Source organism: Gopherus evgoodei, chromosome 8 (assembly GCF_007399415.2).
Source record: "Gopherus evgoodei ecotype Sinaloan lineage chromosome 8, rGopEvg1_v1.p, whole genome shotgun sequence".
NCBI classification, from domain to species: Eukaryota; Metazoa; Chordata; order Testudines; family Testudinidae; genus Gopherus; species Gopherus evgoodei.
The window spans coordinates 50,488,843-50,619,006 of NC_044329.1; the positions used below are offsets into that span (position 1 = coordinate 50,488,843).

The 130,164-nt window shown below is 46.3% G+C and overlaps 2 protein-coding genes across 2 annotated transcripts; both read right to left on the bottom strand.

Moving 5' to 3' along the window:
* Nucleotides 1-206: 206 nt before the first annotated feature.
* NUF2 (NUF2 component of NDC80 kinetochore complex) lies at nucleotides 207-30,787 on the bottom strand. Its single transcript, XM_030572431.1, has 14 exons — nucleotides 30,699-30,787; nucleotides 26,735-26,866; nucleotides 25,375-25,449; nucleotides 23,236-23,312; nucleotides 22,298-22,359; nucleotides 20,836-20,933; nucleotides 18,790-18,863; nucleotides 14,692-14,788; nucleotides 13,262-13,324; nucleotides 10,044-10,181; nucleotides 7,410-7,550; nucleotides 6,164-6,339; nucleotides 3,048-3,183; nucleotides 207-1,687 (listed from the first exon to the last, which is right to left on the bottom strand). The coding sequence occupies exons 2-14, from the start codon at nucleotides 26,855-26,857 to the stop codon at nucleotides 1,565-1,567; spliced, it is 1,383 nt and encodes a 460-aa protein (XP_030428291.1). The 5' UTR covers nucleotides 26,858-26,866; nucleotides 30,699-30,787; the 3' UTR covers nucleotides 207-1,564.
* Nucleotides 30,788-38,052: 7,265 nt separating this feature from the next.
* ADCY10 (adenylate cyclase 10) lies at nucleotides 38,053-117,449 on the bottom strand. Its single transcript, XM_030573906.1, has 34 exons — nucleotides 117,110-117,449; nucleotides 113,004-113,108; nucleotides 111,289-111,327; nucleotides 109,932-110,075; nucleotides 106,020-106,225; nucleotides 104,272-104,362; nucleotides 103,173-103,261; nucleotides 102,283-102,474; nucleotides 101,803-101,924; nucleotides 99,742-99,818; nucleotides 99,368-99,557; nucleotides 96,827-96,882; nucleotides 95,128-95,281; nucleotides 92,163-92,355; nucleotides 86,566-86,652; nucleotides 80,968-81,251; nucleotides 77,227-77,363; nucleotides 74,580-74,705; nucleotides 69,084-69,365; nucleotides 67,461-67,985; nucleotides 65,518-65,598; nucleotides 63,184-63,246; nucleotides 60,947-60,998; nucleotides 58,774-59,005; nucleotides 56,852-56,959; nucleotides 56,291-56,469; nucleotides 53,621-53,777; nucleotides 52,617-52,821; nucleotides 52,437-52,533; nucleotides 49,515-49,630; nucleotides 46,180-46,297; nucleotides 45,313-45,508; nucleotides 43,301-43,489; nucleotides 38,053-38,664 (listed from the first exon to the last, which is right to left on the bottom strand). Exons 1-34 carry the CDS (start codon nucleotides 117,447-117,449, stop codon nucleotides 38,476-38,478), a joined length of 5,421 nt encoding a protein of 1,806 aa, XP_030429766.1. The 3' UTR covers nucleotides 38,053-38,475.
* Between the last annotated feature and the right edge of the window lie 12,715 nt (nucleotides 117,450-130,164).

Here is a 130,164-nt window from a genome sequence, read left to right on the forward strand (position 1 = left end):
CATTGTCAGCACCTCTGGAAGTCACTTTAAAAACATAAGTGAAAGATTTTTTTGGCCAGAGTTTGAAAGGATATTGCATATACAGGTCTAAAACTACTATAAAATTACTGACATTTCTCCTGTACCTTTTTAGTTATATCCATTCTTATGAATATACTGAAACCAATGAGTAAATCAAAATTAATTTTATTTATATGGTACACAGACAGGCTAAAATAATCTAAATCAGAAATTGTATCAACAAAAAATGTTCCAACTGTTCAACTAATGGAAGATTTGAGATTAAGGGTAACGTTTTCAAAAATTATCAAATCCTCTTTTCAAGAGCATCCAAGGTATTTTAAGTGCTTTTGAAAATTTTACCCATGGTGACTTTAGAAAGTCTCAGCGATCAAGAAAAAGACATTGGGTGAAAAAAGCAGATCCAAATGCAGAAAAGAGGCAACAAATAGACAAAATAATATTTAAAGTTTCAGTCCTGAAGAATTACAAGAACAGAGCCCAGGAGAAATAGAAAATCTAACCGAAGAAACAGGATAAACAAAATGAGATCTGAAAAGAAGCTGTGAGTAACTCTAAAGCTTGTCTTTTAACAACAGAAGTTAGTCAAATAAAAAAGGATTACCTCACATACCTTGTCTCAGGATAAACATAGGTCAGATATAAAACTCAAAAACTAAAAGACTTACACCAAGAAGAGAATGAACAAACAAGTAGGCTGAAAGAATCCAGAGAAATTAGGCTATTCAAATCTTTACAGCAGCTACTTAAAAGTTGATTTTTATGTTCCCAAGGCAGTCTGGCCAAACATTTTAGAAGAGCAGTTTCAATAGAAATGTACAATGAAGATCCATGCCATTTTATTTTTAATTCAGTTATCTGCCCAAACATGGACTTATCCTGTATAAACACAAATGGGTGTTCAATACACACCAAGCAGAAACCATGGATTCAAGCTTCCAGAAAGTGATAGCAACACCAACTGAATTTATGTAGTTCCCCAAACAGGACTCTTTCCTCTGAGGGCTTCTTTATCGCTGGATATCACAGGTAGAGCAAGCCAGGGTTTATATAAGATCCACTCTCCCATCATGATGATCTCAGTAAGACTTGTCTCAAAATCAGATGGAACTTAAGATCATTCAGACTGTGTTCGATATACCTGGAAAATACTACAACCAAGATCTAAGAAGTTACCTCCATTCAAACCAAAGCTACCCCAGTCCAACATCCTCAGTGTAGTTTCTGCTAAAACTGTACTTACACTAAAAGCCGAAATTAACCCTCAAACTATTTTATATAAACAAGATAAATTGGTAAACTTACCACTAGAAGAATCAGAACTGAGAAAGATAATGCAGACAGGATGTTGAAGTCCATTTTTACCAAGGCTAATCAGTTGACAGCACCAGGGCCTGTCTACAATACTAAATGTGTTCTGAGGTCGTATTTAGAAGAAGCTTCCCCCATAAAATGCAATATTTTAAACCCACACATGAGGACAAATACAATAAGCAGAGTCCAAGTGAAAGCCAGTATAACAGCTAGTTCAGGAAGTCTGAACTCAAAGCATTCTCCTCTTTAGTTCAGCAGTTTTTTCATCTCGTGAGGCTGCATAGTTCTCTGCTATCTTTGCCAGAGCTTCATGGTATTTCTCCAAGCCAGCCCTCAGGTTAAGATAGATCTCCTAGGGTGAGAAAGTTAGTCAGTCAGTGAGGTTCTCCCATCAGCAGTGTTAATGCTGACGCCTTACAGAGGATTTAAAAAGACAGCAGGGCAGATTTTGGGTGAATCAGAGCTGCACTCAGTGCTGCTCAGGAGTATCCATGGAACAGGAGGGGAAAGGTAGAGCAATGAGCACAGGGATGGGAGAGTGATGGGAACTGCCATCTCCTAAAATTCAGAGGAATCAGGCTATCCTACACTCGCCTTTCAGCTTTGTCTGGCTCCCCTGACCACAAGCCCTGCACACCACAGAAGGGCCACAGGAGGGGAATTCCCCTCTGCAACAATGCAGTTCTCTCCCCTTCCCAAGTCCACTGATCCTTGTAAGGTTCAGAGGAGAGCACTGATTCAGCAGACCGCCTATTATCCACACAATAAGGGCTCTCATGCAGTATTATGAAGTCCAAATGTCTTGCTTCATAGCCCCAAAGCGTTCCCTTCTCCTCCATCCCACAGACTAAGGGTCATCTGAGAAGAGCCTAGCTCATACGGACTTTAGCTGGCATACAGCAGGACATCAAGTCTGCTGCGGGAAGAGTGCATGTATTGGGAGGAGGGCATAGGCACAAGAGCTGGCTAGTTATATCAGAGCTACTTAAATTAGTTCAGGTTGAACCAAATCCAAAACTGAAAATATTTAAACGAATCAAAAAAATCCATTTTAGGTTGAACAAAAAAAGTCATTCAACCCAAAACATTTGATTACAGGCATTTTTAAAGGGCTGGAGGAAGAGGTGGTCAGGCCCGCCTTAAAACTTTTGTCGTCACTATGAATTGCCACTATGCATGTCCATTTATAGTCATTGGGCCAAGGAAAGAGTAAGAATGACTTTGGCCTGGTGGTTAAAGGTACTTCCCAAGGATTTGGTATAACCACGTTCAAGTTCTTGCTCCTATGGACTATTTATAACAAGTGGAACAGATTCAACAGGAGACACAGACGGACGTTCACACCAGAATATTCCATAGCCTAATGGCGAGGGTGCACTCCTACAATGTGGGTGACCCAAATACAAATCCCTTTTCCACATCAGGCAGCAAAGGGAATTCAGCCTAGGTCTTCCACAGCTCAGGTGAGTGCCCTAAGTACTGAGCTGAAGTTCTGAAAGAACCATCACCTCCCCACCCCGGTTTGTGAATAGTGCCTAAGTGCCAAAGGGGTTTTGGAGGGGGAAGAGGAGGTTGGGGGGAGGGGGTGAAACTATTTGGCAAATTTATGTCAAATTCACAAAGTTTCTGGTCAGCTGAAACTGCATTTTTTGGCAAATAAAGGGTTTTGCTCAGCTCTCCTCCCCAGTACTTAGAGGAGAATTCCTGCTTACCTGTGCTTTCATTTTTTCCTTTTCAGTGTTCTCGTTCAACTGCTGGACTTTTAATCTGACTTGCTGGATTTCCTTGTGAATAGCCGTCACCTTCTCATAGACAGCCCCTCTCTTCTCCTGAACTCTGTTACAATACCTAAAGCAAGAAGGTATGAAATAGTTTGTGCTGAACCAATCACCTCACCCCAAATTAAATATAAACACCAAGATGGATTTCACACTGGATATGAGTGTCAAGGAAAGTGATTTTCTAAGTTACAATTAGAACAGTTATTTGCAAGAGTGAAGGAAAAGTTGCATTTGTGGAATAAGTAACATTTATCCATCTAGGTGTACAATTTATCTCCATCACACTGACATCAGAAAAGTTGACTCATTCTTAAATCCTAGAGTTATATAGCATCAACAAAAAAACAAAAAACTCAGAGTTAACATAACTTGTCAAACAGAAATTGTCCAATTGACTTCAATGGAGCTACACTAATTTAAACCGGCTGAGGATCTGGCCTTAAGTGTTTTTCTACTGTTAAGTAATGCATTCATCATACTCTAGAGCAATGGTTCTCAAACCTATTTGATCCTGCCCCCATTCTTTGTGCCTGTAGTCATTTGCAAACACACATACCACCCTACTCATGCCACCAAAGTACATATACTTGTGCCCAGCTCTGAAGGCAGAGTGGAAAGCAGTGGCTGCTGGCCAGATGCCCAGCTCTGAAGGCTGCCCCATGGCGAGCAGCAGTGCAGAAGTAAAGGTGGCATGGGATGGCATTGCCACTGTTACTTCTCCACTGCTACTGGCAGCATCGCTGCCTTCAGAGCTGAGCACCCAGACAGCAGCCACCATTCTCCCAAAGCTTCTCATGACCCTGCAGAATACATTTTGTGCCCCCCGGTTTGAGAACCTCTGCTCTAGAGGCAGCATGGTTAGTGGGACTGGAATCTTGAGTTCAAAGGCCAGCTCAGCCACAGAATTCCTACATGATCTCAACTTTTACTGTGTCTCAGTCTCTCCATCTTTAAAATGGGATTAATACTGATCCATATCATAAAGATGTGAGAATTAGCTAGTATTATACTTTAAACTGTTCCTGAAGATTAGCTGTGACAATGCAGGGTCTGAAAAAGGATTTGGATAGTTTATGTTTCCATAAAATACTTCAGGACAGAATGTAGCTCAGTTTTGCACCAAAGTTGCATCATCACTAATTGAAAGTGTTATTATGTCTAGACCTGTGTATTTTGTACCATTCTCTACCTGTGGACCTGGCCACAGAATTCAACAAACCACAAAGCTGTGCTGCACAAAATAAGTTTTAAAGTATTAAGTCTCTAGCTCTTGGAGATGCACTGGGGGGAGTAGGAGGGGAAGTAAAATGGGCCCAGCCAGTGCCACCCCTCCCCAGCATCCCCCAGGACCCAGAACTGTGCATGGAAGACCAACCCCACTGTGGGGGCAGTGGGCAGCTGCCTGCTGTCAGATGGGACAAGGCATTCAAGCTTAATAGTTTTGTCATTTCTGCTCCTACCTACAAGGAAAAGAAAAGATGCATTTTCCTGCTCACCACCAAAAATCCTTCCACCCTCCTGGGTTGCCAAAACCCAAAGCCACCTCCCTTCCCCCCTTCTTCACTGCTAAAGCCCATAATGGTCAAAACACAGGAAACATCTACAAGGCAATTGTGTTAATGCAAAAATCTACAGCTACACTAAAAATTTAGAAGAGCATTTAATATCATAGACTTTAAGGTCAGAAAGGACCATTATGATCATCTGGTCTGATCTCCTGCACAATGCAGGCCACAGAATCTCACCCACCCACTCCTGTATCAAACCTGTGTCTGAGCCATCGAAGTCCTCAAATCATGGTTTAAAGACTTCAAGATGCACAAAATCTTCAGGCAAATGACCTGTGCTCCACACTACAGAGGAAGGCAAAAAAACCCAGGGCTTCTGCCAATCTGCCCTGGAGGAAAATTCCTTCCCAACCCAAATATGGCGATCAGCTAAACCCTGAGCAGGTGGGCAAGAGTCACCAGCCAGAAACCCAGGAAAGAAGTCTCTGTAGTAACTCAGATCCCACCCCATCTAACATCCCATCACAAGCCATTGGGCATATTTACCGCTAGTAGTCAAAGACGAATTAATTGCCAAAATTAGGCTATCCCATTATACCATCCCATCCATAAACTTATCAAGCTTTGTCTTATCAAAAGCAAACAATTCTGTATTGTGCTGCCTTCATTTTTGATTTAATTAAAACTTCCATTTACTTTAAGTTACTTCAAAATTTAATAGAGGAGTAATAGAAATCACAGGGATCTGCCATAAATTCTAGGCCCAGCTTTCTGCAGAGAGCAGAAGCCCTTAAGTAGGACCAGAGCACTCAGTTAACTTTCCCCATCTAAATGAAAATGCTTCCTAAACAACACTCCATTCACTTGGCCAGTAATGTTCTGTATCCCCTTTGACACTATTGAAGACTGGTGTTTAAAATACTATCATTGGCCAGCTCCTCCTAGGTCTTACAGTAGAATCATAGCCCTGTGTTTACAATATTACAGTCTGCCATTCTGAAAAGGATTGTGATGTTCCAAGCCCAGCCTTACAACGCACCTGCAGCATCACGTAGGAAGGAAGATGAGCTGGGAAGCTTTGATCAAATGACACTTTTTCCTTTTGTTTTAGACGTGTCACATCAGGATAATACCCCCCTGAGATACAACACCCCATTTCCCTGTGGGTCTTGAATGGCTTTGATAATGAGCAAAAGTGGTAAGGGAAATTATGAAAAATTCATGAAAGGCAAATGGGGCTTTGCTGAAGTCTGATGAGTTGGAAAACTATCCCAGTGTGACATTTTCTTTAAAAAAATCAAAGCTAAGCATTATAAATTGAATTAGTAATCCACTGAAAGAGTTGCTGTCAACTCACATTGCAATTATTGATCCGAGTCCCCAAGTGCTTGCCTACAGCATTACTGGTCTTCACAGAACTATTCCCCATCACTACCATTTTCATCTATACTACTTGTTACGTTTGTATCAGGGATGTGAATTTTTGGAAGTGTGTATCACATAAAGTAGCGCCAGGCACAAATGCCAGCTCATCCGTACTCAAATACTGTGCGCTTGTACTGCTCAACGTCTTCATGTTTCTTTTTTATCCTTATTTCAGCCGTAGACAGCTTCTCGCGCTTAGCGTTGACCAGTCTCTTTAAGGACATTTCATCTGTCGCAGCATTCTTCAACTCTAACTGGCCATTCTCAATCTGGTCCTCGAGATTTCTGACCTACAGTATTTTGAATGAAAGATTGAAAAGCAATTCTATAAAAATCAAAGAAATGCAATGTCCCTCTATTGGATATTTGCCAAAATAGAACTTTGCTCTCTCTCATTTTGATAGTCTGAAAACCCAGTTAATTCTTCCTAGAAATTCAACAGCTAAACATACTTTGTAAATATTTAACAGGTCAGGCTTGGTGGATCACATCACGTAGACTGCCAGTAATTACTGCAATATACTACAGTAAGTTACATAGGACAAATATTTAAAACTTTACTATGTTTTGCCAAAAGTGAACAGTAAGGTAGCTATTTTTATTTTTACTTACTAAAATACTCTGTCATCTCCAGAACTGTTAGCCCTAATTAGGAAGGTACCATATATTATGACAAAAAAATGTGTCCAATAAAAAATTGGTTTGTAATAGTAATAAAATTAAGGTGCTTGTTAAAATGATCATTGTGGGTACAATGATATTTCCTCCTTTTGGCTTCCACTCTTCCCATACGAAGAACAGTTTAAAATTCAAACTTCCCTCCTCCAAATAAATCACCCTCTAGAAAAAGGAAGACGATACATGCTATTTTGGCTTATGTTTCTACAGTAATACATTCTTCCACTATTAAAGATGGCAACAAATTTAAAGGAGTTTGTCCTTGTGAGCTTAAAATCAAAATTTTCCCTCCTACCTACAGATGTGCTATGGGAAGTTACTGTACTGAACCCCAACAGTAGCTGCATTTTGATAGTGCTGCTTATAAATAGTTTTGAAGCAGCTTCGGGTCCTTTGAGATAACAGGAACTATGGAAATCGAAGATGATTAAGAAAATAGATACAGTACTGGCTGTTATGTCTAGGTGCTGGAAGGCAGCATGCTTTGCTTTGAAATAGATTCAATTTTAGCAAATATTACTTGTACTGTTGCATAGTGGTTTGTTTTTTCAGATTCATATCCTAAGCAAAAAATAGAGCAACAGGCAGCAGCACTTGCATGATATTAAAACCCAGTACTTAACTGAGAGCAATTTATTTGTTACATGCAGTTAGAGGGGGCACACAAATACATAATACAAACCTCTGATGAGATATTGGCCATTCTCTCCACATTTGCTCCTTGGCTTTGCATTTTCTTTTGGTATAACTGCACCTCCAATTGACATGATGGCAGAATCTCAACTAGGTCTCGATAACCTTCATACTTCTCAATAACCTCTTGCTTTACAAAAGAAACAAGAAAACGCTATTTACTTAAAGAAATCATAAGAGACATCACATTTCAATCATGTTCTGCAGTAATGCATATTTGCTCTTGTACCTAATCCTTCAATGTCTGGTGGTAAACTGGAATTAAAGAAATCAAGTAACTTCAAAATTGTTGCTGAAAGGAAATAAATTTTGAGTTTGCCAACAAGATTATGCATCGGAGGAAAAAGCCATTGGCTTGGAAAGGCAGGTATGACACCCAGGTGCTGTACTCAACCAAACCTTCAGATACAAGGAAGTAAATTTATCTATTCAATGTGCTACAAGGCCTGTTGGGGAAGAGAATGCAAGTTACACAATGGAAAATTCTATGTAAGTAGAAGTGCAATTATGTTCACAGTCTGAATTAACATTACACAGGGATGTTTGATTCATCTATGCTTCAGTGAAGCTCACAACTTTCTCTTCAGATTTCTCTCCCTGTTTATATGGTTTGTTTTTGAGGTGTGAAGTTATTACCATCTGACTCTAATCAGTCTGCTCACGAGACATAGAAACTAACAAACTTCGTGGCTGTAAGATTTGTACTTAAATATACATTAACGCCTCACTTAAAGTTGTCCCACTTAACATTGTTTCGTTGTTATGTTGCTGATCAATTAGGGAGCACACTCATTTAAAAAGTTGTGCAATGCTCCACTCTTACGTTGTTTGGCTGCCTGCTTTCTCCACAGCTGGCAGCCTCCCTAGGGCCCCCTCCCCCCAGCGCCTCTCGGCCGCCAGAAGACTCTGCGTATCAGCGCTTTCCCCCTCTTCCCCATGGCAATGAGCTGGCTTGCAGAGTTTTTTAGGCGGAGGGAGGGGGAACCTGCGCACCGAGTCCTCGCTCCTTCCCCCCCCTCCAAAATGCCACAAGCCAGCTGATTGCCGCCAGCAGGAGGCAGGGAAAGTGTGCTGAGTCCTCGCTCCTCCTGCCTCTCTCCTGTCTGGAGCAATCAGCTAGCTTGCAGCGTTCGGGAGGCAGGGGGAGCCTGCACACCAAGCCTTGCTCCTTCCCCCTCCCGCCTGCTTCCAAAATGCCACAAGTCAGCTGATTGCCCTTGGCAGGAGGGAGGCAGGAGGAGCAGCAATGACTCAGCGCACCTCCACTCCCTTCCCTGCCTCCTGCCTGCGGCAATCAGCTGGCTTGCGGTGTTTTGGAGGCGGGAGGGAGGAGCGAGAACTTGAACGCAACAAGCCAGCTGACTGCCCCAGGCAGAAGCGGGGGGAGGAGCGAGGACTCTGTGCACCTCCCCCCTCCTTCCCCTACACAGCAATCAGCTGGTTTGGCATTTAGAAGGGAGGGGACAGAGAGGGGAGGAACCAGGATGCAGCAAGCAAAGTAAAGGGGGAGAAGAGACAGGTCAAGGGTGGGGGCTTGGGGGAAGAAGTGGAGTGGGCAGGCTGAAGGTTGAACCTCCCGCCTCTGGTGCTTGCAGAATATGGGAAGCTGCCCTGGAACCTAAACACACCCCCCCCCCCCATTACCATTAATTCTTATGGGGAAATTAGATTCGCTTAACATCGTTTCACTTAAAGTCGCATTTTTCAGGAACATAACTGTTACTGTATACAGTCTAAAACTTCTCTGCCTACTATTTTTACAGGTAACTGAAAAGATAGGTATATAATTGAAGTTAAAGGAACATTTTCCTGTATTTTTCTCCTATTTAGTTTGTGCATTTCACAGATTATATATGAGGGAGGAGGGGCAGGTTCCAATGTTGCCCCTGAATTGCCATTTAGTTTCCTCTTGTTTGTCATGAGTCTTCACACATCAGGAGTGGAACATTAAGAATACAAAGAAACAATAGAAAACCAAAAATTGGAAAGGGGACTCAGAGATGCTTAGTTCCTGAAGCTACTATTGCTTTTTTTGCAGCTTACTAAGATTTCAAGTTGATTGTGTACTTAAATTATCTGCTTCCTTTTGATTAACTTCCTCTACTTTAACTAGAGTGAACCTATGTCAGACAATTTTGGAATTAGATTGTTATTTAGGGATAAAGTGTTCCCATAGAGAGGAAAGCAACCCTCCAGATTCAAAACTACTGAGTGAGAACAGAGGTAACCCTGGAGCACCTGGTCAAGAGGCCAGGGCCTGGGAAGAGGTGTTAAAACAGAGTCAGGATGATGGATGCAGTCAGCTGGACAGGTTCAAGGGACCCAACATTTCAAAGTTTAGTATTACAGATGGAATAATCATCAATAGCACTACTTGTGATCCCATGCTTAAAGGAGGTGTTCTCCAAATATCAGATGTCTGTTTTCTTTCATCTGAAACTAAATTCTTAAACTCCCTGCTAGTCACCTATCGCTGATCTTTTTTAAAAATGATGCACAAGCAGCTCTCGATATTATGCCAGAAGACAGACTCATATCATTACTCATGTCTTGCCTATCACAGCGGGAATTTAATAGATTGAAATAAGTACAAAGCAGCCATAATACAGTGACCAAGACTTACCTTGGTTTTCTTGAGTTTCTGGACAGTCTCTTTCATATGTTCTTTGTAATTCTTCAGTTCCTCTGGAGACTCCACAATTTTTGATTTCAATTGCTCTTGTTCTTCTTTCAAAGTAGCCATTGTCACTTTTAGCTGATTCTAATTAGCAAGACAATTAAAATGTATGGTTGGTCTCAATTTTACTCAGTTTTAATAATGCTGAAAGTGATTACTTGTCTTCTGATGCTTTAAGTAGAAGAGAGAAGAGCCATTCAGTGAGGCAGGGTTCTGCATTGACCATCTTGTGCAGAACAGCATTTTACTGCTATCTAGCAAGTTGTTCTACATCAGAACATTTTTGTTGTAGTATTTTTCTTTTAAAAACCAAAATTCTATTCAATTATCTTAAGAATGTTACAGTTGCCAAGCAAAGCACTCAGGTCAGCCAATGCCAAAGTTAAGGCTGCCTTAATTCTGCTTCTTTTTGTACGCGCATTGTGGTACAATTTTGAGTTACATGACTGCATGTTATTTTTGCTGCGCTCATGCTTGCTGCAAACATTCTTGCCAATGAAATTCACTACCCAAATATTAATGAATAAGAGGTCACAAATACCAGTAGTGCTAAACAGCCAGCTGTATTCACAAGAATATTCATAATTTTTTTCCTCCATTTGCCCAGTTCCAGTCCTGGCCAATATTCTCCCTCTCTGTAAAATAGGAAATATCTAAGGAAGGGCTACTGCCAAGAATTATGGGGATGCCCCGTTTCCCCCACTCATTCTAGAGTGTTTTCACATTCTTTGAAGACTTAAAGGTGATATAGCTATTCCATCAAGAATTAACTAGGATGTCATAAATGAATTAAAAGGATGTCATATTTCTACAGTTAAGCATTCAAATCAGGAATTTCCAAAGGTAGCATATTCAGCCTTAACTCTATGCTTTTATTTGCATGAAACAATAGTCTTTAGTTATGGGATCATTTATTTCTTTAATACAGTGCAATATAAAGCTGTTCTACAACTTTAGATACTAGCAATATTTCCACCTTGCATACTTACATAACTTTAAGTGTTATAACGGTCCATTATCTTTTCTGATTTAGGACCAGATGTACTTAACACCTACATATTTTTCTTTTCAAAGAAGAAAGATAGAGGCAAGGCACAACAGGAATAATATATCCCAAGCACCTTACAGGATCGGTAAGAAGGAGCTCAGCTTCATTTGATGTGCATCATACAAAATGGGCACCATACCAACTGCACTATGCATACACAAAGTGAAATTTTCAAAGGCTCATAATTTGATCAAGTTAAAACCCAATTTTCAAATGTTTAAAGGGACTTTTCCATGAGGGCTTCTTCTGTGCCAAATTTCAACTTTAAATCTCCAGCTCTGTCAGCATTATTACAGCAGTTCACAAAGTTGTAAGATTTTTTTTTATAGCCTCCTCCCCTGCTCTGCACTCTTCACACTCAAACGGCTGAAATCTTTCAACTTAGCTTGCCCAAAGTATCACTTATGGGCAGAGACCAAGTCTGGAAAATTTTAGCCTGAAAGGTGAAAATAGAGGTTTGGAACAGAAGTGTTTAGGCCTTGGCTACAAACAAAAGTTGTACAGCTTTTACTATACTAGTACAGTTGAAATGTTACAAAAGCTCTTGTGAGAGCAAGTATCAGAGGGGTAGCCGTGTTAGGGCTTGGATACACTGGAGAGTTACAGCGCTGGTGGTGGCTTTACAGCGCTGTAACTTACTCCCCATCCACAATGGCAAAGCACATACAGCGCTGTATCTCCCTGGCTACGGTGCTGGCTGTACTCCAGCTTGGCCTGGGGAATAACGACTATAGCGCTGCTCTTGCACCACTGGGGTGCCAGTGTAAACAGTGATTAATCTTATTACGCTGTAACTGACCTCCGGAACATTCCCACAATGCTTTTTAAGTAAAGATAACATTTCCTTTTGTTGTGATGCCTCTCTTTGTTGTGAACTCGGGGCTCCCGGAGCTGCTTATCTAAAAACCAAACACAGCTACTGTTTGCTCAAGCAGAGGCAGGCAGGGGGATTCCTTTGGAATGTCCACAGCTACTGTTTGCTTGAGGAGAGAAGCAGCCCAGATGGGGGGAGGGGTGAGTCCGTTTTGGAGCAGCTGCTTATCTGGTCTGAAGGCTATTTGCATTTAGTGAATGAGAAAGGGGTGGGAGAAGGGGTCGAAACTTTTAAAATGGTTGAAGGTTGGTGCTGTGTATCTTCAAGTCCTTAGAACTTGCAAGACAGGGTGCTGACAGTGTCAGCTCCAAAAATCCACTCTCTCTGTCTCCCCCACACTCCCTGTCACACTTCACCCCACCCCCCTCTTCTGAAAAGCATGTTGCAGCCACTTGAATGCTGGGATAGCTGCCAATAATGCACCACTCCCAACACCGCTGCAAATGCTGCAAATGTGGCCACACTGCAGCGCTGGTAGCTGTCAGTGTGGCCACACTGCAGCTCTTTCTCTACACAGCTGTACGAAGACAGCTTTAAACTCCCAGCACTGTACAGCTGCAAGTGTAGCCAAACCCTTAGTTTGGATTTGTAAAAAGCAACAAAAAGAGTCCTGTAGCACCTTATAGACTAACAGATGTATTGGAGCATAAGCTTTCGTGGGTGAATACCACTTCGCCAGACGCATGGGGGGGGGGGCAAACTTATACCAGTATAAAAATATTTATACCAATATAGCTATTGCTGTAAAAGAAAGGGAATAAGCTATATTGATATTAGCACCATTATTCCAATATGACTGCATCCACATTAGGGTCTGTACTGGGATTTTTATATATCAAAATAATTATAGACTCATAGACTCTAGGACTGGAAGGGACCTCGAGAGGTCATCGAGTCCAGTCCCCTGCCCTCATGGCAGGACAAATTGTCTCATCCTTAACTGAAATAGCTATACTAATGCAAAAATTGTGTTTCACCTGGAGTTAGAAACCTTAGTTACGAGAGCTGGAGTCCCAGATATATCAAAACCAGATTCTATTCTTATCATGCAAGTTTCCATGAAATACAAATATAGAAGTGGTTTTTAAAATGCAATCAAGTTTCGTTATCTGAACCATTCACATTGCACATAGCTAGCAGAAGTCAGGCAGAAAAATCTGATGCTATATTAAAAAGAAGCTCCATCACTTATTGAAGGCTACTGTTCAAATCCCATTTAAATTGAATTGAAGTTATACTTACCAGACTTCGGGTTCTCTCTGCAACTTCTGCTTTCTTTTGGGAAGTCACTTCTTGCAAGGCTGTCTAATGAAGAGAATAATTGTTTGGCAGTTAAAAGAGGAGAATTATTAGTATGGCTTCTGGTTTTATGTTTGAACTTCTACTACAGAGAAAAGAGACTACTGAAAAAAGCAGTTAGCAGCTACCTGCACAGCTATTCCTTCTCGGGTCTCAGCACATGCGCCCCACAGATGTCAGGCTTTGGGTGCAATTCCACAATTCACCTCTCTTAGACGAGGACCTGTGTTACAGCCCTCTAGGTACCATCCATGACTACTTCAGCAAGTCCAGCTGGGGTTTAGACCTTGCCATTGAGGCATCTGGGAGTGGTTACCATTGATTTATGCACAGAGGCCACACAGCCTTCTCAAACAGTATTGCTGAATATTAACAAAACAGCTTTCAGAAACATGATGGGTTACAAACAACAAAAAGGAAGACCTAACTACATGGATCTTACCTTTTAACTATTCCTGGCCTAGATGCTTAGAGAGAACATGCCTGCCTGCAGTTCCTACTTCTTCCCCCCCCACCACCCTTGTGGGCATGCTGACCACTTTCCCCCTCCCTTTCTATTAGGGGCATCTTTTAACCAGTCAGGGTCTTTTGATCTTTAGCATGTTCCAGTGATAGCCCCAAGGTACTCTTAGCTGATTTGAAGGTGTGTACCTGCTGCTGTCTCATCTCTTAGGGTGTCTACACTGCAATTGAATGAGTAATTGCAGCTTGGGTAAAAACACACCTGTGCTAGCATTGCTAAAAAAGCAGTGCAGATGTGGAAGCACAGGTCTGAACAGGTAACATAGGCCCTTGGTGTGCTTGTACAGCCCTTGCCGCCATAGCTACGCTGCTATTTTTAGCCACGCTAACACAGGTAAAACTAGTATGGGTATATCTACCTGAGCTGCCATCACACCTCAGACTCCATTGCAGACATACTCTTGAGTCCCTATTTCCTGCCCAGGCCAATCCCCAGCTCTGGTTTGACTTAACCCTTTCAGTTCAAGTAGGCAGCAACACAAAATTAAATGAGGAAACAGTCTTACAATATTCATTATAATGCAGTAGATCTCAGTTCCTCACACAAGCAATTTGTTTCTGTAATGAAAAAACAGACTACTTCACACACTGCTTCTGATCCCTATGGACCCAGCTGTTAGCTTCATTCCCTCATAGGTACCAGCACAAGTTAATGCTAGAGAGTACCATAGGACTCAGACCAGGATAGACGTAAATGCCTTAAATATTTTGACTTTGCTTTTAGTTTTAATCAAATCTCCCCTCAAGTTTTCATAGGATAAATCCAAAGAAATAATAAATGCCCACAATCAGAAGTCATAGTAGCTGTACTTTGTGACAAAACTTCAGAGATGCATATAAGTAAGACATACCGTTTTTTGACGATAGTCCTGGTTTAGTAGTTGCTGCAGTTCTTGAATATCATCAGACAGCTGCTTGAACTCTGCTTTCTGCTCTACTGGAATCGTGCTAAACACAAAGATATGATGTTTGATCTTTTAGTGCACGCCAAGTGTCAGCGAGCTCAGGGCTGTGTAGTACAAACAGAAAGACACTTTTCCTGCCTCAAAGGGTCTTAGGATCAGCTACAGACAGTGACCTGGGTGACCAGTTGAAGACCTAATCTCACATAATTTTCTTTTTAATCTTGCTTTAGTGGGTTATTGTTGAAAGATTTCATAGCTACAGTATGATTTAAGGAGTGGATTTAAATAAAGAGGGAGCACAAGGAGTGAGAGCTGTAAGTGTAAGAGGAAACACGGAAGAAAGTGCAAAAACAAGAGTAAGAGAATGATATTGATTTATCTAGATATTTGAATTATAAAAAAAAGTAATATTTTTGCAGCAATATAGCTTAAAGTTGTGGACTTAAAGCACAGGACTAACATCAGACAGGAGACTCTCCTAGTGCGTACTGACAGCAATTCTTGGGTATTGGAAAACTCCTTAGTTTTCAAATTGGTCTTGGAAATTTGAAAAGAACAAGAAGTGGCTATGGATAAGGGAGAAAAAAAAAGCCAGCGGCACACAGAGGTGGGGAGCTGGACTGATGAGAATGGGTCAGAAAACATGAGTAAAGGAGGCAGCTAACCCCATGCAGGGAGTCAGAAGTAGTCATGTAATTGTAACTAAGACTTTAGAAATATTAGTCTGAAGCATATTTAAAATAGGATCTTCCATCTTTAAGTTACTTTTAGTTAGAACAGCGTGAATTTGGAACTGGTGACTGGTAATAGAGCAAGTCACTGGTGGGACATCCCACCCACAGAGAGAAAAAACTGACCTACAGTCCCTAATGGTGACAACCGACAGTGATGATAAACTTCAGTACTCTGCCAAAGGAATGGACATGAGGGAGCCCCATCTGATAGGGTGAAAGCTAACGGAAGGCTGAAGGAGAGAGAAAGTCCATGGAATAGAAGTGCAGACTCGCTTAAATATGCAAATGAAGACAGACAAGGGAGCAAAAAGAATGAGAAATCAAAAGCAGAGAAGTAACACTAGATAAAGAAGTAAAGCTTGACAAAGTCTTAAAGATACAGAACAGAACACTGAAAACTTGATGCAGGACAACTGTTCAGCTTTTCTATAATGCTTTGCAAATACTAGTCTAATTAACCCTCAACATCTCCTGTGATGTAGGTAGTAGTATAGTTCCCTTCAAGGTGAGCAGCTGCATATACTGCTAGCTGGTCCCACTGTGCCTGCTCCTCCAGTAGTGTTCACCAAGAGCTACCAGACAGTGCAGCTGCACAGCAGGCGCTTTGCTGGGGCTCCCCTTCCTCTGAATGCTGCAGTTTGAGAGAAAAGCTGACCCTGGTTCAGATAATACAAGCAGCACATACTAATGTATACAATAAACAGAACTATTAGTACAGAAGGTAAATGGAGGCAGGACTGGCAACTTTGCACACTGCTATAAAAGCTGCCATACTGGGTCAGACCATGGTCCATCTTGCCCAGTATCCTGTCTCCAACAGTGACAGAGCTTCCGGGCAATTGTGGAGGCATCCACCCATCTTCCTCTGTTGGCTTCTGGTAGTCAAAGGGTTAGGGTGACCCCGAGCATGGGACTGCATCCCTGACCATCTTGTCTAATAGCCATTAATGGAACTATACTCCAAGAACTTATCCAGTTCTTTTTTGAACCCAGTTATACTTTTGGTAATCAGAAGATCGCATGGCAATGAGTTCCACAGCTTAGCTGTGCACTGTGTGAAAAAGTACTTCCTCTTGCTGTGTTAAGCCTGCTGCCTATTACTTTCATCAGATGACTCTTGGTTTGTGTGTCGTATGAAAGGGTAAACACTTCTTACTCACTTTTTCCTCACCATTCAAGATTTTATAGACCTCTATTATAATTCCATTAGCTATTTCGTTTCTAAGATGAGAGACTAAAAATATTGGGTCTGATCATCATATGGAAGCTGTTCCATACCTGTGACAATCTTTGTTGCCATTCTCTGAATCTTTTCCAGTTCCACTATATCCTTTTTCAGATGGGGCAACCAGAACTGGACACAATATTCAAGGTGTGGGCACACCAGGAATTATATAGTGGCATTATGCTACTTGTCTTATTTTTTATCCATTTTCTAACACAGTCTGCCTTTTTGGCCACTGGTGTGCATGTAGCAGTCATTTTCACTGTGACTAAGATCTTTCTTATGTGGTAACAGCTAATTTAGAACCCATCACTGTAGATATATAGTTAGGATTATTTTTTCCAGTATACATTACTTTGCATTTAATGTTGCATTTCATCTGCCTTACTGTTTCCCCAGTCACCAGTTTTATGAGATCCCTCTAACTCCCCGCAGTCTGCTTTGAACTTAAACTCTTGAATAGTTTTGAGCCATCTGCAAACTTTGCCACTTCAACGCATTTATTAATCATCTGGAAAAGGGGGTGAACAGCGAACAGGTTGGAGTGCAGATCCCTGGGGGGACTCCACTGGCCACCTCTCTACATTGTAAAAAATGGACCATTTATTCCTATCCTTTGTCTCCTATCTTTCAAATAGCTACTTGTTATAGCTACATTTTGTTTTTCATTTTTATTAATAGATTCACAGATTTAACACCAGAAAGGACCACTGTGATCACCTAATCTGGCCTTCTGAAAACACATGGGCCACAGAATTACACCCTGTAATTCCTGTAGCAAGTCTGTAGCTTCTGGTTGAGCTAGAGCATCTGTATATATTTTAAAACTTCAAGTGATTTAGAATCCACCATGCATCCAACTTAGTTACTTGGCCCAATGGTTAATTGCCCTCACTACTAGAAATGTGCACCTTATTTCTAGTATAAATTTGTCTGGTTTTAGGTTCCAACTATTGATCTTGTCAAGCAGGCAAAGACATAATTAAAGAGCCCGCTATTAGCCATCTTCTCCCCATTCAGATACCTTTAGACCATGATGGAATCACCTCTTTACCTTCTCTTAATTAAGCTAAATACAGTGACAGACATAAGCTCAGTCTAAGGCATATTTTCTAGACCTCGAATCATTCTTATAGCTCTTTTCTGAATCTTTTCCACATCCCATTTTGAAGTGGAGACATGAGAAATGGACACTGGTGTAGTAATAATCTCATTAAAGCAAAGGTTATACATGGAGTGCCACTTCCTATTCAATATTCCTCTGCTTATATATCCAACAGTCACACTGGCCATAAGCCAATAGAAGGTCACATTTAGTTGGTTATTCACCATGAACCCTAAGTTCTGAAAAGGACTTTAAAGTACTTTAAACTATATCCACTGTATATATGCTCTTGAATACAGCATTCTTTCATTCTAATAAAATGGTACTATGTTTCTAAAGTCTGAATATGACCTACAAAGGTATTGAAAGTAACCCCCACAACCTCTTAGGAAAACCACTCAAAGAAACTACTCAAACACCATCAAACAGAGAAAGATGCCATGGGAAAAGTTTTATGTTTGCCTGAATTATAGTTATGGGCTAACTAATCAAACGCCCATAGGATTGGCAATAGGTACAAGAGAGTCCCACCATCTATCCACAGCTTTGAAACATTTGACCAACAAGAGAAGGTTGATCAGCTCAGGAGACAGAACTGTCACAGGAGCTGGACTAACTACGGAAAGAAGAAAAACTGATCACCTGCCTCATCAATTTCAGAATTAAATGCAAACTCATCTTTTAAACTTTCCCCTCAATTGCTTTACACAGAAAAATAAGTCCATTTAAAAAAACTTAACCAAGCTATTTCGCCTACAGCCTGGAAGGAAGAAAGATGGTTACTTCTATCTTTAAAGTAGATGGCAGATTCTCAGACACTGATGAGGCCATATAATGCCTCGGTTGATTTAGAAAAGTCAGTCAACAGCAACATTGCTTCTGTTCTAAGACAACAGCTTAATATTCCCAGTTAGATGTCATGTGCATGTGTGTTATAACTGCAAAATGCACAGAGGTCAATTACTAGATCCCGTACTCACTCAAGTTTCTCTAGCTTCACAGCTGCCTCCTGATTTGCTGTCTGCAGCTGCTGTATTTTTTCCAGAGCCGATTTCTGAAAATTAAGTTTAAGGTATTTTAAGTGATTAGTTTACATTATATGAGAGAACAAGCAGATTTATAATCAACCTACAACATGTTCCTCACGCAGCCAGGTTGGTCCTACAATCCATGTGCATAATTTGTTTGTACTGCTAACCTGCCCAGCTGAGATAATTAGTGGTAGTTCTTGGTCTGTACTTGGTAGTTACTGGCCTGTAGTTCTAGCTTCATAGTTTTCTGCTTAGTGACTGTTACCTCTCACACTCTCCTCAAAGTGAAAGTTTTCCAAGTGTTCAAGTACAGGGAGCAAAGACTTGGACATTTCACAAGATACTAGAGGGGGGCCCCAGTTGGTAGGCCTAAAAACTGACTTGACAATTATCCTGTACTGAAGCCCATATTTTAAAGATTCCAGTATGCATGTTTCTTTCCAGAAATACCCAGATACTAAATTTAATGTGCAACAGGAAAGACAACGAGCACGTTGATAGACAAGTGGTCTAGTTCATACCAAGTTACAAAGATGGATATATCCAAATATTGATTATAGCAAACTGCAGTTATGTGGCAACTGGTGTTCTGTAAGATACTGTAACAGAATGGGCTCCTATGCCTACAGAAACCCCCATTCTGTAAGAAATGTGACTTTTAAAGTTACTGTTCCACATATTTAGCAAGGGTCCATCACCAATGTTTGTTCCTTCTATCCTGTGCCTTTCAAGAGCCAAAGACCCTGTAGGTAAGTGATGAAATCCTGGATTTACATCAGAATCAGTAGAAAAGCTATACACAGTTCATGTACTTTATCTTAGCTCCCAAGGCAGCAAGCATATTAGAAATAACCAAGTCTTGAGCAGAAATTTGCTCCCCTTTCATTTCTACACCATGGTTTTCTAGAAGCCATTATTAGGCAAAGGCTTTATTGAAAAGATGGGTCTTAGGTTTGGGCTCAATCTGATCTTCTCTGGCATTAAGTTACATACCCAAGTTCCATCAGCTGAAAGCATCATGCCTTAACTGCCCAAGTCTTTTATCCTGGGTATCACCAGCTGTTTCATCCCTGTAGAGTGCAACTGTCAAAGTACTGATGCCAAGGCAGTCTCTATAACAGATAGGCTCTAACCACTTGTGGCTTCATAGGTTAGCACTCCCACTTCCAGTTCAAATTGGAAATGAAAGAGAAACCAGACGAGTTCATGGAGCACTAGTCAGGTTTTTTGTTGACTAGGATGCAGAGAACTGTGTGCTTTACCACCTGAATTTTCCATGTACTGGTCAGATTCAACGCCAGGTATAGCAGGTAGAGTACTCTACCTGGAGGTGATCAAAGTGTACATCATCCAAACCAGATCATCCAACAGGAAACAGTGTAATAGCCTTCCAGCACAATATGTGGTCTAAAACGTTGATTCAGTGGTGAGGTAAGAGAATAGGCAAATTCCTGACTTCCCCTTTCTCCCATCACCACTACTGTCTTTCCTAGACTGACCGACCCAGCTTGTCCTTTATACAGCTGTTTATTTCTTCCAGACACTGAGGCATGCTTAAATGGGCTGAAGTTAGATGAAAATAAGAATTGACGTTTCCTCAGAGTACCACACCAAAGTGTTTCTGAAACTATTTACCAGTGTCTCATGTTTGATCAGAGCCTATAGCTCAATGGCACAATAAGACTTGCCTGTATTCAGCTGGTATGTGTAGGTGCTGCCTTTCCAACAGCTGGAAAAAATTAAGATTCCTTCCTACCCCATAAACACTTAAATGTTTTCCCTAATGCATAGGCAGGAGTTTTCCTCTCTTCAAGATCTGTCTTACAGAAAGACAAAGTTGTTACAGCCCCTTTGAAAAAAGTTGTAACTCATGGCAGGCGAGTGTAATTTCCCAAATAGTACTTAAGCTTCTAAACTTCCAGATATAAATAAATATTAATTATATTTTTGATGGCCTTATTTGAGCTGTTTCTTACAAACTATACATAGTCTTACGTATGCCCACTGGAATTCCATGTAGATCTCACGACGTGATTCTTGGAAGTGAATAAAGTTAAGAATGCCACTCAAGAAACGAGCTGTCCGCTTTGCTTCTAAAAGAGAGGAATAGCAAAGAATGGGTGTTTTGGTCTCTATATGTCCCATAATTGGAAAACTTGAGCACAGCAAAACTCAAACAGCTAAACAGAGACAAAGGCTGAATGAAGAAAAGTACCATGTTAAAGATAGCTCTGGATATTTTAGTATTACAAATGTACTATATTCCAAGGAAAGTTAGGAGGTCAATTTACCCATATTGGCTTAGAAGAGAATTTCTTACAGAACTTCAGTGCCAGTTTCGGGGTTGGGGGCGGGTATTTTGAGAGATATCAAGTATGTTTTAGAAAGAAAAATCTTCCTCAGTCATGAAATGTACTTAAATTAATATGATTAAGTTATGTCAATCTCTGAAAAAATTAAGCAAACCCAAGTCTTATAGCTATTACCTTGCCAGTATTTGGAAAAAAGATTTAATTTGTACAATCAACTGCACCAAGCCATGAATTTATGATGCACCCAGATGCATTGTCAAAGACTTTATACAATCTAAAAAATAAATTACAAACTGGGCATAATGTCTCAGAAAAACAGCCATTCCCCTGAAAACACTGAGCACTGGCTAATGTCAACATACACAAAAAAAAGTCAACAAGCCAAACAGAAAAACCTTGTACTAAATCCTGAAGACAGCTACACAGGGACTCCAGCAGACATATTCAAAGAGAAGCCACAGCTAGGTCCCTGAACTGAGAAGGCCTTTCTTGTCCCAGCTCAATTCAAATTGAATTTTGGAATAGAGAACAAGGACACTCCTGGCCAACCTCAAATGCTTTGGCATGAAAACAGGAAGATGCAGAAATCAACTTAAAGAAATTTCTTTAGCAAATTTAACAAAGTCTTTCCTGAATGGCCTGTGCCACACCAGAATTGCAACAGTGTGTTGGCAAGAGAGTGGAAGAAAGGAAGAAATACAAGTGTTTTCTATAGAAATATTCCCCCCCAGGAAATCCACATTATCGAGTTCCAGTCCTGTCACCTACTCATAACCATTTCTACTTTTTAAGAGTAATTATAAACCACCATATATTGCAAAACTACTGAAAAACCATAAGATTACTATCTAACCTAGTAGCAAGACAGAATTGTAATGTTTTGTAATAGAGCTGAGATTTATTAGCTAATTAGTATTAGCTGGATTGGCTAAAGCATTGCAAGAACTATTTAACAAACTGGCCTTCTCTGAAGGCCATACCACGAGGTTCAAAAGTAGCCAGCTGCTGGCTCCACTACACCACAATTGTCTACCACCGCAGTGTAGAAAGTAAAACCCAAGAGTCTTCAAAGATATTTCATAGAAATGGCCCAGGCATCACATGAGCATGTGGAAACATGGATGGTTTAATAAAAGCTTGCTTACTTGGGTTTATGACATCAGCAATCTGAAAGTCATTAATACGGCAGACTGGAAGAAAACGCTCCCTGTGAGAAGAAAAAAAACATACTGAATATTAGTTCTGTGAATAAGCCTACTTCAAATGGCCACTACATTACTTTTGCCCTATATAAATCTAGAGTACATGGGTGTATTCCCACAACAGTAGAGTCTGAATGTATCCTGGTACTGTACACAATGGTGATCAGACATGGCAGAATAAACCCACAAACAGCATTTTAACAGAATTGCATTCACAAACTAGTATTATAAGTTGTTACAGTGCCTTGCATTGGATTTGTTTTAAGTTACTTTTCACAGGACACTAGAGCATTTTAGTGGACACAGAACATTTAGAGCATTTTAGTGGACACTAAACAGAAACAGAAAAAGAAATAGAAGTGGTCTAATATGAAAATTATAAGTCAATCTGCCCAATGTCAATTATTCCACCACACATTGAATAGAGCAGTGTCTGTCAGAGCAGTGCCTCTAACAACGGTAAACATAACTGGGGTGATATTTCAGGCTTATGTAACAGCTACTCGAAGATCCTCCTCCATATCTAATGATTAGCCTCTGCCATGGGCCTCGGTGAACTGCTTCAAGCTATTCCCCATTCAACTGCATGCTCACAAACTTGCCATCATTTATTGTTGATCTAAACCTCAATCTCACAATCCTAAAGCATTAAATCTATCTCACACATTTGGATAAAAAGCGGCGGGCAGCAGAGATTCTTAGTCTACTAAATTGTTAGCTGCTTTAAGATGTCTCTTGTTAGTCTGCTAAATTTTATTTCACACAAGCTCAACAAGTTGAAGGGCCACTACAATTGCACAGAGCCCAATCACATAAAATGAATTAAACTACAATCAAATAATGAATGAACTGTATGAAAAAAATCCGATTGTTGTACTCACATATTAATATACAAGTTACAAATAGGTAGGAAGCCTTCAACAATTTGTGGATACATTATGTCAGCATTGACCGGCATCTAAACACAAGAGTCAATAAATAAGATAATTACAAGGAATATTCATATGGGGCAAATACTAGTTTTGTTTATTTTGAAATGGGAAAGCCACTCAGAGGTGATAAACATGGGTGGGAAACTATCACTAAACTTCAAGGCAAAGGCAAGTTAGTGGTTCCCAAACTGAAGCCTGTGAATCCCTGTCCTGGTGGCTCACAGAATAATGTTTTGAGAACCAAATAGTTAAAGACTGGGCAGAGTGGGAAGGTTGGTGTTTCCGGGAGAGGGTTTCTCAAACAGCTGCTAAGTGAAAACATTGAAAGAGAAACATTGCCTAGTCAATACCACCTGGAAACAAGAATGGTTTGCTCACACAATATAAAAATACAGCATCCTAACTAAAAAAATAATTGCCTGGCCCACTGAATCCTTTAGATGGAATCAAAGAAATACAGTTAACTAAGGCTATGGTGAAGTAATATTACAGGCATGAATGTTCAAGTGCAAGCATAGAATCTCAGGGATGGAAGGGACCTCAGGAGGTCATCTAGTCCAACCCCCTGCTCAAAGCACGGACCAATCCCCAAATCCCTAAATGGCCCCCTCAAAGACTGAACTCAATGCTGGGTTTAACAGGCCAATGCTCAAACCACTGAGCTATCCCTCCCCCCAGTAATGAATTTACGATGCACTACCATATTTCAGACTAGAATTGAGCCTTAGATATTAGCATAAGCTGATAATTAGAAAGGAAATTGTTGGTTTACCCCCTCAAAACAATGTGGGTCTGGATTCCTGTGCTGCCATGTAATGTTATAAGTATTCTTTTACACATCCGCATTACATTTTAATGCACTCATTCAAGTACATTATAGCATAGCACCAACTCCACTATAATTAAAGGCTGAGTGTTGTTTTCTGTTTGAAGGTAGACTATTCTAAGTGCTCTAAAATCCACATGCTGACTCGGATTGTTTTGAAATTTGCTATGCCTCATGGGCGTACTGAGTAAAATCCATGAGTCAAGTTGGTATCATTTGAGCAAGTGGCTCCCAAGAAACAGCCCTACCCCCAAAAAACACAACAACATTTCACAAAATCATTTTGTTCCTCTTACTTTTTTTGCACATATCTGGGGCTCGGACTACAGCTCTGATCCTCCCCAAACTGATCTCAGCTAAAGTATGGCACCCACTGCCCTGGTGGGAAGGGAGGACATTATACTGAAGAAGGTATTCGGTGTTAAGAACTCCAAATCAGCACATGCCAAACTAACGTGCCTAAAAGAGTAGACAGCAAGTCTAGGGCTCTGCTGAAGCAAGGTTTCCAGGCAATCTTGTCACAGTACCTGGGTGACTCAAGGTGACGTTCTGTGGTCACTGAAACATACGTTGTGCACATTCTGCAGAGACTTGTTTTTGGAGTTTTGCCCTGAAACCAGTTTCTGGAATCTAGGAATCCTTACATTATTCACGGCTCTGACAGACTTCCCTTGACCTTGGCAAGTTACAACTTTTGTATCTCAGTTTGCCCATGCGAAAGATATGGCTAGTACTTATTTATCCACAGGGCTGTTAGGCATTAGTTATTACTATAACACTTTGAAGATAGAAATCAATACACATTGTTAAATTAATGAGGAATCAGTTTTTAGTTTGTCGCAGCTGTCCGTTTCATTGACTGGTTTGTCCTCAATTCTATTTTCAGTGGTATTTTTAAAGTACTTTTTATATTTACTTTGTTTTGTGAAAGAAAGGAAGGAAGGAAGGAAGGAAGGAAGGAAGGAAGGAAGGAAGATTGGTTGGTTGGTTAACTCCAAAATACAGCAGACTGGGGAAATAATAGTATCCAGTATTGCTAACTGCATTATACCTGAAGTTATCCGTTAACTAAATGCTGTGGATTAAATGAATAATACTACAGGACTTTCAAAATCACATTCTGCTACATATAGTGCTAAAGGGATCAGCTAATTTAAAAATTCAAAAACTCAGTGCTTTAATAATTGTTAATTTTCATAATTCTGGAAATTGAGTTTCACTCCCCGCCACCCCCCCTTAATTGTGCACCACTGTATACACACCATGTAGAAGTGCTCCAGACGGATTCCATACACATTCTGCAACGTTCTCATGAAGATCATGTGCAATACCTCAGGCTACAAGAGGGAGAGAAAACATTTCATTGCAGTAATTACAAGTCACTTGGTATTAGTGTACTCTTATTGATGAGCTTCCTCTCTGTAAATTACTATTTAGTCTTCCTTGTTATTTATACCACACAGAATATATCACAAACAAGTAGTACTCTGCCTTTAACAAATGAAGAGCCATTTCATTTTTTCACAAAGATGACGACAAATCACATTGCAATACTCTCATGTTGCATTGTGGAGATGTTGTGATGCAACATCTCGTGATGCAACTTTAACAGGCAATAACCAGACTGGCCAATTGTAACTTTAATCAGTGTATCTACACTGATAGTTTTTAATTACCTATTTGGTAATCAACAATCATGATTATATCAGCTTCACTTGGAGAATTTTCAAACTTGAGTGACACCAAAAATCTTGAAAAGTCTGTCATACGAAGGCAGTGATTTTAAATAAAAATGTAACAGCAAACTCCTATAGTGAATGAGGGAATAATTAAGAAAGCATAAAATATTGAGTTTTTCATTTAGACTGGAAATTAAGACTTAATCTCATGCCATTAATAAACTCCCAAACAATTGCAGGGGAGAAGGATCTGTATAAATTAAGTACATTTAGAACAAAAGATCTGGCTACAGATTAAACAGGAAGACCATTCAGGTCTTCTAGTAATCACTTAAGACATCAACTCATGTGCAGCAGAATTCCCTGAGATATCCCAATGGATGGTCTATTGTCCCCAGTTAAGAAGAGTTAAAGTCTAAGCCTTAATGAATTAAACTACAATGTGTAAACATACAGAAATTCAGATATTCAGTGCATTCCATTATTTGAATTCTGCAACTTCTGTACTGTAATACCAGAGCTTCAAATTTCACATCTACTGAATATTTGGCTAAGCACCTTCAACCCTGGCTGAATGCATGGTCTTTAAGGCAGAACTGTTGCTAACAGCAATTAAACTAACAGACAATGGCATTCACTATCATTAGGCTAAGTCTGTTATCCAGAGGATGGCCTAGTAAAGCAGATTTCCCAATTTCGTAAAACCAAATTATGGGTTCCAGTATCCTAATCATGAAATTGCTTGCAGATGCAGGGGGCTGTCTGCTCACGTGCACCTGTAAGATGGCAGAGCACATCTGTAATATTTTCTCATGTGAATATTTTTACCGCAGCCAGTGGGATTACTTTTGCAAACAAGTGTTATGGGGTCAAATCTTGAATACACTAGTATATCTACATTGCCCTCCAGCAGCAAGCTACTCTGTTTCCAGAGCATTCTTACCTTGGGATTTGGAAACAAGTCATTTTTGGAGAGATTTTTAGCTTCAGAACCTGTTAGGATCTGATTGCGGATGTGAGTTATGATGTCATTGGGATTATATCTGGGAAACGTTAAGAGATCCATTTTGCAGGCCTGCAAAGAAAAATAGCAGCACAAAGAATGCACCTTTAGAGCCTCACAACTGTCACAGCATAGGCTGAGGAGACTATGCAGAGCACAGGTCACTGGCTGACTCCCCTCCGCCCAAGAGCCTCTGCACGACATCAAGCAGCCTCCCAGCAGAGACCCCCTATGGAACTAGAATAGACCTATGGGCTCCAGCTCTGTCCCCATACAGACCCAGCACCACCACAGAAAAATCCCTTCTCCCTGCGTGGAACTGTCACCCACTCCCAGTGCCCTGTGACTGTTCCCAATATAGCCCAATACCCCTCTCCCAGGCATTGACAGCCCACTGCCCCACTCCAGGGCCCTCCACAGACCTGCCACAGCCACCAGGAGCCCTGGACCATCTAATGCCCCCACCAAGCACTGACAGTCCCCCACTGCATCAGGTCCTCCCATGGACCCATCCTACCTTAACCCCAGTCACTGGGACCCCAGGTGCATGCCGCCACCACCACCCCCTCCATCACCAGGCACTCACACACACACACACGGGACACATCATCTCTCTGCCCAAGGCACAGGGACCTCAGATGCCCCAAAGGGCCCCTTCACCCCTCCCGCAGGCACTGACAGCCCATCCTGCTCCAGGGTGACTGAATTTCATCTACTGTTTTGTTGTCCAATGTTGATAAATGCAAACTAATGCACATTGAAAAAACAATCCCAACTATACATACAAAATGATGGGGCCTAAATTAGCTGTTATTACTCAAGAAACATCTTGGAGTCATTGCTCTCTGAAAACACTTATTCAATGTGCAGCAGCAGTCAAAAAAAAAAAAGCTAACAATGTTAGGAATCATTAGGAAAGGGATAGATAATACAAAAAATATAATATATAAATCCATGGTAACGCCCACATCTTGAATACTGTGTGCAGTTCTGGTCAGCCTGTCTCAAAAAAATATATATTAGAATTGGAGAATATAAAGAAAAGAACAAAAATGATAAGACAAAGGAAATGCAGTAGATCTAATCTACCTAGATTTCACTAAGGCATGTGATACAGTTTCATATGGGAAATTATTAGTTAAATTGGAGAAGATGGGGATTAATACAAGAATTGAAAGGCAGGTAAGGAACTAGTTAAAAGTGAGACTACAATGTGTCATACTGAAAGGTGAACTGTCATGCCAGAGAGGGGTTTCGTTAATGACCTTGGCACAAAAAGTGGGAGTGTGCTAATAAAATTTGCAGGTGACACAAAATTGGAAGGTGTTCCCAATACGGAGGAGGACCGGAATATCATAGATGAAGATCTAGATGACCTTGAAAACTGGAGAAATAGAAATGGGAAGAAATGGAATAGTGCAAACTGCAAGGTCATGCACATAACAAGATTTTTTGCTATAAGTTGGGGACGTATCAGTTGGAAGTGACAAACGAGGAGAATGACCTGGATGTATTGATCAATCATAGGATAACTATGAGCCGCCAATGTGATGCAGCCACGAAAAAGCCTAATGCAATACTAGAATGCATCGGTAGAGCCCGGAAAATCCACGGATATCCACTTAATATCTGCGGACCATTTCTGCAGATAGTGGATTGGATGCAGATGCAACTGTGCAGGGCTCTACTCACCGGCGGCGCCTGGACCTGGGGGACGCAGCATGCTCGGGGCCAGCAGTCAGCAGCTGGGAGGCAAGACAGAGTCACGGATATCAAGCACTCGCTCACCGTACCATTTCCTGTCCAGCAGCTCAGGCCCCTCAGATGGGCAGCTCTGGCCACGCTCCCACCCCGCTGGTTCCTGGGCAGCAGGGCCCGCCTGCAGCCACAGGGATTGGAGCAGGCAGGGCCCTGGCACACCACTCCACTTCCCTGCTCTGATGCAACACACCCTGCTTCTGCCATTGCTCGAAAGCCCCTGGGGGGGGGACATGTGATGCCCCTTCCCCCAAATCCCTGTGCCACCCCTTCTCCTCAAGGCCCTGCCACTGTGCCGTCCCTTACCCCCAGTCCCTGCCCACATACCACCACTTCGCTGCAAGACCCTGCCCCTGCTTGCTCATCTCCACTCCCGCTCCATCGCTAGCCCTAGCTCTCGAGAGACAGCTTGGTGCTGCAGGTGCAGATACACATAAAAGACGGCCAGCGGATGGCAAGGTCGGATGCACATTGATTCTGGCGGATGCGGATCCACATTTTTGTATCCTCACTGGGCTCTATGCATCAGACAAGGTATTTCCATGAGAGATAAGCAAATGTTATTACCATTATACAAGGCACTAGTGTGACCTCATCTGGAATACTGTGTGCAGTTCTGGTCTCCCATACTTAAGATGAAATAAAACTGGAACAAGTGCAGAGAAGGGCTAGTAGGATGGTCAAAAGAATAGAAAACCTACTTAAGCCAAGCTCTTTGAGTCTCCTCTCAGGTTTAGCTTAGCCAAATGAAGGGTCAGGGGAATATGATTGCTCTCTATAAAAATAGATGGTTAGAGGGATAAATGCCAAGAAGGGAGGGGAATTATTTAAGCTAAAGGCCAGTGCTGACACAAGAACAAAAGCATATAAACTGGTCATCAACAAGTTTAGCCTTGAAATTAGATGAAGGTTTCTAACCATCAGAGAAGTGAAGTTCTGGAAGAGCTTTCCAAGGAGAGCAGTGGGGGCAAAAAACCTACCTGGCTTCAAACTCAGCTTGATAAATTGATGAAGGAGGTGGTATGCAAGATTGCTTCCAACGGATGTGGCCATCTGCAATTCGTAGTAGCAAATATCTCCAATAGCCAGAGATGGAACAGGCTCTGAGTTACTACAGTGAATTCTTTCCCAGCTGTCTGGTTGGTAGATCTCAGACATGGTGAGGGTCTAACTAATCATCAAATTTGGGGTCATGAAGCTTTCCCCCAGGTCACATTGGCAGAGACTCGGGGGGGGGGGGGTTTACAGGATAGGGTGCAGGTCACTTGCTGGTTTGAACTAGAGTAAATGGTGAATATGCTGTAACTTGAAAACTTTCAATCATGATATGAGAACTTCTGTAACTCAGATAGAAGTTGGGAGTCTATTACAGGAATGGGTGGGCATGGTTCTGTGGCCTGCAATGATGGTCCCTTCTGGCCTTAAGGTCAATGAATCAGGGTATGGAACAACTTGCATATGAGGAAAAATTAAAAAGACTGGGACTGTTCAGCTTAGAAAACAGACTCTGGGGGATATGATAGAGCGCTATAAAGTCAACAGTGTGGAGAAAGTAAATAAAGCAGTGTTATTTACTCCTTCTCATAACACAAGAACAAGAGCTCACCCAGTGAAATTAATAGGCAGCAGGTTTAAAACAAATAAAAGGAAGTATTTCTTCCTACAACAGACAGTCAATCTGCAGAATGCTTTGCCAGAGGATGTCGTGAAGGCCACGACTATAACAGGGTTCAAAACAGAACCAGATAAGTTCACGGAGAATTGGTCCATCAACAGCTGTTAGCCAAGATGGTCAGGGATGCAACCTGATGCTCTGGTTGTCCCAAAACCTCCAACTGCCAGAAGCTGGGAGTGGGCAACAGGGGCTGGCTCACTGGATAATCGCCCTGCTCTGTTCATTCCCTGTGAAGCACCTGGCGTTGGCTGCTGTCAGCAGACAGGCTATTGGTCTGACTCAGTCTGGCCCCATGCACTGGCACTGGCACTGACACCCCCTCCCACTCCAGGGCCCGGCACTGACACTCCAGTGCTCAGCACTGGCAACCCCCCGTGCGCGCTTTGCCCGGGCCGGGCAGCCGGGGGCTCGCAGCGGCGGGTGCCGCCGCAGGGCGTGGGGGAGGGGTGAATGCCGGCGCGCGCGGCTCACCTGACCCCAGGGAAGCGGGGTTCACACAGCAGAGCCCACACACCTGACCGCTGCGCCACTCGTCACGTCACTTTTTCAAATCTGGCGGGCGCTCCGCCCTCTAAAACGTCACTTCCGGTGCGACTATGTCCCCGCCCGCAAGCCAGGGCAGCACTAGCTAGAGGCGGGGTTAAGGGCGGTGCCGAAACGCTCCGGGCCCGCCCCCAGCGAGGGAGCTGCCCGGGGGCTGGCGCCTCTCGAGCACACGCCGCCCGGCGCATGCCTGGTGCGCCGCGAAGCTTGCCGAGTCTTTTGGTGGGAGTCACGTGACCCCTACTGCAGGCTGCTCTGCAGGCTGGCCCCGTGCGCACGTGTGGGTCGGTGTTGTCTGGTTAATAGCGCGTGGCGCACTGCAGAGTGAGCCCAGGACAGGGAGGTTCTGGGTGTGTGCGGTTGTGACAGGGAGCTCACAGGACTGTGCCCCTCCAGCGATTATTTCTAAAGAGCTTTGAGTGTAGGTGGAGAAAATGCTGGTAGAAAAGTGTGGCTGGCACGTGTGAAACATAAGGAACCTGACCTGAGGGAACTGCTTCCATTGACCTCGATGGGCTTTGGTCAGACGCACGAGCGAACTCCAGATGGTCAGATTCCATTGTTAATTTACATTCATGCAGACAGGCCATTGACAACAATGGGTTTGCCAGGCAAACATTACCCTTCTCCAGCACTGGGTTTACCATGGGGCGGGCCCAGAGTCAGAAGGGGCCCCGGCCAGCCCGATCCCCCAGCCGGCTGAGCTGGCCATGAAAGCTGCCCCCGTTCCTGCCCTGCCTCTTCCCCAAAACCCGCACCCCTGTTCTGCGTCTGCCTCACCTCTTTCCACCCTTGCTCTACCCCAGCCCTGCCCCCATTCCACCCCTTCCCTTCAGCAATATCCTTGGGTACTGCAGCAGAGGTCCGGCATGCCCTGAACTCACGGGGTGGCGGGAAGTGGAGCAATCTGGCCCCAGCCCGCCTCCTGTGACTGCTGTGTGGTGGTTCCTCCCTGCTCCCCAGTCCCAAGGCTAGGAGCCAGGGAAGCAAAGCAGAGCGGGCTGGGGCCAGGTCACTCCACTTCCCACCGCCCTGTGAGTGCGGGGTCAGGCCCGCCCTGCAATCACTGGGCGGCAGGAAGTGGAGAGACCCCGCCCCAACCCGCTCTGTCCCCGAAGCCTGGGGAGGAGATGGAGCAGTGGGGAAGGGGCACAGGATGGGGAAGCGGGGGCCCAGCATGCGGATCCCCTTGGCAGCAGCTGGGGCTCCACCGTTAAGCAGGCCCATTAAACCCTCACCCTGAGAAGCCCCACCTCCCCTGCATCTGTACCACCCGGATGAGCCCCCCCGACACCCTCCCCACTGAGCCCCAACCACCTACACCTGGACCCCCAGCCACCTCCCCTGCACCCAGACACCTGCCCTCCCCTGCTGAACTCCAACCACTTTCACTTGGTCCTCCCTGCACGTGGAATCTCCCTGTGCATCCAGATCCCACACTGAGCTGCCTGCACCAGGGCCGGCTCCAGGCACCTGTCATAAACAGATAGCTAAGGGTTAACATCTCTTTCACCTGGAAAGAAGTATCTGAAGCACCTGACCAGAGGACCAATCAGGAAACAGGATTTTTTTCAGCTCTGGGTGGAGGGAAGTTTGTGTGTGAGTCCTTTGTTCATGGGTCTTCTGTCTGCCTGTATGCTCTCTCAGCTATGAGGAGTGATTTCTATTTCCTGCTTTATAATCTTCTGTTTCCAAGTTGTGAGTACAAAGATCAGATAGTGATTTCTATATTTTCTTTTGCATTTACATAGGTATAGTTGCTGGAGTGCTTTGAATTGTATTCTTTTTGAATAAGGCTGTTTATTCAATATTCTTTTAAGCAAATGACCTTGTATGTGTCACCTTAATACAGAGAGACCATTTTAATGTATTTTTCTTTCTTTTTATATAAAGCTTTCTTTTAAGACCTGTTGGAGTTTTTCTTTAGTGGAGAATTCCAGGGAATTGAGTCTGTACTCACCAGGGAATTAGTGGGAGGAAGAAGTCAGGGGGAAATCTGTGTGTGTTAGATTTACTAGCCTGACTTTGCATTCCCTCTGGGTGAAGAGGGAAGTAATTCTGTTTTCCAGGACTGGGAACGGGGAGGGTGAAGTCCCTCTGTTTAGACTCACGGAGTTTGCTTCTGTGCATCTCTCCAGGAACACCTGGAGGGGGGGAGGGGAAAAGGTTTATTTCCCTTTGTTGTGAGACTCAAGGGATTTGGGTCTTGGGGTCTCCAGGGAAGGTTTTTGTGGGGACCAGAGTGCCCCAAAACACTCTAATTTTTTGGGTGGTGGCAGCTTTACCAGGTCCAAGCTGGTAACTACGCTTGGAGGTTTTCATGTTAACCCCCATATTTTGGACGCTAAGGTCCAAATCTGGGACTAGGTTATTGACAGCACCAGTGAAGAAAGCCAGTGCTTGGGGCCACCAATGTAAAGGGGCAGCATGTCCAGGTCTTCGGCAGCAGGACCTCAATCCCTCTCAGAGCGAAGGACCTGCCGCCAAATTGCCACCAAAGCATGAAGCGGCACAGTAGAGCTGCCACCAAAGTGCCGCCAATCACGGCTTTTTTATTTATTTTCTTTCCGCTTCGCCGCTTGGGGCAGCAAAAGACCTGGAGCCGGCCCTGGCCTGCACCCAGACTGCCCCACACAGATCCCTCTTACCACTATCTGGACCCCCCTCCACTGAGTCCTCTGCGCTTGGATTTGCTGCCAGGGTGAGCCTCCCTGCCCACATCTGGTGTGCCTGGTGTAAAAGAAGCAGAGCCCCAGGGTCTTTCTGTGCCAGGCATGGCCCTTGTGCTGTGTCAGGGTCGAATTCAGCCTCACTGCCAAGTCCCTGTCCCAGGGGACTGGGAAGGCTGCAGGGTATTCTCCCACCTCCATGCAGCCAGTGGCCTGTACTCCCCACTGCCATGGTGGAGCTTCCACATTTATTTATTGTAAAAAAAAATATTGTAGAATTTAAAATATTATGCACAGAATTTGATGCAGGATTCCCTCAGGAATATGGGGTGCTGTACAGCTGTGATGGTGGGACTGTGAAGAGGGTGCTGGACAGTAGTGGTGTGCAGGGTGTTGTGCAGTTGTGGTGGGAGGTCAGCGGGAAGGGTCTCTGGGCAGGGGGTGCTGGGCACAGAGTGACCAGAGGAGAGGGAGAAAATATCGGGACACGGGGGCGGGGAGGTCCGCCAGCAGAGCAATACCAAAGCCAAGTGCTGCTGGCAGAGCAGCGAGAGAGAAGGGAATAAAAAAAACCCGAGTGCTGCCAGTGGAGCAGTGAGAGAAAGAAAAAAAAGCCGAGTGCTACCCGCGGAGCAGAAAATAAATAAATAAATAAATAAATAAGGCAAATGCTGCTGGTGGAACGAAATATCAGGACAAATTGCGTCCCGACCAAAGATCAGTTAGGACGCGGGACAAACACTTCAGTATCAGGACAGTCCCAGTTTTATCGGGACATCTGGTCACCCTAGCAGGGCATAGCAGGTCTGGGGGCATAGGGCATATGGATCTGAGGAAGAGATCTCTGGGCAAGGGGGCGCTGGGCATAGGAATCTGTGGGGGAAGTCTCTGAGTGAGGGGGTGCTGGGTATAAGAGCAGGGCACTGGGCAGGGGGGCAGTGTGGAAGGGGTACACTGGCAGTGCAGGGCTGGGCAGGCCAGTGTGCGTCTAGCAGTTGTGGGTTTGTAAACAGTGCCCTTGTGCTGCACTGAGTGGGGCTACTCCTGCTGCGCTGCACCTCATTGCCTCCAACCAGCCCCTCGCTCTGCCCACAAAAAGTTAATCTGACCCTGCCCTCTTCTGTAAGGTGGAGATCCTAAAGCCATATTTAGGCTGACATTCCCAAATGTGTAACCACTTACTCTACTTCCAGAATGTGCATATTCTGGTGTAGTCCCATAGCACATGTATAAACAGGGTGGCCTCTACAAACATTACCTTGGGGCTGGCATTTTCCAGACATTGTTAAATAAACATGTAGAAGATCAAAGATATATATAGATCAGTGGTTTTCACCTTTTCCATACAGGACCTGCTCATTTAGCAATATGCGAAGGGCAAGATGGTCCCTGATATCTGGTCACATGCCCCAGGCTGAGAACCCCGATATAGATAATATGTAGTCTCTGAAAGTTAATTCAAGAGAGTATCAAAAGGACTCCATAGTTTTCTCAAACTTCTATGGTATTCTCATCAGTAAATACTGAAATGGGTTTTGACCCCAGTACTATGTATATTGCCACTGTTCCCCCTCCCCCGCAAGAGAAATTGGCTCCCACTGGAATTCTCAGCTCAGAGGGGATGGAAAGTGGCCTCTTGGGTGTTATTTCAAGGGCATTTTTTGTTTGCTGAATATCAGAGTAATACTAATCCTGCACAGAGGGAATAAGGCAGAAACCATAATGGCAGAATTAGCTACTAAAGTGAGTAACTACTGGGTATTTCTCAGTATGAAATATATTTATATTCCATACATAGGATAACCAGAGGATGGCACTGCTGTCCTACCAAAATCCCTGTGTCAGTTCAGCATACAATAACACAGTGGTTCTCAAACAGGGGTATGGGGCCGTTGGCAGGTTTCAGGGGGTCCACTAAGCATGACCAGTGTCAGACTTGCTAGGGTGCAGGACAGAAAGCTAAAGCTTCACTGCACAGGACTGCAGCATGGGGCCCTGAGCTCCACCACCTGGGGCTGAAGGCAAAGCCTGAGCAACTTAGCTTCACGGTGCCCCCTATGGCATGGGGCCCTGGGTGATTGCCCTGCTTGTTACCCCTTAATGCCAGACCTGGCTTTTATATGCAGTTTTGTTGGACAAATGGGCTGTGGAGTTTTTATAGCATTTTGTGGGGGCTCAGAGAAAGGTTAAGAACCTCTGCACTAATATATTGACTCATGGGCAGAAACCCCTGCCCATGCACATTTCTTTGACCACCTTTGGTTGGAACATTTTTGACCATTTTGTAGCTAGTTTGGGACACTTTTTAAGAATACATTTTAAACCATTTTGAAGCTTTTTAAAAAAAAACAGCTAGTTTGTATCACTTTGGGCATTTGGGGGGCAGTTTTGATCATTTCTATGCATTTTTTGTCCTCTTTTGGGGAATTTGGAAGCATTTTTAAACATTTTTGAGGGGAAGTTGTTTTCACAGCTTTTTGGCAGTTTGGAGGAAAGTTTTATTTTTCTTACCAGTTTTTTGGTACATTTAGCATCTAAAACTTGTGCAACTCTGGCACCACAAATGCTCAATTGAAATCAAGGGGCTCCTTCAGGTGCATGAAGTTAAGCACATCCTTAAATGTTTTCAGGGTGAGGGCCAAAGAGAGGAGGGAGAGAGAGTGGAATTTTTTGCAGTTGTGGTGACTGACGTGCAGGGTTATTATTACTCTTTGAGTGTCATTGCTTGATAATGTCTGCACTTAAACTCCTCAGGAGTTAGAGGATGCAGTGTTGGAGAGTTTGTATATCACCTGTGTCAGAACAGAGTTGAATGCACATTGTCCAGTAACCATTCCTCACTTTAAAATGTTTTCTCCCTCCTAGTGTGCAGACACAGATTTCTATGAGACTCCAAATTTTCAGAACTGATAAACTTTTTTTTTTTTTTTTTTTTTTTGCTGTTTTTCAATACTTTCATAGGGCTTTGGAACTTCAAATTTCAAGGACAATTTTTCCACCAACTCTATTTCTCAGTACACCACAAACAAGAAATTTTGAATGCATGCCTTCGGCTTCTTATCTCCCATGTCTGTTTCCTTTCAAAAGTTAAGATGGAGGCAGCAGCCTCGCTGAAGCAAAGTTGAAGGCCACGCGGATTAGCACCCTCATACACAGGATCTCTCTTACTGAAAGGAATCACACAACAGACTTCATGCCTTTTAATAAAATACAGAAACTAGTCATGAACAGCACCAGCTGGGGATGCCTAAAATATCTGTGTTGGATATGACGTTATTGACATAAACTGTGACAGTACAGATCATTGTTGCAACCAAGGTCCTATAGATTACACCAAATCTTGTACAAAGGAGGTCAAGTAAGGAGTCTATGAAAAGGTTAGGATTTGCTGGTTGTGATTATGCTATCTGGATGCATGTGTCATTTTTGTATTTAAAGTTATAAGTATTGGCTCTATACTGCCTGTATTTCAAACTTGTGCTATGCTTCTGGGTGACACCCCAGACAATTTGGCATCAGCACTGCCTAGGCTGCTTGATGGCCCATTAAAGACCATCAGCTATATAACTGACCCACTGAGAGAAGGCAGATACACCTTATGACTCAGCAAGGCATGCAGGGACATGTCTATGGAGGGAACTCTAAGGCTTCCAAGCCATGTGCTGGGCAGCTTGTGTTTGAAACAAAGGAAGCACAGGTCACATGGGAAGAGACTATAAAAGGCAGCTGCATCTTCTCCATTTTGTCTTCAATCCTGCTTCCTACCTCCGGAGGAACTTTGCTACAAACTGAAGCTCTGCACAATAGACCGAATGAGACATCCAAGCTGTGGATGTACTCCAGAGACTTAACTTAAGCCAGCAGTTTATTCCATCATGCTACAAGCCTGAACCAAGAACTTTGCCATTGCTGTATGTAATTGATTCCTTTAACCAATTTTAGCTCTCATCTATATTTCTTTCTTTTTATGAATAAACCTTTAGATCGGGATAGGCAACCTATGGCATGCGTGCCAAAGGCGGCACACGAGCTGATTTTCTGTGGCACTCACACTGCCTGGGTCCTGGCCACCGGTCTGGGAGGCTCTGCATTTTATTTAATTTTAAATGAAGCTTCTTAAACATTTTAAAAGCCTTATTTTCTTTACATACAACACTAGTTTAGTTATACATTATAGACTTATAGAAAGAGACCTTCTAAAAATGTTAAAACGTATTACTGGCACGCAAAACCTTAAATTAGAGTGAATAAATGAAGACTCGGCACAGCACTTATGAAAGGTTGCCGACCCCTGCTTTAGATTTTAGATTCTAAAGGATTGGCAACAGTTTGATTTATGGGTAAGATCTAATTGGTATATTGACCTGGGCCTGGGGCTTGGTCCTTGGGATTAGGAGAACCTTTTTTCTTTTACTGAGGTATTGGTTTTCATAACCATTTGTCCCCATAAGGAGTGGTGCTTGTGGTGATACTGGGAAACTGGAGTGTCTGAGGGAATTGCTTAATGACTTCTGGTTAGCCAGTGGACTGAAGCCAAAGTCCTCTCTGTTTGGCTGGTTTGGTGTGCCTTAATAGTGAAGGAACCCCAGCCTGGGGCTGTGACTGCCCCATTCTAAGCAATTTGTCCTGAATTGATACTCTCAGTAGTGTCACATAGGTCACATCGTTACAGTGGGTGGAGAGTTGTAGTGACTTTGTTGAAGAAAGTGCATTTTAGTTATGAATGTTTAAAAAAAAATTAAATTAGACTTTCCTTTTTGGGAATAGCACTAGACTCTGTTCCAGATTATAAAGGAATACATTACTATAGTGAAGAGCTACTGCAGAGTTTAATTAACAGTAAGGAAAAAATGGTCTAAGCAAGCCACAGTGAGACATTAGAACCCACATTTACCAAAGGAAGAGATGAGCAAATTTAGAGGACTTTGCAGAGAGCAGGTGTTGTACCGTAGGAATATCATAAATGCTCACAAATTTGGGCAGTGATGGTTACAAAAGCTTACAAAGTGCTCCAGTTGGGCAGAACTACATGCAGCTCAGACATGGGGGATCTCAGGTTCTGGGAAAGGATTGTTAATATCCAATGCTGGCACCCGCAGCAAGTACTTGGTTTTATGAAGCTCTGGAAAGTCTTTCTCTGTCATTCCTATTTTCCACTTGGGAAAGTCTGGTGCAGCCTTCAGCCATAAGTCTTCCATGGGGCCTTTTGCAGTGAACCACCATTCCTAAGGAAAACAAAAGGGAAATGAGAGGCCAGAATGAGACTAGATCTTCAGAGACAGCATTTCCAAGATGGTCAGGAAGGGGAGAAATCTGACAAGAGCCCCCTATTCTTGCTATCGATTGCTATCTATCCCACACTGCCCCACCAGCAAACCAGGGAACAAACTGATTACGAAAGTTGCAATTTGACCTTTGGTTCCCAGCTGGCTTTGGGGAAGGAGGTAATCTGCATCATTCATGCCTAAACCTGGCACGGATCTCTTCCCCTTCCATGCTGGCTCAGCACTGCTGCTCCCCATGCTGTGACCCACGATACAAATAGCCCATACAGGGATGTTGAAGCCCCTTTACTTACGCCCTTTTAGGGCGTAAGTGAATGGTTTTCATTTGATGATTTACTCATGCTTCACGCTACAGAGATGCTATACTGGAAGTATAAATATTGTAGTTACTTATCTTTCTACAAAATACTTTATTGCAATAAAGCAGGCCAGCTGCCTTTACAATGATGACACCAGAACAGAACCATCAAACCACAGAACTGTCCTCCAAGGTGATAAAAATGCATCTTGCAAGGGGACCTGTTCTCTCAGTTTGCCACCAGGGTGGAATTTCTCAGGCTAGGCTGGCAGAGCCTGTGGTTGGAAAGGCCAATTCCAAACTCAAGTCTTCCACATTGTGTATGGCAGAGTACTGTAAACAAGGAGCCAGAGGAGGATCTTACTCAAGTGGTTAGAACTCTACCTGTGTCCATCTGGGTCTGGAAAAAGTTCTCAGACATCCATATTTCAAATCCCCTCTCTTCCTGGGGCATGTCCTTCTGATGAAGGTGGTTGGCCATGGTTTGTATGTCATCCTAGCTGTAGATTTCCCATACTTTTTTTTCCCCTTCTCCTCCAACTGTGATTGGACCAAGCATATTTCTGGCCAATGTCTTTCTAAAAGGCCAATTGCAGGTGCTTCCTGGACCCAAAGCTGTCAGCCTATTAGTATTATTATTTTTATTTGTATTGCCTCATTGTGCTAGGTGCTGGACAAACAGAACAAAAAACCATCCCTGCCCCAAGGAGCTAACAATCTAAGACAAGAGTCAACAGGTGGATACAGACAGACAGGGGAGCACAAGGAAACAGTGAGACAATATTGGTCAACATGGTAGACTATGGTCTCAAAGCACTTGGCATCATGGCAAAGGAGAGTTTTAACTTCAGTGCCCACACTGGCCTTTGTTATCTTGGTCCAAAACAGAACTGTGCAGTTGGGGCCATGGTAGAAGGTCCTGTTAAGACAAACCAACTAGTTTTGAGTTTGTGTCCATAGTAAGCCATCATACCTTTCTTAACCTAATTCTTTCAAGGGATGAGACAAATGTATCCATTTTGCTTCACTTCTAAATTCCAAACTATACACCCCAGCCATTTGCTCCAGTCAGCTCCTGGGCAGGAGAAGAAAATAGGCTCTGTCAAGAAACGCAAGAGCTACATTAGAGCACTGGCTTTGAGATATTTTCTGACATTACCTCACAAGAGTGTGTTAAAATTAGGTCAGGAACTAACACTGCCAATGGAGGGGAGGTATAGCTCAGTGGTTTGAGCATTAGCCTGCTAAACCCAGGGATATGAGCTCAATCCTTGAGGGGGCCACTTAGGGATTTGGGGCAAAAATTGGTCCTACTCATGAAGGCAGGGGGCTGGACTCAATGACCTTTCAAAGTCCCTTCCAGTTCTAGGAGACTGGTATAGCTCCTATTCTTATTAAAACTCTTCCAGTAAGAATGCTTGTTGCTGTTATACGTCCATTGCTCCTGTGGTTACCTTCACTTGTTCCATGTCCTGTCTATATGTGGAGTGTACCATGAAAGCGCATATTTTCATGCATCGCAGGCATGCTACCATCTGGCAGTGTCTTCCAATTATACCAGCTTCTTTGCAGGTGCTTCAGGGCACATGGCCCAGCAGATACGTTGTCATGTAGGTGTCTTGGCTAGACTGCACTAGATCTTTAGTAATGCTCCTGTTTTTAAGTCTTTCTGCATTGCTGCTTGTGAGCCTTTTACATTTTTCTCTGCTTGTCTGACATCTGACAACAGCCAGCTGCTGTTCATCAGAGACTGGGCGTTTCTGTCCCTATTGGGAATAGTAGGCCAGGCAACCAGAAGGTGTGGGGTCAAGAAAAGGAAATTGGGGTGAGGACTGGGTGTGCTGGGACCTACTGACCATGCAATGGAGGTGTAGGAAGGAAGGAGGGGAAGGGTGGCTTGTGCAGGGCTCTTACAAACACACACTCAGGAGAATCTGGGAATGCATTCCCTTCCCAACCCAAATCAGACCTCATCGGTACATTTTCACAACTATAAAGTAGCTTACCAGATCTGAATGGCATTTCTCCTGCTCTCCAGGGTTGAACCTGTAGCTGTCTCAGGAAGCACTGCATCAGATTCCTCTTACTCCTGGCACTCAGAGGCCTTCTCCTCTATGGCTCTCATAATGCAGTCTCCAGTACAGGGAATGTCCATCTCTGCCAGATGCTGGGAAATGCCATCATACATACACCTTCCCTAATTGCTGTGATCATGTGGTACCACAGGCTCTGGCCCTGTCCATAAGGCAGTGAGTATCCTGATGTCGGTGCTGGCCAGCTGGCAGCCTGGTCGGATGATCCAATGAGGCATTGAAGAGATCAGATTGCAAATCAATCACCAGAAGAAGCCTGCCACTGTGGAAGCACTGTGCAGCTAGGGGCCACTCATATGTGCTGCACTGTTTGTACAAGTAGGTGGGTCCTGGCCAGGCTGACTCCTGGTCAATGGAATGCAGACAAGTGACCAGTCAGGCCACCTCTGCAGAATGGGATTGCACTGGGAGGTCCATTTGCACTCTTTGGGCTAACACAACATTGCCCTCTGCTCACCATGACACTGAAAATGACTGAGGCTTGATCAAGGTGGACCTCAAAAAACACAGGTGGCTCAGCACAGTCTATAGCATAATAGAAACCCAAGTGTGTGTGTAGATGTGGAGCATGTTACAGCCATTCTAGGGAGAACATGCTATGTTAACCACGACAAGTTTGACCAAGCCACGATGGGCAGGCAGGTGTAGACAGACGCATGGACAACATGAAAAGGAGATTTAATTTTGCAAATATAAAGTTTGCACTAGAGAGAAAACCACTAGACCCCTAAAAATGATGCTTCTGTAGATCTTCCATCAAAATTTACTCCAAAGCACAAGTTCCAGGAGGCACAGAGCAGGAAGCAATGTTATTTTGGAATGGTTGGACGTGTACTAGAAATGGTCCTAAACCTGTTAAATGTTTTGAATGGGATTATATGCTTCTTAAACCATAGCCCTGAGGATCAGTCCAGTGACGTCAAGGTAAGTACTGTGCACACAATACTGCATAAGACACTTGGGTTGAAATCTCAGGCTTCATCTCACTCCACAGCTTGGCAGATGTGGGCTTGTCTACACTTACCGGGGGATCGACACACGGTGATCAATGCATCAGCGGTCAATTTTGCAGGTCAAGACCCACTAAGTCGACCACAGATCGCTCTCCCGTTGATTCCTATACGCCACCAGATCAAGTAAGGGGAGTCAATGGGAGAGCATCTCCTGTTGACATTGCGTAGCGTGGACTTCGTGGTAAATAGATCTAAGCTACATCAACTTGAGTTATGCAATTCATGTAACTTAAACTACGTATCTTAGATCGACTTTTCCCTGTAGCATAGACAAGGAGTACTGCAGAGTAACCCTGGCAAGAGCTGGAAGCCTATTTGCTGGATTTTGTAAATAGTCACCACTGCAGGGTAAGTAGTAGCACAGTTAATAATTGAGTCCTTGAGAGATTCTGTTCCATTCTGTTGGAGGAGAGTCCTGATGATGTGGGTGGGTGTGGACATACACAACAGGGTGAAGGACCAGGTGCTGTGCATGCTCCTCCCCAAGCCTGGTCCCCAAATGTCATGCCAACCCAGGCTACCTGAGAATATACCACAAATGTTAGTGGAAGTTAGCAGTTAGGTGGGCTTCGGGTGTATGTCACAGTGGTGGGACAGTTCCCTGCCCTTGTCAGGAGTTAAAGAGCTCCTCTGGCACAACCAGCCTCAAGCCAGTGCAGCTGTAAGGCTTGTCCAGCCTAGGTATGAAGGAGCAGGACTGCAGTGCAGCAGTCCCTGATGCCCAGAAGCAGGGGTTGCTGACTGGGGAAACAGCTAGAGAGCCTTGCCCACCCAGGCCCTTGCAGAAAGGAGAAGGGCTGATACTTTTGCCCTTTTCTTGTTCTCTTTTGCTTTGGCTTCCCAAACTGTTTGTTTCGGCTACTTTAATTCCCCCTACCCCTGGGCAAGGGGGCAGAGGCTTTAAACAGCTCTGGACTTTGCGACAGGAACAGTGCCCACCCTCTCCCCCAAGGGGTGCTAGGGAGGTATAGCCTACTGCAGGCACCCAACAGCTCCATCCAGGATTTCAATCATTTGCTTTCACAACCCCTCCCTTGACTTTATCTATATTGCAGCCATTAACCTGTAGCCAGCTCCACTTTCTTCTAGGGAATCCTAAATCCCTTCCCAGAGACCAGCTCATCTGGTGCTCAAAGGAAAGAGCTTTCAGATTACCAGCTCTCAGGACTTACATTGCTGATCTCCAGCCAGGATTTCTCCAGGAGGTTTCCATATATGTCACAGAGTTGGAATGCTTGGGATAGGTAGATTTGGCTCTGTTCTTCATTGCCCAACACCAGGAGGATATAGGCTTTCAGGTGGTAAACCCTAGGGTAATAGATAGGGCTTGTGGAGCATCGAGAGAGAACCTGGTCCAAGTCCTAACAAGAGAACAATTGAGATTCATGTCAGGATGACATCCCAGAGCTTTGAGATCCCTTTGCAGGAATACAGTATGCCTGAGCCAGCTAGGAAGAAACAGGAAACCTGCAGAGAGATAGAAAGTAGCAGGGGTGAGATAAAAACCAGGAAGATTCAGACTGTATGAACTTGTCTTGATCATGCGCTTAGGCTGCACTCACTAAACTGGGCTTTGCAATAGTCTCTTATCTGACCTACAGGACAATTCCTCTTTGGGAATTGTGCACTCTGTGTGGCTGATTTCTCTTCTACCTCCTGTCCAGAGGCCTAAAGATATGTTTCTTGCAAAGTGAGTGGGATGGGGACGAGGGAACATCTGGCACAGCCTTAATAGCATCTTTTTCCACATCTCACAATGTCCGAATAATCTGTCATGGCCCTTTCACCCCACAAATGTACATCAATTACTGGCCCTGAAAACATATAGTTGAAGGGCTGTGATGATGAAATACTGCTTTTTGATCAAGGGTTTCCCCCACTTTCTGAGTTCTCCTACTGGCTTCCTGCCTCTTATTGCATCAACTTCAAGTTTCTCTGTCTCCCCTACAAACTCTACAATGTAGACATAAACCTAGCTGCACGGTGCAAAAATGTTAATGCTTTCTTCCCTCCTCCCTTGCATAGCTGGACACATACAAATATAGAACATCACTTTTGACCAGTTTCCACATTCCACACCAAAAATAGAAGAGTGTATGTGTGCTTTGAGGGCACTTCATTTTGTCTGGGGATTTCCCCTCCTCTCCATTGTAGTGTATTATGGGGGGAGAAGAGTTTTTGCAATTCTTGCCATCAATTTTTGGATGAATCAACTGGAAAGAAGCAAAATTATGATCAACTTCTCCCTCCACTTGGAATAGGTTTTGCATTGGTTATTGCTCATGCTGAGCTGTAGTGCAACACTGAAGGGATTTCAAAACCAAACCATCACCTGAACAGCCATTAAAACCATTACAGGGGCCCAAACAGGCAACTCGGTAATTCAAGGGAGGAGACTAAGGCTAGTAGAGCTGAGTAGATACACAGAGCTGGAGTGCTGCAGGTGTCAGGACCCTGGTATTGAATCCAAGTCCATTAGGTCCCTAAACGATATCCCGAGTGTCCACGCCATGGCTGCACGCTGAACCACTACCCCTGACTGACAGCCTTGGTGCTAAAGGCCTACAGCCCCACAGCAGCTAGGCCCCTGATTGGCTGGACTGACAGCTTTCTCATTGGGCACCTGGACTATATAAAGACCCCAACAGGAAGAGGAAGCTGTCTGAGCAGCAGGCCGTTGCTGCCTGGACCACCTTGCTGCCCTGCTGTTTTGCCTGACCTTGTCTTGCTGCTGTACTGTCTCACCTGACTCTGCCTTGCCTGACTGCACCTACCTATCTTGCTAACCCAAACCCTTGGATTGGATCTCCTGGCTACAGAACCCCTGCAAGAACTCTGACCATTGCCCCGGACTGCCTGTAATATCAGTTGTCCTCCCAGTTACCAGACCTCCCACACACCACTAGACCATGACTTTGGACTTCCCTAGTCTGTTTCCCATCCTGACCTATCATAATGCCCAGTGTCTGAAAGAGAAGTGTGTAGGGAAACTTGACAGCTGGTTGCTCCCAATGGGCCTGATTCAAAGCCCGTTGAAACCCGTAGAAAGACTCCCACAGACATCACAGGCTTTGGATCAGGTCCTCCATGTCTAACAGCCACCAGGAGATATCCAGCCTCCATTTCCAGATATTGCATTTTACAGTCTTTCCACATAATGTGGACTTCTCCTTCTCCCTCTCACCTTTAGCGTCTTAGTACGAGTCTCCCGGACCAATTCAGGCTTTTCCTCAATGTGTTTCCGTAGCACAAGGACCTCACACTCCAAGAATCTACAGAATCCACTGGTAGCAAAGAATGAGGCATTAGTTCTCCTCAGCAACCTTCTGGCCTTTTCAAACGGCTCCTTGAAGTTTCCCCACTGCTGAAGTCTGGCAAACCTAGATCACCGAGAGAGAGAGAGATCCACATAAGATTTGCTGTAGGGGACTGGACTATTGGACCAGCCAGCGGCACCGATCTATAGATGGAACACTCACACTGCATCTAGCTACCTGCACAGTGCTATACAATGGGGAGAGGAATTCTTCCTAATGCATGCAGCAAAGCATGAGATATGATTACCACCCACTTAGATTGTACTTTGGGGGCAGTGACTGTCTCATTGTTCTGTGTTTGTACAGCACCGAGCACAGCAGGGTACTGGTTCATGACTAGGACTCCTAGGTACAATGATGTTGATTATAATAATTTAATGTAAAATAAAGTTGTTTTTACTGGACCTAAAATTATCCATCTGAGGCATGTGCCATCATGACAAAAACTTTTCAGCCACCCCGCCAGCTAAGGTGGCCTTAAGGCTCATCAACACCCCATTCAGTCCTCTAGTAGAACTGGCCCAGTTCTGCCACCCTTACTCACGTTGAGAAGTACCTGATCAGCCAAGTAGTCACACTGATTTCAACAGGACTCATGGACTAAATTGTTATTCAACATGAGTACAGATGGCAGAATCCGGCCCAAAGTTTCTGAGTTCCAACCCACCATATGGCAAAATAAAGATTAAACCAGTAACACAGCAAAGCAATTTTGAGGAGACTTGGTATGTTACCAAATGGCCAGGGATGAATACAGCCCCAACATGATGCTGTTCTGAGAGATAAGGATGCAGTTTTTTTCATTGTGCTGTATGAATTCCAGGCACTCTTTAAATGACTTAAATGAAAATCCTGTAAAAGAAATTTGCATTAGAAAAGCTGTTTCCCCTTCTGGTGAAGGTGTATTTCCCTATTCTAAAACTACCATAAGTACAAGATAGTCAAGAGGGATTTTGGAAGTAGCTGAATCGCCTGGCAGAAAAAATCCTCAGATCTCGATGAAAATCTAAAAGGAATGCTGCAAGATTTGAAGTTTTAACTGAGTTTCTTGGGGTTGTCACAGGCTCTGTATCAGTGATCTCTAGTGCAAGGGGAGAAACCTTGTACTGGGCAGAAAAAATGAAAGCATCATCACCCAAGCATGCAGTCCACTATTAAACTGCCCATGTTTCTGTAACACCGACAGATCCCAATTGACAGCAGCTGGGATAGAATCTGAGACCTCTGGAGCTTGGTGCATGAGCTAAAAGCCAGCTGCCTGTTAGCTAAGGTTGTAGAGCAGACTCATACTCTCGCTCTAAGTGGTCTCAGTGCCACTAGATGGGACAGAATACCACACTCAGGAGGTGCGTGGGTTACATTTATTCTCCACAATGGATGCAATGCAGGGATGGGCAAAGCAATTCCTATGTTGTGGAGCAGCAGCAGTCCTTCCATAAGGAAAGTTGCCACTTGGATCCCATTATCCATCCCTCTCTTTCTAAAAGGAGGATCTCCTTAAACTACAGAGCATCTAACGAAGTGAGTATTTACCCATGAAAACTCATGCTCCAATACGTCTATTAGTCTATAAGGTGCCCAGGACTCTTTGCTGCCAGAACAAAAAGAGAGTTTCAGATTCTTCCAACTTTTTTGTCACTTTTGTAGGGGAAACAATCCAAATAACCACAACCAAACACCCAAAGAGAATTGACTTCAGCAGATCGCTGCCTTTGATCACGATTGTGAGAGTAACCTTGCCTATGTAAGCAGAGTCAGGATGAGCTCTATCCTGACATCTGGTGGAAAGAATTTCAGAGAGTGTATTTGCATAGGCACGCCTACCCCATCCCATGCTGGCGAGCTGTGGGACTGCTTTGTGACAGAAATGACTCAACCTCAGTTGAGTGGTACTTGCTAGACAAGGGACATGGGTTCCAAAACCCAGTGAATTGAGAGAGGCTGGGGACAGGTATCTGTGTCTGGTGGTGCAGTCTCCTTGTGGAGCCAGAAGCACCAGTTCCACCCCCTCCTCTCTCCACTGTGGAATGTCAGAGTTGATTTTTGTTTTCCCCTCAAGAATCTAGATACAGGTTACTGAGCTGAACTCACTTTGGGCTAATGGTGCACTAGCACTGGGGCTCCCCTACTAAGAGCTGAGATCACTAAGAGTTGAAATCACTAAAGAGCTGAAATTACTGAGCTGAGAGCACTGAGTACTGTGCTAACTAGTGTGGGAGCCTGAATCTATACTGTGGAACAGAGCAGCTGTCGGAGTGGAGCAGTTGTGGGGACGGCTGGAGCGGATCATGGGACAGCTGGTGGCAGCAGAGCGGATGGCAGAGCGGAGTAGCTGTGGGACAGGTGGAGCGGCCCACAGAGCGAGCGGAGCCGAGCAGTTTGCAGAGAGAACTGGAGCAGCTCATGGAGCAGAACAGCTGGTGGAGCGGAGCAGTTTCTGAGGACGGCTGGAGGAGCAGAGTGGAGCGGCTGGTAAAGAGGAGCAGTTCGTGGAGAAGGCGGAAGCAGAACCCACGGAGAGGCAGGGCAGTTGGCCCCGGACCACGTAAGGTGCCCCTTTCTACCCAGGCTGGGGGGAAAGACCTCTACAGATAAACTCTCGAACTCTGGGGTGGCATTGACCAGAGACTTTTGGGTTGTTGGACTTTGGGGTGATTGGACTTAAAACTCTAAGGGGAAAAAGGACAGTGCCAAATGTACTTGGAGGTGGGTTTTTGTTTATGGTTTGTGTTATAACCCTGTTTGTGGTGTTTCTCCAATGGGATGCCGCATTGATTCCTTCCTTTATTAAAAAGATTTTGCTACACTCAGACTCCGTGCTTGCGAGAGGGGAAGTATTGCCTCCTAGAGGCGCCCAGGGGGGTGTGGTATGTGAATGTCCCAGGTCACTTGGTGAGGGCTCGAGCCGGTTATGCATTGTGTTACTGAAACGGAACCCCTGGATACTGAACCCAGCCCTTGTTGCTGCCAACTCAGAGGGGCAGAAGGGTTATACCTACAATAGGTTATTAAACACATTTAACAGATACTCCAAGGAACAGACATTCCTACACTGGCTAGCTTGATGTAGCATGTAAAAGGACTGCTGGAGCCCTAGACTTTCACTGCAAGGAAAGTCTCTAACTCTTTCCCTTGCAGAAGCAGAGCTCACAGCATAGTCAGATCAGTAGAGAAGCTAGACTTGTCAAAGAAAAAAGGTTTCCCACCACCAATCAAAGGTTCACAAGGGAGTTCTCCCCTCTTGCAGACCTCAGGAAACCCACTGTAAGGTGGTGTGAAGTGACCACTTCATCTCCCAGCCAAGCCCCCTGTTCTCACACAGTCTCCTCATTTTGTGGCTTTCTGAAGTCTGTACTAAGGCAGCTGTGATCCTGGAGACCTTGGGCCAGGTCTATGATTCAATGTTTTACCAGTCCAGTTAAGTCAGTTAGGGGAGTGATTTTTTTAATGAGATAGCTGTGCCAGCCAAAGCCCTAGCATGTAGCAGCTATATTGAGTGGGGAAAGGGCTTTTGCCAGTACAGTTTATGTCATTCACAAAACTGGTATAAGCTGTACCAGTCAAATTTTTTTGCTGGTATAACTGCATCTCCATTAGCAGGGTTTTGCCATTTCAGCCATACTGATATAGTTATACTGGCAAAGGTTTTAAGTGTACACAAGGCTTTAGATGTGCGGAGTGCCCGGGGGCTAAAAGGAGCAGGGTGATTGGGGGGAATTCCTCCATGCGGCTGACTGAAGTCTGCAGAACCCCAGTTAGCCTTAGGAGATTTGTTAGCCAACTTTACAACCTCCCACTCCCATTATAAAGCTCCAGATTCGTATGGGAATATCCCAAAAGTTTCAACGTTTACACAGATATCAACATCCCCTCATCGGAGCTACAACCCCTTTTCTGTTAAACCTTTTAACTCTCTTCTTTAAAAGCATGTCAATTGCTGTTTAACCACAAACGAGATGCCAGAATGGCGCCACCATTTTTTGGCAGTGTTGACATGGCGACCATCCCTGTCCAGGAGTGTCTTTGCTAAGCAGGCCATTATCTGTTGTCCTCATCACCCAGTACTTACCAGCATAAAGCAAGAGTTCTAAACAGTAAGAAAAGAAACAAGCCATCTCAATGATTCTCTCCTCCTCAACTGCCAACTCCTCCAGCCAGCTCAGTACTTGCACACAATCTTGGTACCTAGACATCATGGAGAATTATTGCATGACTCATTTTATTCTGTGTTTCTCCCTTTATTTCCTTTCCTCTTTTCATGTCTCATTCTCTATCCTCCCATCCATCATTCCACTCATATATCTATCCTATTTTTCTCTCCAAGGATCTTTGGTGAACAAGCTTATGGAGAAGGACTTCAAGGATGCCCAACAAGACACTGAGTGGATAGATACGTTCCGCTGTGGTCCTTCCCAGGTGCACAAAGTATCCCGATGTTCATATAAGTGTCTGCAAGGTCCACTGTGGAGAGCTAATTGCCTTTCCAGCTGGTCATTGACAAGAAAAAGCACCATGAGCAGTGCATATAGAAGCCAGGTGGCCAACCTATTACTACAGACAAACATGCCCCAGCAGAAGGAACAGTTGTGAGAACAAGTCTGTTCAGGAAGCCACTGTGGCTCAGAGAAAGTTCTTATAGACCAGGGGTAGGCACGTGAGCTGATTTTCAATGGCACTCATACTGCCCGGGTCCTGGCCACTATTCCAGGAGACTCTGAATTTTAATTTAATTTTAAAAGAAGCTTCTAAAACATTTTTAAAACCTTATTTACTTTACATATAACAATAGTTTAGTTATATATTATAGATATATGTAAGCAGAGTCAGGATAAGCTCTACCCTGACATCTGGTGGAAAGAATTTCAGAGAGTATATTTGCATAGGCACACCTACCCCATCCCATGCTGCCGAGCTGTGAGACTGCTTTGTGACAAATGACTCAACCTCAGTTGGGTGGTACTTGCTAGACAAGGGACATGGGTTCCAAAACCCAGTGAATTGAGAGAGGCTGGGGACAGGTATCTGTGTCTGGTGGTGCAGTCTCCTTGTGGAGCCAGAAGCACCAGTTCCACCCCCTCCTCTCTCCACTGTGGAATGTCAGAGTTGATTTTTTTTATTCCCTCAAGAATCTAGATACAGGTTACTGAGCTGAACTCACTTTGGGCTAATGGTGCACTAGCACTGGGGCTCCCCTACTAAGAGCTGAGATCACTAAGAATTGAAATCACTAAAGAGCTGAAATTACTGAGCTGAGAGCACTGAGTACTGTGCTAACTAGTGGGGAAGCCTGAAGCTATACTGTGGAACAGAGCAGCTGGCGGAGTGGAGCAGTTTGTGGGGATGGCTGGAGCGGATCACGGGACAGCTGGTGGCAGCGGAGCGGCTGGCAGAGTGGAGTAGCTGTGGGATGGGTGGAGCGGCCCACAGAGCAAGCGGAGCCGAGCAGTTTGCAGAGAGAACTGGAGCAGCTCATGGAGCAGAGCAGCTGGTGGAGCGGAGCAGTTTCTGAGGACGGCTGGAGGAGCAGAGTGGAGCGACTGGTGAAGCGGAGCAGTTCGTGGAGAAGGCGGAAGCAGAACCCACGGAGAAGCAGGGCAGTTGGCCCTGGACCACGTAAGGTGCCCCTTTCTACCCAGGCTGGGGGGAGGGACCTCTACAGATAAACTCTCGAACTCTGGGGTGGCATTGACCAGAGACTTTTGGGTTGTTGGACTTTGGGGTGATTGGACTTAAAACCCTAAGGTGAAAAAAGCACATTGCCAAACGTACTTGGAGGTGGGTTTTGTTTATGGTTTGTGTTATAACCCTGTTTGTGGTGTTTCTCCAATGGGATGCCACATTGATTCCTTCCTTTATTAAAAAGATTTTGCTACACTCAGACTCCGTGCTTGCGAGAGGGGAAGTATTGCCTCCTAGAGGCGTCCAGGGGAGTGTGTTATGTAAGTGTCCTAGGTCACTGGGTGGGGGCTCGAGCCGGTTATGCACAGTGTTACTGAAACGGAACCCCAGGATACTGAACCTGGCCCTTGTTGCTGCCAACTCAGAGGGGCAGAAGGGTTACACATTGAAAGAGATCTTCTAAAAACTTTAAAATGTATTACTGGCATGCGAAACCTTAAATTAGAGTGAATAAATGAAGACTCGGCACAGCACTTCTGAAAGGTTGCCGACCCCTGTTATAGACAGATGTCTAATAAGAGACAGACCAGTCTTCTAATCTGACAGGGGTGGGAAAAAATAAGGCTGCCACGTGACTCCAGTTGACACTTCTGAGCCGTGTGACAGAGGTACCTGTATCCCAAGTATGGGGATCCAAACTGCCTCCTCATGAGGAAGAAATACACTTCAGAAGAAAAGTACCAGCCAACCAAAGCAAAAAGCCAAACTTAGCCTGTTCATACTTCCTCACTTCCTGGCTCGATAGACCAGGGAAGTCCTTGGTCGCCCTCATAATGTGCCTCCCACCTCTTTCTGTCAAGGGCACATTGTTATCATCGATAGTAATTCACATTAAGAGCTGTTAGGTATGGCTCAGTATTATCCTCCATCTCCTCCTTGGTCAGCCATGAGGCTGGACACCATAAATAGGGCCCTGTGTAAATCACATTTTCGTGGAGGGCATGGAAATGGAGAAAATGCCCTGAAACCATGATCTTTTACATATTTTTCCTTACAATTGACTAAATGTACTTGTCAAATTCATTCCTTACAAACTGTTGGGAGTTTTCTAAAAAAAAAAAAGAAAAAGAAAAAAAAAAGGGATTTATACAGGGCCTTAAACATAAGGATGTCCTTCCTAGAGACAATTCCTAGAGACATTGGTCTGTCTTCTGTCATTGTAACCACATGCCTTGCCCACTGAAATCATTGGGATTTCTTTATATTTACTATACTTGGGTCTCTATCGACCTTCCACGGTTCCTTATTAGATTTCTTCTCCATACACCATTCTCCTTAGCCAGTTCATACAGAACATAAACTTGCATCATACCTGATGCTCAGAAAGAGAGCTTTGAAGAGCATGCAGAGAACCAGATAGTCCAGCTTCCGTTTCTTCAGACGCACACACATTTCATGTGCTCGATAGCCTGTGGAGAAAACAAATGTGTTAAGTGTCTCTCCCTTAATACTGACACCTTCTCTTCACAGTATACGATGAAAGTAGACTTACCTAATTGAATAGATAGGGGCAGGTTACCCAAGCAGAGCTTCATATAGGCCAGTGATTGTGCTAATTTAACTGTTGTTAATAGCCCTCCTCCGACAACCTGTAGGTGAGAGCTACGCTGGATGGCCATCAGCTCATATTTCATCCATTCATCTTGGTAACCCATCATCTGGCAGCAGAGTGAGAATTCCGTATAGGATGAAATGATCTAAAATGTTCAAAACAAGAAAAAACAAGAGCCTGAAACTGTTGACTAAATTGTTATCTGGTATAGGCTCAAAAGGGACAAATGGATAAACCAAAAACCCCCACATTACTTTGTTCCTTTTTCTCTTACAATAATGACCATTAAAAAAATTAGGATTATTAATATTAACATTTATTATGCTCATGTCTAAAGGCTCCAGTCAGGATTCCCATCCCTCCCCCTGTGCTAGGTGTTGTACAGGCACAGAATATAAACTAGTGTAGATGAAATTAGCAATAGCTTAAAAATCAGAACCAACCTAAACTGTTACAATAAAAAAAAATGAAATTGAACCTCAGATCAACTCCTTTGGGAGGCTTAAAAAAGCTCAGTGAACTTTAATTGTTTGTCGTTTCACCACATCTCTGCCTCCCTAGTTCTTTCCAGAGGCAGAAGTGCTGCAACATGGCAAGAAAGAAGACCATGGGCATGTTTTACCATCCAAGACAGAAAGAAGCAAGGCATGCTGGAAATCTGACAAGAAAGCTGGTTTTCCATGAGATTTCCAGTCCCAGAGGCTTAGACAGTGTGAATGAGGTCCAGAAAAACATCAGAACATTGGGATGATTATCCACAGCAAGCTTTTATAGGTCAACCCATTGCTTGTTGAAATCAGATACCTGCTCCATAATAGTCAGGACTCCTCAATCCCCTTTGGGCAGGGTGTGTCCTGTCACCACAGTTATTTCCAGGGCTGCTAGTTACTTCCTCTTCTTTGGGGGCAGGAGGAGAGGGTTCCTAGTGGTGATGGTGGACCCACCTGGCTCTCATCATCCGATTCCTCTGCTGAGTTCACTTTCATGAGTGCTGCCAGGCGACAGAACTTTTTGCTGTTTGTAGCAGTGTCCAGGCTGAAAAGTTGCCACAATAAGGAAAGGCAGTGGCCCTGCTGGTACAGGAAAGCTAATTTCTTCTCCCTGTCACACAAGACACATCTTTAGCCAAAGCAGATCACAGCAGCACAAAGATCTCACTATTGCTACTAATTAAATAGAAAGCTGGGGTGGGAGGAGGAGGAGGCAGGATCCTGAACTGGACATTTCTTCCTCCTCGTAAGAGAGGAGGCATGGAGGATTCCAGGCAAGGAAAGGGGAATGGAAGAAGTAGCAATCGGATGATGGGGTACCAGTTGGGGGTGGGTCAGTCAGCAGAGGGGTGGCATTGTGTGGGAGGTGGATATAGCAGCAGGGAGGTTGAGGGTACCTGTGGGCATTGGGAAGGAAGTAGGACATCTGCTTCCCCACTTTGGCTGGCTGCGGAAGGGAGCAGCACAGAAGAACCTGAGTCTGCTTTATGCAGCAATGCTGCGAACCCTCCCCCTTGCCTGGCTACTACAGATCAGCTGTTAGGCTCCAGCCAGTGGGGGATTAGCAATTGTAGCCCTGTGCCAGTAGGAGTTGCTCTGTCAGCAGAGGGGAGCAGGAAGGTCTTGGCCAGGGCATGAGGGAGCATCATTGGCTGGGTCAGACACTTCTCCCCCACCATCCCGCAAGCATGGGGGGGCACAGTTATCGGGGGGACCAGAGGGGATAGCTGTGAGGGTGATATGGGGAAAGCCATGCTGTCAACTCTCATGATAGTTGGCATTTTCTTAAAGCCCCAGCTCCTGGAGTCATGGGATCACAGAAAGCAGCAAATGAAATGGGTATTCACCCACGAAAGCTCATGCTCCAATACATCTGTTAGTCTATAAGGTGCCACAGGACTCTTTGCTGCTTTTGCAGATCCAGACTAACACGACTACCCCTCTGATACATAGGATCACAGGAGAACTTTGGCTGCCATTTATTATTTCAAAAGAACAAGGTTCATGTTGTGAAGAAAAGCTTGAGTGACTGGTGATCTTCGGGGAAGGGAGGAGAAGCCAGAAGGGCTGGGGGAGAGGAAAGAGACTGGGGCGGGAAGCTATTTGGGGCAGAGAGAACAAGGGGGCTGGGGCAAGAGGGAGAGAAGGAATGAGTGTGGGGAAAGCAAGAGAGGAGACTGAGAACTGAAGGAGGAGAATCGTGGCATGCAGTGCACCACAAGCTGGCTTGGGTGGAGCTATTGGGGAGTCTGGACGGATTTCACATGGAGAGAAGTCTGAAGTGGGAAGGAGGGTGAAGGCTCAGCTCACCATCTGGAGACTCCTGCAGTGTAGACTGGGAGCCTGCCACTGGGGACACTGTAGGGGGAGGCCAAAGTAGGTGTTGAGTGTTTTATTGAGGGGTATCAGATGAAAGGCAGTTATGCTAGGACACTTTGGTGATCCAGGAAGGAGGGTGGCTTCGTGGCAGGGAATTACTCTGTCCATCAGCCCCACCAATGGGGATAAGAGGTGAATGTAATGGGTGGGGGGAGTTGTGTCAGCAGGAAGGGGGGTCCAGCAGAGATGGGGAAGAAGGTGAGCAGAGGAGGAGGGTGGGAGCAGCAGGGGGATATGATGACCTATGTTGGGGATTCCCGGGGAAGACATGAGACAGCCTGACTCCACCCTGGTGCCTCAACCCAAACTCCTTCATCCCACCCTTCAGGGCCTCACCTACCCCTCCTGGAATCCAGCCTTTTCCTGCTCACTTGTTTCCCCATTCCTGAAATCCGCCTGCTGGACAGTCCATCACTTCTACCTGTCCTCACTACCTCACCTTCATGCCCAAGCACCCCATCTTCAGACTACCCTTCTCCCCTCCTGCCTTAACCCTTCACCTCTGCACTTCCTCCTTTCCACTGCCTTAACCCTCACCGCCCAGTACCCCGGGCTGCCTCACTGACCTCTGCCATCAATCCCTCCCCTGCTGTTCCACCACTGCCTCCCCTCCACTGGGGTCCCTCATCTCCCCCTGCTTCCCCCTCCACAGCACCTCCCCCATTATGCATCCCACTCTGATATCTCCCCTTCCTGTGGTACCTCCATCCCCTCATGCTGATACTCCCACCGCCTCACCTCTCTCTCTATCTGCTTGAATCCCCAACAACACTATCCCGCACAGCCCAAAGGGTCTCTCCATAACACCAGATGCTTTTCCTTGCTCCCTCTGCCCCCGTTGACCCCAAAGCCCATGGCTCCCAAAAAAGCATTCCCATGATGAGGCTGGTTAGCAAGGACAGGCCAACATTTGGAAATAATGCCTTCAGCAGTAACAGGGAGCATAAAAATATTCTCAGAAACAAATGCATTTCTTTGCAATCGATTCCTGTTTTCCAAAATAAATGCTTTGCTTTAAAGTACTGTACCATTGGGAATGCATGTATCTTGAATTCCGTCTTCACTAGAGTGTGTAAACACCACTTTTTAAAGCCCCCACTCTTCACATGCTTAATTTGAAGCATGCAAGTTACATGCTTCAAATTAAGAATGTGCTTAAGTGTTTGCAGGATCGAGATCTAAATGACAACCAGGTACTAAGGTAAAATCCACCCAACTTGGTTTTACTCCAGTTCTACTTCCTACCCTTTACTGCGACTATACAAGAATTGCTGCTTCTTCTGGTGAGACGCGTGCTTTGACACTTCCAGCAGAGTCTTAAAAAAGACTCCAATCAAGGTAAATGGGAATCTTCTGTTTAATAAAATCAAAGCCTTCCTAATAAATTTCTTTGCCAAATTCATTTGGCCCATGTTATAACAGACCTGCAGAGGGGAAGGGAGAGTAAGACAAAGACTGTTTGTAACATTATCAGCCAACTGCATGCTCCGAAATGGTAGGGGTCTCAGCTGTCATTTTCTAGCATGACATCAATGCTAGAGCCAAAGGCGGAGGTGGGTTGGGTTAAACGTCATCAAAACTATTGTGTCCTCCACCCCTCATTTAAGATAACTGTGAGAGACAACTCAGTGGCCCAACCTAAGCCAAAGGGGGCATGCGAGCCCATCCAGTAGTTTGGACTTTTATTAGTTTCGGATGAGGTTGTATGGACATAGGAGGGTGACACAGGAAACCTGCAATCATCTTCCATGGATGGCCCCAACCAGATACATAAAGAGGTTCCGTAATGTCTTGCTGTCTCTTTACCTCACCCTTCAGGCTGTAGAAGGTAGCTTCCTCAAACTGGTTAATTACAGTTGCTCTGAGATCCACTGATTTGATCAGACTCTCTGCTGTATCCAAATTGCTAAAGGCCTTAAGCAAAGCAAACCGCAGAGAAGGGTAGGTGACCATTGTGCCACACACTTTCTCCAACCCCATCACCCTCTGAAGAGAAAGGGCTGGATTCTTCGGTCTGCTACAGCCACTGCAAGTAGCCAGAGATGGCCAGTGGAGAATCCCCTCTTCGCAGGTGGAGGCAGCAATGTGTCTCCTGCCCCCATCCTCCCACACCCTGTGGCAGGGGAAGGAGGGTGTTCTATGGGCAAGGTGTGAGCAGAATGGGGTCATGGCAAAGCTTTACGCCTGATCTTCCACTGATGGAAGCTTAAGCTAGGGCTGCCCTCGTGCCCAAGGCAACACGGCACTGAATCACAGAGCTGCGGCTGTGCACCCCGTCTCTTTGCTACCCTAGCTGTGCTCACGCAGAGGTGAATCAAGCCACAAAGCAAAGGAAGCTCTCTTCACTCTGTCTAGGACAGCAACATTGCTTTCTTTCCCCTTGGAGTAACGCAGGAGCTGCTGGAGCTGCCTGCAGAGCTGGGACATAATGCCCATTGGTTTCTTTGGCTGAATGTATGGAGGAAATGTAGTACTAAAGGACTGATGGCATTGAGTCCCAGTCACCCTTCAAACCCCCCCACCACCACCCTCCATGCAGCCTTGCCAATGCACCTTACTCCTGACCTGTGTACCACCTCCTCCAGGCTATTCCAGTCATAGGCCCCTTCCACAGCTCACTAACAGAAGCACCTCATCTCTCCCATGAGCTCTCCATGGTAGACATTGCTAATTCATAGGATGATTTTTGTCATATGACTAAATGTCACCCAGAGATTTTGATGGGCCTCCCAAAATAATGTCCCTAATGATCTCCTTATCCTCCCCACCACCGCCACCACCACCACCACCACCTCCTATGCCCCCAGCTTCTAGAGGACTGGGGCTAGTGCCTTAAACCACCATGCCTTTGAACATTCCTCACTCCCCTCCCATTACTATATTTACTATACTGGGGGGGTTGGGTGAAACCGCCTGGAGGCTGGTGCGTTTGATAGCCAGCCTTCACTCCGGACAAATGTGTAAGGCACTCAGCTCTTTTCTGGAACAGACAGCCAAAGCAATAGGAGCCTCCCCCAAAACGCAGGCCACGGGCAAAGCTGGAGCAGGAGTTGATCCATGTGACCTAAGCAGTTTCCTGGGAGTCTGATAACAAAAACAGGGCTTGGGATTGACTGGACTGCACAGGCGTGTGTGGGTGTGAAACATCACAGAAAGACCCAGAGAAGGCAGAAGAAAGCCAGGACAGCCACAGAAGGACTTGCAGCATGACCCTGAGAAAAAGGTGCGGGTGTGAGAGTGAGAGCGTTTGGGCAGAGTGCTGTCTGGAAAGAAGCTTGAATCTGTGAGCAATTAACTGTCTCCAGCTGTTTGAGTCCTACAGTTTTCAGGGAAACAGAACTTTATGTACATTCCTTGTAAATCAGGAGGACTGCATCAATGAAATGCCTGACTCAGTTTCTCCTTCTAACAGAAACAACCCACAGGATCCCAAATTTTGACTAAAAGCTCAGATCAAAAGAGGTAATAATATTAAGCCGTATGTATGCTTGTAATCTTTCATGTGCTATGTCTGTGACATTAAAATCCTGTGCCACAGCTCAGGGTCTCTAGCAAAGTAGGAAGGAGAGGCAAGGGAAATGTAGGGCCTAACACTACCATTCTGAAAGAACCAAAGAACGTGTTCCTAGATGAAATCTGGGATAGCCTGCTAATATGGGGAGAAGTAAAAGGGAGACCAGTGGAAAGGACATGAACTCGCATGGGCTCAAGGGAGCAAAGCAGCTCACCATGTAGTTGTTTGACAGATGTAAGTAAGCAGCTGCACACTCCAACAAGTAATACAAGGCTCTGGCATATTCTCCCATCGCCATGCAGTGCCGGGCCAGGGGCACAAAAACAGACTCCACGATCTCTTCACATTCGCAGGATCCCAAGCGCCTGATCTTCTCCCGACCCCTGTCAGACTGCTGAATGATCTCATCCAGCCTCTCCAGAAACTCCCTCTCTATCTCTTCAGCTCTGGCCGGAGACAAGATGGCAGAAAAGGGGCAGGATTCCCATGTCACAAGGCTTTCTTGTGTGTCTGCGTGTGGGGTGTTTGGTAGAATTCACAGTTCTAATTCCCCGGTGCTGTTTTTTTGTTGTTCTTGTGACCCAGGGGACAGTGCTCTCTGTCCCTAAACTCCTAGCCCCGCCTGTGTCTTTATGGCACTGTTCTGGAGGAAGGCTACGGCATTCCTTTATGCAGGGCAAGTTTAAGGCAATCTGCAGCTCTTGGCACACCCCCACATGGGGTCTTGTGGCCACTAGAGGGTGGACATGTGGCAATGCTCCCCCAACACCACCTCCACCAGACATGGCAGAGCCCCCCTTCTCCCTGGGCCATGCCCTGTCTGCTGTAGGGTGGGCTCAGGCAGCTTCCTCCCTAGCTATAGTGACTGCTGCTCCCCTGCAGGCTCAGGCAGATGTCACATCCCTGTATCAGTTACTTTCCCTTCTGTTTTTTCAAGTTCTTTTTTTGCAAGGGCTGGAACCAGATTTCTTTAAAATGAAAGCTAAGATGCAGACATCATTGCAGGGTTTCTGGATGGAATCCAGGCCCACAGCACAAGCCTGTGACGTTAGCCAGCCTTGGCACCCTGTGCTTTTGGCCAGGATGCAGGCAGCCCTTTCCCTGCCTCACTTGAGAAAACAGAATTCCATTGCCTCTGACAGCACCAGCACCTAATCCCTCCTAAACAGAATAACCTAAACCATTTCATTCTGGAGAGCATCCTGTCTCTTAACACGCCAGAGAGAAAGCGGAGCACAAAAGTTGGCTAAAATGTACCTGACTGAACAGCAGTTCTACAAGATAACTTTGTAAGCAGGCCTGAGTATCTTACCTTGGATAGAAAAGAAATGTGACCTAATTGATTAAACTGTATCTCCTGCCCTTGGTTTATCCGCAGCAGGACTGTGAACCATAGCTGGCCCAGACAGTATGAAGCTTTCATGACTATCTGTCTTTCCCAAGCAGGACCTTGAAAATGTGAATTGAGTGTAAATAGATGGAGAGATGCCTGCCTGAGTCTGCAGAGAGCCTGAAACAATCATTCTGAGAGTGTGTTTTGCTGCATCCATCTCAACCAGGGCTCCATCAACTCTGCTCTTCCATGGCTGCACAAGTTGCCATTTTTCCAGAATGCCACAGAAACCACCATTTCTGCCATGGAATTCACTGTTGAATTCACTGTTTTGCTGCATTCAGGCACTCATCGTTTTATCTTCCTGACCTGCCAGCAGCTACCTCTTGCTCTGCAGATTTCCCCATGACAGAGAGTTATTTCAGTGTACGCTCCCTGCATGGTTCCATGGAACCAGGGAATGGGGAAAACGCTAAGTCCATGGAACAACACAGGCTGGTGAGCTAAGCAGGCTGGAGAACGGTACAACAGCCAAGGTCTGAAAAGATGAGCCACTAAGCCAGCTCCCAGCTTCCCACTTCCCTGGCATCCACAGGGGAAGAAGGATCTGGGCCAGGCTGAGGCAGGAGCTAAGGTTTGGGCTGTGGAGCCAGGCCACCCAGAGGGTGTAATGAAAAATCCATTCGGACTGTTGAAAATAAATAAATTCTACTGCAAGAATGTTTAGCTATGAGCCACAGGGGATGGGGGGAGAGTGAGTGGGAATGAAGGGCATTTCCCAGAGAGACAGAGAGTAAATTAATGCTGCTGTAGAATGTAGGAAACCCATTGTGCTATGGAATACATGGGGCCCTGACAGTAGGCATGTTCCATTCTAAGAGAGTCCCTCACACCATCCAAACTCCCAGTCTCCGTGGGTATCTTGCCCCCCATCTGGTAATGTCTTCCCCCACGGGTAGCAGCCAAACCCATATATTCCACTCACAACCTCTGGAGCCCCTAGGAATCTATTTCTTTGTAAGTGGTCTGGTGAATGAAGACTTTGTTCCCGTACTTAAGATTTTCCTCTGGCAACATCTTGTGTTTCTTTAGTGCCTTTACAGTCTCTGGAAAGAAAAGCAACCACTGGGTTCAATGTAACATCATATGTCCTGGAATAAAAGCCGCTTTTTACCATTCTCTAGCACTAAGATAATGAGATGAAATTCCATAACATAGTGAATGTCTTCACTGCAGACTTAGTGTGTGACATACCAGGCCAGGAAACTCCAGAGGCCACAGTTAATGGGAAGAATCCCACCCACCCAGAAATCCTCCAAATGTTGACAGCTTAAAGAGGAGAAACACTCACTACTCCCAAAAATGTTCTTTATGGTCCAGCTCTTTAGCTGGTGTAAATCAGCATAGCTCCATTGATGTCAGCACAGCTACACCCACTTATACCAGTATATGATCTAACCCAGTGGTTTTCAACCTATTTACCATTGTGGACTGCATATGTGGCCCACAATGTGTTATGTGGGCCACATCCAATACTACCTCTATGGCCCTGAGGATGTCACATGGCCTGCAGCTCTGTGCTGACTGGGCCACAGGTGGCCTGCAGGCCGCAGGTTGAGAACCATTGGGTGGAGTTTTTTGCCCAAACCTGTTAGTCCATAATGCACTTCATCAAACTGTTAAAGGTTCTTTTCAGCGCAACATTTTAGGCTTTGGCTACACTAGCACTTTTGTTGGTAAAACTTTTGTTGGTCGGGGGTGTGTGAAAAAACACACCGCGACTGACCAGGGCCAGCTCTAGGTTTTTTGCCGCCCCAAGCAAAAAAATTTTGGCTGCCCCCCATCCCAGCGCTGGGCTCCCCTGCCCACCGGTGCCCCCCCCCGCCACCCTAGCACTGGGCTCTCTCTTCCCCCCCCACCCACACCCCCTGCTGCCCCAGCACTGGGCTCCCCACCCCCAAACATGAGATCCGCTACCAGCACACGGTGGCCAAGCCCTGGCCCAGCCACGACTCCATCCCCATGCGGATGGAGCTGCTGGGCAGCACACAATGGGAATACTTCCAGGTGGCAGTGCGGCTGCGGGGCAGCACGGAGAACACGGCTCCCTCCCTGGGCTTTGAGGCGCTGCTGGTGGCCGAGGTGGATCAGTTCATGCTCACCACCCTCATCCCTGACATGCTGGCAGCCGAGGACCTGGAAAGCCCCCTAGACCTGCTGCTCTTCAGCCTCACCATGCCCTGGCCCAGCCCTGGCAGGCAGAAAGGTGAGGATCTCTGGCTGCGGGGCTACCTGCTCAGCACCGACGAGCCCAGCCGGCCACTCACCTGCTCACACACTCCAGGAGCCTCTCTCGCCACCGCAGCCCAGACTCGGCTCCAGGGGACCCCGCTTCCATCCCTCCCCAGCTCCTCACACACTGCTGTGGCGGTGGCGAGAGGGGCTCCCAGAGTGTGTGAGTAGCCGGGGAGGGAGGGAAGTGGGGATCGGGATGCAGGGAGGAAGGAGGGGTCCTGCTGCCACTCTGAATCTCCCCAGGGCGGCTTGGCAGGGTACCGCCGGGCTGGGCAGGGGGCGCAGATCCCGGCTTGCATGCTGACAGGGCAAGTGGCTTTTTGCTACTCCAAGCAAAAAAAAGAAAGGGGAGCGGGGAGGAGGGCCACCCCTTAGAAAGTGCCCCCGAAGCACATGCTTGGAGGGCTGGTGCCTAGAGCCGGCCCTGGGACTGACATAAGTTTCACCAACAAAAGCGCCTGTGTGGACAGGACTATGCTGGTGGGACAGCATCTCCTGCCGACATAGCTACTGCTGCTTATTGGGGGTGGTTTAATTATGCAGCTGGAAGAGCTCTCTCCCCCAGCATAGAGCGGCTACATGGGAGACCTTACAGCAGTGCAGCTGCAGCGGTACAGATGTGAGATGTGCCATTGTAAGGTCCCTAGTGTAGCCATAGCCTTAGTTAGTCAGAGTGAAGGGGGAGAAATTCACTTCCCTCTAGCCACCTATTTTTGTTTGTTGCTTTCTTTTAAACAGTATTTTTCACTCCTGAATTTTTCAGGCTAATATATGATGCTGAGGAGCCCAGTTTTGCTCTGTTACAAAGATGCAACCCCCATTAAAATCAGTGGAAGTCCTATATTTAATAAAGCTGTGATTTGAGCTAGACACACACAGTTCTGTTTGGGTTAGAAGCTTAGATTTGGTCTTTAATTTCTCACTGCTGCACTGACTGAGTCTAAAAAAAACCCCTGGGTGGTCTGTTACATTCCAGGAAGATAAGCTTGAATTTACCTTTCTCAAAGTCTTGTGGAAGTAATAACTCTAACTTCTTGGAGAAAGTAGAAGTAGTGATGTCTGAAATTCAGAGAACAAGGGAGAAGGCATATCTAAGGGTGCTTGCTGCACACATCCTTTGTTCAAGACAAATGGTTCTTGTACATGCTGCCTACATAGAGAATAATCTTTACTGGCATTGGGGACCATGAAAATTTCAGGAGATGGCTGTCTGGACAGAGATCCTAGTCAAGGGTGCACCTGCTCAGCATGAAAAAGAATCGAATAAAGTTCCTCTGAAAAGCCACTGTAGAGTGATCATCTGCCTTTGCTTATTGGAAAGAGAGTGTTATGAGCTTTCATCGCGATCCCAGTCTGCAGCTGAGAAAAAGAGTGCTGCCTCTATGAAAGTGGCTACCATCCCAATAGACGTGCCATTGGACATTAGCCATTTTCTGTTGTATTCTTTTGTACATGACGACTTGAACACTCTCTTCATTTCTTCCTACAAAAGGACCACAACCAGCATAGTATGACTGTCTTTTGTATGACATGTTAAACTCAGGTACTAACCATTATGGTCATGAAAGATTTCATAGCACTTTTCTCAAAAGTTAGAGATGGCAACTGTGATGTCCTGACCTAATGTCTTTGTGGAAATGTACATTCGACTCCATAAACACTTTTCAGAGTGTGATTTGAAATAGTCATTCCTTCCCTCCTACTCCTTAAAATACCCTGTTGGGTAATGTTTCTGATACAGAGTAGTTGCAGTATTCCACCCTAGAGATGGCTGCATTTCTTGGTGGGTGAGTAATCCATGTTTAAAGACACTGTATAAATACTGTAGGAAGTTTTACTGTTTTTCAGTGCCCTGTTTGGCCCTGTTTTATTACCACAATAAGCGTAATGCCCCTACTCCATTTGTTACATTCTTAGACCTGGTGCGATGAACAGCTCAGTGGTATAGGGGAGAATATATAGAAAGAGAGAGGTTTAATTATTATCACAAAACACCACCACACACGGTACCTCTAATCCACCTAACTCCTCTTTTCATTAAGAACTAAATGTCCAGTTCTTTCACAGAGTCCGTGCGAAGCTGTACCTACATTAACATACTAGGTCAAATTCATTGTAGTCCAACTCCATTGAAGCAGGCTTACTCTTCTCTTAAATTATTTTGCAATAGGTTTGTTCCATATTGCACATATTTTCCTACTCATACTGTGAACAGCAGCATTCTCTAGAGAGAGCCAATGTTTCAAATTCAGACTGCCCGAACTGAAGCAGGCAGAAAGGAATGACCCAAACTGGAACTTGATCAGAAGTTGAACACCTGGGCTTGGATCCTTCCTCTTGCCTCACTTGCCATAGGATCTTACAGAGCTCAGTTTTATATTTCATCTGAACAATGGGAAATCTCCAGCCAGGCGGCACTCCCTAGCACCGTGGTAGGGCACTGGTTCAGTACTGACTCAGGGGATTAGGCCTCAAAGGTATTTAGGCACTGAGCTTCCATTGAAATCAATGGGACTTAGATGCCTAAATACCTTTGAGGGGCTGGGCCATAGTCAATTGCTCCCTGTGATGGGGCTTTCTCCCCATCAACTGCAAGGCAAGGGAAAGAACCCAATTAGAATACTCCACACTTGGGAGTGATTAACTAATTGCCTCCTGGACAGAGGAAGCAGAGCAAGGAATTTTAAGTAGACTGAGGGTGCTCAGGTGGGGACAGACTACAGTGGACAGTGGTTTCTGATGAGCAAAGCCCTAGCAGTGGGTTTAACAGACAGGAAACACCAGAGGAAGAACACTGCAGGAGTGGGTTAGGGCCCTGCAGGAGAAGTCCTGAGGCAAGGCCACCAAGGGAACTACAGCGGACCCTGAGGCTTCAGAAGAGGTATTAGTTTGAAGATCTGATTGGACTTTCATTTGGACTTCTTCATGTTATCCCCAAAAGGGATTTAAATTTCCATGTACCTTGGTCAGATGACCATGCCACAGCGCACCCAGAAGTGGCGAAGAGGAAGCCTGAGAAAGGCCATTGAAGGGCACGAAGTGAGCCCAGTAGGTGAGGCCAGAGACAAGGACCCTGTGCAAGGTAGCATGAGGGGTGCCCACTAGGTGAGGATGTGCTACTAGTACTACACTGCCCCTGAATCCTTCTCCACTCCCCATACCAATACTTTATCTGCCTGTTTCATTTTCTTTTTTGTGCTCTGTCTCATACCTTCACCCACTTCCCTTTTCACCCCTCTTTCTCTCTGCAGCTCCCTGGGTTTTAGCGTGGTGGTCTCACCTCACTCCCTCCAGGTTACTGTGAGTTCTGTATCTGATGGGACTTTTTACCTTCAGTTGTCCTCTGGACACTTTCAAGGGAGCATGTGCTGGTTAGGGAAGCCTCAGCTGTGACAGCTTTTCTCTCCATCCCTGCCAAATTGGAGAGAGAAACACGTGTTAATAATGAGCTGTAGAACAACTTCTCATCGCTATCCGCATGGCAGCGGCCAGCGGAATCCAGTGGGCCATTGTACTAGGTGCTATACTGACACAGACTACAAAGATGGTCCCTCTCCAAAAGCACTTAAAATGTAAACATTTAAAAGACAAAACTAAAGGCTAAGTTCTCACCGGCTGTGAAAAATGTGTCACGGACCGTAAAATCCCTTCTTCCCTGGTCTTCTGTACAGTATAGGGTAAAAGTACACTAATTTTACAGGGGAGACCAATGTTTCTCAAACTAGGGGTCCCAACCAAAAGAGGGTTGGGGAGGGGGGTGTCACAGTATTACCACCCTTACTTCTGCCCTGCCTTCAGAGCTGAGTGGTCAAAGAGCAGCAGCTGCTGGCCAGGTACCCAGCTCTGAAGGCATCACCCCATCAGCAGCAGTGCAGAAGTAAGGGTGGCAATACCACAACCCCCCTACAATAACTTGTGACTCCTCCACTCCCCCTTTTGGGTCAGGACCCTTGCAGTTACAACACCATGAAATTTCAGATTTAAATATCTGAAATCATGAAATTTATGATTTTTAAAATCCCATGACCATGAAATTGACCAGAATGGACCGTGAGTTTGGTAGAGCCCTACTCGTGGGGGTTACACCACCAGTGCCCACTGTGCTCTGTAGAACAACTATTATTTGCATTGCCATAGTGTCCAGGAGACCCAGTCACAGATCAGGACCCCGCTATGCTAGGGGCTGTACAAGCACAGAACAAAAGGTCCCTGCCTCAAAGAGCTTACAGGGACCAAATTCTGCAACAGAAATCCTAAATTCCACCAACAGGGTGAATTCCTTGGAAAATTCTATGGCTGCTCAAACAGTCCACAGGGTCCTGATTGAGATGAATGGGATAAATCACACCTCTCTCAGCCATTTTTCCTCAAAGCCATCGTTTCAGGCTTTCTTCAAACTCAGGTACATGACACTGCCTCAGTTTCCATTTTCTCCATTATCATAAAGACTATAAACATATCTGTTCCAGCAGGAAAATTCAGATTATAAAGAATATTTCTAGGGCAAGGACTCAGTTCCCCAGCAAACCCCACAGCCATGGAGTTGAGGAATACCCTAGGCCCTGTGTCTAGGTGTAGCTGAAGGCAGAATTTGGGCCAGCCCAGGTTCCATCTTCACATATTACCATCCCAGCTAACATAGCCTTCTTCCCTGCACACAGTCCTTCCACTCCACACCTCTGCCTGCTTCTCACTACTCCTTCACAGCCCCACGCTGCCCCCACCACAGTCCTTGACTTTCCCCTACCCTTCAGCTCCTGACACCAGACCTAAAGGATGAGCAGAAATGTGAGGGGGCATGGAAAGGTTACAGCATATGTGGGGCTTGAGGGGCAGAGAATGGGGATATAGGAAAAAGTAAGGGGATTGGGAGAGCCTGAAAAGGGGGCCAGGATGCCTCTCCAGATTTCCCCTAGGGTGGGAGAGGATACAAAGCAAACAGGGCTACTGGAGGTGAAGGAGAAGGGAGAAAGGGACTTGGCAAAGGTGTCTGGTGCATCCAACCAGCTGAGAGCAGAAGATGCCCAGAGGCACACTTAGTCACACCCACTAGGCCCCATGTCTCAGAGAATGCAGAGGCTAAATACACACTCATGCAGTATTGGGATGCAGAGCTGCATTGAGGACTGTGCAGTCAGTGCATTGCCTGCATAGCCCTAGTCTCTGCAGCAGCAAGCAAAGCCCTCCCTGTAAGATTCTGCGCCCTCCCGGCAGCACGGTCCCTCTGGGAGCCCAGCCTGTGGAGTGCTGTGGAAACAAGGGTTTCCATTTACCTTCAAATGAGGGTGCCTGAAGCCTTTTCAGGGTTGTGTAAATGATCAGTGAGGCTGCTTCGCTGAATGGGTATTCCTTGTGCTGCTCAGAACTGCTTTCCTGAGACTCAGTGCTCCCCAGCGTCATTTCCACAGTGTGGCGGTGAAATGAAATGAAGTCCCCTTCTCCGCAGCGTCTGCATTTGTGAGCCTCCCCTTCCAGATAGCTCACACACTTGAGATGTAAGGCTTTCTTCTGGCTCTTCAGCCAGATCTCGTAGGCTGCTTCCTGCAGCAGTGGCATGCAGAACGCCATGACACCGCATTGCATCACCAGCTGCTCTTGCTTGATTCGGTTATAAACAGAAGGGCGGATATCTGAAAGATAACGTGGGTTTATCCATCCTCTCTCAGCTAGGACAGTATTTGAGCACACAAGGCTCTGTTTCTGCTGCAGCCACTGATGGGACTGTCCACACTGAAGGTGTAACACAGCCGTGGGAGGTGGGTCATCGGTGGTAGGGATCAAACCTAGGACCACCAGATCTGAAAGCATGAGACATTACTGCCTGAGCTAAAAAATGCAATCCTTAGCCATGGATGTAGCAGGCTCCTTGACCTCCAGATTTGGACCAAAGTGCCACACTGTATGAATTATAACCACTTGGCAATACACCAGCAGATGACAAAATACCTCATACACTTTAATTCACACCTGTTGCTATTGTTGGTGCCAGACTTGCATCGAAATAACAAAAGATGTGTGGTGACTTCTGTGCCAATCTGTGTGTAGACAAGCTCTTAGACACCATAGGGAGAATTTGGTGGAATCTAGGTGAGGTAGGAGGAGAACAGAACAAAATAAAAAATGCAAGTAAGACATATTAGCTCATACCAGCTCATTTTGGCCTTTATTCGTCCTCACAGTATGTTAGGGGGTTTTGAATGACTATAATTTAGTGCTTTAATGTATATGCTGCCACATCGTGGTTAATATTGTTTGTATTAAAGTAACTCAACAGAGATCTCAACTGAACTGAGGGTTACATTATCCTGGGCACTGCATAAACACATAATAAAAGAAAACCCCTGCCCCAATGAGTTTATAATCTACATACCTGTCAGACAAAGTGGGGGAAGGAAACTGAAACACAGAGAGATGACGTGACTTGCAGGCCAGTGGCAGAGCCAGAAGTAGAGCTTAGGTTTCCTGTGTGTGTCAGGTCAGTTTCCTGTCCCCTGGACCCAACTGTCTTTCTCTACATACCGCAGGAGTGACTTCAATGCATTCCTAATGCTGCAACAGCTGAGTTTTTTGTATAGAATTTTCCTTTATTTTTTTAAAGAAAAAAGGCATTGACAATTACCCTGAAACAGATGCTTCCCAGGAGTTTATTTCAAAGTGTGACGCAAGATTCCGATGTGTAGGCTGTGACTGTTAGTAGATACATTTAAGATGCAAGAAATTACTAAAAACTACAGGCAAAAAAAAAATCTAACGATCTGTACATTACTAGAGACAGCCCCTGCACTTTATGCATGTTAACAAGAAGGATTCACACAAAGATCACCAAGAACACAGACAAGGAGCAGTGGGATTTCAGCATACTCTGATGCTCACAGTACCTGGCCAGCTCCACGTACCTGACTCTTGTCCAATTGATCTCACTGTCCCAGGGCAAACAAGTAACTCTGTGGAGGGCATATCCTGTGATTGTGCATTCTGGGAGTCCTTTCTTTTATTAAAACACTTGAAGATGTGGGAATCCACCAGGGCTGCAAGTGTCTGGTTCATCTTCCTCTTGGTCCATTCAGGAAGGATGTGGAGCAGCAGCTCAGTCGTGAAAGTCAGCCCAATGATAGCTGCACACTTCACTACCATCTGCTCCGAAGGGCTCATGTTGTCTAACTCAGCCAGTGCAATGCCTACCGAAAACAAGTCATCCAGTAAATCATCACTTCTCCATGCTAGGTGCTCCTGAGAGACCAAGGCAGTAAGATTACAGTGGTTAGCTTTAGCATTGGGAGTGAGAGGAGGATGGACGTCCTCTCTGGATCCTGTCCTTTTTACCCTACAAATGAACTGACCTGAGGAAGCCAACATGTCAGTTATCTCTTCTGAAAGCTGCCTTCACCAGCAACTACTGATCATGGGCAGTCACAGGGAATTCACCCACTGGATTTTTGTACTGACCATGAGTTGATCCAGAATCCACCATAACTGCTCAGTAGCTTGCTTTGACTGTAGAATTCATTCGGAGGGCTGTCTTTATATTAATTCTTAATAGTTTGTCATTTAAATGAGACTTAAAGTGGCTTCCCAGAACAGCATCTGGACTCTGCTGCACCGAGCTAGAGTGCCGACTACTGAACTAGAGGCCTGGCATGACTCCAAGAGCAGACCAGCGTATTCAGGGATTAGACTGGGGCACAAAGAGGGGAGAACCTTTTACAGTACAAATGCCAGAAGAATGCCTGTTAAGTAGACTGTAGTGAGATTGAGTGGCCTCCCTCAAAGCTGAAGAGGGAGGAACCACTATACTCTCCATAGTGGGCAGGGCTAAATCTGCCACTCCCCCCTCACCAGAAGTCCTGGGGTGGGACAGAAAGTATAAAAGGAGAACCCCAGAGCTCATTTGGGACTGGAACACCAGAGGGAGCAGCAGATGTCTCTTCTAGGGAGCTGGAATCTCAACATGATCCCAGACTAGCAGGACTGTCCTTAGGCATACACTATGTAGGGCACCTGAAAATTTGGGGCACCACTGAGTCTTAGGCCTGGTCTACACTACGCGTTTATACAGAATTTAGCAGCGTTAAACCGATTTAACCCTGCACCCGTCCACACAATGAAGCCCTTTATATCGATATAAAGGGCTCTTTAAACCGATTTCTGTACTCCTCCCCGACGAGGGGAGTAGCGCTCAAATCAGTATTGCCATGTTGGATTACTGTTAGTGTGGCCGCAAATAGACGGTATTGGCCTCCGGGTGGTATCCCACAGTGCATCATTGTGACCGCTCTGGAAAGCAATCTGAACTCGGATGCACTGGCCAGGTAGACAGGAAAAGCCCCACGAACTTTTGAATTTCATTTCCTGTTTGCCCAGCATGGAGCTCTGATCAGCACGGGTGGCGATGTAGTCCCAAATCCAAAAAGACCTCCAGCATGGACCGTACGGGAGATACTGGATCTGATCGCTGTATGGGGAGACAAATCTGTTCTATCTGAGCTCCGTTACAGAAGACAAAATGCCAAAATATTTGAAAAAATCTCCAGGCTATGATATAGAATCCACAGCACAGTGCTGTGTGACAAGCGTAACAGAAAGCCAAAGAATCAAATGGACGCTCATGGAGGGAGGGAGTGGGGACTGAGGATTCCAGCTATCCCACAGTCCCCGAAAAGCACTTGCATTCTTGGCTGAGCTCCCAATGCCTGAAGAGTCAAAAACATTTTCCCAGGTGTTTCAGGGTATATGTCGTCAATTTACACCCTTCTCCCGCCCAGAAAGAAAAGGGAAAAAAAACACTTCTTGACTTTTTTCACTGTCACCCTATGTCTACTGCATGCTGCTGGTAGACGGGGTGCTGCAGAGCTCAACACCAGCATCCCCTTCCCAGTGGCAGGTGGTGCAATATGACTGATATCCGTCTTCATCATCAGCCCGTGAATGCTGCTGGCTGGCCTCGGTGAGGTCAGCAGGGGGCGCCTGAGTTAAAATGGGAATGACTCCCGGTCATTCCCGGCAGATGGTACAAAACGGCTAGTAACTGTCCTCATCATAGCAACTGGAGGCTGAGTTCCATCAGCCCCACCCCTTTCATGTCTAAAGAAAAGATTCTGTACTGCCTGGACTATCAGCAGCAGGAGGCTTCCTCCTCCTCATTTTATCTCACTAAAAAGTCAGTGTTTCTTATTCCTGCATTCTTTATTACTTCATCACACAAATGTGAGGACACTGCCACGGTAGCCCAGGAGGGTTGGGGGAGGAGGGAAGCAACGGGTGGGGTTGTTGCAGGGACACTCCCTAGAATGATATGCAGCTCATCATTTCTGCGGGATCTCTGGGGCTCTGACACAGAGCGGCTGTGCTCTCTGGTTCTCTAGTACATTTGCCCCATATTCGAGGCAGGACTGACTCTATTTTTAGACAAAACATAAAGAAGGGAATGACCCGGGGAGTCATTCCCATTTTTGTCCATGCGCCCCCGGCCAACCTCAGCGAGTCCAGCCAGGAGCACCCATGACAGCAGCAGATGGTACAAAACGACTGATAACCGTCATCTCATAACCAATTTACAATGGCAGACAGTGCAATAGGGATGGTAACCGTCTCTGCTACCTTGCAAAGGCAAATGAATGCTGTTGTGTAGCACTGCAGTACCGCGTCTCTCAGCAGCATGCAGTACACATAGAGTGACAGTGACCAGGCAAAACGGGCTCCATGGTCGCCATGCTATGGCGCCTGCTAGGGCAATCCAGGGAAAAAGGGCGCGAAATGATTGTCTGCCATTGCTTTCACGGAGGAAGGATTGAGTGACAACATTTACCCAGAATCACCCACGACACTGTTTTTGCCTTGGGATCTCAACCCAGAATTCCAGTGGGTGGGGGAGACTGCGGGAACTATGGGATAGCTACGGGATAGCTACCCACAGTGCAACGCTCCAGAAATCGACACTAGCCTCAGACCGTGGACGCACACCGCCGAATTAATGTGCTTGGTGCGGCCGCGTGCACTCGACTTTATACAATCTGTTTTACAAAACTGGTTTATGTAAAATTGGAATAATCCCATAGTGTAGACATACTCTCTGTGTCCCGCTCCTGCCTCTTCCTATCCCTGTTCTGACCCTTCCTGCAGGCTCCCTCGGCTGGCTGCTGCAGCCTGGTGACTCTTACTCCGGAGGGGATCTAGTAACTTAAAAGTGAAAAAGTCTTTCAGCCTGCCAGACCTATTACCACAACATTGAAACTGTTAAAGAGCCATTCAAGTGGTAATGAAACCATTTAACAGGCATTTGCCAACCCCGAGGTATATATTGTCTGTTTCTGAATTTGCTGACCAAAACAGTTGTGCTTTACTGTAATATTTACTCAGAACATGTCAGTCTACAGGACCTTAGTTTAAAATTTGCTTTAAAAATATTTCATTAGTGAGTTGGTGAAGATTATAAAATCACATCTCTAAAAAATCCTTGCATAGATTTTTAGATACACAATCATCTTTAGCCTTAAATGTTTGGATCTTCAGACAGATCGTTTTTTAAATAAATCCTTCAAAAGACCACCTTATCTAAAATACACATTTTAATTTTAATTACTATAGGAAAAAAAACTTGCTTCCAAAGTCTTCCTGTCCTTTCTGTGCATCCCATTCTCCCTCCATATGCCCGCCCCGTTGAAGAGAGCCCTTAAAGGGACAACACCCCTTTCCTTCCAGATAGCTGGACAAAGAGTTTCCCTTTCTTTACTTCTGACTATCTGATGAACTAGTTTTAACAGAACCCTCCAGCAAAATTATTACTTAGTAAGATATAACATCCTTTGTTATGCCTAAAATCTTTGGAAACCTATTTTTAAAGTTGGTAAAATTTCATAAACATGTCTGTTGTTATGGAGATCACACAAAGTTTACTTAGTGTTCCCTTTTTCTAAAAGCAATGAACATTGTTATGAACACACTAAACTGCTGTGACTGATTAATTTAAAATAATGTTTTTGTTTCAGTGCGTTAAATATGTAGTAATCTGGAATGATTACTTTATGAAGGTTTAGGAGTACATTTAAAATATAAAATCGGCCTAGAAATACTGATTAAGAAAATGTAAATCAGAGAAGAGCTGCATCATGTATTCCATAATATTTAATGTTGTATTCAGCAAGACAGCTGACTCGCCCTTACTACAAAGTTTTTGCAAATAAGTCTCTGACAAACTTCAAGGCATATCAAAAAACCTATGACTGACATTTTTTATTCCCAAGTTTAGTGCTTTTAATTAGATACCTTCTGCATGTCCAGTCTTCACCATCTGGCATGCAGGGGAAAACATGCCCCATTTTCTTTAAAAAGAAATTGCAGAAGATTTTTTTTAAAATGTCATTTGCTTCATTTGGGTTCAGGGATTTGGCTGGAAGGGGGTGAGCAGAATGGGGGGAGGGAAGAGAGGGAGACAGTGGGGAGAGGGCGGGGCCTGGACAGAGTGGGACAGGGCAGAGCAGGGGTGGAGTATGGGTGGGGCCACAGGAGGAAGAGGCTGGGAAGCTAGCCTCCCCAAGGGACAGCTTCACCCACTGCCCATGACAGCAGGTAAGAGCGGGTTGGCTCCTGCACACCCAGAATGCACTGCAGTCTCCTTAGACAGGAGCTGTATTCACAGAGCCAAATGTGCTGGTGACATGCATTCTGTGTGAGGGAAAGGGTACAGGGGTCTCTGCAGGGAACTGTGACTCTCTGCCCCCGTGAGGCAGGCCAGGTGGGTCGGTATCTTTTGCTGCCTCCTCCCCCCACATTGGGCATAGGGGCACCAGTTTAATAATACTGCGTAGGGCCCCTTAAATCCTAAGGATGGCCCTGCAGACTAGGCCCTGAGTGGGGCTGCGCCCTGCAGTCAGAGGAGACAGATGAGAATTCCCAAGGATTCCCCGCCACTGTTAGGACCCTGGGCTGGGACCTGGTGGAGTAGGGTGGGTCTGGGTCTCCCTATCCCCCTGCTGCCAACCCCACCCCTGCAGTGGCAGTCTACCCACCTTAGACCAGATGGTCTGCACTTGCCTGCTTTTGCTCTGCCCCAGCCAGGAGGTTGTGGGCCATAGACTGCCTGTGCTTTATCATCCCCGTCTTCCTCCCCAAGGGCCAGAACTTCGCCATAGACTATTGATTACTACCTGCCTGTAGTGAAGCGGAGTGGCCTCCATCCCCACTTGAGAGTAATGAACCACTACACATACTTCTTGCCTAACTGGAAGGTATGGCCTATTCTGCAGAGCTCAGACTCATGCTTCTCTGCTTTGCTCCAAAGTTCAGACCTGCGCTGTCTGCTGCATTCAAGCTCCCAGGCACTTTTAAACTGCTACCCTTAAGGAACAGAAACATTGTGTCCCCACTGGCTGGAGACATCAGGATCAGACCCTCACCTTTTAAGGTAGGGGGCAGCATAATATTTTGCAGCTTAACATTCTGGCGAATGGTGCAAATGTACAAGTCATTGTCTGAGCTGGAAAGCGATTCCGTTTTGGAGGGGATGGCCTTGATGGCATTGGCTGCACGGAGAGAAAGAGGAGAAAAAACAGTGACAAGAACTCACATTTTAATTGGTTTGCTTTTTAAATATAATCAAAGTAAAACAATACTTGACAAGATTTAATAGGAACAGCCATTATAGCCATTTTGGTGTGAGAGTAAACTCTGTCACCCGGAATGCAAAACGGTTCTGTTGCATTTCTACTTTATCGCAACAAGCCGAGGCTGGCTCTTCTGGGGGCCAAAGCTTTAGTGTTTGATCCCTGCCCAAAGGGATCTCCTAGATTTCCCAGACTAAATCAGATCAATGGCCCATCCAGGCCAGCATCCCAGTCCCATCAGCTGCTTAGGAGGAAACTGTAACTCTTCTTCCCTTATGGAAATTTGGCACTAATATATGGGGAAGTACCAGCCTAATCCTAGGAAGTAAATCGCTGGTTTATGGCCTACAGGAGCTGGTCTGCGATTTTTCTCTTCCCCCTTATTTATTTTGGAAGTTTTAAAAGGCTTACAGAATCATTGCCATTGAATTATCATCATTTTGGTTTTGATGTTTACAACAGCTTTTATTTAAAGAAACATTGTACAGCAACATAATCATCAAATCTCTCTGTTTAACAGGGTGTTACCTTTGCACTATGCGAGAAATTTTGTTTCTGGTGAAGGTGGCAGTTTTGCAACAAAAAAACTTCAAAAACAGACTCCAAAGATAGACTGCTGAACTCGAATTAATATGCAAATTAGACACAATTAACTCAGGCCTTAACAGAGACTGGGAATGGCTGGGTCATTACACTAAGTGAGGGTATGGCTACATTTGGAATCTCAAAGCGCTGCCCCGGCAGCGCTTTGAAGTGTGAGTGTAGTCGGAGCGGCAGCACTGGGAGAGAGCTCTCCCAGCGCTGCATGTAAACCACATCCCTTACGGATGTAGCGTGCAGCGCTGGGAGCCCCGCTCCCAGCGCTGCCGCCCTGATTACACTGACGCTTTACAGCGCTGTATCTTGCAGCGCTCAGGGGGGTGTTTTTTCACACCCCAGTTGCAGCGCTGTAAAGTGTGAGTGTAGCCAAGGCCTGAATCTATTTCCCTATGTTAAGTTCTCCTCACACCTTCTATGGGTCATCTTAATTATCAAAAGTTTTTTTTCCCTTGCTGACGATAGCTCATCTCAATTGATTAGACTCTTCCTGTTGGTATGCATACTTCCATCTTTTCATGTTCTCTGTATGTATAAATATCTCCTGTCTGTGTGTTCCATTCTGTGCATCTGAAGAAGTGAGCTGTAGCTCACGAAAGCTCATGCTGAAATAAATTTGTTAGTCTCTAAGGTGCCACAAGTACTCTTGTTCTTTTTGCGGATACAGACTAACACGGCTGCTACTCTGAAACCTGAATTATTCTGATTACCCATTTATCAAGCCAGGCAGGTCCATCAAATGTTATTAATCAAAAACATGGACAGATGTGCTGGGTTTGGTTTTGTTTTCAGGCAAATGTATTTTGTCTGAATATTGAACAACATATCTAAGAATCTATCCCCTACATTTCTCATATCTTAGCTAGTATAACTGCAAGTGATACCATTCCCATAAATATCAAAATCTTTTGGATGGAAGATATTTGCCACCATAATATCTTGTATCAATTAGTCCACAGATTAACTGTGTGCTGAGTAGGAAAGTGTTTCCTTTAATGTTTTAAAGATGTTAATTTTTCATTTCACTGGGTGGCAGCATATTCTATTATGGGAAACTATAACTATTCACTATTAGAGGGGTACCACATAGCAAAAATCTTTTAAGATTGCTAACAAATTGCATTATAACCTTCTTTTTCAGTGACTTATAACTTCGTTAAGCATTAAGCTTTGGAACTGAAATTTTCCATGCTTGGTCTCTGCCTCAGATTTGTTTTTTTTTGAAAAGTTAAGACTTAAAATGGTTCAGCAGTTTTGTCAATGTTAAAAAAATGCATATTTTCCACCTGCCCTCTTTTTGAGCAGCTTCAGTGTCCCAAAGATTTGGAGCAGGAATAAAAATTTGTTAGGGACAAATAGCATCCAAGAGTTCTAACTCAGTCCCGTGCTTTAACCACTCAACCTCACTTCCCTCCTGGAGACAGGAATGGAACCCTGAAAACCAGCATTCTACTGCTGCCTAGCCAAGTGCTGCTCAATGTACATCACTTACCCTCTGCCACCTCCCCTGACCCGAGTCTCTCCTCCTTTCCTAGCCTGTGCAGCTCCTCTTTCCATTCCCCTCAGCACATCTCCTCTTTGTCCCTTGCACCCTCCTTCCTTCCCTGAATTCCAGCAACCAGTGCCAGGCAGACAGACATTCACAGAAAGATGAGAACTGCCTGGGAGGGTGAGTCACTATACAGTATACAGTGGGCTATGGCATTTAAGAATATAAGAACGACCATTCTGGGTCAGACCAAAGGTCCATTTAGCCAGTAGCCAGTCTTGCAACAGTGGCCAATGCCAGGTGCTTCAGAGGGAATGAACAGACGAGGTAACGAGTTAATGACAAGTAGCTTACTGAAAAGGCCCTCCCACTCATCATCTTCTTCTTCCTCCTCCTCCCACGGATGGAAGATGAGCATGTTGTTTAAATGGAGGTTCCGCAGCAACTCCTCGCAGTAAAATGGGATTCCATGGCTTCTCTGTATCAAGAACCTAAAGAGAGGCAAAACTATCACTGACCATTAAAATAAGGGACTGTTATTCTCCTTAGGCGATGTTGGGGATGGTAGCTACGTAGACACCATGGTGACAGGTGCCTTAACAACATCTAAGATTGCAGTTGAAATGGATGAGGCTGCATCAAGTGTCCTGTACGCCTCCTACATGGTAGATTGCAGGGCTATACTGATGATACAGAGTGTGTTGTGGGGTGAATAAGCAGCAGGGCAGGGGGTCAGGCTCTTAGGAAAGCATCTCAATAATCAAATGACAGTCAGGTGTAAATCAGCACTTAACGTAGCTATGGTCGTTTACAACAGCTGAGGATCTGGCCCCATGTTTGTTTTTAAATGTTACTAATAGCAACTAGGTTACTAAAACTGGACCAAATATTCTCTGCTAGCTCATCACAAAGGTGTCACCATCTTCCTGCAGAGTTTCAAACTGTCACAGCCAGCCTCTTCCTTAAACATCTTCCTCCTTTCTCCCGTAAAGCCCTATCAGTCGCAGAAAAAGCTCCCTGGCAAAGTCCATCTAGTCCCCACCTTTTCCTTCTTCAAATCCCTCCTTAAAAGTCACCTCTTCCTTTATGCCTGCAAGACACTGCCAGTTGACATTGGCTAAGCAGATGGCAAGCCATAAGCACTGTTCATTGTGCTAAAATGTACTTAGAATCATAAAATTGGAAGGGACCTCAGTAGATCATCTAGTCCAACCCTCTGCTCAAAGGGGGACAAATCCCCAGACAGATTTTTTTTTAAAACCCCAGTTCCCTAAATGGCCCCCTCAAGGATTGTACTCACAACACTGTGTTTAGCAGGCTGATGCACAAACCACTGAACTATCCCACCCCCTTGTTTGATTAACTCTCACCCTCCCATTTCCTACATCACCACCCTCTTTGGCTACCTGTTGTAACATACAGTCTTGGTGTTTTTAGGGCAGAGACACTAGAGCCCTCATCCTGACTGGCACCCTTAGGTGTTACCATAATATAAATAAATGCCAAGATTTTTTAAAAATGGGAGCCTAAAGTGAGACTCTTAAATCCATATTTGGGCACTTCAATAAATTGCCTGATTATTTCAAAAGTGCTGAGCACCCAGCAGCTCCCATTGACTTCAACCATGCAACTTTAGTTGTGCATACACACTATGATTCAATCTTTAATTAATTACTGTCCCCCTCTTCCCTGCGGGACTCTTTGCTTCAGTCAATGCACACAATGGAATCTAGGATCCTATGGTTACACCAGTGTGGGGGTCACATGAGAGTCCCTGGAGTTATTTTAAGGGTCCCTTCTACAGTACTTATACAAAACCAGGAGGGTAAGGAGATTTGCTTAGGCACATACAGCAGTTAGGCATCTAACTTCCAGTTGCCCTTTTGAAAATCTCTCCATTTTGTACCAGGCTTTTGGTTTGCAACATTATCAACAGGCTCGGCCAATATCTGTTGACTGGTTGCTATGACATTTGCAGCCTCTCAGCCACTTGAATTGCAAAGACTCAAAATGTCAGTAAAGCTTCCTTTGGCACAATATGCCCCAAGTCCGCTCATTACCTGATGTTTCACTGATTCACAGGCCAGAAGAAACCACTGTAATCAGCTAGTCTCACTTCTTGATCAGTATATGGGATGGTAGAGCACAGGCCATAGAATTTCCCTGAAATAATTCCTGTTGGAACTGGAGCATATCTTTTAGAAAAAAACATCCAGTGTTTTCGTACCATGCTTAGTTTTAGTATCTTAGCAAATATGGAAACAGTACGGGCATGGCCACCTGCATTACAGTAGTAAAATGGAAAAAACAATAAGGATAACATTTTAAAAAGCACTGTGCAGGTTTTTTTTAGTTGATTGCTTTTAGCTAAAAGCAGGTATCAAATAAGGTTTAGTGAATTTTTAGCCTTGCAATCTGAATGGGTGAAACGGCAACCTGGAGATAGGCGTTGGCTATGTCTGTTTATAAAACTGGAGATGGAAGCCTAGTACAGACTGGGTTTTACCTAAGCAAAAAGGGAACTGCTGATACAACACTGAGGACTCTTGGCAGGTCACAAATGGATATAGAAATTAGGGTGACCAGATACCAAATGTAAAAAATCGAGATGGGAGTGGAGGATAATAGGTGCCTGTATAAGAAAAAGCCCCAAATCTTGGGACTATCCCTATAAAATCGTGACATCTGGTCACCCTAATAGAAATAGGCAGAAAGAGTCTAGAACTGGAAAAAGTTGCCTAAATTTGAGGTACTGGCAGCTGTGTTCAGCTGGCTGGAATAATGAACATAGATGGGTGGGTAAGTCACCACCTGCCCCCCGTGGGACATGTTGAGAAGAGGTGTAGGAGCCACTGGGACTTAATGGTGGGGGGGTACTCCAGAAAGCTTAGGCTTTACTGTGAGGATTTTACCTTTGTTTGTGGGCTCCGAGAATTACTCTGAGGACATCCAGGCATCACCCAGACTGCTGAGGACTTTGGGCCCCATCACTGGACCAGCTGGATCCCAGACTCCCTAGGGGATGGGACACTGAAGATTTCTGTTGGTTTCTTCTACCTCACCTGTCGCCACTGCCTGATTCTATGCTCCTTCTCAGCATCCTTCCAACCAACTCTGAGGCCGACTGAACCACATAGCACCTTCATGACAGGCCAAGACACCCTCTCAAGCTCTGCAAGCCAGACATGCCACTGCTGAACCTGTCTGGAGCTGCCCTGCCTCAGCCTGCATTAATTCCTGGGACAACCCCAGTCAGAAAACTGCATTTCCTCAACCTTTGCTGCCTCACCTTCCCTCCCCTGCTGTGCCAACCCCTTTGCTTAAAGAGTTGGAATAATCTCTGACCATGTTGACTTGAAACCCTGTCAGAACTCAAACAACTCAGACTGTATTTTCCCTCTTTGCGTTGAATGAGTAGTTGAAGGAATTTTGACAGGGCAGTTGTTGTACTAAGGTGCACTCACACCTGACTGCTGAATGGTGGGGCAGGAAACAAAGGTCAAGTTAACATCTTAGCCTTCTGTGCTCACCAGTCTTCACCACAACAGAGGGGATCAATGGTACCATCTTAGCTCTCTGCCTAGGAGCAAACTGATCAAGAGATCCCCTGAGCAACCACCCTGGGATGTATTTTCAAGCCAGAACATTAGAAGGCAGTGACAAGCCAAGAGCTATGTGTTAATAAGAACAATAATACCTGGACTTTCTATAGTGCTTTTTCAGAGTCAGTATAATCATCTTCATTTTACAGATGGGGAAGCTAAGGGACAGAGACACAACGTGACCTGCCCAAGGTCACCTAGTAAGCCAGTGATAGAGCCAGGAATAAGCCTCAGTCCCAATCCAGTGCTCTATCCACTAGGCTACAGTGAATCTTTGCCAGGCCACTAGATAGAACAGCATTCAGTTAGGGCCAACCATTTTTTACTAGGTGCTAGGCTATTGGGCTGTTTTGACCCTGCTTTCATGGACCCTACAGAGTCAGTCACTTGGCCATGAGCCATTTGGTTCCTCCTTTATGGACCTGGTCCCCTCTGTTTTGCTGAGAAAGGTTGGTTTGCAGCTAAGAGCACAGATCAGGTGCCTATCACTTACGTTTCTAACTCCCGGGGGATGCTGACCACCCCAAGGTCCTGGCAGGCTTTTTGCAGGATCACAGAGGGCTTTAGCTCCCGCAGCTGAACGTAGGTGGTCTTTGCGCTGTTAATTATGTTTGCAGCAGAAACACAAGGCAGCCGTGCTTGGCGGCTGGGAGGAGATAGAGACATGACCATAAACACTGGGATCCTGGAGAGCAAGTTGTCCAGAAATTCCCATGATGCAAGATCAATGAAGTGGGCTTCATCAATGACAAAAATGAGAATGTCTTTCTCCACTGCCTAAAAAAGGGCAAAAAAAATTGCCTGAATAAGGTGTTGCTTCAGTTACATATATCTTGCCTTCAGGCCAGGGCCAGGGGTCTCATACCCCCACCCCCGTGACTGCTACTGCAACCTATTGGATGGAAGAGCCGCTGCAGCTCCTTTATGTTGGTTAGATAGGATACGGGGCTCTGCATACACATGGATCCATGGCTCCTCCCATGGCCTGACCCCCTGACCACCTCTAACATGACCTTCTGTGCTGACTAGGGGTATGTCTAAGTTACGGGATTATTCCGATTTTACAGAAACCGGTTTTTTAAAACAGATTGTATAAAGTCGAGTGCATGCAGCCACACTAAGCACAGTAATTCAGCGATGTACTGAGGCTAGTGTCGATTACCAGAGCGTTGCAGTGTGGGTAGCTATCCTATAGCTATCCCATAGTTCCTGCAGTCTCCCCCGCCCATTGGAATTCTGGGTTGAGATCCCAGTGCCTGATGGGGCAAAAAACATTGTCACTGGTGCTTCTGGGTACAGCCTCACCCCTCCCTCCGTGAAAGCAGCGGCAGACAACCATTTCGCGCCTTTTTTCCTGGGTGAACTGTGCAGACGCCATACCATGGCAAGCATGGACCCTATTGAGCTCAAGTCAGCAATCATGGACGTTTTAAAGACCTCGCGTATTCTCATGCAGTCTATGCTGAACCGGGACCTGCAAAGCCAGGCGAGGAAGCGGCGGCTATGGCAGAGCGGCGACGAGAGTGATGAGGACATGGACACAGAATTCTCTCAAAACTGCGGGCCTTGGCGCGTTGGAGATCCTGCTGGTAATGGAGCAGGTTCTAGCCATGGAACGCTGATTTTGGGCCCAGGAAACAAGAACAGACTGCTGGGACCGCATAGTGTTGCAGATGTGGGATGATTCCCAGTGGCTGCGAAACTTTCACATGTGTAAGGGCACTTTCATGGAACTTTGTGACTTGCTTTCCCCTGCCCTGAAATGCCAGAATACCAAAATGAGAGCAGCCCTCACAGTTGAGAAGCGAGTGGCAATAGCCCTCTGGAAACTTGCAACGCCAGACAGCTACCGGTCAGTCGGGAATCAATTTGGAGTGGGCAAATCTGCTGTGGGGGCTGCTGTGATGCAAGTAGCCAAAGCAGTCACTAAGCTGCTGCTACGAAAGGTTGTGACTTTGGGAAATGTGCAGGTCATAGTGGATGGCTTTGCTGCAATGGGATTCCCTAACTGTGGTGGGGCGATAGATGGAATCCATATCCTTATCTTGGCATCGGAGCACCAAGGCACCCAGTACATAAACTGCAAGGGGTACTTTTCCATGGTGATGCAAGCACTGGTGGATCACAAGGGACATTTCACTAACATCCATGTGGGATGGCCAGGAAGGGTTCATAATGCTCGCGTCTTCAAGAACACTACTCTGTTTAAACGGCTGCAGCAAGGGAAATACTTCCCAGACCAGAAAATAACAGTTGGGGATGTTGAAATGCCTGTAGTTATCCTGGGGGACCCAGCCTACCCCTTGATGCCATCGCTCATGAAGCCATACACAGGCAGCCTGGACAGTAGTCAGGAGCTGTTCAACTACAGGCTGAGCAAGTGCAGAATGGTAGTAGAATGTGCATTTGGCCGTTTAAAGGCGCGCTGGTGCACATTACTGATTCGCTCAGACTTCAGCCAAACCAATGTCCCCATTGTTATTGCTGCTTGCTGTGTGCTCCACAATCTCTGTGAGAGTAAGGGGGAGACCTTTACGGCGGGGTGGGAGGCTGAGGCAAAACACCTGGCCACTGATTACGCGCAGCCAGATACCAGGGCGATTAGAAGAGCACACCAGGAAGCGGTGCGCATTAGAGAAGCTTTGAAAACCAGTTTCATCACTGGCCAGGGTACAGTGTGACTGCTGTGTTTGTTTCTCCTTGATAAAACCCACCACCCCTTGATTGACTCATTCCCTGTAAGCCATCCCCCCCACCCTTCGAACACAGCTTGCTTTCTAAGGAAATAAAGTCACTCTCATTTAAAAATCATGTATTCTTTATTAATTAATTATAAAAAGAGGGAGAGAACTGACAAGGTAGCCTTGGTGGGGTTTGGGAGGAGGATAGGAGGGAAGGAAAAGGCCACTAAAAAAATTTCATGACAGCTTTTTGGTTGGGCTGTCCATGGGTGGAGTGAGCAGATGCACGGAGCCTCCCCCCATGCGTTCTTACTCGTCTGGTGGGTGAGGAGACTAAGGAACATGGTGAGGGGGGAGAGTGGTTATACAGGGGCTGCAGTGGCACTCTAAGATCCTGCTGCCATTCCTGAAGCTCCACCATACGCCAGAGCATTTCAGTTTGATCACGCAGCAGCCCCAACGTTGCATCCCGCCACCGCTGATCTTCCTGTCGCCACCTCTCATCTCGAGCGTCCTTCCTGTCCTCACGTTCGTCCCTCCTGTCCTCACGGTTACTGGCATCTTTCCTATACTTTGTTACCACGTCCTTCCACTCATTCAGATGAGCTCTTTCATTGCGGGTCACTTCCATGATTTCCGAGAACATTTTGTCTTGCGTCTTTTTTTCCAACACCTTATCTGAGATAGCCTTCGGGACGGAGTAGGGAGGCTTGAAAAATGTGCAGCTGCATGAGGGAGGGAAAAAAGGGAGAGAAGTATTTAAAAAGATACATTTTACAGAATAATGGTTATACTCTTTCACGGTGAACAACACTATTCACCTTACATAGCACATGTGATTTCACTACAAGGTCACATTTTGCATCTTAATATTGAGTGCCTGCGGCTTTGGTGTTAGAGATCTCACAGACGCAGGTCCGGGCAGCAGAATTCGGCTTGCATGCGGCCATGGTAAGCCATTGTCTTTCGGCTTCTGCAGCCTTCATATATTCAGCACTCTTCTTTCCCAAATAGCAAGCAAAGCCCGTTGAGTGCTGCTTCTTTCCTATTAATGTGCAGCAGCAGAAACCACCCCCCCATCCAGTTCTCTGGGATGATCGCTTTACCCCTCCCCCCACCGCGTGGCTGGTATCATGGAAGATCACTGCTAAACACCCCCTCCCCTCCTCCCCCCAACCATGTGGCTGGTAGCAGGGAAGATCCCTGCTAGCCAAACGCAAAAAAGCTCAGCACCAATCACCCCCCCTCTTCCCCCTGCTTGGCTACCTGCAGGGAATGATTTCTTTTAAGCCACAGGTAAACAGCCCAGTAGGAATGGCCATCTCTGTCCCCTTAATTAAATTCCTGAATTTCAACCAGATTACCATGAACAGTAGCACTCTCCTGAGGATAACACAGCGAGATAAAAAATGGATGTTGCTTGAATGCCAGCAAACACCGGGACCGTACGCAGCTAGGCTTTGTCATGCAATGATACCAGATTACTTGCTACATGCATGGCGTGGTCAAGTGTCCTACCGTGGAGGACGGAATAAGGCTTCCCTGCCCAGAAACCTTCTGCAAAGGCATTTGGAGTACCTCCAGAAGAGCTTCATGGAGATGTCCCTGGAGGATTTCCGCTCCATCCCCAGACATGTTAACAGACTTTTCCAGTAACTGTACTGGTCGTGAATGCATCCCAAGTCCTCAGGGCAAATTAATCATTAAAAAAATGCTTGCTTTTAAACCACGTTTTATATTTACAAAGGTACACTCACCAGAGGTCCCTTCCATGGCTTCATTGTCTGGGCTAGTGGCTTGGGAGGGTAATTCCGTCAGGGTGAGAAAAAGCTCCTGGTTGTTGGGGAGAACGGAGTGCTGTGTGCTCTCTGCAAGCTCGTCTTCCTCTTCCTCCTCCTCATCTTCCCCATCCGCAGAATCCTCAGCCATGGCTAAGATTACCCCCACCTTGGAATCCACGGACAGGGGTGAGGTAGTGGTGGCAGACCCCGCTAGAATTGCATGCAACTCAGCATAGAAGCGGCATGTTTTCAGCCCTGCCCCGGACCTTCCGTTTGCTTCTTTGGTTTTCTGGAAGGCTTGTCTGAGCTCCTTAACTTTCACACAGCACTGTACTGAGTCCCTCGTGTGGCCTCTCTGCATCATGGCCTTGGAAATTTTTTCAAATGTTTTTTCATTTCGTCTTTTGGAACGGAGTTCTGTCAGCACGGAATCCTCTCCCCATACAGCAGTCAGATCCAGTACCTCAAGTGCAGTCCATGCTGGAGCTCTTTTTCGATTCTCCGGAGACTGCATTGTTACCTGTGCTGATGAGTTCTGCATGGTCACCTGTGCTGGTGAGCTCTCCATGATGGCCAAACAGGAAATGAAATTCAAAAGTTCACAGGGCTTTTCCTGTCTACCTGGCCAGTGCATCTGAGTTCAGATGGCTTTCCAGAGCGGCCACAATGGTGCACTCTGGGATACTGCCCAGAGGCCAATACCATCGATTTGCGGCCACACTAACCCTAATCCGACATGGCAATACTGATTTCAGCGCTACTCCCCTCGTTGGGGAGGAGTTCAGAAATCGGTTTTAAGAGCCCTTTATATCGATATAAAGGGCTTCATTGTGTGGATGGGTGCAGGGTTAAATCAGTTTAACGCTGCTAAATTCAGTATAAACGCGTAGTGTAGACCAGGGAGGAGACAAGGTCCAGAGCTTTCCTTCCAGTCAGCTCATCCCACTTCATTCATGCACGTGTAAGAGGGCTGTGTCCCTGCACACCGGGGCAATGTCACCCAAAATGATTAAACTCTTTTGGAAAAGGGGGTTATTTATGTTTTTCCACTCTGGGGGTATAGGCGGTGTATTTTGGAAGGAGATCCAAGCTTTGAGACAAAACGTGAGCCAGTTTCATGGAGAATCCATCCCATAATCTGAATCTGAGAAGGACCAGAAAGTGCACTCGGTGATACAGAAAGACATAGTCCTGCCCTCTAGCTTTAGACATCACACAGTGAGTGCAGGTAGCAGGAATTAGGACTGAGGAGGGGTATAGAGGATAAGGACATAAGGAAAATGACCGGGGTGCACCGTATTCCCAGCCTGCTAACCAACTGCTCATTAGCAGAATCTGCAGGTCCAGTCAGGGCCAGCTCCAGGGGGGTTGCCACCCCAAGCAGCGCATGCGCAAAAAAAAAAAAAAGTCACGATCGCGATCTGCGGCAATTCAGCGGGAGGTCCTTCGCTCCAACCGGGAGTGAGGGACCCTCTGCCAAATTGCTGCCGAATACCTGGACCTGCCGCCCCTCTCTGGAGTGGCCGCCCCAAGCACCTGCTTGATAAGGTGGTGCCTGGAGCCGGCCCTGAGTCCAGTGCAGTCTGGGGAATCATTTATCTCCATTTCACAATAAAGAGAGTGGTTCACCTTCTGTAGTATTTTCACAAGAAATAGTTCCATCTCCTCTGTCCTTGTTTCATTATCCATTTTGGAAACCTCTGCAGAGATGGGGAACTAGTCAGAAAAAAATGAGAACAGTGAGCAGAAGAGGCAGCGTTCCTGTTCATGATATACACATTCATGGGAAAAGCCCTGATTGAAATGTCCAGCCTAGTGAGACACATATGTTCATCTCAGTGTCTTTCCTTTCCACACAGGGATTGCATCATCCAGGACATGTGTACGTGAATATACCAAGGCCTCTGCTTCTAGATCCTCTGTCTAATTCCAGCTGAACAATTAAACTACCGTCTGACAGGTCTTCGGTGACCTATGTGAAATAAACTGTTGATCTTAGCCCTGCTCTTGGTAGGAGGGTGCCTACAGCAGAGGAACTATGGGTGAAATCCTGGCTCCACTGAAGTCAATAGGTGTATTGCCTTCCCTTGTGATTCAGTTGAGTCTGGCTCACTGACAGTGGACAGGCTAAGAACTGGAGGGGCTGTGACAGCTGAACTGCCCTCTCACCCAGAGAGGTGGTCCTTTCAGAGCAGAGGTGGGAAGTTGTGTGTACACAGCAGGCTTACTCCGCCAGTATGGGAATTCTGTGGATAAGGAGAAGGGTTTCATTCTCCAGGGCTGCCAAGCCTGCACATTTCGCCCAGTTTCCATTTTTGAAACCTCACCCTCCATGACACCTTTTTCCCATTAGGCCTCTTTCGAAATTTGATGTTTCCATACTGTGCAGTGACAGGCAGCAAAAGCAAATCTTTAAAGTGTAGAGAACAAGAAATGAACTCCCTCATTTACTTTTATGGCAACCAGTGCAGCTACCAGGGTGAATCTTTCCCTCCACATTCAACTTTTCTCCACTCCTGCTCAGTATCCACCCATTCTCTTAACTGCTCTGTAAGTGCCCTAAGCTCCCATCTGAACCCCCAACTTCCACCTTCAAAGTTGTTCCTGGGATGAGTAAGGGCTATTTCTTGCAACCTCCCAAGTCTGTGTGGAATTGCTTCCCTTCCTCCTTGTAGACATGCGGACTCACCCCTGTGGCACCTCCTGCTGGTCTGTTCTGGGAATTAGCTCATTCCAGCTCCAGGTGATCCACCTGTCCTCTGGCTCCCATGTCCCTCCCCTGGCAGTAACCCCTTTCTCTCAGGGTCTCCCCTCCCCAGGGAGCCCCCATCCAGCCTCAGTATCAGGCAACCGCCTGTCATCATCTAGCCCCACACCCTGGGGCAGACTGCAGTATCAGCCTACTCATCACTGGCAAGGTTGGGTTTGGATCTGCTGCCTTTGCCTACCCCTGGGCTGCCCTTTGCAACCCCCAGTACCTGTTGCCTTCTGCTAGGCCACAGCCTCGGGCTTTCCAGGCTGGAGCTCCCCAGCTCCACTTCACTCAGGTACCCTGTCTCTAGCTCCCTGCAGCCAGGCCCTTCCCCTGCTACAGGCAGAGGAAGACTTCTGAGCTCCTGGCTCTCAGCCTCTTTATACAGAGCAGCTGTGGCCTGACTGGGGCGTGGCCCAGCTGCAGCCACTTCCCAGTCAGACCAGCTTAGCAGCCCCCAGCTACAACCTTCCCTCATGGCTGTTTTAAGCCCTTCACGGCAGGAACAGGGTAACCACCCTGCTACACTCCTATGTACGGCCCCCCCGTCCCTTCTCCGCAAGCCGGCTGCACGACCTGCAGCCGGTCCGTTTCCAAACCGCGCCGAGGAAACAGCTCTACACGCTCGTGCTCCACACCCTTCACTTCCCCACCCTCGTGTCCCGCCCTGATACGAAGTGGCGGGACCTCCTGCCACCTTTGGAGGGTGAGGAGCCCCGGTGGGCCAGCCTCTATTCCACCCTGGTCCCAAGGCCCACTGGAGATATCAGTTGGCGGCTCCTCCATGGGGCTGTGAGCACGGGCGTGTACTTGGCGCGGTTTACCCCTGTCCCAGACACCTGCCCCTTCTGCGGCGTGAGGGAGACCCTGGCGCACGTGTACTTAGAGTGCGCCAGGTTGCAGCCCCTACACCGGCTCCTCACAGCCATCCTCTTACGTTTTTGGTTACACTTTTCCCCTCACCTCCTTCTGTATGCACTCCCTATCCGTGGCCCCACGAAGTCCCGGGACCTCCTGGTCAACCTCCTCCTCGCCCTGGCGAAAAAGGCCATCCACGCGACCAGGGAGGGGAGGTTGGCCGACGGAGACGCCGGTGACTGTGGGGCTTGCTTCCGCTCCATGGTCCGATCACGCATCCGGGCGGAGTTCCTCTGGGCGGCGTCCACTGGCTCCCTTGACGCCTTCGAGGAGCAGTGGGCGCTGTCCGGGGTTCTCTGCTCGGTATCCCCGTTAGGATCCCTCCTTCTGACCCTTTGACCTCACTCCTGTCCCTGTTCTTTTATTAGTTGTCCCCCGCACTCAGTGGGTTCTGTGGCTCTGTGGTTCCTCCCCTTAGGCTGGGGGAGGATCCTTTAGCAGTGGGCGGGCTTTGCCCGCCCACTTCCCAGACACCCAATAGGTACACTCCTATGTACGGCCCCCCCGTCCCTTCTCCGCAAGCCGGCTGCACGACCTGCAGCCGGTCCGTTTCCAAACCGCGCCGAGGAAACAGCTCTACACGCTCGTGCTCCACACCCTTCACTTCCCCACCCTCGTGTCCCGCCCTGATACGAAGTGGCGGGACCTCCTGCCACCTTTGGAGGGTGAGGAGCCCCGGTAGGCCAGCCTCTACTCCACCCTGGTCCCAAGGCCCACTGGGAATATCAGTTGGCGGCTCCTCCATGGGGCCGTGAGCACGGGCGTGTACTTGGCGCGGTTTACCCCTGTCCCGGACACCTGCCCCTTCTGCGGCGTGAGGGAGACCCTGGCGCACGTGTATTTAGAGTGTGCCAGGTTGCAGCCCCTACACCGGCTCCTCATTAACATCCTTTTACGTTTCTGGCTGCACTTTTCCCCTCACCTCCTTCTCTACGCACTCCCTATCCGTGGCCCCACGAAGTCCCGGGACCTCCTGGTCAACTTCCTCCTCGCCCTGGCTAAAAAGGCCATCCACGCGACCAGAGAGAGGAGGCTGGCCGATGGAGACCCCGACGACTGTGGGGCTTGTTTCCGATCCATGGTCCGTTCACGCATCTGGGCAGAGTTCCTCTGGGCGGCGTCCACTGGCTCCCTTGACGCCTTCGAGGAGCAGTGGGCGCTGTCCGGGGTTCTCTGCTCGGTGTCCCCGTCAGGTTCCCTTCTTATGACCCTTTGACCTCACTCCTGTCCCTGTTCTTCTATTAGTTGTCCCCCTTACTTAGTGGGTTCTGTGGTCCTGTGGGTCCTCCCCTTAGGCTGGGGGGGGATCCATTAGCAGTGGGCGGGCTTCGCCCGCCCACTTCCCAGACACCCAATAGATACACTCCTATGTACGGCCCCCCCATCCCTTCTCCGCAAGCCGGCTGCACGACCTGCAGCCGGTCCGTTTCCAAACCGCGCCAAGGAAACAGCTCTACACGCTCGTGCTCCACACCCTTCACTTCCTCACCCTCGTGTCCCGCCCTGATACGAAGTGGCGGGACCTCCTGCCACCACTGGAGGGTGAGGAGCCCCGGTGGGCCAGCCTCTATTCCACCCTGGTCCCAAGGCCCACTGGGGATATCAGTTGGCGGCTCCTCCATGGGGCCGTGAGCACGGGCGTGTACTTGGCGCGGTTTACCCCTGTCCCGGACACCTGCCCCTTCTGCGGCGTGAGGGAGACCCTGGCGCATGTTTACTTAGAGTGCGCCAGGTTGCAGCCCCTACACCAGCTCCTCACAGCCATCCTCTTGCGTTTCTGGTTACACTTTTCCCCTCACCTCCTTTTGTATGCACTCCCTATCCGTGGCCCCACGAAGTCCCGGGACCTCCTGGTCGGCCTCCTCCTCGCCCTGGCGAGGGGGGCCATCCACGCGACCAGGGAGGGGAGGTTGGCCGATGGAGACTCCGGTGACTGTGGGGCTTGCTTCCGCTCCATGGTCCGATCACGCATCCGGGCGGAGTTCCTCTGGGCGGCGTCCACTGGCTCCCTTGACGCCTTCGAGGAGCAGTGGGCGCTGTCCGGGGTTCTCTGCTCGGTGTCCCCGTTAGGTTCCCTCCTTCTGACCCTTTGACCTCACTCCTGTCCCTGTTCTTTTATTAGTTGTCCCCCGCACTCAGTGGGTTCTGTGGCCCTGTGGTTCCTCCCCTTAGGCTGGGGGAGGATCCTTTAGCAGTGGGCGGGCTTTGCCCGCCCCCTTCCCAGACACCCAATAGGTACACTCCTATGTACGGCCCCCCCGTCCCTTCTCCGCAAGCCGGCTGCACGACCTGCAGCCGGTCCATTTCCAAACCGCGCCGAGGAAACAGCTCTACAGGCTCGTGCTCCACACCCTTCACTTCCTCACCCTCGTGTCCCGCCCTGATACGAAGTGGCGGGACCTCCTGCCACCTCTGGAGGGTGAGGAGCCCCGGTGGGCCAGCCTCTACTCCACCCTGGTCCCAAGGCCCACTGGGGATATCAGTTGGCGGCTCCTCCATGGGGCCGTGAGCACGGGCGTGTACTTGGCGCGGTTTACCCGTCCCAGACACCTGCCATTTCTGCGGCGTGAGGGAGACCCTGGCGCACGTTTACTTAGAGTGCGCCAGGTTGCAGCCCCTACACCGGCTCCTCACAGCCATCCTCTTACGTTTTTGGTTACACTTTTCCCCTCACCTCCTTCTGTATGCACTCCCTATCCGTGGCCCCACGAAGTCCCGGGACCTCCTGGTCAACCTCCTCCTCGCCCTGGCGAAAAAGGCCATCCACGCGACCAGGGAGGGGAGGTTGGCCGACGGAGACGCCGGTGACTGTGGGGCTTGCTTCCGCTCCATGGTCCGATCACGCATCCGGGCGGAGTTCCTCTGGGCGGCGTCCACTGGCTCCCTTGACGCCTTCGAGGAGCAGTGGGCGCTGTCCGGGGTTCTCTGCTCGGTATCCCCGTTAGGATCCCTCCTTCTGACCCTTTGACCTCACTCCTGTCCCTGTTCTTTTATTAGTTGTCCCCCGCACTCAGTGGGTTCTGTGGCTCTGTGGTTCCTCCCCTTAGGCTGGGGGAGGATCGTTTAGCAGTGGGCGGGCTTTGCCCGCCCACTTCCCAGACACCCAATAGGTACACTCCTATGTAGCTGCAGATGGCCAACGGTCTGTGAATATCCTTTTGAATGTATAGGAACAAAGTCCAGGGTGTGTGCACAGACTAGGATTCAGGCTCACCAAATAGGTCAGCCTCATGACTGCAAGAAGGCCAATCCCAGAATAAGAGTGAGGAAGTGGGACAGGTGAAGTGGATGGCATCAGATCTACAGCATGATGCCACTAATTCTTCCATGCAGATCTAGGAGCAAACGTTTCTGAAGCCATTCCCAGCACCCTGTATAGCCCAATTATAACAACTGTGTTGAATTTCATGAGAATTCACACCTTTGAGCCAGTGTGCGATTTCAGGGTAAGAATAAAAAATGCTGAGATGCTGAATTGGTGTGAAGCAAGGTAAATAACAGAACCCAATTCCACAGACAGGCTTTTCCCCCAGAGAGTGAGGGCTTTCTCCATTACCTTAACAAGAAAGATGTTATTCAGGAGGCAATAGTAGGTCTCTTCTACCACACCTCCGAGTTTGCCTTGGAGGATGTGCTGTCTTGCATCATAAGATTTACAGGCATCAATCCCCAGAAACATGGCCATGAGTGTCCGGATGGCAAAAAAATTCTGCTGCACATTTACCTTTGTCAGCTCCATAGCAACAACCCTGCATGGTTAAAATGAAGAGAAATTATAAGGAAGTTCTAATGGGTAGTCAGGAAGAGCCAGCACATTCTGAGAAAGAATTACAGAAACACAAAACTACCACTTACCATATGGACATCTAGACACATAGAAAAAGTTTCCAAATGAAGGAGAAATAATGGAACTAGGGTTCTTCAGCCCTTTGTGATCGACCTCCAAGACAACTACAAGACATTTCAGCACCTGATTTTTTATATGGATAAATGGCTGAGGATCAGCAAAGGATTTGAGCAATGTCTCCTGGTCTCTGTTTCCTCCATGGCTGGTGCAAAACAACCTAACCCCAGAGCTCAGCCTCTCCATTTTTCGCTTTTCTTTGAGGAACACAAAAGATTAACAGCTCTGAACTGATCTCCAGCCACCTTTTCTAACCACACCCCTTTGGGTTACTGTCAGAGTCCAGACTGATCAATCTGTTTATTGTCTTCTGGAGAGCACAGCCTTGTCAAAAGCACCTGGCTGCTTTCAGTACAGTTCCATGCATTCCCCTGGACTCTAAAGTCATCCTGCATTGAAAGACTTGCAAACAGACATATCCGTGAGCATCCATCCCATTAGAGCTGCTCTCATTGCCATATCGCATGCATCCAAAAATGCCTTTTCTTAGTGATGGGCTATCTCCCAGCCCTTCACTAATAACATTTTTAAAGTCTGGCCATTTCTCTTGGGATAAAAAACCCAGCACACTTATGAGCTTTTATCCACAGTTCAAAAGTTGCATTAGCCCATGAAAAGCTGATGAAAACCTTTTGAATTTTGAAATTTCAACATTTTTAATGTAAAAGTAAAAAGGACTTTTTTTTTTAATATTGACAATTTTCACGGAAATCTTTCCCCAGCTTTCAACCAAGTTTTGAGCAGATCAAAATACTTCAAATTTTGAGTTTTCAAATTAAAGGGGGGAAAAATAAGTGGAGAATTAATAAAAAAAATTTGCAGAATGCCCTCCCAATTTTTTTTTTTTAGCAGCTCTCCCATATACACTGTCTTGCTAGACTTGTTTCCTATTTAGCATCTCAGTCAAATAGCACTGAAACATGAATCTGACTTGATCTGGGTCATGATAGCCACAACCAAGGAATCTTTCATAGGATGCATGGGACAAATAGCCAGACGCATCTCTTTTTGATGCGTTTTTATGCCCTGCTAGTTTTGAGGTTCCCAGAAATCACACGTCCTATGTGTTGCCAGAAAACAGATGGACGGCTATGCCTCCTGATTCATGGGAGGTGGATAGCTCAACAAATCAACTGGACAAGAAGCCACAGTCAGTCAAAGAGCAGGTGAGGTTAATCCTTTGAATCATGAAAGGACCCATCCAACCTTAAGTGAAGCTTTCAGATTGCCTCATTTATTAAATGAGGAATTAGAGCAGTAGGCTGGCATTGATAGATACAATTGGACCACTGGTTGTTTCATCGCCCCTGTGACTTCTGGCTATTCCTGTACGTGAAATAATAGTTGTACTAAAGGAGGAAGTTACTAAAAGCTCCTCTCCCCCATGCAGGGCTCATTTAAGCCATTAGAGGTCAGTTTTTAGCCAACTAGACAGGCATTTGGCCGTCTCAGGGCTTGTCTACATCACAAAGTTGCAGCGCTGGTGAGGGGGTTACAGCGCTGCAACTTAGGAGGTGTACACATCTGCAGGGCATCACCAGCGCTGCAACTCCCTGTTTGCAGCGCTAGCCATACTCCCGTTTTGTCTCGGGTGTAGAGGATCCAGCGCTGGTGATCCAGCGCTGGTAATCAAGTGTAGACACTTACCAGCGTTTTTCTTGACCTCCGTGGAATAAGAAGGTATCCCAGCATACCTGAGGAAGCCTCTCTGGTAATCAAGCAGGTCTCCTTCCCCGCGGTTTGCTCCGGTGTTCTCCGAATCCCCCCCCAAGCGGGTCTCCTTCCCCGCGGTTTGCAGGGGGGTTCGGGGAACGCGAGAGCAAACCGCGGGGAAGCAGGTCTCCTTCCCCGGTTTGCTCCAGTGTTCCCCGAACCCCCGTGCAAGCAGGTCTCCTTCCCCGCGGTGTGCTCTCGCGTTCCCCGAACCCCCCTCCGTTCAAGCAGGTCTCCTTCCCCGTGGTGTGCTCTCGCGCTCCCCAAACCCCCTCCGTGCAAGCAGGTCTCCTTCCCCGCGGTGTGCTCTCGCGTTCTCCGAGCCCCCGTGCAAGCAGGTCTCCTTCCCCGCGGTTTGCAGGGGGGTTCGGGGAACGCAAACCGCGGGGAAGGAGACCTGCTTGCACGGGGGTTCGGGGAACGCGAGAGCAAACCGCGGGGAAGGAGACCTGCTTGCACGGGGGTTCGGGGAACGCGAGAGCAAACCGCGGGGAAGGAGACCTGCTTGCACGGGGGGGTTCGGGGAACACTGGAGCAAACCGGGGAAGGAGACCTGCTTCCCCGCGGTTTGCTCTCACGTTCCCCGAACCCCCCTTGAAGCCGCCCAACAGCGCTGCAGTGTGGCCACATCTAACACCACTTGCAGCGCTGGTTGCTGTAAGTGTGGCCACTCTGCAGCGCTGGCCCTATACAGCTGTACTAATACAGCTGTAACAACCAGCGCTGCAACATTGTAGATGTAGACATACCCTCAGTCTGTGCCAGTCTCACAAAGCCTCCATAGCATTTGGCATTATTGCAGGAATTCCTGTAGGAATGTTGCAGCTCAGGATCACGATGCAGGGGCAGAGGTGTGTGGAGCACAGAGGGTCAGGTGTATCAAAGCGAAGTTAAAGGCACTTACCTGTGGCCAGCTTCATGGCCTAAGTAGGCAATTTCAGCAAGTAACTGGCTCTTTCCATACCCCATAAGGCCTTCATACATTATGACGTGACCTTCTGTAGACCCCACAAATCCTTTCAGTAAAATGTCATAGATTTCAAGCTCTTTTTCCCGACCTAAGAAACACTGAGTGACTTTAAGAAAACAAAGACCAATGCATGTCCCTTTCCCTCTTTGCTTAGCAGTGGCAGCATGTTTCCACCCATATTGGAAATGCATACACAAGTCACTGGTTCATTTCCACCTCTGCTGCAATCCTTATCTCTCCCTTTCTCCCCACTCATTTTGATAATTGCAGCTCCCCTCTCTAGCATATTCCCAAGCCCGACCGTCCAGATTCCAGCACACCGCTGCTACCCTCCCCCCACCACACACAAAGAAGTGTGACTACATTATTCGTATCCTCACACAACCCCTTGTTTATTCCAATAGCCAGTGTCATTCTTCAGATGTGTATCCAGTCTCCTTTACAGACCCTGAGCTACATTCCCTGGAGCTGGCACAGGGAAGTATAATTTACATATCTCCTTAGCAGCCTGCCAACCAGGAGATTCATCAGCTCCTACAGGGCAACAGGATTAAAGCTTAGAGATGAGGTGGGGCTCAGCCGGTATTGGGGTGCTGGAATCTAGCATTTTGTTTCAACCCCATTTGTCAGTAAAGTGAAAAGATGCTAATCAAAGACACAAAGGAAGTCGATATGAGGGGTAAGAATGTGCATGTATTCCTTAGAGACAAGGTGGTGAGTATGAGGAATATCTTTATTGGATCAACTTTGGCTAGTGGAAGAGACAAGCTTGCCACGTCCAGACTAGATATTAAAATCGATTTTAGATACGCAACTTCAGCTACGGGAATAACGTAGCTGAAGTCGAATTTCTAAAATCGAGGTACTCACCCGTCTGGACGGCGCTGCATCGATGTCCGCGGGTCTCCGTGTCGATTCCGGAACTCCGTTCGGGTTGATGGAGTTCCGGAATCGATGTAAGCGCGCTCGGGGATCGATACATCGCGTCCAGACTAGACGCGATATATCGATCCCCGAGCAATCGATTTTAACCCGCCGATGCCGCGGTTTAGTCTGGACGAGGGCTTAAAGTCTCACAGAGCTACTCTTCAGGTCTGGGGAAGGTAACCAGAGCGTCACAGCTACATACAGATGGTTAAGCATAAGGAGATCACACATGTTGCATGAGACCACTTAAAATGAAGTGGGCAGTTAACACCTCTGCTGGAAAGTTTGTTTCTTCCACCAACAGGAACTAGTCTAATACAAGCTATTCTGTCACCCACCTTGTCTCTCTCCTATCCTGGGAGCAACACGGCTACAACAACACTGCAAATATGTATTCTCTACTCTTGTCTGACCATGGATAGATCCTGCAGTCCATAGCACCATATAAGACCTGCAGGATCAGCCACCACAACTTCAGTGTAAAGACTCTGTATCTTTAAGAGCATCCTGACCACATCTCATAGCTTTACTTTTCTGAATGATCCCAGTGGTCAGTCACTTAATATCCTCAAGTAGTGGGTCCCCCTCAGACATTTCCCCCTATATCCATCTCTTCCTTGTACATTCCTCTTCCCAGCAGCAACAACTGCTCCACAGGTTCCTAATGACAAACCGACTGGAGTTCCGAAGAGCTCTGTCCACCTACCCAGTAAGGGGTAATACTCAGACCTCTTCTTGGTGAGATACGCTTTGCCAAACATTCTGCAAGGAGGAGGAGAAAGGAAAGCTGCAGTTAGAGAGTGAAAATACTCCTGGTCAGAATGAATGGAGGCGCAGCTGGGCTGCCCACTCTCTCTGAATCCACGCCCTGCTTCCAAGAAGGGTTTCATTATTCTTAGTCTCCTGCACCCAGAAGTTCAAGTTGAGATGGGGTAAAGTAGTGTCATGGGGTTTTCCCTTTAGAAGAGCACTAGAGGAACATCAATAATTAAGGAGCCTAATGAGCCTGGTATAATGAGAGAGTGTATTAAAATCCATTGGTGAGAAATGGAAAGCTAAGAAGGAAATGAGGCATAGCACAGCCTACAATTCTTCTTGTAAAGAACAATCCAATGCAATGCCTACCAGCCTGGCTTCCTGAGACTGCTCAAGGATCTGAAGGTAACAAACAATTCTGTACTGCAAATGGGCGAGAGATGAGAGACAAGTAGGAATAGACAGATTCAATAAAGCCTGCAGAGGAAAAGATAAGGAAAGAGCAGAATGAGATTATACTAGGCAAAGGCTGTAAGGGGAATAAGAGCGTCTGTGAACGTGTCTTGGAAAAAAGAGAGTAAAGTGATTAATAAGTAAGAAGATGGATGAAATCGATGATTACTCTGAGCTACTGCGCTGCTTTTTAAAATCTCTCTTTAGCAAGCTATCCATTAACAATGGCCTGACTCCTTCAAATTGCTCCCCACATATGGACTCCCACTGACTTTAATGTGGCTTCCTCCACATAGGGGAGCTTGTAGGAATGGAACCTTGGATTTGGACAATGAGAGCAAGGCAGATCTTGTATAAACAGCTGTTAATGAAAGGAGGTATCAAGATATATGCAAAAACAGAACACATGCACACTTGGTCTCTGAACTCAATACTAGCTAGCTACACCACAGTTGCTATGAATTTGGGGTTTTTTTGTATTGTGCCTTTAAATTTCTGACAGCACGGCTGATGCAGCATGTTCCAAAGAAGGGACCCAAACTGTGCTACCTCATGGAGACTTTACTTTCGTTCTTTTTTAGTTTGTTATGCCCCTTAATCTGAACAGGGCTGTTCTAGGTGTGTGGAGAAATATACAACGCTTCTACATTTCCGTGGGGCAGTTCCCAGTCTCCTAGTAGCTGGAGCTGGTGTGGGAGTGGGAGAGAGATGCAAATGAGACACTATAGTTACCCATTCTCTCAAACATGTGGATTGATTGAAGATATGCCAGTTGAAGGTATTTTTACACTGAGCTATTTGCTGTCCAAGCAGCTGTTTGTCTCCTTGACTTAGTTGCCTTGAGTTGATGCTCTGGATTCAAGCAAGGATGACGCACATTGTGGCTTTGAACAGACAGGACAGCACACACTCCCTTTGTGCTGGTCAAAGGAAATTTGCCCTTTCATCACCGCCACCTCATCATTGTAAAATGGCGGTATGACTCTTGGAGCTCCTCAGTGCCAAATAGCAGAGGGCCCCCCCCCATTGTAACTCACATCAGGTCTGACATACTCATTGTCCCAACACACTGCTGTCATGATATATATCTCAAAGGTGTCATGAATGATATCGTATGCAACCTGGTGCCCTGCTGGTCCCAAAAATCATTGTGTGATGTATGTACAGTTTGGGTACAAAGAGTTATAGATGTGTGCTGGAAATATATTCATGAAAAGTGTTTGGGAAGTAGAGCATAAAAACCCAGCCCGCCCTAGGCAAAGGCATGTGTATTTACCTGTCTGACCAGCTGGGCTACCAGCAGAGGACAATGGAAGTATATTTACATATAAGGAAAACAAAGACATCAAGCTAAACAAACGGGGGAGAAGACTCTGGACTTTGAGTAATATAAGGGGAACAAAAAGACCTTTTAGTTCTCTATCACTGAGGGGAGAGTAGAGTACAGCACCTTTAGAGCCTATGAAAGCTGGATTCTCTTGGCCTGAAAGGCAAGAGCTGCTGGAAACATGATGTAAGTGAGAAACTGCTTAGGTAAAGATTGCAACTTGCTAAGATTCAATTTTCATCATTAGAAAGTTTGTTTTGATTGGTTTTGTTTGTCACCTTGCCTGTCTCTTTTCCCCTTGCTTAGTATCACTTAAACCCAAGGACTTTGTGAATACCCTTTGTCTTACTTTATTACAAAACTATCTCAGTGCTGTGTGTATTAAAGTGAAGTGTGAGGCTTCAGCTAACTTAACAGGCTGGTGTGTGCTCTGTCTCTTTGGAGGCAGTGAGCATAAAGTGAGGGGGACTGGATGCTGCAGGGAGACGTTTCTGGGGAACTTGGCAGCTGGGACTCACTGATTGTTACCAGCAAGCCAATGTTTAGACTGGCAGAGTCTTGAGGAGTTTGTTGGTAAGGCAGACAGACTGGTGTGTCAAGGACCTGCCACACAGCTTAGCAACACCAAAGCTCTTGCTCTTGCTAAGGCGGAGTGGTAACAGTGGCTCACAGTTCTGAGTGTTCTTAGCATGATGTCACAGGGGCACTTACGTTTTTTCACTGATGCCAAGATAATGATAGACCACGCCAGGATTCACAACTCCTTTCATCTCAGCCTGGGGGAGCTCTTCAAAGAAGTAATGAGGCAGCCTGGAGTTGGCGTAGGTCACTGCATCACAGGACACTAACCCCGGATAATACATCATCATCCGGGCAGCGAGATTCACCTTCTGGCCAATGACTGTGTGGTGGAGAGAGCAAGAAAATAGGCACTGAAAAGTTAACTGAGCTCCTGCCCACCCTCCTGTGGACAGTTCCATATGTATCCATGCATACATACCAGCAAAAATACACAGCCTACACACACACTCTGTAGGTACCCAGGGGATACCAAACATGCACCGGACCAGAGAAACAGACTGTACCTGTGTATTCATGCCTTACACGATGGCCAATTACTCCGCAGAACACTGGCCCGCTGGTAACCCCGATGGAAACTAGCCTAGCAAGCAATGAGAGCAACATGGAGTCAGCAATCCCAAATGTCCAGTCCCTCTTGTCACATCTGCTCACACACTCTCTCCCCACCCCCACTCCTGTAGTGCTAATTTGTATTAACTATCCCCACATCAGCCAGCTAGGTCTCCCAACAGCCTGTGTGCAGCTCTGTGTGCGCGCAAAAGGGATGGAGAAGAGGACAAGGAGCTTCTCTCATGCACGCCCCATATAATGACAGTTCTTGTGCTTCCTGAGTGCAGAATGCCATGAGCTACCATTGCTGTTGGAACTAGCCTCCCCAGAGAGATGGGCCACAGCCCCAGCTGCTCTCCACCCCAGCTAGCAGAGCTGACCCCAGGCCAAAGGGAGCCCATGTCCATCCTTTGCAAGTGTGCCACAGAGGCCGCATTCCTTAGGCAACTCCACAGGCACAATGTCTCTTTGACCTCCCAGTGGGTGGTGAGTCCCTGTTCTCTCTGTAATGGAAAGCCACAACTGAACCCTCATTTCCTGGTGTGGAACTGGAGGTGAAGCCCTGGCTGAAAGTTCAGGGAAGTATTCACATTTTCTGAACACATTCATTTGCCCACAGTAGAAGAAACCCTGCATGCCTAAAATGCTTCCATGGGTGAGGGAGTGGTGAGATGGGTGTAGAGTTTCATCCCTCCCACCTTGCATCATCCAGCTGGCCAATCTGTTAAACCACACCCACTGCTATGGTATGCGTATGCCTCTCATATTTATAATGGGTGCACACAGCAGAAAACTGCTTAACTGTAATTGTCCCTAGACACTGATCTCGCAGGGTACTCACACCTGGAATTTAATTCTGTCATGTGTGAATGGTTGAATTTCCCTGGCTCTTCATGGTTTGCATGCCCCTTAAAAGGAGTGGCTACTGGGCAAAGCACAAGACACACACACCGCTTACTGGCTATCACGCACTGTTCCCAGCTGAATATAAACGCTGCCCTCTGAGTTGCCAGTCTGAATTCTCCTTGCTGGAGAGTCAGGAGCTGGAGGGACATCCCAGCAGAAAAGGGGAGCCAGGTTTCACAAAGACTCAACAAGGTTAGTACCAGTGATGTGAAAAGGGAGTGGAGTTTGGTTTGGTTCTGTCATTTATAGATAAAAATGGGACAGAGGCTCTGGTCCCACAAACATGTAGGAGTTTTATTTGAAGCCTCGGTGAAGTCAGCAGTACCTGCGTGCCAAGGGACAGGCCTCAAAAATTCAGCAACCGGACCAGAGCATGCTGGAAGATAGCAGAGGGTGAAGTGCTCTCTCCAAGCACTGCAGCAATCCTGCTGGCTGACAGGCCTCGGGATCCCCTTCAGCAAGGAGCTCCTCCACCAACTGCAGTCAAGAAGGACTTGATGGGTCCTTCAGAGGCCAGTGGGGTGGGGGGTGACAGTCAACAGGGGTTTGGCTCATGCTCTTTCTCCTGTTACCAATGCTCACAAGGGGTAAAATCCCTTTAGAGCTCAAAGATTTTTCCATTCTCACGCAAATGTTATTGAGAATCCTGCGCAGCTGGCGTCATTAGTGAAAGACACATTGCTCTCTCTTTTCTGCAGGGACTGGACTTGGGGATTGGAGTTTCTTGGGCTGTTGTGGGATAGGTCAGTGAAGGTGGCTGGCTTTGCATTTTGCTCTGAAGGATGCTGAGATTCACAGTCATCCTGAGCAGGTTCCAGATTCATGGCCAGTCACCACAAAAGCTCCATTAGCTGCACCCACCAGTATCACCTCTGAGGCTGTGGTTCTATTGCTCCAGTGGCACATAGGTGTCTAAGGAGGTCTTGCTCATGTAGAGTGAGTGGGAGCCCAGGTAAACTGGGCTAATCCCAAATTTTGTCTCCCAGCTGTCATGTCACTGCCTCCTGCCCACTAGGGGGGCCCTCCTGTTGGGACAAGGGAGTTTCGATGACAAACAAGCCCAGTAGCACCCCTGTAGGCAACATGGAGAACTGCACCTTCCTGCTTACTTTATTTTCATGAGCCTCTCAGAACAGAAGTTGAAGATTTTAAATGCACTGTCCAAGGCGTGGGTGCTCTCGTCAGCCTGCTTATCCCCAGGGAGCCCAAACACACACAGGAATGTGCAGCCCTGCCAGGGAGGGAAAAGAAAACACCAGAGGGGTGAGCATTTTTTCCAAAGAGCAAATCAGTATCAATGTCTGTGGCAAACAGTTCCATTGTGCTCCAGCTCTCCCACCCACCCTGTTAGAGTAGTGCTGTCATACAGTACCCCTAAAATGCTCTGGGAGACCCCACCACCACCTTAGACTCAGTCTCTTCAGCACCAACCTTTTTATCATTCCTCCTGATTCCCGCCCTCCACTTCCCTTCTCTATCCCTAATGACAACGCCACTGTCCCTCCTGCCTCCTACTAGTCCCGGAGTCCCAGGGGAATGTTTGCCAGCTCCGGCTGCCCAGCTGGAATCGTCCTGAAGCTCTGACCCACTTTGTCAAACATAAAGACTTTGTTGATTTTGCCTCTGAAGACGTAGATGATGTCTGAGATCTTCACATTGGCATCGTGAATGGCCTTGCACAGATGCAAGGTATTGGCACTTTCGTCAAACTGCAGGTTCACAAAGACAATTGTGACTGGCCGAAGCTCAGATAAATATTCTAGAGGTTGGTTGTCATCAATCTGAAAGAGAAGAGCCAGATGTACTCAACAGTCTGTACTCCTGGTGAGTGGGAAGCATTCACTACTCTATATACCCCTCCTCCAGCTGGGCTGACTCTGCTCTGATACAGGTGCTAACTCCATCAGGGCAAAGATGTTTGATCAGCTATTGCTGTAGGAAGAAGTGGGCCCCCATCAATGGGAAGCACTCTCCAGTTTCAGGACGATGATCCTTTCAGCACAGGACTGAGAAATGAGGCTAGGCGCCAAGGGAATAAAGTGGGAGATAGCTGAGCTGAGCCTGTCAATGTGACTTTGCTAAAACCCAGGTCTCCCCATAAACTTTAAAATTTTAAACGGAACAAAGGAAAACCTTTTTCATACACCTTACAATTAGCCTGTGGAACACATTGCCTGCAGTCAAGAACTCGGCAGATTTCAAAAAATTATGACAACATCCAGTGTTATAATAGTAAGGATTTTTTTTTAAATAAAACCCAGTAGTTTTGGAAGGGATCTAAACCCTCATGTCTCAGGTCATAAGCCACGGGAGGGGGAAGGAAAAAACTTTCCATGTGGACAAGTTGATCCACTACTACCCACTGCAGGGTTTCTTGTATTTTCCTTGGTAGCATCAGGAGAACCTCAGAAAAATTCTAGCTGTGTAAAGCACAGACCATCAAGCCAAAAAATAAAATTCTGTGAAGTTACTGCAGTACCTTCTTCAGAATGTTTCTCATCACATACTTCCGGAGGGACTTCTCCAGCTCATCATTAGGAGACAATGTGGAGGTTGCTCTGAGAATATCTAGGGGAGGAAATTCAATGCTTTAAATAGCAGAAGGAAGACTTGTGGTTAAAGCGTAGGGTTTTATTTCTGGCTTTGCTCAAGGGCAGACTTTTGCCAGTGGGGACTGGACAGTGCCTGGATGGGGCTGGAGATTCTTGTCTAACCTATTTCACTTACAATCTTGAAAATGCAAATCACAGTTTCTGTCTGCCAGGGTGGGGGGCTCCCCTGGCTCCCTGCAGGCCCCGCACCCACTCCACCCTTTCTCCCAAGGCCCAGCTCTGCCCTGCTTATCCCACCCCCGATCTGCCCCACCCCACCTCTTCCCTGCCCCTTCCTTCCCCTTCCCCACCCAGTTCCACCCTTCTCCCAAGCACACTGCACACTTGCTCCTCCTCCCTCTATCCCAATGCCTCCTGACACAGCGAAACAGCTGATCTGTGGTAGGCACTGGGAGGGAGGGGGAGGCAGTGATCCGTGGGGCCCACCAGTGGGCAGAAGGCACTGGGAGGAGGAGGGGTTCTGGTAGAGGGGCTGCCGGTGGATGCTCAGCACCCACCATTTTTTTCCCATGGATGCTCCAGCCCCAGAGCACCCACAGAGTCGGTGCCTATGCACAGTTGGGATTTTCTATTAGAAAATTCCTTGTGTGCTTATATCAGCACCACTGAAAGCTTGCTTACCCAGAAAGACAGTAGGCACTGAGCAGGGTTCCCTATAGTGTCTCTTTTTGCCAGCCAGGGGCCTCCACAGAGCTGACACAGAAGGTAGGGAGAGGGTCTCTTCTCCTCCACAGTCAGTGTAGCCCTTGCTGGTGTCCAGACAGGCTGAAGCCAGGATGCGGGAGAGGGAGTTGAAATGTAGCTGGCTGCCTCAGGATTTTGGTGGCAGGGAATGGAGGAGGACACAGGAACTCAAAGGGGTACAGTCCATTCACCCTCTCACATTTACACTGATGGAAAACAAAGGAATCTCAGCCTGCCATCTCCCTGGGGTCAACACAGTAGAAGAAAGAGGGACTCACTTACTTTCACCAGTGGGGTAGTGCTGTAGGTATTCAGTACATTTCCAGAAGAACTCATCAAACTCAATCTCAGAGATGTTCTTTACGTATCTAGCCTAAAGGCACACAGAATTAAAGGCGTCTGTCAGCTTCCCCAAGCCTAGTGTAGAATTATTCAATAAAATGCCCTCCCATCCTTCACTGTCACCTCCATCATCAACCTCCCTGTCAACTGGGTAGAGGACACAGCAGTAATCAGAAAAGATTTTTTGGCTGGAGCAAAACAAGTGACCATGCTCCCAATGAATGCAACAAAAAGATTCTGCAGCCTCCGAAGCTGGGTGCAAAGCCTTCCAATTCCACAATCTTTCTCCTGCTGGGTATCTGTCCAAGCCCCAATCCTGTGAATGCTTACATATGTGCTTAACTTTAAGCACCTGATTGGCCCCATTGATTTTCAATGGGCTTACTCATATGCAGGTGCAGGACTGAAGCCCAACTTCTTCTCATGACACCTGTCACTGAACTATCTCAGTGCCTCCAGAAAGATACTGAAATCACAATAGGCCCATCGTCTGATTCTCTTCCCCATTCTCACAGCTGCTCTCCAAGAACCAGTGCAAGGTGTAAGAAGGGGGTGCTCAAAATAACCAGTGGGCTGCAGGTAGCAATGCTCCCACTTCCACTCCCTGGCAGGGTGGTCGTATTTTCAGAGTTCAAGGCGGGGACACCAGGATTGGTGAGGGGGACGGATCGGGAAATTGTGTGTGTCAGGATGAGTACTTGGGGCCTTTTACAGGAAAAGGCAGGGCAAGTGAGAACAGTATTTACCCTTCTGTGACCTCTTTCTTGTTCTCCCCTAGCCCTAATGTCTCCCATCCCAATCTAGCTGTACCCTACCACCCCCCGACCACCACCTCCAGTCACTGATTCACCCACACCCTCAGTCACCAACCGACTCCATCAACCTTCCCCCGCAACTCTTCCCTCAGCTCTCCATCTGCTAAGAAACATGCCCCACAAACATATCTTTTCCCCCAGGCTGAGATCCTCCCTCTTCTTAACAGACCTCCACAGCTCAGGCTCACACCCTCAACTCTGAGCCCTGGCCACCAGGCAGCTCCAGGCTCAGAATGCCCCCACACATCCCTCCAGCTCTAGAAAATCCATCCCCAGGCTCCAAAATCTTCCTCCTCCTACCTGACACCCATCACCACCAATCTCAGATGCCCCCCAGGTCGGAACTCTGCCCCCTGCTCAGAAAGCTCTGGTATTTGGGGCTCTGCACCTCCTCCTCTGCCACTTGCATCCCTTCCCTTGCAGAGACTCTTGCAAGGGCTGGAGGCTGCAGGGAGCATGGGTAAAGAGCCCCATACTCTGGCTCTGTGGCTCTGTCCTCTGCAATACAACAGCTACATTACCCAGTTCTGAGATCACTGGTGGGGCTTACCCCCCTTATTCCCTAACAATCAGCTACTCCTGGCAAGAGGAAGCCAAAGTTAAGCCCATGCTTCCAGGGAACGAGATATTTCCCACATTCTACTATGCCTTCTTACTTCATCACCACTTTCAACTTTTGCATCACCATCCCTCTCGGCCCTCCCTGCCCAGCTGGTCCATTGGATACAGGCCCAATAACAGATATACACACAAGCATACGTGTGAGGTTGCATCCAGCAGAAGACAATGGGACACGTAAACACACTCCAACCTAGATAACAAGGCAATACGCACTGGTTATGAACTATTGTTGCCACTCCACATTTTGCCCACCTTAACAGCTCTTTGATCTTTAATTCTTTCTATTTCTATCATGCTCCTGTTACAGAGTTCCCAGCAGTTCGGCGATAGAATAACCTCACTTGCTTTTGCTAGGTTTTGGGCCAACCGAACTTCGTCCACTGCTCGGCCAATTACCAGAAAATATTGGTGCTTATTGTCTCCAACAACAACTTTGGAGATGTGACCTGCAGATAGCCCTGACAAGAGAAACAAGGTTGTTATGGAGGGCATTTTTACTTTACCATATGTAATGTATGTATCTCAATTATCTTGGAAGGGGATTTTGGAGGCCAACCTATTTTTTGTAGGGATGGGAGGTTTGGATCAGTTCTTGACAATATGTGATATTTATTCCAGGAATCTGAGGATTTCTAGAACAACACTCTCCAATGAATTAAACAGCATGTCAGTTAATAAATAATAATGCACACATAATTATAAGGGTCACATGGTAGCATCTGTTATAAGGTTGCAAATCAGTTTCCTTTATAACAATCTGTTTATATCTGAAGAAGAAAGCAGTGTGCTATAATCTTGGACTCCCATTCAGACAATACCTGGATCTATGAGATTTGTAACAAGCTGTGTTACTCTCAGTGACGTTGCAGTCTATATGGTTTTATTAAAATATGCTAATGAGTGAATATAAAGTAACTGGAATATGCTTCATGCAAAAGGTCTCTTGTAAGATATCATTACAAAACTTATAATCTACTGAGTATTATCATCCTACTTGTATAAATGTACCACTCTTGTATCTGAAACTAGAAATATGAAATATAACTCTGACGGCCTATTGTAGTTATGCAAAGTGTGGGATATTAATGGTGGTTTGGAATCTTGATGACTACCATTAACCAGGACAACTGTCTACAGATGGCTGTGTTTACCTGTAAGTCTTCCTGTATACATGTGTGCTGGCAAGTGGGCAATGAAGTCTTGCAGTGACATGTGATCATGTCACCTGAACTGGAATCCATCTTTAACCTAGTGTCTTTCCATTGAGAAGGAGGGGGTGGGAACCCAGAGAGGGACAAAGGATTCCCGCCTTATGCAAAAGATATATAAAGGAGTGGAACAGAACAAAGAGGAGGAGCCATCATGAAGAATTCCCTAGCTACCACCTGAGCTGGAACAAGAGCTGTAACAGGGAAAAGAATTGTGCCCAGGCCTGGAAGGTGTCCAGTCTGAGGAAAAAACTTACTGAAGCATCTCTAAGGGTGAGATTATCTGTATTCCATTTGATTAGACATAGATTTGCACATTTTATTTTATTTTGCTTGGTGACTTACTTTATTCTGCTGTTACTACTTGGAACCACTTAAATCCTACTTGCTGTATTTAATAAAAATCACTTTTTACTTATTAATTAACTCAGAGTATATATTAATACCTGGGGGAGCAAACAACTGTGCATAACTATTAGTGTAATAGAGGGAAAACAATTTAGGAGTTTACCCTGCATAAGCTTTATTCAGGGTAAAAAGGATTTATTTGGGTTTAGACCCCATTGGGAATTGGGCATCTGAGTGTTAAAGACAGGAACACTTCTGTTAGTTGCCTTCAGGCAAACCTGAAGCTTTGGGGCAAGTAATTCAGACCCTGGGTCTTTGTTGGAGCAGACGGGAGTGTCTGGCTCAGCAAGAAAGGGTGCTGGGGTCCTGAGCTGGCAGGGAAAGCAGGGGTAAAGGTAGTCTTGGCACACTGAGTGGCAGCTCCCAAGGGGGTTTCTGTGATACAACCTGTCACACTCTTGAATTAGGCTTGTCAGCCATAGGTAGATTCATCAGACACCTGACTAGACCTCTTATGCATACACCATGATCCAGTGGATCAATGGTTGCTTATTGTTGTACCTGATCATAAGTTTCTATAAAGTTCACCTCTATGCCAATGAGTAATTTATTTCAAATATGGAGCATAATGTTTACACTCTTCTCATTTAAAATAATTGTTCCCATGCTTTTTTCTTCACAGACAGATAACTCAAAAACAACTAGAGCTTGGTACTTGGCATGTAGCAAGTGCCCACAGAGGGATACATTCATGAACAAGCTTGAGAAACACTGGCTGGATAGCAATAAAATGATATGCAATTCAATAATCCCTTCTGAACCTGCTCAGTGCAGCATCTACTAAGACTTTGAGTAGAACTCAGTAAAAAGCACTCTCTCATTTGGGACATCACTGCACATTCTGTTTGTGTGGCCTAACCAGGGGGCCTGCAAGCAGAAGGGTTTTGCTCTCAGTCTGCTGCTGCTGGAAGTTTGCGTGAAGGGAGTTTGTAAATGTCTGCTTGAAAACACACACAGAAAAAACATCCAGATGTAATCTAAGACTCTCCAGCTTAATATAAGGAAGTGGCAAAAGAGCAAGTTCCTGAAGATCCCAAACTTAGGTGGCTTTAGTTTGTTGCCCAAACAGACAGCTGTGTGAACAGAGATACTGTGAAGGCACTTCCCACAACTCTAATGGCTAGCAACTTCCTCAGAAGTAGAGCTGGTAAAAAAGGGGGTAGTCTTTCCACTGACAATTTCAATTCAAACAAAAAAGAAATAATTTTCATCTAAATTTTCCATTAAAATTTTTGATTTTCAGCAGAAATTCAAATACTGAAATGCTTTGGCTGAAAACAAAAGAAAAAAATTGATTTGGAAATGCTGCCACTTATTTATGGGAGTTATAGCTCTGCTGCCTCAAGCTCCCATTATTCTCTATAGGTTGGACTACATCACCCATGATACTTTTCAATATCCTCTCTTAGTGAGGGAGGGTGGTTAATAACCGGAGGAGTCTTTGTTCATTGTGTGTAATGGGAGATGTAGTCCAGCTCGGGAGGACATTAGATGACCAAAATACAATTCCCATGAGGCACTGTGGCAGGATTTCTAAATCAAAATATTTCAGTTTTCAGCTGTTTGGGGTTTTTTGATGGAAAATTGAAATTTTCCATGGAAAACAGACACTCTTTGTAACAAAAATCGCTTAGTAGAAAAACTAATTTTCCATAAAAAACAGTTTTGATGAAATTTTGTCCACGAGTTCTAGTCAGAAGCTATTCAGAGACAGTCATAGCTCTGTAAAAAATAAACTAGGTAGAGTTAGCACCGACGAAAGGTGCCAGACTGGCACCAATAAATAAATTGTAGTTGTTTATTCACATAATAGATACAGAATGGCCAGCTCTAGGACCAACTGCCCCCAAACTGCCTCAGTAGTTTGATCCCCAAGGCCCATTCAGTCCTTGGCTTCTCCAACGAGCCTGTTGTTTCTGAATGTAAGGATGGTTTACGTGTCACAGATATATGTCTGCTATGAACTCAAATGAAACCTGCAATGCATTTCACATGAGCTACCAAGCAATCAGATAGGAACAAGTCTTGGTCATCACTTCCACAGGCTCAATTTGAACCAGCAACTTAGAGGTGAAATGCTCTTTATTCCAGTCCCCAAAAGGCTCTCCTCTCTGACCAGAAATACATTTTCACTACCACAGAAGCGGCTTTCCCATGTGGCTGCCAAAAAGGATGCAACTGACCAGATCACTGAGCAATTCACATCTTTTACAGACTCCTGGCACACTAGAAATTGAACGAGATTTGGGCATGGTGTTTCTCAGCAGCATATCTTGTGAGCAAGGGGAGTGAGTGGGGGCTCATGTGACTGTCCACTCAGGAAGCAATATTGCCTACTGGTTAGGGCAGGGAACTGGCAATGAGGAGCCCTGAATGCTCATCCCATTTCCGCCACCAACTCACTGTGTGACCTGGGGCAAGATATTTCATCTCCATTTGCCTCTGTTCCCCCCCTGCACAATCAGGCGAATGCTTCCTATTCACTTTTATAAAGTGCTTTGGGAATGTGCTCTCTAGTGACCGAAAAGTATTGTTATTCCACTAGTACCTATCTTCACTCGGAGCTCCAGACCCACTTCAGTCTCACGAACCCCATATTCTTCCTGGATCCTCAGGCTACATTTCAGCGCTAGTGTAATGATATCGCTCAGCTGACTTCGTTGCACTTTCCACAGTGCTAGCAGTGCATCCCCTGGGGAAGGCAGTGTGACAGAGACTTATGGGACACATGCTCTTCTTGTTTCTAAAGTGCTGACAAAGCCACTTGGCTTTTCAACAAGCCACAGAAGATCTACCTGCATCAGCCCAGCACTTTGACCCACAGAGAGATCGCTCACTAACCAACCCAAACTCCTTAGCAGCTGCTGGCTGTGAACAGACCAACCCCTCTATGCTAGCAGCTGTCAGTTGTGACTACCTCTTCCCACTCAGTAATCCCCTGCAGCTGCTTTTTATAAGTGAACCCTCCTTCCCGGTGATCCCTTATAGCCACTGACTGCAAATGTCCCTTCCCCGTCAGTGACATAAGAACATAAGAACGGCCATACCGGGTCAGACCAAAGGTCCATCTAGCCCAGTATCTGTCTACCGACAGTGGCCAATGCCAGATGCCCCAGAGGGAGTGAACCTAACAGGTTACGATCAAGGATCTCTCCCCTGCCATCCATCTCCATCCTCTGACAAACAGAAGCTAGGGACATCATTCCTTACCCATCCTGGCTAATAATCATTTATGGACTTAGCCTTGCTGCATATTCCCGTCCCCTCTCCCACACACACAAATGTGTCTGCTGGCTCAGGTACATCTAAGGCATTGCAGCTTCTATCACCCTTGGGCAACTGCTAGCACAGTCATTCAGGCCTAGATCCCCAGAGGTATTTAGTATCACAGGGGTGGTCTGTTAGTCTGTATCCACAAAAACAATGAGGAGTCCAGTGGCACTTTAAAGACTAACAGATTTATTTGGGCATAAGCTTTCATGGGTAAAAAAACCCTTCTTCAGATGCATGGACTGAAGTGTATCTGTGCATCTGAATAAGTGTGGGGGGGGGGAGTTTACCCATGAAAGCTTATGCTCAAATAAAGGTATTTAGGTGTCTAACTCCCATCTGAATTCAGTTCTAAAGGAAGCACCAGCCAGGATTTCTCAATCAGATACAGAGGAAGCGGAATTGGGGTTGTTTCTAACTGAAAGATTAGTGTAAATTCTTGCTTCTTCCAAATCATAGATCAATCCTGTGGGAATAGGAGCCAGAGGGATGGATACAATAGAACAAGGAAAGGGAGCTGGCTAGTTTGAGTGCCACCACTGTCCAGAGCCTCACAAGTCAAATGACAACGGGAGAGTAGGCCACTTTCCCCCACCCCAGTGCTTCCTCCTTAGATATTGCAAGCTAATAAATACCTGCAAAGTTCAAGATATCACCTCCATAAGCCAGTACCTCTGCAGCAAGAGAAAAGGCAAGAGGAAGTTACACACAGCTCTTGTCAAATAAAATCATGGAACAAATTGTTCTGTCAATCAGGGGATGGGCATGTGTGTGTGTGTGTGTGTGTGTGTGTGTGTGTGTGTGTGTGTGTGTGTGTGTGTGTGTGTGTGTGTGTGTGTGTGTACATTGAGGGGGCATATTTTGCAGAGTAGGTATGGCTGAGTGAGCAAGATGGTGTATGCTTGAGCATGTCATCGCAACAAAGCTCCCAGCTGCTGAGGGCTCAGAGCAAAAATCAGGGAGTTAAACTCCGTCTCAAAAGCCACTCATGAGGCAGAGCATAGTGTTTTTATGGCAACTAGAAATATCCCCTCCCAGACCCACCTCTTCTCCCAAGCCTTCAAATCCCCTACTGCTCAGTTCTCGAAATGTCGCATCCAACAGGAAGGGCCCCGGGGACAACTTGAGAAGCACTGCTCCATGGGAAGTTTTGAAGCAAGCTCTCAAAAGCAATGTGACAGCAGGAGATAAGGAAAGATGATCCAGTGGTTAGAGAGCTAAGCCAGAGACTCTGGAGAGCTGGATTTGGTTCCCTGCTCCATCACAGACTACAGGTGTGAAGTTGGGCAAATCAGCTGGCCTCTCCATGCCTGGGTTCCTTATCCGTAACATGAATAATAGCACTCCCCTACCTCACTTCCTCACAGGGGTGTTGGAGGCCATATAAAAGCCTAAGATAGACAAAGAAAGGCCACATTGTGCTCTCAGGCTGTTGGGACGCTTTCTAGATCCTGAGAGGGAACTGGTAACTTTTGTCAGAGCTCAGCTCCCCAAATCATTAGTCACAGGGGCACTGTACTCCTTGGCCACATAAACAACAAGACGTTGCTTTTCCAGTGAAATGGAGTGGACATGAGGGTTCCCTCTAATTTTTCTCACCCATGTACGAAATTAATTTTGTTATGTGCACCAATATGAAGGTGACGTGTGACACATAACAAAATTCATGTGGTGAGGGTGGGTCCGGGGCTGAGAGGTTAGGAGTGTGGGAGGTGGCTCAGGGCTGGGGCATAGGGCTGGGGAGCAGGGGGTGAGGGCTTCAGTTGGGGGTGTGGGCTCTGGGGTGGATCCGGGATGAAGGATTTGGAGTGCGGGAGGGAGGTCCGGGGACATGGCAGCAAGAGAGGACTCCCCCCAGCTCTTTCTCGCTGCAGCACCTTCGGGACTGGGGCCTCAGGATAAGAACCCATCCCACGGCAGGTCCGGGCTCGGGCCACAGCAGGCTGGGGCCAGGGGAGGGGCACCCTTCTCCCAACTGCAGAAGGTCCTGGGTGGGTTCCCTGAGCATGTGCATAGCACTAAGAAGGCTACCATGGGGCCATGCAGCTTACAGGAAACCTAGGTGGAGGCATACACCAGGGTAGAGCCACAGGAACTATGGACCCTTCAAAGCAGGACACATTGTGCCAGTGAGGAGCAGCAATGACTGGTTTCCAAGGCAGCTCCAGCCAGCCCTCCTAATCTTGGGAGATTTTCAAGGCTTCCTAAGTGACAGAGAAGATCCCAACCTCCAAGTACAGAAGGGCCCACGCTGCTTAACAGAACACCTTTCTGATGGGCATTTCTTCAGTTCCCCAGACCTGAGCCAAGGAAGTGCTCTCAGCAAGCGATCATGCTGCCTGGTACTTACCTTCCACAATATCCCCAACGTAATGATTGAGAGTCTGTGTTAGCTGGTCAGCGCCACGGTCCAGACTGGTGTCCATGCTAAACTTCTCTGTCAGTGCAGTAAAACCTGTAACACAAACGGCAGGCAGGCAGGCACGGGAGGAGGCAAGAACTGGGAGATCTCAACGACTGGAGTCAGACTTGCTTTGTGTTACCTAAAATGTGCTGCTACACTTAAAACTGATTTATTAAGCAAAGGAAGTATTATCTGTAGTTAGTGAATTCAAGTGGAGTTTCTAGGTTACCACGTCCTTCAAGATTTTAGAACAAGTCGATCTCATCCTCTTTCACCTTGTTTTTGTTTGCAATTGGAAGAAGAAAACAAGCATTCTCTCTTTTTCAACTTCCAACGGCTTCTTAATTTTGAATGAACTAGTCATTGACCTGAACTAGCTGAATAAACTGAAAGAAAGAAAATATTCTTTCTGTACCGCACAAGAGGCTACTGCTGCCAAAAACTAGTTTAGCACATCAGCTAACCCTGGTTCCAGGTGCTTAGCCGGTGACTTCCACTGGCTCATTTGAAATGAAATTGGACTTTCATTAAAACTTGGCAACAAACGTGTACTGCTATGTATTATTTTTGTATGTAATTTAAATTATTTTAGTAGGCTATAAGTTTAGGCCTTATCATAAGTTGTTAAATTCAAGTTTAATTTTAAATCATGTTGTTTTTTCTTAAAATAAATCTATATTTAAATAAAAATAATCCTATTTAAATAAAAAAATCCTTTTATATTTTTTAATTTATTTTTATCCACCCTCCATGCAACAGTCCCTGATTTTCAAGTCCCTAGTTCTTTCAGGTCACTTTGTTCCTATGCTGGAACTCTCCCTGCTTTCTAGTTCTGATCCTTCCCTCACTCCATTTCACCCTGTTTGCCATGAAATCATGCTGATCCTTCTGAGAGAGGTGGCAGAGATCCAGGGGAACATGCTAAAAAGCTTTAAGTCCTTTCTGGGTAGTGATGGGAAATTGCCCATCTCCCACCAGACCTTTCACTTGCAGAGTGCCACAAGGATCAATTCTCTCTCCTACAAACTGGTCAGACAACAGGGACTCCAGTGCTAGAAATATGCAGATGACACATAGTTCTGCTTCTCCCTTCCGCATATACATATGATTATACTCCTGCCACCAAGATGGCCCAGTGCTTGGAGGAGATCAGTTCATGGATGGAGAACAGCTGATTAAAGCTGAACCTGAGCAAGACAGAGGAGATGCCAGTGGGTAGAGGCATTTGCAATCACAGTACAGTCTCCTTTGGTTGAAGGTACACATCCATCATTGGTCAATTCAATCTGTAGTTTAGGAATGCTCGCTGATGATACACTCTCACACAGTAGCATCCTCAAGTAACTTTCTCTACAACATGCAGTTGGCTTGGAGAGGCTCATCCTAGAGGATGATAAGCTGGTCTCTGTTATAAATGCTTTCCTCACCTCCCAGCTGGGCTACAGAAATGCAAAATACCTGGGCATAAAGCCTTCATGCCTTAGAAAACTGAGAATGTGGCAGCACATCTCCACAGCAACACAAACTACCACAACCACATCAAACATATCTTCCCACATAATATGAAGTCAAGTTCAAGGTCCCAGTCCTTATCTTCCAGGTACTCTTTGGCCTGGGCCCATCATATCTAAAAAATTGCATAAAGTTCCAGAATGGGGACAGCAGTTGACAACTCTGCCCTGAGCTGCTGCTGCACCATTCTCTGCTACTCCTGACCCAAACTCTTTTGAGCTTAAAGACTGCCAATTCTGCAAAACGGTCCAAAGTGCTATAATAAAGGTGAAAGTCCCTAAGCCATTTCAGTTATGACTTCAGCTAGATTTGGGCCCAAGCCTCCCATTACTGCAGACAATATCTCTTTTAAACCTTCCATGTACTAAGGGTGGGCTTTTCAGAAAGGCCTAATAAGGGAGTGTAGCGAGGCGCCCTGGCTCCCCGCCGCGCCTGAGAGGGACGGGCTAGAACTGATGCCGGAGTGGGCGGAGCCACCGCCGCCTCTCCCCGCCCCCTGGAAGTCCAGGGGTGGGACACGAAGTATAGAGGCCCAGCCCCAGCACTCAGTTAGGTGCAGGCTGCCGGAGAGGACAGATGCTGGTGCTTGAGCTCCCGCCGGGCCCAGCCTGCCCCGTGCTGGCTACCCTGAAGAGCACTGGCCGAGCCTGCCCCGTGCTTGCTACCCTGAAGAGCACTGGCCGAGCCTGCCCCGTGCTTGCTACCCTGAGGAGCACTGGCCGAGCCTGCCCCGTGCTTGCTACCCTGAAGAGCACTGGCCGAGCCTGCCCCGTGCTTGCTACCCTGAGGAGCACTGGCCGAGCCTGCCCCGTGCTTGCTACCCTGAGGAGCACTGGCCGAGCCTGCCCCGTGCTTGCTACCCTGAGGAGCACTGGCCGAGCCTGCCCCGTGCTTGCTACCCTGAGGAGCACTGGCCGAGCCTGCCCCGTGCTTGCTACCCTGAAGAGCACTGGCCGAGCCTGCCCCGTGCTGGCTACCCTGAGGAGCACTGGCCGAGCCTGCCCCGTGCTTGCTACCCTGAGGAGCACTGGCCGAGCCTGCCCCGTGCTTGCTACCCTGAGGAGCACTGGCCGAGCCTGCCCCGTGCTTGCTACCCTGAAGAGCACTGGCCGAGCCTGCCCCGTGCTTGCTACCCTGAAGAGCACTGGCCGAGCCTGCCCCGTGCCCGGTACCCAGAGGAGCAGCCTGAGCTTCCCTACGCCCGGTACCCAGAGGAGCGGCCTGAGCTTCCCTACACCCAGTACCCAGAGGAGCGGCCTGAGCTTCCCTACACCCAGTACCCAGAGGAGCGGCCTGAGCTTCCCTACGCCCGGTACCCAGAGGAGCGGCCTGAGCTTCCCTACGCCCGGTACCCAGAGGAGCGGCCTGAGCTTCCCTACGCCCGGTACCCAGAGGAGCGGCCTGAGCTTCCCTACGCCCGGTACCCAGAGGAGCGGCCTGAGCTTCCCTATGCCCAGTACCCTGAGGAGCCCATGGTGTGGGACCCCCACGACGCCGGCAAGAGACAGGTACCTAGAGAGGGGGAGATTGGAAGTGGCCCGGGGGTAGCCGGCCCCAGTCTGGCTCCAGGGGACCCCGAACCGATGTCAATGTGTTGCGGTCAGGATCCCCACTGACTGCAGCGAATCTTTGCCGCAGCTAGGGCCCCGGGCTGGAATGCAGTGGAGTGGGAGGGCCTGTGTTCCCCCTGCCACCCTTCCAAGGGTGGCAGACTCCCCCTCCCTCCTGGCCTGAGAAGGCTCCTTTATACTGTTTAACTCGCTGCTCAGCCCCTGCTGGAGGGTCTGACCCGTACCTGTGTTGGCTCAGCCCTGCTGAAAGGCCTGAGCCTGAACTGCTTACTGCCCCGCCCTGCCCAAGGGCCTGGGCTGATATCCTGTGTTTGCTCCGCCCTGCTGAAAGGCCTGAGCCTGAAGTGCTTGTTGCCCTGCCCTGCTCCAGGGCTGGGTTTATAGACTCTGTATTTGCTCAGCCCTGCTGAAAGGCCTGAGCCTGAACTGTTTGTTGCCCCGCCCTGCTCCAGGGCCGGGCTTATAGACTCTGTATTTGCTCAGCCCCTGCTGAAGGGTCTGAGCCCTGGACAGATTGCTGTTGTGTAGCGAGGCACCCTGGCTCCCCGCCGCGCCTGAGAGGGACGAGCCCCAGCACCGGACCTTTGCAGGGAGTTAGGGGTGGTCTACACAGTGAGTTACTGCACAATAAGCCAGGGTGTGACTCGACAGCATACCAGCTTGTCACCCAGTCATTCATCATGTGGACACTGCTAAGTCGTGGATATAGCTTAGCATGCTGCTGCTTGAGAGCACAGTACATCAGGCCAAACTCTGGAACTTTACACTCTGTTGTAGCACTGTCCACACACTGAGTTAGTGCATGCCAAGCTGGCAACCTATTGATTCATACCCTGGCTTGCTGCACAGTAATTTGCCATGTAGACAAGCCTTTAGGCATACAAATCCCATTGATTTTCAATGGAAGTTGGGCACCTAACTTCCTTGGGCCCTTCTGAAAATCCCACCCTTAATAATCTCTCTACCCACCTGAAATGTCTGCAAAAAGCAATACTCCATCAAAACTCTCAATGAAAGGCACCTCCTGGGAGAAATCGCCATATACGATGAGATCGGGAACATGAGCTGCTACTTTCCCAATTATAGTGCAGTCATTTGACTTTCTTTGCTCCATATTGGCAATGAATGCAATCTGCTGCCCAGGGTCCTGAAACATTGATGGATAATTCAATATATGATCCTCCCACTCGGGGAAGGAGGTGACTTCCACTAGCCTGCCATAACTGTGATCACTCTTGTAATGATCAGACAGCAGCACCATCAAGTACAGGTCACAATTCACTGACGGAAGGGTCTCAGCCAGTAACATTCTCTGTATATCACAGTCTACGTAGCTACAGTTGCTAGGTGAGACAAGCTTCCTTCATTACTGTATTTTAAACCCATTTACACAGAAATGGTGTGATGGGGTATAGAAACCCCACACGAGTCTGGGCTGCTGTGACTCTTGGACCTACAAGAGGCTCTCCTCTTGTAAACTCAAATGTAAAAGTTCTTAGGATGTTACAATAACAATGAAAAATAGGTCAAGTTGTTTACGATCCTGGATGTTGTAACAAGTCCAAAAGAACCAGACAAAGAAGCTGGATTAGTCTAAACCAAAAAGGCCATGTTGACATAATCCAAGAACTGCTGACCTTATGATTGGCAAAAACAGAAGATGTGGAACCAGAAGTTAATTGCCCAAAACTGGTGTGATGGATATGAGGCCTAACTGGTGAGAGGGATGAACTATGACTCTCACTTTTCCTCTTTTGGGTTCCTTAAAAAGAAACAGTGGAAAAAAAGACACGATCAGCTCCATTCATATCAATTCAGTTCAGCTCTCCCTCTCATCTCACCACCTTGCATCCCAGCTCATCCCCCAATCTGCCAGCACTGCAACTCATCCCAGCTCACCTTGACTCATCGAAAGGACTTTCTTCTTGAGAGGAAGGCTGGCTGGCCTTAATCTTGTTCAAGGTACTTTGTTTTCACCTGTGAGTGCTGAAAGTCATCACATGATCATGACATACAATCCTCAGCCCATCAGTGGGGATATCCGATTGCTAGTACTTTAGAGGCATGTGTAAGAGTCTGTATTGTTTTCTCTTCCCTTGTTGTGTTATTTTTACACACACACACACCGCTTCCTATCTCTCATTCTCTTGACTGTTTGTCACATTCTGGAGTCAACTATGGTGTATTCATCCAAGCCTGCCTTGTCTAAGAAGAACAGATCCAATCAGATGAGGTCCCTGACCAAATCGTAAACCAGGATCCAAGCGGCAGGTGTCATGACTGACTTGCCAACCGAAAGCACCCACTCATAACTAACAAGCAGTCCAGTGTTTCAAAAACATCAACAAAAGCCGTAGTTTGCCCATCTTTTCTATCCTCTCTCTGCTCTACCTTGTGTCTGTTAGTTAAGAACAGGATAAGTAAATGCCCTCTACACATCAAAACTGAGAGTAAAATTAACCCTTTCCTTTTATCAAAGAACAGGTGTTCTGAAAATATGAGAGTTTGCTATTTTGCCTCCAAAAGGAGAAGGGCTTTCAAGGTTTTGCCTAAGTTTATTTTGCATAATCATTCAACCACAGTTTGACTATAAATGCCTGTTTTGATTTCTTGTTCTTTCTTGTTTTTAATCAATAAACTTTTAATTTAAATTAATGCTTTTGAGTGTTTGCCAAGTTACCGAGTAAAATCAAGCCCTCTGTTTAAAATAACCCCAAGTCTACCTGTCCCTGTTTGAAGTTGGACAGTGAAAGAGTTTATAAACACCTTTACCTCTTTGGGCTTTTGAGATCAATACCCATACAACAAGGCCCAGTCCATCCCACCCTGTAACACCTCAACCAAGTGTCAAGCTTCAAGGGAGGAACTAAAAAGGGAGAACCCAACTCAGTTTTTTCCTGGCTCGAAAAAAGAGCAAGTCTGAAGCTTTCATGGTGTGAGAGATTGGTTGGAGCCGGAAACTGGGGAAGATAGCTGTCTACCAAGGCCTGCCTGGAGGAAGGGAAGGGTTTATGCTGCTTCGTGTTTATTTTGGACTTTGGGCACCCCGATAAGGTGGAACTGTTATACGATCTAGCTGAAGAGCTAAATCACTTCAATCCAGAAGATGTTTGAGACTAGGTGGAGCAGCAGAGGACCAGGAGGGAAACAGAGGCAGGGACATGGCCACACAGTGCCATGCCATGAGGGGGTATAGCAGGAGGGCACATGGCCATAGATGGCTAATGGCATGAGACTCTGCTGGTCTTTCCTTTCAAACTCTGGGCTTGCTATGCTTCCCCACTCAATAGTTGAGTAGAAATAAGGAGGCTGCATTACCTCCATATTTGGCACTGGTGTTACCGCCAGTTCTAGTGTCCACAATTCAAGAAAGATGTTGAGACATTGGAGAGGATACATTGGATACATTGTTCAGAGAAGAGTCATGAGATTGATTTATGGATTGGAAAACATGCCTTTCAGTGAGAGGCACAAGGAGTTCAGTTTAATTTAGCTTTCTCTTTGTTAAGGGGTGACTTGATCACAATCTCTAAGTACCTACGTATAGAACAGAAATTTGATAATGGTCTTGTCAGTCTAATAGAGAAAGGTGTAACAAGATCCAATGGCTAGAAGCTGAACCTAGTCAAATTTAGACTGGAAAAAAGGTGCACATTTTGAACAGTGAGGGTAATTAATCACTGGAACAGCTTACCAAGGGTTGTGGTGGATTCTCCATCACTGGCAATTTTAAAATCAAGATTGGTGGCTTTCTAAGAGCTATATTCTAGTCCAACTAGGAATTAATTCAGAGGAGTTCTCTGGCCTGTTTAATACAGGAGGTCAGATCAGATTGTCACAATGATCCCTCTTATCCTTATAATAGTTCTTATATTTCCTCCAGCTCCCTCAGATGATACCTCTCCAAGTGCTCTCTCCCTTGCACTGCCCCAATATCCCCAGACTGCAAGCCCCGCAGAGAAGCTACCCTATTGTTCCCTGTCCCCTTCCAATAGAGACAAGGAAACAAATGGGAGTCAGGGGGCTGACTAACCTCTGTAAAAACCCTCTGCACAGTGTCCTGTTGCCTTTCCCATTGTGACCAGGGCCGACTCCAGCTTTTTTGCTGCCCCAAGCAGCGGGGAAAAAAAAAAAGATTGACCTGCCGCCGAAGTGCCGCCGAGGACTACAAGTGTACAAGTGGAGCGACTGAGTTGCCGCCAAAGTGCCGCCGAAGAAGAAGAGAGGGACCCAAAGGACCCATCGCCAAATTGCCACCGCAGACCAGGACGTGCTGCCCCAGTAACATAGGGACTGTCACCCCTTTCCATTGGCCGCCCCAGGCACCTACTTCCTTCGCTGGTGCCTGGAGCCGGCCCTGATTGTGACCCATGAAGATGTACTATTCCCTCTAGAGAACTTCTCATAAAGACCATCACCAGGGGCTACCCCGGTACATAAAGGCCTGCCGCTCTAGAGATACCTCATTTGTTGTCCACCCTTTCAGAGAATACTCAGGCTGTGGCCACTCTGACTGGAAAGTGCCTCTCACACACCTTCTAATCAAGAGATCTTGCTCAGAAGGGTCCCCCAACAAACCACACACATATAGCAATGACCCTTACCTGCTATTTCATGTAGATCCCACCCAGTCACATGGTAACCCCCCAGAGAATTCCCACATGGCAACCACCACTCCAGTGACAGCTCCTAGACACTTAACAGATCTCTGGGTTATCTAGCAATGCAAGTACAGTGGTACAGTACAGTATGCCATACCAGCAAGATATTTATAGGCGGTACAGTGTAACAGAAAGACACAGGAGGAGCCAGCGGCTCAATGCCTGCAGCTCCTCTGGCATGGCTGTACCACCCCTAGCCCTGCCCCCTGCCCTTCCACAGAGCTGCATCTCCTCCGTCTCTATGGTAGCCCCTCTGGAGGATAGGACTAGGGGCATGTAGCGGGGTGGTTACACGCTCCTGTGTGGCGGGGCTTGAAACAGCCCAGGAAAGGGCTGTGTCTGGGGCAAGAAGCCTGGGCTGATTGAGGGAAAGTAGGCTCAGCTGGGGCCATGCCCCAATCAGGCCCAGTTGACCCCTATAAAAGGCTGTGAGCCAGAGGCCCAGGCAGTCTCCCTCTGCCTACAGAGGGAGAAGGGTCTGGCTACAAGGTGCTAAGCAGGGAACCTACATTGGCGCAGGGCTGGGGAAAGGCCAAGGGAACTGGGGAGCTCTGGCCTAGGAAAGCCCCAGGTTGCAGGCCCAGTAAGGCCTATTAGGTACTGGGTTGCAGGGGGCAGCCCATGGGTAGGCAGAGGCAGCAGGTTCGAACCCCCTTTGCCTACGATGAGTGGCTTATACCGCAATCTGTCCCAGTGAGCTGGGGCTAGATGGGGACTGGCAGTAGCCTAACACTGAGGCAAACTGGGGATAGTGGGGCAGGGGTTTCCCCTTGGATGGGGAGACCCTGAGGCTTTGAGTGGTTCCTGCCAGAGGGACAGCACCCCAGGTAAAGGGGGCACCAGGTCCTGGGAGGGACATGGGCCAGTGGTAAGGCAGATCACTGGCCTGTAGAGGGCACTCTGGATGCTGGAAGAGCTAATTCCCGAGGACAACCAGCAGGAGGTGCCGCAGGGGTGAGTCCGCATTGCTACAGGGCAATACAGCCACCAAAGGAGCTGCCAGCATTCTGCTCCTTTCCCCGCTGCCTCTCCCAGTGGGGAAAGCTATCTAATGATTATCAAGATAGACTACACACACAAACTAGGTTAAAAAGAACATGATTAAGGTTGCAAGGTCAAGCACTCAAAAATTATGAAATGCCAGAATTAAGAGGTCAGACTTAAGGCAATGAGGGTCCCACCAACTTTCAATAAGGCTCTTAAGTGACTTAGGTGTTTTCAAGATAGGACTGGACTAAGGCTTCTAAGTCACTTAATTTTCTCTGACTGAAAATGCATGTGAAAGCCTCCTTTGCATGGTCTACATATTCAAGGAAGGGAAACAAAATATACACACACAAACTTCCACTGTATATATTATATAAATGCAAAGAAACACCCCTACGCACTGTCTATGGGCTCTTAAAAATGTAAAATGCACACAGCCAATGTCCTACAGAAGAAGGCCTTAATCCTAAATAAGACATAATACAATGCTAAGAGGTGCTTCTTCACACCAGTAATTATTTGAATAAGGGTTTGCGGAATCAGACCCTCAGTAAGAAAAGAACAAAAAAGGGAGCTTGGAGGCTGGTGTTACTACAAATCAGAGTTGCGTTGAGTAACTCAGCTATGCATTCTGTAAGCCGCTGTGGGTAGGAAGCTTCCTTTGTCATTGGTCTGTAAATGCTATACACACCTATGGGATGTGTAAAGAACTCATATTCATTGCAATAACATTGTTGATAAGAGACAATGCACTGAGCCTTTTACAGGAGTGTAAGAAACCATGTGCACTATTACAGGCACCATACAAAAGAGGATTACACCAGATGATTGGCTGCATCATCTAAAATCCCAATGCAACAGCGGTGGGAAACTGGGGGCTTTGGTTATTTGTGTTTAATAATAGACATATATTTCTTGGATGGGGAGAGTGGTTAATCGCCATATTCAAATGATAGATTTCACGTGTGTGTTGGAGAAATTCTGGTGGGGGAAGGGAGGAGAAGGAGCAGCCCTTGCTAGAACAGAGAGGGATTTTCCCAACAGCATCATGCCTGCTGCCAGAGACGGGTGAATGGAGAGTTGAAAGAAAAGGCAGAAGCCCTACATGTTGACTAAGGCAGCTCTCATTCTCTTCTCTGTTGGGCTTTGCTGCCTTCTAGCAACACTTTGTGTGTGAAATAAACAGGAGGTTTTGTGTTTCCCTGGTGGGACTAGTGTGAGAAGTGCAGTTAAATTTTAATGCTGTGGGTGAACATAACCAGGCCGATTGCCTTGGTCCAAGAGCACCTCTCTTCTAGCTGTGAGGGAAATAAGAAGCCACCTGTTCATGTGAGCCACTGCCACAGATACAGAGGAGATGGCTCAGATAAGATGAATGTTCCATGCATCCAAACCCATCCTACCAATGGAGGAGGATTAGAGGGCAGCTACAAGGGGAAGTAAGAGAAATACAGTATCAGGTGCATAACAATTAGCAATATACAGTCATGGGGTAGTGGAATGTTACATGGCTGTCTTGATTTACCATTAAGACAATAGTGATATGTGAGAATTCACCTCTCATATTTAAGTAGCAATTTTCCCCTCCATGTTTCCAATGTCAGATGTAAAAACTGACGAGTGCAATGTATTAAAAATAATAGCAACCAATATGCTAAGCAACAGAGAGAGAACTTACATAAACATGCAACAGCATTCTTTCTTTAAAATGCAAAAACATTTACATTTGGTATGTGTCTAACTGGAATCTTTACAGTACAGTCTTTAGTATTACTTCTTCCATCACAATCATCAAGAGAAGGTGCCCTTTGCGGGAAGAGAAATAAATGGTCAATCTCACCTAGTAACCTAATCAGAGCTTTGACACACTGCATGTGTTCTCTCATCTGAAATTAGTGACAAACTGCCCCGAAGTACATTACAGCCACAGCTAGAACCCTGCTGTCCTTCCATAGAATGGAAGAGTAGGTGTGTGGGTCATTGCTATCTTTTTTCCTGTTTCTGTCAATGCACTGGCGGATTAATGATTTTGCCGCCCCAGGCCCTGAAATAATTGCCGCCCCATATGAACTTGTTTTAGTTCTTTTACAAATTCATTTGAACTAAAATGAATCTGAATATCATTAAAATAATTGAACATTTACAAGTTTTATTATAAATAAAATTACAAGTACAGCAGACCCTCGCTTGAATGCGCGTCTGTATAGTGCGATTTCGCTTATAGCGTGGAACCACACATGGATCTAAAACTGAGAACCACTAAATTCCTTCCTTCTGGTCATATTACCTATGTTTAGGATTCTCGCGAGTATATTTACTAAATGGCGTTGCGCCATCATTGGTGGTTTTAATATGCGCTGTGATTGGTAGAATCACAGCATCACTGATGCCGCAACTGAAAAAATGCTGCTACTATAAATTTGCTGCCTCTGCAAATTTGTCACCCTAGGCCAAGGTCTTGTCAGCCGAGGCGATAATACGTCACTGTGTCAATGGCTAAGCGGCATCAATCTGTCCCCCTTAGTTCTTCACTGGGGTCTTCATGTTGTATAATTTCAAAGAAATTGCAAATTTCTGGCAGGAAAACCTGGAAGTCTCCAACATTAGGTCTTTGACCTTACTCCCTTAGAAGTTTTGTTTGAAAGTTCAGAGTTACTGTGATGGGGTCCATTCACCACAGAGGCACCTCCTACTGGCCTTCATGGGGAATAGCTCTGCCAGCCAGTGTGCCCTCTTCAGATGGTGCTTCTCTCTGCCTGCAGACCTGCCTGCAAGTACCGTAATGTCCTCCTCATGACTCGGCCTTCCGGCCAAGTCAACATCTGTATTTCCCCTTTCAAGCCAATTCCCCAGTGGCAAATGGCAGAGACCCAGGCCTGCCCACTACTCTGTGTCCCGACCTAGGGACCCTGTGGATAACAGCCTCCTGCTGCATCTCTAACTTCCTTCAATGCTGCTTCAATTCCCTGGACCACTTCCCCACAACCTCGGTGCTTCACTCCCAACGGCCATCCAGGAGCTCCCTCTTGATCCCCTGTCCCTGCCAGCAACTGCTCTGTCTGCAATGCTACCTTTGCTGCAGCCTGTTAGGAACACAGTCCTCCCTCCTTGAGCTCCCCACAACAACTCAGACTGACTCTGCCCCTACAGCGCCTTTTGTAAAAGCCCACTAGGCCCTGATTGGCTGCTCTGTGCAGCCTTCCTCCAATTGGCTGCTTCTTGTGATGTCTTCCTAGGCTGCATAGAGGACTCACCTCCCCTGCTCCTTTCTGGGATGGCGTATGGCAGGATCCTGAGGCCTACATTAACCCCTTCCATGCCAGTGTGGGGTGAACACCCCATCACAGTTACCTTTTCAGCTCCCTTTTGCTGAAAGAAGTCATGGTTATCTCATCGTCACCTATGCAATATGATCCCATTTGTATCTTATTTCTGAACACTATGAATTATTTTTCTTTATAAACTAGTGTAGTGGGGTGGCTACTTTGTTCCCAGCATACATATAGAAGTTAGATAAAAACCTAAATATTCTTGCTGGAAGGCTGCAATGTAAAATGACTTTATTTTTTAGAATTCAGCACAGTAACACACAAGAACCCAATAACAGGGAGAGGCAAAGCAGGCTGCTCCCTAAGACAGAGACACATCACTCAACCCTCCTTGCTTTGAGCTGGTTCTTTCCACAAAGACTCTGCTTGCACGCTTTCACACAGAGCCTCCTAGCAGAGCTGCCAACCTCAAAGCTCGAGTTTTTGCCAATCACATGTCAAAAGTACCCAAAATCACTGAAGCTGGTAGCACTGCATTCTTCCACACCTCTCCCTGACCCCAACCCCCTCCTCCCCCGAAGGTGAGTCTGGGGTGTACACACTGAGGCTGCAGAATCCCTGTTTCCTCGACCCTGTCCCTGCTCCTGCGTTACCCTCTCCCTGCTGCCTGCCTCGCTCTTTGTTTCCGGCCACAGATTGACAGGAGAGCAGCTCCCACCTCTTCTGCTGGCTCCTCACTGAAAGCAAACAAGAATCATGGCAACAGCTGTGGGTAAGCCAACCCCCATCGCCCACACAACTCCATCCACTGAGAATGCCCACACGCACCACACACATCACACACCATTGGCTGTGCTAGTGCACCCCCTTGTAGCTCCTCAGAGGCTTGCAGGTGCACTGCCCTTAGCACCCACTCAGATTCTTCCAATCAATCATCCAGCCCAGATTACTTCAAACAAAATACCCCATTTCATGGTTCTGGTTTATTAATACTCCCTTTATAGAGCACAAACCACTCCTTTAGTGTGTTGAGTTCACACCCACTCTGGGGCCGTGTAATAGTCCTGATAGATTTCCTCCCACTGTTCAGGATGCCCTAGCCCTGCTCCTGGGCACTAGGTGGTGCTGCAAGCCAGCTGGAGGGTCTCCTCCAGCTGGACCTTTTTCTCCCAATTAGCCCTTTCACCCTCAGGCTAAGAAAGTTCAGCATAGAGGCCTCCCACAAGCTAGTGTCTCTCTTGGTATGAGAGGAAAGGCAGCATATATGCTCATCCCCTTCCCAAAGTTCATCCCAATTGGCTAGGAAAGAGGGGAGCCTTGCTTCAGCCACTCTGCAAGACTCCCAGTCCTGGCCACTTTAAAGAAGCAGTCACAGGTTCCCCCAGAAAAACACTACTTGTTCCTGAGACCACTTCCTCTTGGTCAATATATCCTATTTCTTAGATTCTTGCTTCCATAAGAGCTCCCAATATCTTAAAGGGCCATACAATGGGACTGAGTGAGCTGACTGTAAGGCCCATCACAAGCTGGGAAGGGCAAGCCACCAACCGACCCTAATGGCGCCATATCTTCCATCAGACAGTGACCAGCTTTGAGGAGAAGCGCCTTGCCCTCAAAGCTGAAAAGAGAGCAAGGAGGATGGAAAAAGGAATAACATTCTCCCAGCATGCAGTTGGCCTACCACGAAATGTCTGTACCGGGTGGATTTGTGGTTCCAGGATTGGACTCCTGAGTCATCTCAGGACCCATATGTAAATCCGTTGTAGAGATCTTCCTTGAAATCGAGGGATCACCAATCATCAATCAATCATATTACTCTATTTCTGGGTGTGTGTATAAACCACCAACGCAAAACACCCACCTTAGTGTATCCAAATATTAACAAATCAAGTAAAGTAGTTTATTAATGAATGGAAGGCCATTTCTAAAAAAATTGTTAAGGATTCAATATTGTGCCATTGAAATCAATGGGAGCAGAATCAGGTCCCATAATATCACCCTCAGGTTGCTTTTCATTTTGACTCTTACAAAATGTAAAAAAAGAAAAGGAAAAAGAAATTACTCTGAGAATTAGTGATGCAAATATCCAGAAGTAAACACCCTTGTGTATATTTTCCAGTATTACCTCCTTTATAATGGCACTTTGAGAGCTACTGATGAAAAGCTCATAGAAGTGATCATGAAATGAGAGTTTTTCATGATTCAAAGGAATGGAAGGAGTGAGAGCAGCAGAATAAAGACAATGGACTTCAAAAAAGCAGACTTCAACGAACTCAGAGAATTGGTAGATGTGATCCCATGGGAAGAGTATCTAAGGGGGAAAGGGAGTTCAGAAGAGGTGCCAGTTTTGAAAAGAGATAATATTAAAGATACAACAGCTAACAATTCTGATGCAGAAAAAAGATGGGAAGAATAGGAAGAAACCAATATGGCTGCATCAGAGGCTCTTTAATTACCTGAAAATCAAAACGGAATTGTATAAAAAGTGAAAACAAGGACAAATTGCTATGAATGATTTCAAAAGAATAGGGCAAGCATGTAGGGAGAAAATCAGAATGGTTAAAGCACAAATGAGTTACAGCTAACAAAGGACATAAAAGGCAATAAGAGGTTCTATAAATACATTAGAAGTAAGAGAAGGGGAAAGGACAATGTAGACCCATGGGGAAAGAGAGCAAATAATGGATGACACAGAGACAGCTGAATTATTTAATGCCTTTTCTGCTTTCCACATTTACTAAAAACGGGTATTACCAGACACTTTCCACAATTACTATTGACAACAAGGGGGAAGTAATGCAGATCAGAATAGGGAAATAACAGGTTAAAGAATATTTAAATAAGTTAGATGTATTCAAGTTGGCAGGGCCTGATGAGATTCACCCTACGTAAGTATCAGAGGGGTAGCCGTGTTAGTCTGAATCTGTAAAAGCAGCAAAGAGTCTGTGGCACCTTATAGACTAATAGATGTATTGGAGCATGAGCTTTCATGAGTGAATACCAACTTCGTCGGATGCTACATAAGGAACTACGTAAGGAACTAGCTGAAGCAAACTCTGAACCATTCGCAATCCTCTTTAAGAACCACACAGAGGGTGGTGATGTCTCAGGGGACTGGAGAAAGTCAAACACAGTACCTATCTTTAACAAGAAAAGGAAGACCCAGAGATTATAGAGCAGCCTAACTTCAGTAACTAAAAAGATACTGGAACAAATTATTAACCAATCAATTTGTAGGCACCTAGAGGATAATAAGGTATGAAGCAATAGCCAACATGAATTTGTCAAGAACAAATCATGCCAAAACATTGTAATTTCCTTCTTTGACAAGGTAACCAGCCAAGTGGATGGGGAGGAGGGATAGCTGATATGATATATCTGGACTTTCATTTGGCTTTTGACACTGTCCCATATGACGTTTTCATAAACAAACTAAGGAAATATGGTCTAGATAAAATTACTATAAGGTGGATGCACAACTGGTTGAAAAGCCATACTCCAAGAGTACTTATGTCTTCCCACTTTAACGGGAATCATTGATATCAAGTGGGGTTTCGCAGGGGTCTGTCCTTTGTCTGGTACTATTCAGTATTTTCATTAATGACTTGGGTGATGAAGTAGAGATATTAAATTTGTGGATGACACTGAGCTGGGAGATGTTGCAAGTACTTTGGAGGACAGGGTTAGAATTCAAAATGACCTGGACAAATTGGTCTGAGTGGTTAATAAGATGAAAATCAATAAAGACAAGTACAAAGTACTACAATTACAAAGGAAAAATCAAATGCACAAAATCAAATACAAAATGGGGAATAACTGGCTAGGCAGTATTACTTCTGAGAAAGATATGGGGGTTATAGTGGATCACAAATTGAATATGAATCAACAATGTGATGCTGTTGCAAAAAAAAAGCAAACGTCATTCTGAGATGCATTAGCAGGACTATCTTATAAAATACATGGGAGGTAATTGTTTCACTGTACTCGGCACTGGTGAGGCCTTTGCTGGAGTACTGTGTCCATTTTGGACCACACCACACTTTAAGAAAGATGTGGACAAACTGGAGAGACTCCAGAGGAGAGCAAGAAAAATAAAAGGTTGAGAAAACCTGACCTTCTGGAGAAAGGTTGAAAGATTTGGGCATCTTTTAATTTAGAGAAGAGGAGGCTGAAGGGAGACATGGTAACAATCTTCAAATATCTAAAGGGTTTCTATAAAGAGGACAGTGATAAATTGTTCTCCATGTCCACCAAGAGTAGGACAAGAAGTAATTGGCTTAGTTTGCAACAAAGGAGATTTAGGTTAGATATTAGAGAAAACTTTCTAACTCTGAGGATTGTTAAGCACTGGAACAGATTACCAAGGGAGATTATCCCCATCATTGGAGGTTTTTGAGAACAGGTGAGACAACACCTGTCCAGGATGGGCTAGTTATACTTAATCTTGCCTCAGGGGGGAGGATAGACTAGATGAGCTCTTGAGGTCCCTTCCAGCCCTACATTTCTGTAAAAGCAAGGAATAATTAATAATAATAATAATAATAATAATAATAATACTGGTATTTTCTAATTTTTGAGGTCTTGACTTTGCAACCTTAATAATGTTTTAAATTTACTTTGTGTGTGTGTAATTTAACATATGTGTTGCAGTAGCTCCTAAAGGCCACAACCAGGTTGGTCCCCACATCAGTTGGCACTGTACAAACACATAATAAGTGACAGTTCCTGCCTCAAAGAGCTTACAGGCCAAAAGACAACATACATCTTCTCAATAAAAAGGCTGGTGTTCAGAGAATCATCAAGTGACGGTTCTATAACACAAATGAGACTAGAAGGTCTAACCAGTTTAAAAATTTTACCCTGAGTGTAAGCTCATGTGAAAGCCTCTTTTGTATGATCTATGTATCCAAAGAAAGGAAACAAAACCAAGAGACACACACACACAAACACACACATTGTAGATATAGATACAAGCCTATTTGTTCTATCAAGCAGACCTATCTATTTACTAGAGCAAATGAACACCTCTAACCACTACACGCTATACCACCATTACATAAACACACACTTGTATACGTAGGCACTGCACTCACATGGACCTCCTTGC

What these genes read in the sequence shown, in the direction of transcription:
- ADCY10 (XM_030573906.1), bottom strand. Translation starts at nt 117,449, where the DNA reads ATGTTACTGGCTGAGACCCTTCCGTCAGTGAATTGTGACCTGTACTTG. An exon ending in TCAGGCACCCTCATTTGAAG is followed by an intron (nt 65,599 to 67,460) that starts GTAAATGGAAAC and finishes CCAATTTGGCAG; the next exon opens with GGATGGAGAGAAAAGCTGTC. An exon ending in TATTCATCCCTGGCCATTTG is followed by an intron (nt 45,509 to 46,179) that starts GTAACATACCAA and finishes TCGGTGATCTAG; the next exon opens with GTTTGCCAGACTTCAGCAGT.
- NUF2 (XM_030572431.1), bottom strand. Translation starts at nt 26,857, where the DNA reads ATGGATCTCTTAACGTTTCCCAGATATAATCCCAATGACATCATAACT. An exon ending in GTCTGGAGCACTTCTACATG is followed by an intron (nt 23,313 to 25,374) that starts GTGTGTATACAG and finishes TCTTGTGTTTAG; the next exon opens with ATGCCGGTCAATGCTGACAT. An exon ending in TGGAATTCCAGTGGGCATAC is followed by an intron (nt 18,864 to 20,835) that starts GTAAGACTATGT and finishes CTTAATTTTCAG; the next exon opens with AAATCGGCTCTGGAAAAAAT.